A 144,179-nucleotide genomic window follows, 5' to 3' on the forward strand; every position below is an offset into this window, starting at 1 on the left:
AAAATTAAGTTACTTTTCAGAACTTATCAACAATTGGAAATGGCCTAGAAGGATACTTTGTATGATTCATATGATTTTCTTCATGAGTGAGCAACTTAAACTAATTAACCAACTACATTCTAAAAGGAGTTTGTAAAAACTTGCTTTCATAAGATATCTTGCTATTTTTTAACTTGGACAATTTCTTAACTTTTCAAGTTTAACTATCGGAGAGACATCATTCATAAACAGCACAGTCCTTAATAAATTAAATTAAACTGATTGAGGGATCAGGTTGTCAAAATGATTACCCAAACTGAAGCCTACGCAAGCAAATCAATGTCAGTATGTAAAATGTCAACAATTCTGATATATGCTCATCTTAGCCCAAACCAACTCCACCATTCTATGAGGCCACACAGTAATTGTGCTATAGGTAATTTTTTTGTTAAAATATTAAACCGGCCGCTCACGTAGACACTGTTGAATTATACTCTTTTATGCGCACCTTACTATTGTTTATGGGGCGCACATTTGGGTTCCTTTCGTACGTGTTCAAATTTTGACATCGCCAAATGAGCATTGACTAATAGTTTACACGAGTTAGAAAAATACATAGATCCGTTATACATTTAATTGTTTTTTTTATTCAAGGTTACTTTTTTATTAAGACATTTAAGCTCCGCTTGACAGGTATACCAAATTAGACTTAAATTTTTTAAAAATAATAATAATGTATATTGACTATATATTTGTTTTAAAAATAGTACGGCTTTGGCGTTGTTAAAATACCAGTCGAGTATAGTATAGCTCTTACGTGGATGTTATTATTGTTAATGTGATTCAAATGTAGATTTATTTCCTACATGTTCACAACTTAACATCACCAAATTAGAATTTACTAATTAGTTAAAACGCCCTAAAAAGATACAAAGCTCCGTTAGTTATTAATTTTTTTTTAGTATCACTTAAAATTAGTAGCTCGATAATTCGTCTGACCTTTATAGATTGACTAAATTAGACTTAAATTAAATAACTACAATAATGTGCAATAGTTGAATTTTGACACCAACTACAAAAAACTTACTATAAAAAGTCGCTACAACGTAAACAAACATCGGTGTGCGTAACACATTAAATAATGCTATTTTATATTAAATGAAATTATTGTCGACCATATATATCATACACAATTGATACAAACCAACCTCGCTAACTCATTCCAAAAGACAACGAAAATATTGTAGGGGAGAAAAAAAAAATAGAATAAACCAAATTGGTTGGTTGTATAGTGACAGTGGGTTCACTCAACTCTTCCATACATAGTATTAGTACGGATGAGACCTAAATTTACACCAGCCCATATGTAGATGTCGACATCACATGAGAATAAATTTATTATTAAAAAAAATATTATCAGTTGATAGCTAACCACCCCAATCAGCTATGATTAGAGTCATTGACTAAGCGGGATAACAAAAAATTAAAAATAAAAATTAGTTGATTGCATCGTAAGAACAGCAGGCCCAACAGCTCTCGAGCCACATATTCTTTTGACGGGCAGAGTCAATTTTACATACATGAAGTAAATTTCTTACTTTTCCACTTTCGACAACAAAAAATTGTTAATAAGTTGCCACATTGTAAGGCATTATCCCTGTCAATAACACATTACATAATGCTTGCCTGTATCAAACAAAATTAGTGTCAATCAAATCTATCATGCACAAGTTACAAAGAACTCCCCGTCATTCATGGTAACAACCAACAATAATAGTATAGATGAGCAAAAAACACTGAAAAAAAATAAATTGGTTTGTTGCATAGTAATCGTTGGATCGAGCAGCTCGGGACAACACCTTATTAGAACGGCATCGCCTTAAACTTGCATATCTGCCACACTTACTTAAATCTTAACGTAAGTAGCTTGCTGATGGGGCACACATTTGGGTTCCTTTCGTGCATGTTCAACTTTTGTCATCGCCAAATGAGCATTGACTAATAGTTTACACGAGGTAGAAAAATACATAGATCTGTTATACATTTAATTGTTTTCTTTATTTAAGATTATTTTTTTATTAAGACATCTGAGCTCCGCTTGACTGGTATACTAAATTAGACTTAAAGTAAGAAAAAATCAATAATGTATATTGACTATATATTTGTCTTAAAAATAGTACGGCTTTGGTGTAGTTGAAATACCAGTCGAGTCTAATATAGCTCTTACGTGGATGTTATTATTGTCAATGTGATTCAAATGTAGGTTTCTTTCGTACATGTTCACAATTTAACATCACCAAATTAGAATTGACTAATTGTTAAAAGCATACGAAGAGATACAAATATTAGTTAGTTATTAATTTTTTTAGTGTCACTTAAAAATATTAGTTCGATAATTAATTATGACATTTCTGATTGATTAAATTAGACTTAAATTAAATAACAACAGTAATGTACAATAGTTGAATTTTGATGACAACTACAAACAACTTACTATAAAAAATAGCTAGTGTAACACCCGTATTTAAAATACGTATTTTATTTATTAATTTATTAATTAAATTATTTATTTAAAAATCGACTGGATTGGATTTGGGATACGCGGGCCTGATTTTTCTGGGCCCGAGTCTGTGTTGGGCTTGGGTTTCGAACCCAAGTATATATTCATATTGTTCTGGAGAATAGGGTTCTTAGAAAAAAATAAAATATTAAAAATGGAGGAAGAGCTAGAAACTCGTTTGCTGGAAGGTGGAGCGCGACGATTCGGACTAGGAGGAATCGTGGAGATGTTAAGACAGGTGAGTAGCTATTTTTGCTATTTCACTGAATTTATGGTTTTTCGTGTATCGGGTATACCGACTAAGGTTTGTATTGATACTGCTCATTATCCTGTTGTATTGGACTTCGTGCCATTTGTATTATTAAACTTTGTTAAATTTCAGATTGTAATTAAACTATCGAAACTTTGTTAAAATTGGGTAAACTGTCGAAACTCTGGAGGTTGATTTGTGGAAACTGTTCGAACTCTGGAGGTTTTTAATGGCGGCGCTGAGAACTCGCCAGTAAACCTTTATGTGTGGAGTGTTATTGTTGTTTGTTTTATTATTTGAAGATTGGTGTTAGTGGAAGTTTGGTCGGTGCTGTCGGCATTAATGGCGTCGCCTGTCATTTTGGTTTTTAGATTTGTCCGCTTGAATGTGGTGGTGGTGGGTTAGGTTAGGTTTGGTAGCTAGTGAGGGTGCGTGAGGGGGATCGAGTGGTTGGTTTATTGGGCTGTTGGGAGCTTGGGATAACCATTAATGGCGGCCAAAGAATCGCCCAGCCATGAACGAAATCCTATTGAATTGTTTGAACTATTTTGGTTATTGGTTGGTTATTGGTTGTGGAGGGTTGATGGGGGTTGTCAAAGCTCGGAGAGAAGCCATTAATGGCGGCGGGAATGATTTCCAGATCTAGTTTGGTGAAGTTTGGATTTTAGGATTTGAAGTTTTTGCCTTAATTAAAGTGGTAGAGGTTTTCGCAGGGGTTAAAACCGATTGGTTGAATTGGGTGGTCGATTGGAATCTTGTGGTGGTCGATTTTGGTGGTGGTGGAGGAGAAAAATGTTGGAGAAGATGAACAGTAATTCGGTTTGGGCTTGGGCTTAATCGGTTGGGCCAAACACCTTATTTTATGTTGGGCCGGTTCTATTTCTTGCTGGGCCAAATTCTAATTATTTGTCTTGGGCCGAAATCCAATTTTATGTTTTGGGCCGATATTAATCTTTTTGAGTTGGGCCGGTTCTATTTCTTGTTGGGGGCCAGTTTTAATTGCTTTTTTTTGGACCAGTTTCAAGTTAGTTTTGGGGCCGGTCTATATAACTTAAAATAGATCTAATTGGGTCTTTAAATGTTTAGACTTTCGGGTTCTAAGGTTTGGGCTTGGCCAGTTGGGTCCGAACCATTTCCTTAGTTATGAGCCCTTGAGCCATGTACCTTTGCCCTTAGCCATGAACCATAGCTATGACTCTGAACTTGTCGAACATGGAAACGACAGTTTGACTTTGACAATGACAGTTTGACTTTGACCGTTGACCTTTTACCGTTGACCGTTGACTGTGGAATGTTGATTTTTTCCAGTTTTTCTCATATTTAAGAATATGGACAAATATAATAATAAAATATTGTCGAAAATTATATAACGTTGTTTGTCATTATCTAATTAGGATTTGACGTGAGTAGTGTGTAAAGCATATATATATTGGGCTTTGATTGTGAACTGTGGACTGTTTAATTGTGCTGCATTTTATGTTATAAATTGTATGCACAAATCAAATGTTAAAATGCTGTGGAAGCTTGTATATATTTGGTTGTCATTATCTAATTAAGATTTGACGTTGATATTGTGACATTATATAATATGTTGGCATATATATATATATATATATATATATATATATATATATATATATATATATATATATATATATATATATATATATATATTAAATGCAATAGTTGTGGAGAAATAAATGTATAAACACTTCATTATTATATATGTGAGATGCTACTATGAGGTAGTATAGTATTGGTGAATATTTGCCCACGGGATTGTGGCTTAGTGCAATAATACATTGGCACGTGAAAGAATGAAAGTGGTTACGAGATATAATTGAGATATTTCTAAATATTGTGGCTTAGTGCAATAAGGTAATTGACCTGCACGTGATATAGTGGAATGATTATGAGTCATAAATATATGATACCTGAATAAATTACGTAACGAAAATCCTAGAACCTGACTACCACAACTCATGTGATTTGCCCTGTGTGGGCGTATGTGATATGATTGGCCCTTGTGTAGGGTGTATATATGTGAGATGTTGATTGACCCATGTGTTGAGCAATCGTAGCCGAATAGTGGCTTGATTATTCCGTTCGCAAAATAGAACGAGACGCGCGATATTTTATGCCGAATAGTGACAGTACTTACATAATGGCTTCCGTGTGAGGGTTACCTGGTGTGTGGCATCCTGCTCAGGGTAGTTACGCATGGAGTGGTACATTATGTAAGGGGAGGCATGTGGATGTACATGTTCGGCGTTGGGTAGCGATTGTGGTAGCCAGGGAAACTAGGTAAGACATAGATACAACGTGATTTTAGGGACACGCAAAGAAAGCTTTAATTAATATAATTATGGTAATGTATTGGTTAATAATATATCTTGAAATATATGATTTGATAGATTTTTGCAGAAGGGTGGGTCAAACTAATTACTTTGGGCAGAGACGACCCACTCTGTGATTGAGCATGAAATGCGGTACGTATATAATATGTTTGGTTGGTTATTTGTTTAGTTAGAACCTAAGGCGCCTCGACGGAGGAACTACATGTCTTATTTATGATGCGTATAGTTTGTTGTGTGGTTGTGGGAAGTTAAGACGCCTCAGTGGAGGAACTACCTGCCTTAATTATTGTACTTAAGGATGTTGTATTAGTCGTTGAAAGTTAAGGCGCCTCGGTGGAGGAACTAACTGCCGTATGGATTGTGTATATTTTTGTATAAGAATATGTTGTATTTTAGAGCTACTCACACCAGTATTTTTATAATGCTGACCCGATTTGCATGTTTGCTTATCGGGTGTGTTCATTAAATGAACATAGTTGATAAGTCTTGACAGGTTTAGTGTTGAAGAAGATTGGTTGCTGCTTGTGGTTTGCGTTAGCGTCGTATTTCAAGATAGGCCTTGTTTTCCTTTGAGGTGATATAGATTTTCAGTTGAGATAAGGTTATTTGCATTTTCATTTGTTAATTTTTGTAATGAAGAGGACTTTGGTTTAAGTTTAAAATTTTTATTGGTTTTTATTTATCCGCATATTTAAACTGTTTATGGGTTTTGGAAGTTGAGAGTGCGTCACACCTCGGAGATCGAGGAGTCGGAAACAAATAATGTTTTTCCAAATTCTGTCAAAATTCGGGGTGTGACAGCTACAACGTAAACAGACATCAGTGTGCGTAACACATTAAATAATGTTATTTTATATCAAACGCAATTATTGTGGACCATATATATCATCCACAGTTGATACAAACCAACCCCGCTAAATCATGTCAAAAGACAACGAAAAGATTGTATGGGAGAAAAAAATTTTTTGCATAAACCAAATTGGTTGGTTGTATAGTGACAGTGGGATCATTCAACTCTTAACCGCACACTGTTATTACGGACGACACCTAAATTTACATCAGCCCATATGTAGATGTTGACATTACCTGAGAACAAATTTATTATTAAAAAAACATCATCAGTTGATAGCTAACCACCCCTCACGAAGCTATGATTAGAGTCATTGACTAGGAGGATACTCTAAAAATGAAAAAAAAAAAAAAAAAAAAAAAAAACTAGGTTGATTTCATCATAAGCATTGGCCCAAGTAGCTCGAGCCACAGATTCTTATCACGGGCGGGAGTAAATTTTACGTACATGAAGTTAATGTCTTAATTTTCCAATCACCATCAAAAGAATTGTTAAAAAGTTGCCACATTGTGGGACATCATCCCTGTTAATCACACATTACATAATGCTTGCCTGTATCAAACAAAATTAGTGTCAATCAAATCTATCATGCACAAGTTACAAAACAACCCCCCACTCATTCATGGTAACAGCCAACAATAATAGTATAGATGAGGAAAAAAAAACTGGAAAAAACAAGTTGGTTGGTTGCATAGTAATGGTGGGATCAAACATTTATGTACCACACATTCTTATCACCACCAGCCCTTAAATTTGCATATCTACAACACTTATTTAAAGCTTAACGTAAGTAGCCAACATATTCATTATACAAAAAACATGTCCTTTGTCTTTTTAAGAATTAATAATCCTCTAAGTTGTATTACGTTGACATATAAACAATATTAACTTACTTTGTTGCTTCAGCAAACTTATATAATCTGTCAACCCTATCTTTAAAGTTCTTATCAGTTCATTAAAGTTATATCTTCTCTTAGAGGGAAAACCCGTCGAAACCACTTCAGAAAACTTATTCCCCAACCAACCATTATCAAATGGCATCCCAAGCATGTCAATTTCTTGCTAATCTCCGTACAGGTACATACAAGTGGGAAGTTAAAGTTAAGTAACAAGAATGTGGGAGTCAATTCACTGGAATAACAACGACGTTTTAAGCCGAGACTTTTTACTATTAGATGCCCAGGTAATCGATCACATTAGATTTAAGATAATTTTTTAAAGAAATATTTTTTTTTTTTTTATCCATAGGGAACTCACGTAGTCACGTACATGCAAAATTGGCATCGGAAAACTTTAAAGCCTTTGATAAATTTGCAAAAGGAAAAGTGATAGAAGAAGGCAAAATATACGTCATTCAACGCTTTGATGTGATGTTAGCAACAACCTATCGTCCGGTAGTTCATCCATTTGTGATTCATTTTAAACCAGGAACATTAATAGAAGCAGTTGATGAAGAAGTGACTGAAATTGCAAGGCACAAGTTCAATTTCACTGACTTCAAAAACCTTCAAGAAAGGTCTAAACGAAAAACTCTTTTATCAGGTTATAAGCCAATATGGCTCCTTTACTAAGGAAACTACCCCATTCATTATATCAATAACCTCTATATGATGATGTAAAAGCCCCTTGAAAAAGGCATGAACAAGCGTGTCTTTCGCAAGGTTATGATATGGACACTTTATGAGGAGATCCGTGAAACAATTCCAGGCCTCTGAAAAGGATTCATAAGGATTCTGGCGGAAAAAATAAATCTTGTAAAACATTTCATATGTCTTCAGTGGTGGGTAAAATTGTTCTATAAATTGGACAAGTTTGGCCCATGAGTCCACAGAATTTGGCGCTTGGGCAGTTAACCAAGATGCCGCTTTATCGGCTAGGGTGAAAGGAAACACCCTCAGTTTAATTTGTTCCAAACCTACGGTAGGATGATGGAATGTATTGAGAACTTGTTCTATCCTACGCATATGTTGATAAGGCTTCTCATGGTCTAACCCATGAAAAACTGGTAACAAATTAAAAATATTCGGGGGAATTCGAAAATCCCCTACTGGGTCTGCAAGAATGATGCATGACTTAGGGATATCGTTCAGGGCTTTGTAAAAATCAGAGAGAGGAGTCTCTGTTTCTTCAGCCATTGATGCAAGTGTATTGTGTGGTATTCTAGATAGGCGCGTGCGTTGATGTTTACGATAGATTACGTTAGTCGGTTTTTTCTTACCAGACCTTAATCTCATGCAAGGCTAAGTCCAATATTAAAGGATTTCTAACAACAGTCAAACAACAACCTGATATACTAGAATTAAAACTCCTCTGATAAAAGAGGCAAGGAGTGGAAGAAGGAATACCTTAATGCCTTCTTGCTACGCGTATGAATAACGTCTTGTATACGCAATCTCAGTGTATTTAAGAAGTTGGAAACACTGAATATTATATAATTTGAACAAAAGGAAAGTCTACAACAAACCTATGAATCGGGCTTTCTTCAGAATGGGCGCGGGCGCGCTATTATATAAGGCAACCAGGGCACGTGTGCACTTTATAATTTTTCTTAGAAACAAGCTATCGCATTGTTCCTTAATGGGCTGGGCCTTGAACTTTGAAAATAAAATAGGAAATTGACTTACTAGAAGAATAATGCGTACGCGCTTTTAAGTAGTGTAGATAGGACGCGGGCGCGCTCTAACTGAACAAATCCGGAAAAGTCCAGTAGATTTCCAGGAGCAATTTTCTTATTTTCTGAAAGACACAAACACAGTTAGAACCAAACAATGGGTGGGTGGGTGAATTTGGGTAAGGAAAATTTAAAAACAAAGGGAAACTAATCTAAACAATACTAAGATGGCAGCGGCGCCATTTGATAATTGTAAAAATAGAAGTTTACTCCTACTTAACTAATTAAACTTAGGCAGAAGTAAAAACTACTTTTAGATTATATTCTATCAAAGGTCTACTATCGATTATCTTATAATATAGCTTGAATAAATTTTGTTCCACTCCTAGTTGTTTAGATGTAACAGTTTCAATAGTTTTAACAATTCTACGTATCTTAATGAGAGCAATAGATTGTAATTAAGACTAATATGATAAAACTAACTAATTACAAAGATTTTATATGGGAAAAGGGGATTAGGGGGATTTAATATTCACCTAGATAAATTCCTAATATGCTAGTGTAGATTATTGCAACCCTAACCAATAAAGATTAAATATTTGATCCCTAACTATTCATGGCATCTCTAGCCAAATAATAGAAAGCATGAGAGGAAGTTTAACCCATTCTCATGGTGAATAAACTAACCTCTAGATTGATAAACTATGAAGAACAATAATCTAACTAACACATCAAGTCTTCATCAAAGCTTTTATCAAACCCATCTAAAAGAGGTTTAGCTAAGATTCATTAGACTATCATTAATAGAAGAATAAAAACAATAAAGCATAATAAATTAATATAAAGAACTTGGATTTATTAATGGAGGCTAGGTTTAAGAAAACATAATTTAGGTTTTACTAAAGAAAGAGATAGCTAAGTTAAGAGAATGCTAATTAATTAAGGGATTCTAGAGAGCTATCTAACTAATGGAAAAGGAGAGAGTTTAGAGTTTGGCCTTAGTCCTTTTTATATAGGAGAGGGCTAGGTTTACAATTTCGTGCATGGGCTTTGGAGCCATGTTTTGGGCCAATAAATCAAGCCCAAAACCTAATTACTTAAGTCCAAAAAGGGTTTCTCTTTTGGAAATTACTGCAACAGCCTTTTTGTCTACGTTTACTCTTCTGATTTGATCAAGGCCTAGACCATTAGAAAGCTCTTTCCGAGCCGGTCGTTTTGACATATAGTAGGCCCAATTCCGAGGTTTGCGTCCAAAGATACGGCCTGCGGAAGTTATGTTGACTTTTATGCTCTATTTCTGCCCTCGTTGACTTTGATTTTTCAACTTTGACTAGGCTTTAAAAAGGCTTTTCTCCTTGAAACTTGGGCTATAACTGTAGAACTTCTTAGCAACCAACTTTTGCTCCTTTTGCTTACAAAAGTGACATATTTTTTCATATATTTGACTCCAAGACCTTAAATACACAAAAACACGTAAATAATACTATCTCATATTTATTATCAACATAATTGGTCTAAATATAATATTATTAAGGGGTTAAAACTACAGTTTTGGGCTCTTATCAGTGGGTTATCCAGTCAAAACGAACCTAATCAACCCACACCAAAGAAAAGACGAAAGGAAGACTAGTGTCATTTTTGTAAAAAGAATGGACACTTTCAGAAAGACTGCGTGAAACACATAGCTTGGTTCAAAAAGAAGTGTAAGCCATTGGCTTTCGTATGTTTCTAATCAAATTTAATTGAAGTTCCTTCTAACACTTGGTGGCTTTATTCTGGTTCAAACATTCACGTTTCGAACACGATGCAGGGTTTCCTTTCAACCCATACCACAAGTCCAAATGAAGCCTATCTTTTCATGGGAAATAGGGTAAAAGCACCAGTTGAAGCTATCGGGACTTTTCATTTAGTGTTAGATTCTGGCTACCACTTAGATTAAGAACAAACCCTTTATGTTCCTTTTTTTTCCCAAAATTTAATTTCCTTATCCAAACTTGATAGCGATGGTTTTTCATTACAAGTAGGATCTGGTTGCTTCAATTTAATAAAGAATGACAAGTTTATTGGTTCGGGATTTCTTGTTAATGGCTTATACCAACTCAACCTTGAGCACTCCTTTTCTGAATCCCTTCTTACCCTGCATCATAATGTTGGAACTAAGCGTAGCTTAACGAATGAAAGTTCGTCCTTTTTGTGGCATAAAAGACTGGGTCACATATCCAGAAAAAGAGTTAAAAGATTGGTAAAAGAAAAGGTTCTCTTGAATCTTGATTTTACTAATTTTGGTGTGTGTGTGTGGATTGCGTTAAAGGTAAGCAAACCAAACACACAAAGAAAGGAGCCACAAGAAGTACACATCTTCTTGAAATAATTCATACGAGACATATGTGGACCTTTCGATATTCCATCTTTTGGTGGTGAAAAGTATTTTATTACCTTTATAGATGATTTTTCATGATATTGTTATCTTTATCTTTTGCATGATAAATCTCAATCTGTGAATGTTGTTAAAATATTCATAACTGAGGTTGAGAGGCAATTAGATAAAAAGGTGAAAATTATAAGATCTGATAGAGGTGGTGAATTTTGTGGAAGGTATGATAAGACAGGACAACGTCCTGGTCCTTTTGCTAAACTCCTTGAGCGTCTTGGAATATGTGCTTAGTACACAATGCCAGGTTCTCCTTGGCAAAATGGTGTAGCTGAAAGACTCAATAGAACTCTTATGGACATGGTTAGGAGTATGATGAGTAATTCTAACTTACCTATATCATTGTGGATGCATGCTTTTAAAACTGCAGTGTATATCTTGAATAGGGTCCCTAGTAAGGCAATTCCAAAGACTCTTTTTAAATTATGGAAAGGATGGAAACCCAATTTAAGATATTTACACATTTGGGGATGCCCAGCAGAAGCAAGAGTGTATAACCCACAAGAAAGGAAATTGGATCCAAAAACCATTAGTGGTTTCTTCATTGGTTATCCAAAAAAGTCCAAAGGGTATAAGTTTTACTGTCCTAATCATACTATAAGAATAGTTGAAACCGGAAATGCTAAATTTATTGAGAATGGCGAAGTCAGTAGGAGTGACAAAATTAAAGAAGTTGTTATTCAAGAAATTCGGGTACAATTTCCCATACCACAAATTACTAATGATATTGTTGTTCCTCCTCTTGTTGACCCTGTCAATAATGAAGAGCAACATATGAATGGTCAATAACTCCATAATGAAGTTGTCGCCATTGAACAACCATTTAATACACCACAAGAAGTAGCATTAAGAAGATCTCAAAGACCACGAAGATTAGCTATTTCAAATGATTACGTGGTGTATTTACTGCAGGAATCATAATTTAACATCAGGATTACTAAAGATCCGGTCACATATTCATAAGCCATTAAATGCAGTGATTCTACTAAATGGATTGATGCCATGAATGACGAGATGAAATCTATGGAACTTAATGATGTCTGGGAGTTAGTTGATTTACCTAAAGGACAAAAGACAGTCGAAAACAAATAGCTCTTTAAGACCAAATACGACTCTCAAGGTAAAATCGACAAACATAAAGCTAGACTTGTAGCCAAAGGTTTCACTCAACAAGAAGGCATTGATTACAATGAGACCTTCTCTCCAATTTCTAAGAAGGACTCTTTGAGAATCATTATGGCATTAGTAGCTCATTTTGACTTAGAGCTACATCAAATGGATGTGAAAATAGCTTTTTTGAATAGGAGTTTAGACGAGGAAGTCTATATGGTTCAACCAAAGGCTTCATAAAAGAAGGAAAGGAAAATATGGTCTGTAGGTTAAAGAAATCAATATATGGACTTAAACAAGCTTCCCAACAATGGTACAAAAAGTTTCATGGTACCATTAGTTCCTTTGGGTTTACTAAAAACATTGTTGATCAATGTATATACCTGAAGATCGTGGGAGTAAGTTTATCTTTTTAGTACGTTCTGTATGTTGATGACTGTAGATGTTTGGTGTTTACTGGACAATGACCTGATAATTTGTGTGATAGGGAATGGATGCACTCTCCTTGGGATAAGAGTTGCCTACGCATTAAGTTTCTCAGGCTAAACTTGAATCAAGCCTTACGTAGTTCATCTCTCTCTACTTATAGATGCTTGAGCTGACTTTCCTTATTTGCTCTAGGCCGTTATGGAGTGTAGATCCACATTGTGTGCTATCTTGATGATTCGTCATTACTCTGATGTTACAAAGTTAATGTCTCCTTGATTGTTGCATTAACTGAGCTCCATGATTGTGCTAGTTGAGTTGCTTCCATAAATGGTTGTAACTAATGCTGGGGATGACCTGGGTTTAGGTCGTTGGTACGCTATGATAGATGGGTACGAGCTGATGGAGTATGACCTGGTGTGTGGACACGTGTACTGTAGTGCAAAACGAAGGGTACTTACACAGCCCTCTTTATTTTTTCCGTTCTTTGGACAGCTGTGTTGTGACAAAGGAAAGGTTAAAATAAAGCTTTAAAACACATGTTGAACAGCTGGTTGTTTTAATTGGGTTTTAAAAAATGTGCGGGAACCATTGGGTTGGATTCGTGGGCCCAAAATCACGGCGGTTTGTGGGCGAGTTATCATTGCTGTTGTGGAATACGAAAAGGTTTTGTCAGATTTTGAGGTGTGGGTAAGTAAGGGTTTTTGGGTTTATGAAAGGTTTTCATCTCTTCATTCTTCAATCAAAGGAAAAAAATAGAGCAAAAGAAACAAAAAAAAAAAAAAAAAAAAAAAAAAAAAAAAACAAAACAAAACAAAACCAACAAACTTTTTCATCCTTTGTTATCAGGTGCGTGCTTTTGAACTTTTAAAAATTTGATCTTTTTTTTTTTTTATTTTTGCAATGTCTATGACTAGTGATAGTCTAAGTGGTGAAGTTGAGATAGATGAGTGGAGGAGAGAGAAAACAGTAAGTGGTGAAGAAGTTAAGGATAGGGTTTGTAGTGGTGATGAGGCTTCATCGTCTTCATCGTTGGAAACGGTGGCTGAGGATGCGAGGAGGCCTAGGTCGGAGAATTGTTATGCTGCTTTGAGGGAGGAGTTTGGTTGGGTAGAGGCTGACCTGGCCATGTACAACCTGTGTGGGGAAAGGAATTTGTATAGTAATGACTATGCTCCTTGGGGTCGGGGAGTAGTGGTTTATTATGGGCAGTTGAAGGCTAGGATGAGGTTGTCGTTTTCCTGTCTTACTATGGAGGTGTTGAATTTTTTGGGAAAAGCTCCTTCCCAGTTCGTAGGCAATAGTTGGAGGATTTTCCATGTGTTGGATTTGTTGAATGAGAGAGGTTATAACATCTGCTTATTAGATGTGTTGGAGCATTTTGTTGTGAGGAGGTCGGCCGTTCTGAACTTCAATTTTCAGGTCGGTAAGTGGAAATCTCCTGTTATTGTGGAGGTGAGTAAGGAGGAATGGGGGCGTAGGCCGTTGTTGGTTGTGGGTAGATATTGTCCATCTCGTTGGGAATTGAACACTCGTGTTGTACAGTTGGATAGTAGGTCGTTTGTTTTAGGTCATACTATTTGTAAGGCTAATACTTTGGACGTTCTGACTTATTTGTTTTGTTTTTGCAGAGGTTGCTATTTGTGGTCGTATTAAGATCGGAGCTATAGAAAGCTTTGCTTGTTTGAGTTGGGAGTCGCTGTAAGCTTTAAGCTTTGGGACTTATAGTTGTTGTGTCATGCGGAGGCCTGTGATCAATGATTCGTACTCCTCTTCGTTGTTGGACGTTGCGAAATCGATCTTGATTGATTTTTATAGCTGGGTGCCTTCTGGTGAAGTTAACACAGCCCCCAATCGACTGTCGTTGTTGTTGCACGCTCCATCTACGTAGAGGTGCCATGTGTCTGGGGTGGCTGGTTGATGGAGTGAAGTGATGGGCTCAGGTTCCCAATTGATGTCTTCGACGGGGAAGTCCGCAAGGAAATCAACAACGACATGTCCTTTGCGAGACGTTCTGGGAACGAACTCGATGTGGTGCTCTCCGAGCTCTTCAGCCCACTTGGCCATTCGAGCGGTTTTGTTGTTGGAACTCAAAACTTGCTTGATGGGTACATCGGTTATTATCTTGATGCTGTGAGCCTGAAAGTAAGGTCGGAATTTTCGAGCTGAGTATAACAGAGATAACATTGTTCTCTCCATTGCCGAGTAATGCTTCTCTGCATCTGTCAATGTCTTGCTCGTGAAGTAGACTGGCTTTTTGATTCCCTCATTTTCTCAAAAAAGGACCGAGCTGATGGCAAAGTTGGTAGTTGCAAGATAAAGCCCCAGCGTTTCTCCTTCTTCTGGTTTGGATAGGAATGGTGGAGTTGACAAATAAGCTTTCAGGTCGTTGAAAGCTTTTTGGCATTCGTTTGTCCATATAAATGTTGCGCCTTTTTTGAGTATTTGCAGGAATGGTCTGCATTTGTCGAATGCTCATGAGATGAATCTGTTGAGGGCTAAAACCATGCCAGATAATTTGTGGATTTGTTGCTTTGTAGTTGGCTCTGGCATTTCTAGGAGTGCTCGTATCTGCTCTGGGTTTGCTTCGATGCGTCTTTGTGCAATGAGGTAACCTAAGAACTTTCCTGAGGCTACACCGTATACGCATTTGGCTGGGTTGAGCTTCATCTTGTTTTGGAGTAACCTTTCAAAGGCTTCTTGTAGGTGAGAGATGTGATCACCCGTCTTCTCGCTTTTGACTACCATGTCGTCTATGTAGACTTCCATGGTGTCTCCTAGCAAGTCTTTGAACATCTTAGTGACCAGTCTTTCGTAGGTTGCACCTGCGTTCTTCAAGCCAAATGGTAAGACGTTGTAGCAAAACGTTCCTTGCTCGATTATGAAGGACGTCTTTTCCTAGTTGTCTTCTGTCAGTGGTATCTAATTGTACCCACTGTATGCGTCCATAAATGATAGAAGTTCATGTCCGCAAGTTTGATCTACCAGAATATCAATCATTGGTAGGGGGAAGCTGTCCTTTGGGCAGTGCTTGTTGACGTTGGTGAAGTCGATGCATAGTTGTACCTGGCCGTTCTTCTTGGGAACGGCTACAATGTTAGCTAGCCAGGTCGGGTATTCGACTTCTCTGATGAATCCCACATTTATTTTTTAGCTTTCTATCTCCTCATTGATGGCCTTTTGAAACTTGAGTGCTAGCTTCCTAGGTCGTTGTTTGATGGGCTTGACAATTGGATTTACATTCAATTTGTGGCAAGCGACCTAAGGGTCGATTCCTGGCATATCAATATATGACCAAGCAAAAACGTCTTTATTGAGAGATAGAAATTTGACAAGTTGCTCCTTGAGCTTGGGGTCTAAGTCAGCCCCTACATAAACAAACTTTGGGTCATCATTTGTGCCTAAATTGACTTTTTCTCCAGGTTCGCTTTGTGCTTGCTTCCCTTTGAGCTTGTCTGCTACTGGTGTTGGGCTACTGGAAGCTTGAGGATCTTGTTTCTTTGGGATGTCTTTGTCTTCAACGACCTGAGACTTAGGTGAGATCGTTGTCCTGACGTGATTGCATCGGTGAGCTTCTAGTTGGTTGTTCTGAGCTCCATGATGCCTCGGGGTCCGGGAAATCGCAGGACCTAGTGTAGGGTTAATGGAATTGCTTGGATCTTGTGAATCCATTGGCGTCCTAGAATGGCAGTGTAGGACGACTTGACATCGATCACACTGAAATGTGTTGAAGTTTTGACCATGTCTTCCTTTTCTCCAATGGGGACTGGTAGGATGACATCTCCAATAGCATCTGTGCGATCTCCGTTGAACCCATAGAGTGGTGCATTTGATTCTATCATCACCGAGTCTAGAAGGTGCATGTCCTTGTATGTTTGATAGAAAAGTATGTCGTAAGAGCTGCCTGGATCGATGAGGACTCTTTTGACTGTCCACCCATTGATTTTGATATGCACTACCAGGGCATCATTGTGGGGTAGGCACACCTTGTCTAGATCGTTCTCTGTGAATGCTATGGAGGTCGTTGACTTAGAGCTGGTAGGAGTGATGATTTCAGCTTTGTGGGAGAGATGGTAGATCTCTTGAAGTGCTCCTACCCTTCTGTGATTTTCCCGACCTGAGGTTTCATCTTTGGAGGTGTCTGTAATCATGTTGATTACTTTTTCCTCATTGTGATCAGAGGAGTGCTGCCTTCTGTTATGCCTCGACCGACTTGGAGATTTAGAAGGTCGGACCATTCTGCTCCTGCCTCTGTTGTTAGCAGGTCGTTCATGGCTGCGGCTCCTGCTTCTGTGGCGTTTGGCATCCAACTTGTGTTTGAGGTCACTTTCTGGCAGGAACTCTTTTAATTTGCCCTCCTCAACTAAGTCTTGGAGGTAGTGCTTGAGGCTCCAACATTCATTGGTGTTATAGTGGTGGAGCTTGTGAAAATGGCAGTATGGACGTCCTTCGATTGCGATGACTTTGTTAATGTTGGGCTTGAAGTATGGTATTGTATATATCTTCTTCAGGATTTGGCCTGGCGTCCTGGAGAAGTTGGAGAACTCTCTTTTAGTGTAAGAGGGCTTGTGTGAGCTGGAGCTCCTGTTGTTGTTGTTGTTGTTGTTGTTGTGAGTAATGATTGCTTTCTTTGGGTCCTCGCTTCTCGCTTATTGTGAGAACTTCTTTGCCTTTGAGCTTAGCCATCCATTCTTCGTACTTTATATACTTGTCGACTTTGTGATAAAGGTCGTCCAAAGTTTCTGGCTTGTTGCGCATGAGGGAACCTGCTAGGTCGGAGTCGTCTAAGAGGACATTTATGAACGCAGAAGTTGCAAAGCTGTCCTTGAGTCCTACTTCCAGTGATAGGAGTTCCTTCTTGAAACGTCCTAGAAAAATATGTATCGTCTTGCCATATGCCTGCTTCAGCTGGAACAGCGAGTCTAGGTCGGCTTGTTTCTTCCTGTTGTGGACGAATTCTGTCGCGAATGTTTTGACTAGCTTGTCAAAGTTGCTGATTGAATCAGGAGGGAGTGTAGAACTAGTCCATTGCTCCGTCCTTTAAGCAGGCTGGAAAAAGTTTGCACTTCAGGTAGTCATAGTCTGGAGCGCTATAGAGTGCAAGGATCTGGCTGAATCGAGCTACGTGCTAGCCTGGGCATGAGCTTCCGTCGTATAATGGGAACTTTGGCTGGATAAATTCTGAGGGAGGCTGCTTGTCCCTAATTTCTATGGTGAATGGTGATGCCTTGTACGTCAACAGCATCTTTTGAGCGATCTAGATCACGCTGGCTTTGTCGTTTGACTTCTCCAATCGCTGGGCGAAGTCTTCTAGTCGTTGATTGGTGGTGGTGGTGAGGGCTGTGACGGCGTTGTTCTCCACTGCGTCTGGAGTGCCGTTGTTGGTGTTGGAGGTGGTATGCTCGCGCATTGTCTGGTTCTCTTATTGAAGTACTATGAACGATTCCTGTAATGTCTTCATCTGATCTGCTAATGCTTGTAGTTGTGCTTCCATAGTGGCTTGTTTATGACCAACTTTGTGGGCTTGAGAAAATGGTATGTGTATTTTCTCAAGAAAACGAACCAGCAGATGGCGCCAATGTAAATGTTTGGTGTTTACTGGACAACGACCTGATGATTTATGTGATAGGGAATGGCTGCACTCTCCTTGGGATAAGAGTTACCTACTATCAAGTTTCTCAGGATAAACTTGAATCAAGCCTTACGTAATTCATCTCTCTCTACTTATAGATGTTTGAGCTGACTTTCCTTATTTGCTCCAAGCCGTTATGGAGTGTAGATCCACATTGTGTGCTATCTTGATGATTCGTCATTACTCTGATGTTACAAAGTTAATGTCTCTTTGATTGTTGCATTAACTGAGCACCAGGATTGCACTAGTTGATTTGCTTCCATAAATGGTTGTAACTAATGCTGGGGATGACCTGGGTTTGGGTCGTTAGTACGCTATGATGGATGGAGTAAGACCTGGTGTGTGGACACGTGTACTATAGTGCAGAACGGAGGGTACTTACAATGACATTTTACTTGCCAGCAGTGATCTTAGTCTATTACATGACACCAAGGATTTTCTTTCCAAACACTTTGAAATGAAAGATATGGGTGAGGCATCCTACATGATAGGAATAGAAATATTTCGTGATAGATCACGTGGATTGTTAGGATTGTCTCAGAAGGCTTACATTAACAAAGTTTTGGAAAGAATTAACATGTCAATGTGCGATCCAAATGTTGTTCCAATTTAGAAAGGGGATAAGTTCACCTTAAGTCAATGTCCCAAGAATGAATTGGAACGAGAACAAATGAAAGATATCCCTTATGCTTCTCTTGTAGGGAGTTTGATGTATGCACAGGTTTGCACTAGGCCAGACATTAGTTTTGCAGTTGGCATGCTAGGCAGATATCAAAGCAATCCAGGGATTGACCATTGGAAAGTCGCTAAGAAAGTGCTACGGTATTTGCAAGGGACAAAGGGTTGTATGATCACATATAGGAAAATTGACCATCTTGAGGTAGTTGGTTACACAGATTCAGATTTTGGTGGATGTGTATATAGTAGGAAAAGCACTTTTGGTTATGTGTTCCTTTTATCTAGAGGTGCAATTTCATGGAAAAGTGCAAAACAAACTATCATTGCTTCACCTACTATGGAAGCTGAATTTGTAGCATGCTTTGAGGCTACAATTCATGGATTATGGTTGAGGAATTTCATTCAAGACTTAGAGTTATGGACTCTATATGTAAGCCGCTGAGAATTCATTATGATAATGTCACAGCTGTATTCTTTTCGAAAAATGATCGGTATTCTAAAGGTATTAAGCACATGGAAATGAAATACCTTTCAGTAGGGGTGTGCACGGGTCGATTCGGGTCGGGTTTGGGTAAAATCCGACCACCAAGGTTTATGTACAACACTGACCAAACCGAACCAATACCCATGACTTAACTGATCCGAAACCGACCCGACCAATCTCCAACCTAATTGATATCCGATCTAAACCAACAATGAAAAGTTAGAAAACTCCAAAATGACAGTCCATTCTTCTCTTCAGATATTGACTCCATTAAAATCAGTAAAAACCAACTCGCCAAAAACCAATAAATACATCTTCTTTTCTCTGAAGTATAGACCAATTTGTTGCTTTTTAATAGAATTGAAGGAATTGTTTCATTGAAAATTTTGGAGATCAGCTACAATCACTTTGTAATTCAAATCAAATACTGAAAATTATTGGTTTTCTTAGAGAGAAGGTTGATAGGAACTGTAATTTTTTGTTCATGTGATTCATTTTCCTTCGGATAGCTAACCTTGAATTGTTTAGTTGGTATTTGGGTATGGGCATATGGAAGAACTGAAGAATTGAGAATGGAATGGTCAATGGTGTTCATATAGTTTTCTCTCTCAGTACTTTTCTAGTTTTCCCTTTTTTTTTGTCTCTATCTACTTTATTAGTTGGGGCCTGATAAGGATTGTATATATTGTATACCCAGTGAACGTGCTAAGCATAGTTGGGTCTCGTATTAGTTTATTACTTTACTATAAGAGAATATATATTATTCCATGTATCCAACAGAAAGTAGATGGCGAGTCGGTAGGTTACTTTCGGATTTTACAAATAATAATCGACAACTGAACCGACATAGTCGGTTTTCAGATTTTCAAACCGATTCAATCCGATGCTAAATGGATAACCGACCCATTTGACTCGGTTCAGGTCGGGTCGGTCGGTTTTGTCGGTTGTTGCGGATTTATGCACACCCCTACCTTTCAGTCAAGGAAGAAGCTCTACACCATAAGGGCCAATTTGTGACAGACGATATTTTTTATTTTTAATGGATATATCGTAACAAAATAACTAATGGATATAATTGTTACTTATCAAGTTTTCGTTAGTAAAACTGTAATAAAAAATGAACATATTAATAAATAAAAGGCAAAAAAATAAAGGATTAATTGTTCTACACTTCTACCCGACTAGAACTCTCTCCAACCCCGACTCTCTCCATGTTATTCAAACCTAGGGTTCCAAATATATCACCCAGATATGAAGATGAAGATGACGCATCAGGTTCGATCTTCGATTAAAACTGGAGGTACACTGTTATTTCTCTTCCTCACTTGAAATTTTTTCTACTTATTGTATCTGATTTTAAAGTGAAACCTTTATGGCGTTGCTGCTCTAACTTTGAGGTGGACGATGAGAGAAGGGTAAGAGAACTGTCAAGTCGATTTCTTTGCATCGGCCAATCGAACCAAGTTAGTTATTCTAGGGTTTATTTTTCTTTTGCCCTTTTAATTTGCTAGCTTTAATTCAAGTTTTTTTCCCCATTATATTTAGCTTTTGCTTTTGGCCGGATTCCATTTCTAATCCTTCTTTCAATTGCAGTCAACACAAATTTCAACTCTCGCTCTCTCTTCATTTCTTCTTCAAATAGGTAGCTCACATTTAGATTGTCTTGTACCCTTGTTGTAATAGTACCTACTGTTGGTCTGATTTTGAGTACAAAAAATTTTGTGTACTATTTAATATTTATTTCTTGCCTCTTGACAAAGTTTGTTTGCTATTTAGTATTTAGTATTAATTACTTTCAAAGTCTAGCTTTAATTATTTATTAAGTTTCTGGAATTATTTCCTGTATTCATGTTGTTTTATACCATATATTTTCTGTGCTAGCTTTTGTTGTAATGCTTAGCAAAGGTTGCCTATTTGTGGAAATGGCTAGTAATTCGCAGCCGCTTGGAGTATAGGTAGCATTATACCCTCTCTTATGTTTGGATTTCATATTCGTTTAGTTGCTTATGTAATGATTGTGGATGAATTGCATTTCTGTTTCTATGCAAAGCCATTTTGGCCTCCAATTGGTGGATCAGCAGGCCCTCCTCAAAACTTTGCTCCTCCCATGTCTATGCAGGTAAAGATACCTCGAGTTTGACTCTCATGTATATTGTCTCCTAGCATTTTCTGGAAGTGTATAAGTTTTTGATTCTAATGTTTGTCACAGTTTCAAGTTTCTTTTCCACAACAACAAGCAAATCCATTTAATATGGCAGCTTCCCAACATTTTCGGCCTGTTGGACCAGGTATTTCTGCGTCAAATATGGGATTACATGCTGGTCAAAATCAGCAGCAACACTATCCTCAAATGATGCAGCAGTAACACCTATGAGTGGACAAACTTCAGTGTCATCTGGGAGCCAGACTACAGTTGTTGCTCCACAATAATCTAGCCAGCAACCTTCCGTTACATCTTCCACAGTTCTCGTGAGTCTATTTGTATTTACATTTGCATGACCTGGATTCCTATGCTTTTAGTGCTCCTCTAATTGTTTTGGCAATTCCAGGCAACAAATCTGCAACTTCGTCCTACAACACAATCATTAGCAGATTGGATAGAGCATACTTCTGCTGATGGGAAAAGGTAGTGTTGCTTGAACATAGCTATATTCTTTGAGAGTGTTGAAATTTTATTATTTATTCAGTGGGAATTAAAAGTTATTTTAATGGTATTTCGTTAATTTTATTAAATTACTTATGTTTAGTTTCTTTGGACCCACTGAGTTTATTATCTTATTTCATTCACATGTTTTGATATCTATGCTAATTGTCCATTTTATCAAATTTCCAGATATTATTACAACAAAAAAACTAAACTTTCTAGTTGGGAGAAGCCTCTAGAATTAATGTCACCGATTGAGGTGAGTCATAACCAAATAGTGTAGATAAAAGACTTTCTAGTATCGTGGGTAATTGTTTATCAAATGTTTATTGTGGATATAAGATTTTGCTTTAATCTTAGGCCTTGTCGAAAGGATAGTCAAACCTTATAACTATTGTTCTGCAAACCTTTTCTTTTATGAATTACTTTACTTCCTGATTGCTATGTTACTTGTACACAAACATTTCCCTTTGTGGTTGTTGACACTTGCAATTGTGTTTAAATTGAACAAAATTGTTTTATGCAAATTATATCTTTCTTTGCATGTTCTTCCACTGGTTTGTAGATGTCATGGCAAGTTGGGAGAAAATAATCGACTGCTCTATATGCTCACTTTTGAAGGTGAAGTTTCTCTTTCTCAAGGCAGGCAATCATTGCTATTACATTTTAATTTTATGTAGGAGAATAATGTAAATGAGGATTCTAGAATACATTGCTACCTTCTTTTATACTAATTGCTCTTTTCCACTCAAGGCTACAAGACAAGTATGTGGAGTTCCCACTCAACAATATTTTATATCTAATTTCGTACTTGGAACTTAGAACACACAATCTACATTTAGAAATGTGACCTACCTATATGGCTTCATTGCACAATCATGATCTAGTTACTGCGTATGGTCTTATTATGAAATTTGATTTGTTCAGATGTTTGGACGTTAGGACCTAGACCATGAATATTTTTTTTCTTCTCTATGACCATTGTGTCTGGTGTAGAGTAGCATTGTCTTGATTTTGGTATGGTCTGGTCTAGTCTGTGGAGGCATTAGATTCTTGTTTATTTATAGGTTCTCATCTAATTATCATTTTTGTATAGGTTGAGTCAAAGTATGAGTTATATGCATTTGTGGTACACTGGCCTTACATCTTGTTCTGGACATTACTTTTGTTTCATTCGTTCTTCTCCACAAACATGGCACAAGTTGGATGACTCAAAGGTAACGCTCACAAATTTGTTTTTTATCTGCACCAATGTTGTCTTTTGTAAAGAAGTTAATTTATCATTTATTAACATGCGATCCTGCATAAGTATGAAGAATCTATTGTACGAATTGTCAACATTGATTTAATATAATAGGACGATCCAATTGGAATAAAAAACAAATGATCTTTTATTTAATTTTATAGGTGACAAAAGTTGCAGAAGATTTTGTTCTCTCTCAGGATGCCTACATTTTATTCTATGCAAGGCAGGGTACACCATGGTTTTCAACTTTGATGGAAACCCAAGAGCAGCGTGCTATCACTTCACCAAAGTCTATCCTTGATGAGCAGACAGAGTCTTTGATTTTGTCAATTTTGTACACAAAGGTGACGCCGAGAAGGCTATTGCAAAGCTCAATGGTTAAGGTTATGACAACCTCATCCTTAGAGTAGAGTGGGCTACGCCAAGAACAAACTAGATTGTTAGTTGCCCCTTTTCTGAGTCAGTATGAGGTCTACTGGTAACTATGTTTTTTTATATGTATGGCACTATCAAGTTTTTATGTCTTAGATTGATGATTATATTTTTATAATAATGTTTAGTTGATTGGTGGTTTTATTTTTTGTTATTCATTTGTTGATTAAGTTTGTGGAATGTGATCTTTATATCATATTTGCTAGAACTAGATGTGCATGGTGGACATTATTTGACCTAGGATTTTTATTTTTATTTTCTTAGTGGCTACAATTTACTAACGGATATTTCCGTTACAAACAATAGTTAGTAAATAGCACATCCATTACTAACGGATATATCCGTTAGAAATAACAAATTTAATCGGGCCATCAATGGTTAGCTATCTGTTACAATGAATTTTAGTAACGGATATAACCGTTACTAAAATTATTATCAGTAATGATTATATCCGTTACTAATTTTGGCCTAAGTGAGAGTGACGCCCCAGAGCTAACGAATATAACCGTTAGTAAAAATAAAAGTAACGGATATAACCGTTAGTAAACGCCTTTTCTGGTGTAGGAACTATAGAGTGTCAATTGAACACATTAGTATGAGTGTTAATATGGCAAACCCACTTATGAAAGGGCTATCACCCAAGGTATTCAAGCAACATGCTGAAAGTATATGGCAGTAATTGTTATTTTTGTGAATTTTCTTTAGTGTTTATTGCATTGACATAATTTTGAGCTCATTTTAGAATGTTCTGAATTTTCTGTTTTCCATTATTTATGTGCATGTAAGTGAATGGATGAATGATAACATAAACAGTCTTTTGATAAGACATTATTGACACTTCTTACTTAAGACCTAGTTGACAAGATCATTGGTGTTGTGGTACATGGAAGGAACCATGTAGCTTAATTTGCATGGAACCGCTATGACTCACATTAATGATTCTATTAATGATCATTGGTGTTGTGCCCAAAGACTGCTCTTGGGTATGGAGAAATGTTTTGGACCATAGGGAGACAGCAAGCCAGTTTACTCGACACAAGATTGTCAATGGCAGAAACACCTACCTTTGGCATGATCCTTGGTGTTCAAGCAGACTTTTGTGGTTGAATACAGAAGCAAGATTAATTCTAAACTTCCTCGAGGATGCCACTGTTGATTCACTTATTTCTTCCGGTGACTGGTGTGTTGATGTGCACAATCTCCCCCCTTGCCAAGTCAAACTATGGATCTTTCATACGAGCATACACCTAAACTTGGATAAGGACAAGGTGGTGTGGACTGAGACTAGTTCAAGTATGTTCACAACAAAGTCTGCGTATCAATCTTTGAAATCCTTTCGAGCTAAAGTCCCATGGTATAGACTGGTGTGGGGAAAACTGGTTACCCCCAAGCATTCTTTCACAAGTTGGCAATTGTTCTCGGGCTCACTTCTGACCCAAGATATATAGGTTAATAGTCAGAAAAATTCTATCCAACCAATTCTTCATGTTACCTATGTAATGGCTCAAGGGAAAACTCCAAACATTTCTATTTTGATTGCTCTTTCTCAAAAACACTGTGGGCTAGAATTAAGAGAGAATTGGGCTTAAGTGGAACTATTAAGGATTCAAATGCTGAGTGGTTTGACATCCTTCAAACTATTAATCGAAAGTCAATTTAAGCTAATATCTTAAAGGCTTTTGTGTGTGCTACCATCATGCAATGTTATATGGGTGGAACGGAACAGTAGAAGATTTCAAGGTAAGTAGCATTCAATCTCTGAAGTTGGCAATGCTATTTTAAACCAGCATAAAATCTCATTGCAAGGGCAACTGAAGGATATTAAAGATTCACCAGGCGCAAGAGTTCTAATGCAGAGATTAGGTATACAAACTCAGTTTGTGACAAAGGTCCCTGTCACTTGTACATGGGCTTCACCTGAGGCCGATGAAGTCACATTGAATCCTGATGGCTCAATAAGTAATAATGGCTCGAGTTATGGAGGTTTGGTTAGAAACTCAGAAGGAGGAGTGCACTTCATGTACAAGGGATGTAATCCTTCTAGTTCAGTTCTTGTTCAAGAGCTTAGAGCAATACTTCAAGGATTGAAAGGATGCAAGATAATGGATTTTAGGAAGGTAAAGGTTGCATCTGACTCACTCAGAGCAGTACGCATACTTTTAGGTTCAGAGAGTGCTCCTTGGTACTGTCAGAGTTTAGTAGCCACCATCAAACTGCTAAACCCGTGGTTTGATAAGCTTGTATACACCCACACTTTTCGTGAAAGTAATAGGGCAGTAGACTTTATTGCTAAGACTGGTAATTGTAATGTTCCTTTTGATATGATATACATGACACCTCTAGAGGAAAGTCTAGACCAAATTGTAAAAGAGGATGTTGCAGGTCATGTGTACTTGAGAGTTTTTTAATACAGGTTGGGGTATGCCTAACCCCTAAATGCTTCAAAAAAAAACTATGGTACTTACGATAACCATTAAATGTTAACTCGGCATTTACGCGCGCCTAATGTTTTCTAAACTAAACCATAAACAGTATTATCCTCCTATAGACCAAGTGGGAGACTGTTGGAAATATTCTAAACACAAGAATTTCCTATTAACGGAAACCCTAGATATGGTCCATAGAGAATATAGGGTATATTGGTTTACTTAGAAATTGCCGTTATAGTAGTTTACTAAACAAAAGTCTTTCCTTAATTACAATATTCCTACCATGATGGATCATGATGGATAATGGGAATCTTATGAATTAGGAAACTAAAGTCCTCTCTCTACGTATAAATATGTATTGATTTCCATCAATCAATTCAATTCATCAAAAACACAATTATGATTTATAGGTTAAGAGAGAGAAATCTAGTTCTCCCCCATTAAAAATTCTCGCAAGCAAGCATGACTTCAGATAAAGGTATGTTTATTTATGAGTATTGTTATGTGATTAGCATGTGATTGAAAATCCTGGTTTATGATCTTAAGAATCATTTTATATATGGCAGGGATCATGAAGGAAGGATCTTAGGAGCATGCTCAAAGAAAATGAAGGCCACAACCTCGGCAGAAATTGAGCTCCTGGCTACAGAACTTGCAGTGGAATTTGTTCTTTTGCAGCAATTGAGGGATATTATTTTTGAAGGAGATGCAATGGAAGTAGTTGAAGCCTACAAACATGGAGCTGACAGTGCACCTTGAAAATGGAGGACCCTGCTATTAAATATGTTTTATAATCTTAACTCTCTACACTTTTTTTCTTTTAGACATACTCCTAGAGTTTTAGCTCATAATCTTGTGGCATGGGCTACAAAAAGAGGTCCTGTCGAAATCCTCATGTATTGTAATGACTTCTTATATTTTATTATGAATGAATGAATTAGAAGCCTGTGTCTCTGACACAGGTCTTTCCTATAAAAAAAATAAAATAAAATAAAAAGAAAGGGACAAAACAACAAACATAAAACTAAGTGAACACCATCCTTTTATTGAGAACTTATATCAAATTCATTGATACAATTAAGACTTTACATGACAGAAATAAAAAGAATATTGATACAAATAAAATGAAAAAAGATAAAATAGCATGCATAAAACTGTGCGAACACCATCTTTTGGGCGAGTTTTTTTTTTTTGTTTTTTTAGGCAAGTTGACCTTCAGACTAACGAGGCTATTGAAATGAGCAACATGAGTAACTGCCTCCTGGTTATATAGATGTAGTACACTTCGTGCTTGAGACTCTAATTCACTTAAGGTCAATTCTCGACCATCGGGAACCATAATATAATTGGAGTCGGAGCTGCAAGAACAGGTATCATGATTCATCTCATATTTCTTTTGGTGAAGCTTAGTCCATATTTGTTTCTCAATGTCTTCTAAAATCCAGATGATGCAACAATGGTGATCAAGAGAGCCAAATACGAGATACAAAGATCCCCTGACCACCATTAACTTTAAACACAAAATCAAATTCCTATCAAACTTCGAAAGGTTTGGCATTTCAATTACCTCCATCTTCTCACTTGCAATGTCCATTGAAATGATTAAATGCCTTTTGGCACTTTTAAGATAAGAAACCCAATATACTTTTCTATCAAACACCACTGGTTCACATCCAACCCGATAACGCTTTGGCAGTGTCAACTTCCTCCAAGATGCATTTTTTATGCAGGTACCACCTAAAGTCAGCACCAGGAGCTTGTGAAAATGAGGAACTTTATAAAGTGTATTACAAAAAGGAATGGATGAAGGATCTACACCATTAACGTCTTCGTAATCTTCTTCAGCCCTTGCGTACCAAGCTAGAATCTTATATTGCTGTATAGTATCGTCAAAAACTAGTCGAAAATATTCATAATTCTTCTCAGGGGGAGAAGGTATCTTGGTAGAAAATCGAGTGACTGGGTTGACAATGTGGTAAGAATCAGGACTATCATAACCAACAGGGTTAGGGTTAGGGTTAGGGTTAGGGTCAAAAGCTCCCATAAAAAGCAAACCATCACAAGAGTCCTCTATTATCAAGTTATCATCATTGAACATGTCGTGTAATACGTTAAACCTCTCTCCAGTAATGTCATTGCAATAGTAGTATGTGGCAATCCCATCATGCTTGATTAATCCGGGTGGAAGAGATCTCGACCAATCGAGGTGAAGTTTCACAAACCATGGATCAGAAATAGTTTTGTCCCAACGCTTACAGACGCACCTGAGTGTGACAAGAGTCTCTGTGGAGACGCGGATGAGTATCTCTCGGAAGATGTCATGGGGTAAATTACTAATACTATTTTCTTCTTCTGTTTCTTCTGTTACTTGTTCCTTTGTACGACGACAAACTTGATCTGAGAGAAGCATCTCCTGAAAAGCACGCAAAAGGAAGAGTTGAGAGAGAAGTATGAAGTCGGAAAAAAGTAAAAACAAGAATAATAAGAGGTCGACGTTATATTTAAAAGGCTTCTTTTCCGACTTGTTATGGAACTCATAATCTTTGTTGGATTAGTTCGGGTTTCTGTTCTCATTTACAAGTAACGATGTTAAACTCCAATTATGTATAAAATTATAAATCAATCAATTTCTTAATTAAAAACCAACCAAAGATAGATACACAAGAAACATGAAATTCATAACAGATGCAAACATGAAATACCTGGTGACCTTGAACGAATTGATTGAGGCTATCTATATTACGAATATAGATAGTAAGACAAATTGGATTAATATGTGTTACGAAATGTAAATTGGACACAAATTCGAACCGGAATTTGGGAGTGTTTCAAATTCAAATCGAAATTTGGGATGCACCGAGAAGCGGTCTGTCCATAGAAGAGTTCCAAACGAGTCAAAATTGGTAACTTTCTATCTCAAGTCGGGCCCTAGGCCCTGCCAAGAGCCCAAGACGGCATGAGTGCTTTATTGTTTGAACTTCGAAGCGCAGTGGCAGTAAACAGTAAGCTGCCTATTTTGCAATTTGTTTTTAATCTCATGTTTATCGAATTAGTGGAACCTATGACTCTTTTACCAAAGCGGAAATGCAAAATATGGCGAATAGCGATATATGTGGATTTCTTAGGAATCTTTTTTTTTTGTTTACAAATTAGTGGAATCTATGACTTTTTCTTGTTAATCAATTTTTGTATATTAAACTCGTAATATTCTTTGTATTCTTCATCAAGGTAGCCTTTGTATTCTTCTTTGTTCTCTCTCAACTTCTAGTTTCTACAAGGTATATACAACTTACTTGAAACCTAAACATAAAAAAAATCAGTAAAATGGCATAAAACGCCAATACTTCTTCCTAAGCCTATTCATCCCATTCTTAGTAGCTTTACTTTCATTCAGCTTGCACTACTGCAGCAAGGTCGTCACTGGATGGCGATCCCACTTTCTCTGGTGTTGTCTCAGATTCTTATCACATACTCTTTGAAGCTCTTTGAAGTCCAGAACAAGGTTTTATCCATTTAACGACATACCTAAACTTTCTAGTCTGGAAACCACCTGATCTGGCCTGATAGATGCCGAAACACTAAACTCTGTTTCCTGTCTGGGCAAGTTTCAGAATCTGGGCAGCTCGAAAACGATGATTGTGGATTATCAAGATCTCCAACCTCAATGATGTCTTGTTCTGAGAAATTACAGCTTCCACGAAGGTCTTGAATTGGAAAACTGGATGTACATTCCTCTAGGTGTCTCTTGGAGTCTGCCAGAAGCCTACAGTGTTCAGCCCTTTCAACCTACACAGGAGTTTGAACTGATGTAAGACAGGGAAATAGAAAATCGGTAAAAACGTTTTTCGCTTCTAACTATTAAATCATGTCAGAGTATGCACGTGTGAATAAAGATCAAAAGCTACAGTACAAGCATAACATGTGTATGTCTTCTTACATGATTTTCATTAAAACTAGCTTACGGAAATTCCAGCCGTGTGACCAATCCAATCCAAGGCAGGTCCAACTTTCAGATTGTCTTCCGAAAGTGCCATTGCTAAGCAAATCCAAAAGTCCATAACACTAAACTTTCCTAGCACCATCCCTGCCTCTGACCACTACAACGCAACCACTACCATACAGTGATACAGATCTTAAATCTAGAAAGACAATACAAGGACCAGACACTACTTAACAAAGGAGAAAACAGATTATATTCAACTAAACTCTAGAACCATTCTCTGAAAAGGGGCGGCATCAAAGTGAACATGGATACTTGATGGGATCAAAACCCATACCATTTCGGACCAGCGTCTATAACCTTGCTAACATGAAGAGCTAATTCAGAACTAGATTTGATGCGAATAAACTAATACAGATCTCTAAATGTTTCCAAATCCAGACGAGGAGAGTGTGGGACCTCCTTAATATGAAACTTAACTCAAAAGCCACAAGAACTACAAAAAAAGTCGTTAAACATATGGGGTAAAGATTAGAGGTTGATGAGGGTCTGAAAATACCTCAGCATTGTCAATCTCGCAGCGCCTCTAATTTGTCCTGTAATCGTGTATGACCCAATTGGTTTTTATTCCATTAGGTGCTTGGCCCGTGTAGAATTCAAGAGTTAATGCATTTATTAAATGCCTCGTGAATTAAAATACACTTTCAATCGAGGAGCAAGACTCTAAAAGAGTACAATCAATTTCCACATACCGGTTATCACAAATACTTTAAATCACCGAGATATAACAATAAAATCCAATAACTAGCCATAACCAATTTCTATATACATTTGAACATTTACGATAATTAGAAAATAATTATATCCTTTCATTCCACACCAATCTTTCCATAATAATAAGAATATACTAAAATTATAAACACGACATAACATACACCGCCATTTTGCCAATAACTAACTTAAACACCTAACCATTTCCATTCATGACTTAACCAATATTAATAGGTTTGTTTTTCTATGTTGCCTCAACAGATAACCACTGTTGGATTTCTCTGAAATTTTAAAGGGTAAAACTACTGTGTGTTATAAATATACAGATCAAATTTGATATCTATCCAACAAAGGATCAACCTCCATCTAATCAGAAGAAAAAGACTGCGCACTGCAATTTTTCTGGTGTAGAAAAACTACGACCAATCACACTTATGCGTGCCTAAAAAGATATCCAACCGTTGGATTTGTCTATAATTTTAATATGTAATACTACCATGTGTTATACAGCTACAGATTAAATGTAACCTCCATCCAGAATTTTTTCAATCTCCATCTAAGCAAAAGCTTACAACTGCACGCTGCAGTTTTCTACAGAGAGTTAAACTAGAAACCAGTCTTGCTAATAAAGGCCTCGACAGATATCCGGCCATTGGATCTGTCCGAAAATTAAATATGTCATACTTCAATGTGTCAGGACACTATAGTTTAAATTTGACAAAAATTTGTTTTGGAAAAGGTCTCAATCTAGGTAGAAACAAATATTGCATCAGAGACGTTTTGTAGAGTAAAATTCACTGTACTCTATTCATCTTCTTCAAATACCACTCTACAGTTTATTAATGGCTCATGCTACCAATCAAGATTCATATGAACAATATAAATAGTAAGAACATATCATGTTACTACATAAATCATAAAATCTAACTCACAAATTAAATTGACCAAATTCCGACCGCTATAACCTAATAGTAAAAACATGCAAATATGTTACCACATAGATAAAGTATTGTAAACCAAATAAAAGAATGTAAATAAAATGAATTAATACCATTCCATCTTGCAAATATATATTTTATTAACATACAGTCTGTACAAGTCTTTAACATATAGCATGCCCAGGTGAAATGACATGATACCAATATGCTGATAGCAAATTGAAATTGCATCCGGCTTTAAAAAAATAGTGGTGCACCATATACATATACCACACCCATGTCAGTACTTAAGTATACACACACATATACATCATGCTCATGTAGGATCTTTTTACATCAAGAAATTTTAATAGAGAAGCCGGTTCGAAACTAATAGATAGGTTGTATTCATGCATATTAAAGTCTAACTTATAGCATATTGCACAATTATTACATGGCCCCAATTTAATGGTATACCTTCTATGTAATCAAACAGTCCTTGCATGGACATTATGTTGGGTTTTGACCGTGAGAAGTATTCAAGTCCACAAATTATCCCCATTATTATTTTGATGTGAGAAGTAACCAAACCTTAGCCAAAAGAAAATCAAACAGCACGCATAAAGAGATTAATCCAGTTTCTTAATACATATATCATAATAACCAATAGAAATTAATGTGTATCCATGTCACTTGCTAGTGCTACCCATCACACCGTACTATCATATGTTCTTGCCAATACCTTGTCAAACCACAAAGCATTGATAATCACGGTAACAAACTCATAGTGACAATATATAAATTAATAAAAACAGTCCACTCACCAGATATCGCAAAACATTAGTTATAATCTAGTAAAGAAAATCGAAAAATGGCATCGTGCCGAAGCAGCCAATACCCTTTCTTCTTCTTTTTTTCTTTTCTCTTTATTTCTCTTTGGTTTAAACCTAGAACTCTCCCTCGCTTCACTCTTCACTCTTTTCTTTCTCACTTTCTCTCCCATATCTTTTTTCTCTCTTTTATTTTATTTATATTTTTTTAATACCCCAAATACAAGGAAAGAGGTTCGGTGGTTATTTTTATCTTTATCATTTTTTAAGCCCACTTTGTAGATAATAGGCCCATGTCTAAATAATACTAATAAAACAATATAAAATACATGCTATATATATATATATATATATATATATATATATATATATATATATATATATATATATATATATATATATCTGAGCTAAACAGCTTAGGACATCTCATCTATATATATATGTCGGATCAATGCTCAAACTCGCTCCCAGATAACGACAAGTTGGTCATTTGACTTTCTAACATGAAAACTCAAAATTAGACGATTTTTTCTCCTGAAATTGACATCAAAATAGACAAAATCTAAAAGCAGACTTGCACATTGTTCTAAGGGCTGATTTTTGGTAGATATTATCCCCCTACCATGGATAGTATCTCCACAAAAAATCAGTTCAATCGGATGTGTCTAGTCTTATCAAAAGAGTGTTAAAATTCTGGACCGTCAGATAAATTTTTAATTTGAACTCAATTTTTGGTAGGGTTAGACATGTTCAAAGGAGCTGATTTTTTGTGGAGATGATCTCCATGTTGTGGAGATCACATCCCTATAAAATCAGCTTTTAGTTCATTATGTAAGTAGATATGTCAATTCCATATGTTATTTCTGTATGTCGACATAGCAAGCCCGTATGTATATATGTATATATATATATACATGAGCAAGTTACGTTTACTATACTTTTTATACCATAGTTTATACCACACCCCCTTACAAGATGAATTAAGTGGTAATAATTTGTGGATATGATCTACAAACCATAGGTAACATCTCCACAAAAATTCATCTCATTTGGAAATCTCCAACCTAGTTAAAAGTTGTTATAAACTTTGAATTTTTTTTAACAGTTCAAATTTTTTGATTTTGGAATCATCTTTTGACATAGTTAAACATTATCAAATGAGGTGAAATTTTATAGAGGTGGTCTTCTTGGTTAGTTGAACACATCCACAAAAAACTAGGTTATAATTCATGTTGTAGATAAATTAAGTTGTGAGGTATGGTATAAACTATGGTATCCACAAAAAAAGTGGAAATCTCCAACCTAGTGTTATAAACTTTGAATATATATATATATCATATATATATATATATATATATATATATATATATATATATATATATATATATATATATATATATATATGCAAGCACAAGTATCATGATTCATCTCATATTTCTTTTGGTGAAGCTTAGTCCATATTTGCTTCTCAATGTCTTCTAAAATCCAGATGATGAAACAATGGTGATCAAGATCCAAATACAAGATACAAAGATCCCCTAACCACCATTAACTTTAAAATCAAAGCCAAATTCTTGCCAAACTTCGAAAGGTTTGGCATTTCAATTTCCTCCGTCTTCTCACTTGCAATGTCCATTGAAATGATTGTATGTCTTTTGACACTTTCAAGATAAGAAACCCAATACACTTTTCTATTAAACACCACGGGTTCAGATCCAACCGGACAAATGCTTTAATTGTGTCAATTTCATCCAAGATGTTTTTTTAATGCCATGTACCTCCTAAAGTCAACACTAAGAGCTCATGAGAATAAGAAACCCCGTCATGGCAAGTATGACCAAAAGGAACGCCCCTAGTAATCATTAGGGTCTTCGAGACTTGCATACCAGAATCTTATATTGGTGTATAGTATCGTCGAAAACTAGTTGAAGATAATCGCAATTCTTCTATGGGGGAGAAGGTATCTTGGTAGAAAATCGAGTGACGGGGTTGACAATGTCGGGATAAGTACAAACGTCAGGGTCATGTAATATGTTAAAAGTCCCCAGAATGAGCAAACCATCACAAGAGTCTTCTATAACTGAAATCTTGTTATTACACAAGTCATGTACGTAATACGTTAAACCTCTCTCCAGTAATGTCATTGCAAAAGTAGTATGCAAATTGTTTCGACCCCCACCTACGTGGCAAACGTCCATTAGTAGGAGTCTCCACTTTATTCATTTAATCAACAGGGCTAAAGCCTAATTTACAATATCATGAATCAATGTACAAGCCTATTAACTCATGTGTCTAAGGTTGAACCTTAGCCACATGGCTTGCCACTAATGTACATTAATTTATGTCCAGATTCGTTTATTATCAAAGAGATAATTATCAATTAAGAGTTATATTCAATTACAATTACTTAAGCTACAATAATACTTGAGCTACAAGGAATCTTTACTCTACCTATATAAATACCAAACTATTTTTCATACAGAATTACGTTCTTGAGACTTGATCCCATCGATAATTTGGGTACGTAGGTAACCGAAAGGTACAGTCTCATCATTCACTCGAACACCATCGCTTTTTCACTACTTTTCTACATTATTCATCTCTTTCGTCACCACTTAGTATTTTGATCATATTTGGTCAAAACATAATTGGCGCCGTCTGTGGTTCTTATTCAAAATCGACAATCACGTTCTACAAAAGTTATGACGAATACTCGACGAGCCTAAGTTCTCGATGCACTTACTGACAATCATCGCGAATGTGAGGTTCAAGGTCAACCTAGCGGTATCGAACTACTCCCTCCAATTCCTTTTCAACACCCGATTGCATACGATCTGGCTACCATTCCACCAATGCACCAAATTATTCGACACAAAGTTATTGCCTGTAACAATTCTTCGTCATCTGTTGCGGATAATATCCGTCATATGTCTCGAGAACACTTTTTCAAAAGTGCACGAGTGTACGACAAACATAACAACTACTACAAACGTCGTCTGACACAAACCATTCCTCTTGAAGATGATGTTGTATCTGTCACACCACAATGTAACGCACGCCAATGACATCGTAGCATGTGGGATCATTTACGAGGTGAGGATGAGGATGAGATTCCTGTTGTTTGTAATGTACGTCATCCATGAGTTCTCGAAAATGGTGTTGTATCTATCACACCACAACGTAACATAAGCTAACAATATAGTTGCGTGTGGAATCGTTTAAGTGGTGATGATTAGATTCTTGTTGTTCACAATGATTACCCACGACTTCAAGACAATAAATACGGACTTCGCAATGGTTACTTTTCACGAATCTCAGTAAAATGCATCTAATTCATATTTGTCCATTGTCGTTTGATAGTGACGATGGTCGTCTCATTTTATTTGTTAGTACGACTCTTATATCAGTTGAATGGCGGCATTCTTGCTTTGAGAAATTTGCATTGGCATTGTTTCATGCTCTCAGATGTCTTAAGCTTATTTCAAAGAAGGAATAGTCAAAGTTTATACTTATCGAATATCTGCTGTGCAAGTTTTTTGCAATGTCTACGGACTGAGTTACAAAATGGAAAAGTTACCTTAGCGCTTACAACATTGTCTCTGACACTCATATAGTTAAATAGAGACAAACTTTGGTTTTGCTAGTGGCTAATTTCTTATCAATGATATTCCTATATCGAACGCATTACTCGATGAAGAACATGTCGATCCCTAATTGTTATTACCTCCGCAGGGCGATGACTTGAAATATTTATCCGATATATTAGTTGATTGTTAGATTTACACCGATAGTTCGCATAATAAGTCTAGCTCCGGTCTTGGTTTTGTCATCTTGAAGTTGAATGAAGACACAATTGGGAGGTCTCTACGTTTGGGTTTTGACGCTTCACATAATATGGCCAAGTACGAAACTGTCATTTGCGGTATACGCATAACTCTTCAGCTGGGGGCGACTAAGTTAAGATTAATTATTCTAAGTTAGCCGCTAGCCATTTTGAATGATAATATGCGGCTTGCATGATATAACGGTCGGTTTTTTTTAACTTAATTCAACGAATTATACGAAATTTTGTATCTATCAGTATTGTACAGTATCCGCGTTATGATGTAAGGCATCCTGTTTCTATCGCATACTTATCCGTGAAAAATCAAGTCGTCGATGTCACGACAACACTGGATTAACCACTTATGTTGTTAGATGATTCCAACGAGCTTGACACTGATAATGTCTCGGTATCTACCGATGACGATCATGAAGCTGACGATGCTCTGAAATTCCTGATGACCAAAAACTCTATCGCAGCGGCACAAGTCTCAATCTTATCCTTCGTTGTTTGGGCAGAACGAATGATTTACTAGGCCTCGAAGAAATTCATTCAGGACTATGTGAACACCACTCCTGGGGGCAAAGTCTCGCTCACATAGCAATGACCCAATGGTATTGGTGGCTATACATGCCAAAGGATGTTATGCGTTTATCCGAGAAGTGTGTGCCTTGTCAAAAACATGATGTATGATATGGGTCAAACTTTCCGCGATGAAGCGTCATCCAATCCATAAACCTTGGTCATTTACGAAATGGGGCCTTGACATTGTTGGTTTATTTCTGCCAGCCCCTGGCAGTGTTTGTTTCTTGTTTGTCGCAACAGATTATTTTACTAAGTGAGCGGACAAAATAGACAAGTTGAACGAAAAACTGGACAAAAATTTGTTAGTATGTTTCCAGTTCAATAGTTTCTTTTCCATTATTATCTTTACACTTTTCAAGATTTGGTAATCAATAAAGTTTTTCTTTCACATCAGTTCTAATGGTATCATTTTCTTTCCATCGCAATATTATTATCGCTACGAAAAAAATTGATGAAGTTACCACGTTTAGTTTCGTCAGTCTAAGTTTAATCGTTTTTACGCTCGCTTAGTTCGTTATTATCGCTACAACAAAATTTGACGAAGTTACCACGTTTAGCTTCGTCAATCTATACGCTCGCTTAGTTCGTTACTATCGCTACGACAAAATCTGATGAAGTTACTGCGTTTAGCTTCGTCAGTCTAAGTTTGATCGCTTTTAAGCTCGCTTAGTTCGTTACTATCGCTATGACAAAATCTGACGAAGTTACCGCGTTTAGCTTTGTCAGTCTAAGTTTGAATGCTTTTACGCTCGCTTAGTTCGTTACTATCGCTACGACAAAATCTGACGAAGTTACCGTGTTTAACTTCGTCAGTCTAAGTTTGAACGTTTTTACGCTCACTTAGTTCGTTACTATCACTACGACAAAATCTGACGAAGTTACCGCGTTTAGCTTCGTCAGTCTAAGTTTGAATATTTTTACGCTCGTTTAGTTCGTTACTATCGCTACAACAAAATCTGACGAAGTTATAACGTTTAATTTTGTCAGTTTAAGTTTGAACGCTTTTACGCTCCGCTTAGTTCGTTACTATCGCTACTATAAAATCTGACGAAGTTACCATATTTAGCTTCGTCAGTCTAAGTTTGAACGCTTTTATGCTTGCTTAGTTCATTACTATCGCTACAAAAAAATCTGACGAAGTTATAACGTTTAGCTTCGTCAGTCTAAGTTTGAACGCTTTTACGCTCGCTTAGTTCGTTCCTATCGTTACGACAAAATCTAACGAAGTTACTATGTTTAGCTTCGTCAGTTTCAGTTTGAACGTTTTTACGCTCGCTTAGTTCGTTACTATCGCTACGACAAAATCTGACGAAGTTATAACATTTTATTTCGTCAGTCTAAGTTTGAACGCTTTTACGCTTCGCTTAGTTCGTTACTATCGCTATGACAAAATCTGACGAAGTTACCACATTTAGCTTTGCCAGTTTAAGTTTTAACGCTTTTATGCTCGCTTAATTTGTTACTCTCGCTACGACAAAATCTAACGAAGTTACCACGTTTAGCTTCGTCAGTCTAAGTTTGAACGCTTTTACGCTCGCTTAGTATGTTACTATCGCAACGACAAAACCTGACGAAGTTACCACGTTTAGCTTCGTCAATCTAAGTTTGAACGCTTTTACGCTCGTTTAGTACATTACTCTCGCTACGACAAAATCTGACGAAGTTACCACGTTTAGCTTCATCAGTCTATGTTTGAACGCTTTTATGCTCGCTTAGTACATTACTCTCGCTACGATAAAATCTGATGAAGTTACCATGTTTAGCTTCGCTAGTGTAAGTTTGAACGTTTTTACGCTTGCTTATTCTAATTTTGCCAAGTTAAGTTAGTATTGGGGGCATTTTTCTCTACATGGGGGCGTCTCATTCTATTTCATTTCAACTACATAAATCAACACCATTGTCAGTTTTCTACAGGTATGTTATCTAACACAACAACAATATTCAATAGCAAACTCATACTTCATTTTTATTTTTCATCAAAACAAGTTTTAGCTCTATGGTATTACATTCACACAATTACCTAATCAATTGTGTCTATCAATTGTCTTACGGTCGCTTGATTAAATCTTCATTTTCTTCTTCGAAATCTGCATTCGCTTCGCTTAGCACTTTCAGTTAACTATCTTCCGCATTCATTATTTTTTCTAAGGCATTGCGCCGCTCTTTCTCAACGAAACTTCTCTCATCTTCTTTAATTCTTCTACGGAATTAATTGACACCTTTCTATGCGAAACTTTTCTCCGTCGACTCTTTGTGAATATAATTTGCTCGTAATACCGCCATTCCTCCGTGCGGCAAAATTAAATTCACATTACGTCAACCTTCTTAGCGTAAACTTTCTCCAACTTCTTTCTTTTTTCTAAGGCATTATGCCAATCTTTCTAAGAGAAATTTTTCGAGCAAAATTTTCCGTCAACTTCATTATTTTTTAAGGTATTCAGCCTATCTTTCTGAGTGAAACTTTCCGTCAGCTTCATTATTTTTTCTAAGGCTTTAGGCCGATATTTCTGAGAGACACTTTTTAAAATTCGGTTCTTATGAGCTTTTAAAAATTTTCTCCGGCTTTTTTTTATTTCTTTCTTTTGCATTCTTGGTATAATCACCCGAAAGCAAAACCTTTCTTCCGCTTCTTTATTTTTTTTAAGGCATTGCGATCTTTCCGCTCAACATTTTTCGTCAATATCTTTTGCTCGTAATTCCTCCATTTCAACCTGTGACAAAAATACAAATCTTTTTATCAGTCTTCCTGACTTAACCAAAATTTTAAGATAACTGATAACAAATACTAACATACCTGTTTCATGCTGTCGAAAATCATTGACACCGTTTTAAGTATTTTTCGAGCTCATCCATGGTGAACGACATTTTTTTTTTTTAGCCATTGCTTTTCGAATAGTAGCCCCGAACAATCTCTATCATTCTTTCCTTTACAATCCGGTTCTTTTATTTTTCTCGCTCGCGTGCAAGGACCTTTTTTCTACGCTCATTTCTTTTTTCAATTTTTTTCCGTCATCTCGACGATTTATTCTCTAATTAGACACACGTTCGTTTGCAATGTGTTTGACTTTGCCGGTGATCTATAGTTCTCCTCGTCTAGCCCCAGCATTAAATATCTCAACCCCACCTATAAGTTTCATTAGCTCAGTATCGTGTACAAAACAATAAGAGAAGAAACTCTAACATCATGACTTTCAATGTGCGTTACACTTGGACACAGGGACGGAGCCAGGAATCTGACCTAGGGGGGGCAAGTGTATATACACAATCAAAATATAAGACGGCCGGACGGAGCCAGAAATCTGACCTAGGGGGGGAGTGCTTATACTATTTCAGAAAATGAAATAGCATGAAGCGTGTTTACCACTTTGACCATGTAATTAACAAGGGATAACAAAACGTATTAGTAGATGAAGTAAAACATTCAAATTATGAACATACCCCATGGATCTCGAAAAGGAACAATCAAGATAGACTAGGAGAAAGCAAAGGCTTGGCCACTTTAAGCTCCCCACAGTCACTTATATAGACTGTTTTAAGAGGTATATTTCATATATTACGTGCACTCTCAGCTCTTTCGTCTCCAAAAAACTAAGCCAAATCATTGAATTGGCATATCCGACCGGATGGTTTGTAAGTAAGTATAACAACTATGGTCATCACCACATCCCCCCAGATGAGATGAGCCAATTAGGATCCCCACTAGATGGGGAAATTAGGGTCTCCCCCCAGGTACACAAAAAAAAAATCCTAATTGGCTCATCCAGGGGGAGGGGGATATGGTAATACTAGTTAACCCAAATTCACCACTTATATTTTTTCATTCTTCTACTACAAATTCACTCACACTACACTATAGTCCAACATATAAATTATACATTGTAGATATAAATTAACCATAAAATGACTTATACACTGTCTATAGTAATGGACAGTAAGTAAACAACAGCACAATTGGAATGATAGTTTCTGCATACATATATTTGTCATCAAAAAGTATGATTGCAAAATCAAAGAGGATATACAATTAATCATGATCACTTGTATCCACATACCACATTTAAAAACAAAAAGAAGCTATTGGTTTGTTAGCCTATATCCTCCCTATACAAAAAGATCGAACAAGGAGCTCAAGTAGCCAAGTCAGGCATTTGAAGTCGCTCTTGCCGAGTTTTCTTCAAGACATCAAAAGCATCTACGATAGAATCTTTATCAAATTGTCTAGCAATATCTTTCTCAATAAACACAATCAAATAATTTGCTAGATAATCATCTTTCATCCTATTACGTAGCCTGGTCTTTACAATCCTCATCGCTGAAAATGCACGTTCCGATGTAGTAGTTGAAATAGGTAAAGTCAACACAAGACGAATCAGAATCAGTCTATCTATAAGATGATAAATTGTTGACTTTCCTGTTTCTATCAAAACTTAACACAACTTGGAAATGGGTGACAAATTTTGAAACTCAGAGTATATGAAAATGTCATTCTCATAGTTTTGCAACTGGTATCTCAAATGAAAATTTTCTTGCTCGGTGAAATCCATTGGATAATAATTATTTGCAAGCTCGCAAATATCATTAATTTTGAATGATCTATAATTGTTCCTAGGATCTAAAGCCGAGCTAAGAACAAGCAATCTCATTACATCCTCCTTAAACTTGTGATTTAATTCTTGCAGCTGTGAATCAATTGTACCCATGAAAATTTCAACTCAAAAATGATGCCCATTGGTAAGGGAATCTTGAGTAGATTAATGATAAAACACTTGGGTTTGATGTGGCGCTCCTACACCTATTATAAGAAGACTATGTTGTGGCTTCACGTTTAAAAAGCATAGTCAAAAAATTTGAGGGGGCGGTAATAAAATATTTAAACTTATTTTGAGGGGGGCGTACCTCTACGTATTCAAAAAAATTCATACTTATAATACATAGAACATAATGGTTCTTCAAAACCTTTGGAGGGGGGGCGACTGCCCCCCTGTCTCCATCTATGCTTGGACATATATAGCTTTTTCGATACTTACTTTTAGATTGCCTTGAGGATTGGCTTCAATATTAATGTTGCCTCGCTGACTAGCTTTTTCGATATTGTCTTCGTTGTTTTTTGAGACCCGTAGCTGGTCCATTGGTTTTTGAGGCCTAGCTCATCCAGTATATGGCAACACTTGCTTGATCTTCTTCGTTGAATCCTCTTGCCCATATGATGCCATGCAAACATTGGTACAACTTCATTAGACCCAAAGCAGGTTCCTTGAGCTTGAGCTTTTTCGATACTTAAATATAATTGAAAATGTCCAGTTCATATTTGACGTAACAATTCTTATCCAGTTATCCAAAACAATTTAAGGTACGGTGGGAGACTCACTGGTTTATCTGTTATCTAATTCTATTATCCAAAACTCGGTGGTTTATTTGTTATCTAATTCTATTATCCTCATCTTCCAATTTCTCTCTTCAAATCTTAGTACAATCACATGTAAGTCCAATATTCTAGTCATGTGCCTTTCCTATTCAAGTCCAACTTCTTCTGGACAATAGCGTTATCTCTTTTACAATTTGATAGTGAAAGTACAATTTGAGTCGTTTAGCATTTATTTAGTTGTTATTCATTCACGTGTGAATTCCACTTCCATGACTTTGCTGCTTTATACATCACTTTCCTTGAGACTTTGAAAATTCTTATTTCATAAACTGAAATTTGTTCAGAGTTACAGTATATCTCGAATTAATTTGACCATGGTTAGCAAGAAGTAACAAGCTGCACAGAAGCAACTTTTTTTTTTTTTTTTTTTATGCCAATGGGTAGAATCTCGTCAACTTATAAAAAAAAGTGTCAACTACTCAAACTCAACCACCAGAACACGACAAAAAGAAGGTGTTTTAAGATTTGGTTATCAACTTCCAACTTCAGTTTCTAGTTGCACCATATATACTTCATTTTCAGAGTGACCAACTTTATGGTTCTTAATTTTTCATTTCATACTATTGTTCGTCTCCCGCTTTAAAATCATTCTGTTTGTCTACCGCTTTGCAAATCGTTGTGTTCGTTCTTTTTTCTTACGATTTTTCTTTACATTTTTCTTCTCTTCTTTGCCATATGAACTTTGTTTGCATGCCAAAGAGGAGGCGGTGTTTCGACCCCCACCTACGTGGCAAACGTCTATTGGTAGGAGTCTCCACTTTATTCGTTTAATCAACAGGGTTAAAGCCCAATTTGTAATACCATGGATCAATGTACATGCCCATTAACTAATGTGTCTAAGGCTGAATTTTAGCCACATGGCTTGCCACTAACGTATATTAATTTATGTCCAGATTCGTTTCTTATCAAAAAGATAATTATCAATTGAGAGTTATATTCAATTACAATTACTTAAGCTACAAGAATACTTGAGCTACAAGGAGTCTTTACTATACCTATATAAATACCAAACTATTTTTCATACAAAACTACGTTCTTGAGACTTGATCCCATCGATAATTTGGATACGTAGGCAACCGAAAGGTACAGTCTCATCATTCACTTGATCACCATCGCTTTTTCACTATTTTTCTACGTTCTTCATTTTTTTCGTCACCACTTAGTGTTTTAATCATATTTGGTCGAAACACAAACTAACCCATCATACTTTATGCATACAGGTGGAAGAGTTCTCCATCGATCGAGGTGACGTTTCACAAACCATGGATCAGAAATAGTTTTGTTCCAACGCTTAGACACACACTTGAGTTTGAAAAGAGTCTCTGCCAAGACACAGAAGAGTATCTCTCCAAAGATGTCATGGGGTAAATTACTAATACCCTTTTCTTCTTATATAGTTCTATTGCTTCTTCTTTTGTATGACAAATAGCATCGCCTGAAAAGAACAATAAAAAATGTATGCAAAAGGGAAGACTTGAGACAAGAATAAGAGGTCGACATTATATTTAAAGGGTAATCTTAAATACACTCTCCATTTCTAAGAAGGCACTCCCCATAAAAAATAGTGGTAACCTCCTATTGCCCTTAACTAACTAATTTGCACTATGCAACTCTATACACTATCAAAATATACTCTCCTTCTCTAATTATCTACATCCAACTCAATTTCCTTAACTCAACTCAACTCAATTTTTCTCTACTTCCCAACTCTCAATACCTCTTATATTTTAACTCTCAAATAGAGTATGTATCATTACCCAACTCTCAAATGAACGATTTATCGCAATACAACTACCCACATCTCAATGTCGAATAAATTGAAGATTATATGATGTTAAAAGAAAGAATTGAACATGAAAAAGAATAAATTGGAGATTAATGTAATTGAAATTGCCTAATGGAATTGAAACTAAATGGATTACGATAGTTTGAATCTTAGATTTCAAAATAATTTTTGTGTAATCTTGATGTATGTGCTATTTTGAGAAACGGTAATACATTGCCTTAAAATACCATAAACCACGGTAACGGGTTGCTGAAACATAAACATAAATTACAGCGTCGGGTTACCATTTACCAAGTAAAGATACAACAAATAGACACTAAAAATTCTTAAACCATTCGGTATCTTGTTGCTGTGTTGTCAAATTCCAATATTTAAATGTTTCGTCATCTATTTGATAATAATTTGATTAATAATTAGCATATTTTAACTTATTTGTAGTTTTTTTAGGTGATAACTTAGTTCCAATAAGTAGAAAACATTTAGGTTATAATTTTTTTATTTTGAATTGGTAGCAATTGTACATGTCTATAGGGTTTAAGGTTTGAATAAATGCAGTTCTAACTAGACTTTGAATCTAACATCTAAATTTTTACCAACAAATTAAAATTTGATTATATAATATAATTTAAACCTATTTTCCATTCAAAAATAAAACGTTTAAGTTATAATTTTTTATTTCGGAATTGGTAGCAACTATACTTATGTCTAGGGTTTAGGGTTTGAATTAATATAGTTCTAACTACACTTTTAATCTAATATCTAAATTTTTACCAACATATTAAAATTGGTTAAGACGATATAATTATTTAAATTAACCCGTTCTTCAATCTATAATAAAACGTTTGGGTTGTAATTTTTTATTTCAGAATTAGTAGCAACTTTACTTATGTTTAGGATTTAGGGTTTGAAACAGTACAGTTTTAACTAGACTTTATTTGAATTGATTTAACATCTAAATTTGTACCAACAAATTAAAGTTTGATTAAATTATATAATTTAAACCCATTTTTCATTCCATAATAAAACATTTTGGTTATTATTTATGATTTTAGAATTGGTATGTTGCAACTGTACATATGTTTAGGGTTTAGTCAATACAGTTCTAACAATAATAGAACTATATTTAGAAAAAAAAAAACCCCAATACAATTCTAACTATATTTTGAATCTAGTATCTAACATCTAGTATATTTGGAAGTTAATATTCATTATCTAATCTAACACCTATTTTATTATTATTATTTTTTATTATTATTATTTTAATTTGTAATGTTATCAAAATTTGAGATTCCTTGATATTCCCAATTTTGGTTAGACATCTTGATATTTAGACAAATTATTCAATAATTCAATACTATTTCAATATTTTGCCTAATTGTTTTTATGAAATTTCAAAATCAATTTATTCTCTTTTTAGGTTGATTTGAATTTCCCTCTCAAAATCAAACTCAAAACTCATTTTTCAACTTTTTGGCTTCCCCCTTCAATTCAAACCCAAATTTTAGCCATTTTTCTAGGGATGTCCAAACGGGTACCCAGCCCGAACCTGACTTTTCAGGTTTTGAATGGGTATCGGGTTACCAAACCCGACCGGTTTTCAGCGGGTCGGGTTCGAAGTCGGGTATTTTGTTAAGAAGTGTTATCAAACCCTACCCTAACCCTATATTTTGGGTACCCATCGAGCTCGGGTTTGGGTAGGATAAAGCCCGGTAGAAATGAAGAAAGAAAACAATAAGAAACTTTATTTGAAATATATATCTACATTTTATTCTTTCTTCAGCTATCCATCAATCCTTCAAACAAAATAAAACTTCTAATGAACTTGAAAATAATTATCACCTATATTCGGACATAATTATTTGATATGATTTAAAAATAGATGGACTCGGAATGAACTATAGACACATGATCACGTGCAATTACTGAAAAAATTGGAAATCCCGACATAAATATTTTCATAATCCAATATATTAAATAACACATCATTGTAAACATGAATGAGATCATAATCCAAATATTTATCTAACTCATTCTTTTATATGAGATTAGTAGTATGCAATTGAAATCGGATTTGGGGTTCGATTTTGGTCCGGGTTCGGTTTTGGTTTTTTTAACCCTTTTAACTGGTTTAGGGCTAAATTATTGGGTCGGGCTCGGATCGGTCCGAGTTTAGAGAGTGTGACCAAACCCTACCCTATGTATTTCGGTTTGGGTTCAGGTTCGGGTTTTGTCGGGTTCGAGCAGAGTTCGGTGCGGGTATTTTGTTCGGGTTTTGGGCGGGTTTCAGGTTTCGGGCAAGATGGACATCCCTACCTTTTTCTACTCTCTTTCTTTCCCCACCCTCAAATCTACTTCTCTTTAAACACTTCTTCTCCATTCCTAATATATAAACTTACAAAAACTCAAAACTATGGGAGGTGGTGAGCATGAAAACTCACCCAATCCACACACTTGCAAGGTAATTTGTTTGACTTATATTCTCCACTTCAATTGTTTTCTTTAAGTTGGGTATATGTCTAACTATTTTCTTTTTGTTGAATTTAAGTCTAATTTAAGCACATTGAAAGCTTACATTGGAATTGGAAGTAGAAGTTGACAACATATGTCATGGGTTTGGGACAAAAGTTATTGTGAAAGGGAAGGGAAAAAAAGAGGAATCGTAGAATGTTGTAAGCTTCTCAATCTTATGTTAATTTCGGTAACTGGTTACTATTTTACAAATACAATTTTCCGCAATTGAACACCAAAAGTTTGAGCAATTTTCAGCCACTAGATACCATTTATCAAATTAGTAACTGGATACCAAAATTGAGTTATAATTTTGGTAACTTGTTACCGCTTTACAAATATAATTTTCAACAACTGAACACCAACATTTTGAACAATTTTCAGCAACTATATACCATTTATATTGAACTTGTAGAAGCATGTCCGGCTCCTCCACCAATGAAGCAATAGTGGCGACATCATGAACCGTCAGTGACAAGTTGGGCTTTAAGGCTAATGCCAAGGGCAATGCCATTTGGGTCACTAGGCATCCCCCAAGTTGTAATAGAAGATACCGATGATGGGACATCGATAAATATTGATTAATGAAGGGTCTTAATGAATCTGGCTAATGTAATTGTAGTAGTTGACTAACTAACAACTTTCATCAATTGAGCACCAAATGTTTAACCAATTTGTAATATTCTCAATAAAGAAAGTGGGTGCTCTAGTTCAGGCAAAGCGAATTTTCAGTCGTTAATTGGATACCAAAATTGGGTTTTAGTAACTGGTTACCGCTTTATAAATACATTTTTCAGCAACTGAACACCAAAATTTTGAGCAATTTTCAGCAACTAGATACCATTTATCAAATTAACAACTAGATACCGAAATTGAATTTTAATTTCGGTAACTGGTTACCACTTTACTATTACAATTTTCAGCAATTGAACACCAAAATTTTGAGCAATTTTCTCAAATTAGGGATACCGAAATTGAGTTTTAGTAACTAGTTACCGCTTTACAAATACAATTTTCAGCAACTAAACACCAAAAGTTTGAACAATTTTCAGCAACTAGATACCATTTATCAAATTAGCAATTGGATACCGAAATTGAGTTTTAATTTCGGTAACTGGTTACCACTTTACTATTAAAATTTTCAACAACTAGATAACAACATTTTTCAACAACTAAACACCAACATTTTAAGCAATTGTCAGCAACTAGATACCACTTTACTATGTTTTGAACAGTAATTGCAATGTCTTCAATTTAGAATCCCATATGGTGCGGTGGTGCCTTTGCCTATGACAAACAATCCAAGATATGAGCGCACAAAATTTTAATGGGATAGAAGTTCGAACCTTTAGCAAACAAATTACTTGAGATTCATGAAACCGTTTCTTTCACACTTTCATTTCATAACATCTATATATGTAATGAGAAGACGGGTTTGGTGATTGGTGATGTGAAAGAGAAGAAAGTAGCACCCTTTTTTAGAGAGAGAGGTTACCTGATCAAGACAAAAGGAAAGTGTGAAAGGAGAGATACAGATCCAAGTTTGTTTATGAGTTACGACTGTTGGTAACCGAGGAAAGCATTATTAAAAACCACTAGACCAACTCACCCAGTTACAAGGAGCGAGCCCCTCTAATTTTTTAGTGAACCGGATGTATTTTGTCTTAACTAGAACCGGTTCCGAGTTGGAGAGTGCCCTCTTAGGAACTGGGGCGTGTATTTAATAGGAAAGCTTCTTTTCCTACTTGTTATGGAACTCATAATCCTTGTTGGATTAGTTCAGGTTTCTGTTTCCTCATATTGGCGAAGCAACGATGCAAAATTTAATAATTAAGGATTCCACTGTGCAAAATTCAAAGTAATTAAGAAAAAAAGAATAAAGAAGAGTTCACCTTCCTCTTATTGAACTCCAACAAATTGATCGCGTTTTGTAAATTAATTATACTAGCAAAATGCACGTGCTCTACACATGATAACCACTATTGATGTGCATGAACAATATATACTTGTCAAAGCAAGTATATTAGTTCCTTGATGTACATTAGTTCCTTCATCCTTGATGTCTAACAACTTATTGTACGTTAGCATCGGCACATTATACTTAAGCATATAATATTTTACCAACAAAACAAAGTATCCCTCAAACTCACAAGCAAAATCTGATTATTATGGATATAACATATTAGATATGGATAGAGCATACTCTATTTTATATATTGCCAATTATCAATGAAGAAAATTAGGTTACAGAGGACTCAACCCAAAAGTTCACGTACTATTCGATAATTCCCGCTCACTAATGATTAGCAATCTTATCACATTTGATAGCCGGATTAAACAAACCATACATAGTCTAAATAGCCCCTTGTAGGAGTTTCTGCCAAATATATAACTGCATAGTACAAAGGTGTGTAAAGTTCATGAAATAAAATGAAATCTTAACGATAATCTTAATTAACATGATCTAAAACACCTTTGTAATCAATACTTCTGATCCATAAGTGCATACCGACACTCGTGATTAACGTGAACAATTACATATCCTGTCTCTCAAACACATCCTGTAACGAACTCCAATAAAACATGTTGCCACACCCTCATCTAATTAACTTAGAGCATGGCACTCCAAATAGCTCCATCACCTTCATCACATCTTGTATGAACTTCCTTGCCACTGATTTGCAAATGTCACTGCAAGTCCAATCAAATGATGCAACACAAATATTCCCTGCCTATGCTTTCCATTCGCAGTCTACAAAAGGAAACAATAATTTAAAAGTGAAACTTACCCATAATAAATTTACAGCTTGGATAATAGATTTTTTTAAAAATCTTACCTGGTGGAGTTCCACAACACATATTGCGCTCATCGATGTGTTCAACTTCGAGCCCTATAAACCAAGCACCAAGGGAGACATCTTCATTTGCATACTTGTGCAATATGGGCCTACAATCAAAAACAACAACCCCAAAGTCTGACCTCCAAAACTGAAATAAAATGTAGAACTTTGTTTAATTTTGTAAACATCTATCCTTCAGAACGATTGTCCCACCTATTTCTACAACGGGGACCAGTGGACCTTCCATACATAACTGTAATTGTTTGTAAAGCACACGAGAAGTGTGTGATTCATGTGGACACTTTCTTACACTGAACTATAGCAACCACAATGATGGATACTATGACCATTTCAAATGGGCCTATACGCATTTTTGAAACTTAAATTGTAACTATAGTAAACATGGTGAATATGTCTTACTGGTTGATAGAGATGTATGTAGCTAGATCCTTTGAGATAGCATAAATCTGACCAGTTGCACGTCTAAAGTATTTGTTTCCTTCTTCTCCAAATTTCCAGTACTCGGGTTCATAGTATTTAACACTCCTACAGATGAGAGTAGTTAGGACACATCACAACATTATGATGCCAAAAAGATCGGTTAATCTGTTATCATGAAATAAGTGCTCGAGAAGTTACTTCTGAGAAAGAACAAGGCCAGACTTCATACACCCCATGTAAACTCTGGGCTTTGAAGGGTGGCGAGCAAGAGTAATAGCCAACATACCTACATACGAAATTGATTAAAAATTTAAAACCTATACTCAGTAATGACATATGCAGATCTATAGTAGGCTAAAACATACCCAAATTTACGTGAACATCGTCATCTACTTTGACATAGAAATCAGCATCCCATTTCGCAACTGCCGTTGTAAAGAAGATCTTTGTTTTTGTAGATAGTTCATGATACCCTTCAACATGCTCCTGTTAAATAATAGGGACATTATTCAGATCTTGAACCCTATAGTTTGCCACATTTATTTAATCAACACGCATAAGTTACTTCAATACATTACCAGCCTAAGAAAGTCATTATGTTGTGCCTCTTCCATATAAATTTTAATTGAAAAAAAATCCATAAAAAAACATACTAATCAATAAACAAAAATAGATAACCCAAACTACTATTTGTGGGCATTTGCGACGCCCCTTTACTATGCCCTTATTGATGATAAAATTCTTCATGACGACCACCATGGTTACCGAAATGAGAAACCGTACTATTAGCCATCAAAAGGTATGACAAATGAAGGAAGTAAAATTTCAGTCCGTAACGGTCAGGGAACGTAACCCCTTATGTAGCAACCCAACTGTAGATGTTTGGTTTAGCGAAGCCTCTAATACCTATGTTTCCGAAAGAGGATGCTCCATAGGGAACATCATGACCAAACTCAAAGAAAGGTGAAGTTTGTATCCTCTAGGAGTAGGGCCGTAGGGGACTGTTAGTGATGCTCACATAACTCAAAACCACATTTTATAACCCATGACATGGTGATTATCCTCTCAGTAAAACCAGTTCCAGCTATCAGAAGCTGGTCCATCTCTCTCTAACTACTACTCCGAAACAGAGTGCCATTTCTTTCTTTCACTACATGGTTCCTCTCCTTGCCAAACTCCAATCTAGTTTCACGGGAACCAACACTGTTTGTAGGAGACCTGACTTCAATAGGTTTTTTCGACTGTATTCCTGAAAGTTGTCTATGAAGACTTGGTTGTCGACCAGGGCTACCTGGAACTCCAGTGCTCCCTTAAGAAATTTTAATTAGTTGTCCTTGCATAGCTTGAGTATACAAAAAAGCCTGTGATGTTTGAGGTGCATGTGCACAAACGGAAAATATGTTGGCTTCACACACCACTTTTCCAAGGTAGCATAAGAAATGATATCTAGGGAATTATTCAGAAAAATCCAACGATAAAAAAGATATACGAAACCAGCACAAACAACATAAATTTATAAATTTATAAAACAAAAAAAAAAATATATAATAGTCTACACTTGAATAGAAGACGCAAATAAGTTAAACATACCTTCAAGCACCTGAGGCTTATAAGCAAAAAGAATTATATATATATAGCTGCTGCTGCTCCAGACAATTAAAATAACATCATCATATTTGGTCAGGCACTAAAGTAATATTTAAATTAAAAGAACTTGCGGAATGTAGTTATAGTTTATGCTGAAGTGCATGCTGACAAATTTGTTATCCAAATTAATCAAATTTGATGCATTAAAAGTTGGTAAATACGAAAGTGTATTTAATTTGATTGAAGAGAGCAACATAATCAAAAGCAGGTCGAAAATATCCCAATAGACAAATTTTATTCGAATATTACCGGTTTCGAGAAACAAGGAGACGTTCAAGAGTGAAACCATCTCACCTAAATTTCAAATTGGACAAAAATAAACTTATCCTTATAGCGATGCACACAACTTGAAAGATCGACAAAGTGCTTCTAAACCGTTTTGACTGCAAACAGCAAAGGACAACAGGTTGAAAAACTTGTGGAAACGTACAAAATGCTCCATACACCTTTTCTAATGGGAAAAGTTGGTTTTCGATGTTGTAGAAGCATTTGCTATGACGGCTGCTTCACTTATGTAACACTAATTTAGTCATTTCATGTGTTAGATAAAAGTGCTTGTCTGACCAACTTATTATCCAAATATATATATATATATATATATATATAATATATATATATATATATATATATATATATATATATATATATATATATAGCAGACCAACTTCATTTTGGATCAAAGAGCAGAGAAAATGGGGAGACCACAACTTCTGCCATTGCTCCCAATCAGTATACCATTAAGCACATATAGTTATGTTATTTCATCCCTATCTAATGTAGAGTCTCAAAATATAGTGCTAAATTTAAAAACGTGCCTGATTTTGATATAAAATAATCTTCTAGAGATGATCAAACAACCAATTGGGCATTCAGAGTATATGTAGAATCATAAAAAAAATAAACCAAAGTACATATAAACAATAAAACCAAATACCAAGGTGGATTAATGGCCTTTAAAATATGAAGATTATATTCCTTTTACTTACCTATAACACCTTTGGCACCCTTGCAAATAAATCACACCATCGAACCCCTTGATCACTATATACGGAGTAGTATTTATTCTGGAAGACTCATATGCCGTTGAGGAGCTATTGACCCTGTAAATGGAAGGCATTGAGATGCAATGCAATCTCGTGAAACACTTTTATAAAAAAGGCTCACAGTATTGAGAACAGAACATATATGAAAATAAAGATTGATTTAACAAATATATGAATATTCAAAGCTACAATCTAACCTGCCGACATAGAAATCCAACAAATGTAGATTTCAACATATAAAAAGAAAATGACAAAGGATCAATGGTTCCCAAGGTCATAATCACTTGATAAACTGAAATAAAGATAACAGACAACAAAGCTAAGTCTTCATCAATTACCTAAGCTATGGAATCAAAACGGTTCTAAACCAAGTCTGTGCTTAAAACCCCATGAGTAAAACTCATTTGCTCTCCTTCAATCACTGGCTGGAGACGAAAAACTCATGCTAATCCGACCCTTATAGGATTTCAAATAGGAACTATTTCTGAGAAACAATATATGATTGCACATTAATATACACTTGGAGATAGGGTACTGTCAAACACACATATTCATGAATGAAGTGACTAATTGATTTCACATGTGTGGAAGAAGACTTACCAAAAGCGAGAAGAACTCATCGAATTCATGCAACAGTCAATCATCTCTTCCACCTAATAGAGAATCCTTCTAACTTGTAAGCATGAATTCAGTAAATGCTCGCATAGATACCATCAAGAAACTTCCTTATATCCTTGTTCTACATGGCATTTCTGTTTCATCAAAGCAATCCAAACCTCAATTTCAGCGTTTAGAAAAAACACTGCAAAAAAAAAAAACAGCATAATTAAGCAACTGTAACTTAAAATGAGCAAGTAACACACACATAACTTCATCCCAAACAAATATGAGATCTATGAGAACAGATGAAATGGGATAAGACGTGCTTCAACTTAAATAAAGTACAGTAAGACAACAAAGTATATAGTCCTCCAATTCATGCCAATGAAACATTAAAACTTTACCAAGTCCATTGAGAAAAAAGATAAAAATAATCTTAAAGTTAATTAATGGTTTAGTAACTATGCAAGGGTTTATAATGGACCTTTAGAATTTTTTTCTCCTTGATAATGTGACTTTTCAAGCTAACACTATAAACTCATTCCCAATTCATGGGGTCCTAAAGTCACAAATTAGTTGAATGTCACATTGTATATCCTATGTTAGGTAGGTTGTGTTCGACCCGGTAGTATTTTTGTAAGCATTCTAAGTTGTGTGGTTATTGACTGTTGTACTACGTACTATATAACAGAGAGATGCGTCATTCAAATGCAATGAGCACAACTAATCCACTATGCTCAATGATGATACACAAAGCAAATAAGAATATAATACTATCAGGATGCACACTTGATCATGCATTCTCTTCTCTATCATACGTTGTTCAACAACGATTAATGAGCACATTAAGAACGAACCAACCTTTGGATATCAAGAAATTCAGTAAAATCCCATACAACAAATTTGCCAATAAAATCCCGAAGACATGTTTTTCTGTCAAAAATAATTGATTACCAGTAAGAGACCACAAAATAAAACTTTTAAACAAATAAGTGTCATTATCCAACTAAACAGCATATAACAAAATCAAAGTAATTCATCTTGAATGAATCCAAAATATACCGAATCTTAGTCCCAGCTTTCATTGGCTAGTAAATCCACTACATAATGCTTTAAGTGCAAAAGATTGCAGAGCAAACTTTAGATTTTAGTTATTTTAGAAGGAACACCGTAAGAGTTCATGACTTGTGAAAATGATTTTGTTACATTCTTATTGTGAATAAAAATCTCACGATAAATAACCTCGTTAAGAGGAAGAGAATCAATATCAACTTTTGTCCCCTATGTATGTTCGACACAGAGTCAGTGAAAGATCTATTACGTGCAATCTTTTGTATACCACGAAGCAAACACAAAGTCATAGACAACTAATTCATTAATCACTACCCTTTGATGATGCAGCAAAGTAAATCCTTAACTAATTTTAAAGATCTCTCGGATCAAGAATAAAAGTATCCAACCACTCAACAAATTTTAAACAATAAGATCTTAATCATGTATGATGATCAATCTAAAGAATGAAGACACCCACTAACCAAAACATGCAAAAACCAAATTTCACAAAACTCAAAAGTCATTAACACTAACCGGATGAATATGGAATTGGTACAAACAGGACACTCGAGCAATTCATGAATGCCAGTACGTAGCAGGAGGAATAGTTGTTGTTGGCGTTGAAACAGTATTAAGATGTTGTGAAAAAAAAAAAAAAACTGATAATTGCAACGATGAGATAAAGATGGAAAGAAAACTTTGTTGGTTAATTTCGAGACTTTTCAGTTTTCAGCAAAGCAGCACACCTGTTAGCGAGATTTTTTATTCTAATAGTAAAGAAAACCTTGGAGAAGAATGATCTTGACCAAATGAAGAGATGGTTCAATGTTTTCACGGTGTTGCAAACGTTGAGAGTGAATGAGGGGAGATTTGAGAGAGAGAAAGACGTTTGGTTTCCTAGAAATTAAATTCGGTATAAATGGTAATAAATTCGCAATTAAATTAATGTGAAGGCTAAGTCGCGAACAATTGAATAATGGCGTGTAGTTGATTTCCGACTTGAATTCACATATACATCTTTAAGGTACTATGTAATATTAAGGGTATAAATAGTAGTAAATTTTGAAATTATGAAATAGTCCTTTTTAAAGGCATTGAATAAATGAGGTTCTCCAACTGGTGAGTAAGTGACCGATGATTTTCTAGCAAGTGACGGTGACTTAATTAAATCGACATTATCCTTCTATTTCACTATATCCAGCTCAAATAAACTTATGTGTAATATTCAATGCTCTAAATTTATTGTAACTGCCACAAGAACAACTCGTTTCAGTTGTGAGCATACTTCGCATCAGGGTTTACGCCGGACTATATTATATATTGCCCAGAGTGTTGTGGGCCTTTACTATTAGACTCATCCCGCAAAGGTACCATTACTTGGAAGCAGACCTATGCCAAGTTTCAAACCCTTAAGCTGCTACCGCTGCTGCTACTGATATTCTGTAGGATGTATGTTTTCTTCAGTCTTTCTTGTGAACAGTATCTTATACCAAAATGTGCTAATTTCTATTCAAAATTTGTTATTCATTCATTTGTATAGTAATGGTATTGTATGTACAACCTAAATCCTAAACAAAAATACAAAAAACAACTAGAATCACATTAAACATCAATGCTTCTTCCTAAGCTTTTACATCCCACTCTTAGTAGCTCTACTTTCGTCAGTTATACAAGGTCTCAGATTTCCATCAGTTTGCAGACAACGGACATTTTGAAGCCCCACCACTCTGCTTAGTTGCAAGGTTTTCTTCACTAGAGCATTCAGAACTCGTAAAAGATGTCAGTGGACTACCAAGGTCTACTATATATCACAAATTCACAATGAGCTCCTGCTCAGAAAAACCATATAGCTTCCACGAAGGCCTTGAAATGAAACAGTGGACCTTGTATCCTTTCTATATCTCTTGGAGTCAGCCAAAATCCCACAATCATCAGCCCATTTCACCTATACAGAAGTTTGAACTGATGTTAGACAGGGAAATATAACATCAGTAAAACCTTCGCATCGTTTCCATTGAAAACTTTGTAGGAAGCACTGTCTTTTAAAATCAAGTCAGAGTATGTGTCTAATTGAATATTAAAGAATATCTTCAATCAGTTATGGTATGCACGCATCACGGCAAAACATATGCGTGATGTATGTATACACATATACACATGTGACATGTGACATATCAAAATCATCCAATCAAATGTGGCCCCCACCAGTGTGTATAATGAGTTTTTAATCTTATAGTTCTTCAGGCTTTCGAATTAAGCTTCTTATTATTACGGACAAATTACAGAAAATTAGAGAAAGTTGTTGGCTTGGAGGTTGATAAGGGTCTAAAAATACCTTAGCCTTGGCAATCTCAGAGTGCCCCTTCTGATCTGTCCTGCAATATTGCATGATCCAGTAGGTTTCCATCCCATTAGGAGCTTGGCCTGTGTAGAATTCAAGAGTTGATCTGGAGCCAATGATAGAAGAGTTTGTAAAAATTCTACGACATTCCCCTGTGGCCTTCCAGTATCCAGACTCGGCAGCTTTAGGGTCTTCCGAATTGGAATAGTGTGAGATTTTAGCTGCAAAAACGATTGACATTCACAAATAGAGCAATTTCTTAGATAAGAGGTTCCCAGCTCCCATCAAGCAGTAAAAGAATGATATCGAACTAAACAGCTCCAAGGAAACTTTAAGTGGTAGGTGATCAGTACTTTGTAGATAGAGTATACAATTAAAGATAAGAGCTCACCCCAGCAAGCATTAAAAGAAGGGGATACAGAAGAACCAAAGTTGAGACCAGTCACTAAGCCTTCAGTGCTACCACTCTGTGATCAATCAATTTTCCAGTAGCATTTCAGTATTAAAATTAAGAATCTCTAGAAAAATTAGAATATTAATTTAAGAAAAGCTGCTCAAGAACATCAAAATGAAACTAGTCAAAAGTTAGTATACCTTGACCACCCTAGTCATTGGTTTCACCAGAATGTGTGCAAAGCCTGCACTGCGGTACTTGAGCCTCAAGCCACAGATGTCATCTAGGAAGAGCTGATAGTCATATTTACCACATGAAATGCACAAGAGAGATGATTGTGTCAACTCAGAGGCCTTGCTCTGGGATTCAAGATGGTCAAGTGCCTCAAAGCCCAAGTTGCCGCAGTTCATGATGGTTGCCTCAGAAGAACCAAAGTCAAGACCAATCACAAGGCCTTCAATGCTACCATTTATCTGCAAACTCATTTTCTCTGCTGCAACCAAATCTAGATTTCAATTCTACAGGAAACACTTTCTAACTAATAAATCAACTTCAACCATCATAAATCCACAAAAACCAGTACAGAACTGAAACGTCCAATATCTACCCCCAACCCCAGGAAAAAAAAAAAAAAATATATATATAATAAATATATATATATATATATATATATATATATATATATATATATATATATATATATATATAAGAAACGAAATGGCTTGACCAGCTTAATTTCATCTATTTCAAACACTTTTAATCTTACAACAAGGTTCCAACCAACGATACTCAGATAATACATGATCAGCCTCGAAACCAGCAATCACTAATACAAGTAAAATGAAGATAAAATTAATTCAAAAGGAAGAAGTGAAAAAACAAACATACCCCAAGCACATGTGCATTCATCACTCTCGCCACTAACTTGACTGTCTTGGCATTCAATCCCTAATAAAATAACGAAACAAGCTTTTTAATTATGCAAGACACACTTTCTAGCTGATGAATTCACTTGAACCACAAGAAAAATTCAGAAGAACAATTTTTTCACCAAGAAAACAGTCCAAAAACAGTTTTTTCACCAAGAACCATAGTAAGAAGTAGACACTAGTAAAGATCACAACTTTTTCACCAAGAAAACAATATTTATCAATTCTTGGATTTCAAGAAAATAAACAAGAAACAAGTGAAATGACTTACCGCATTCTTGAGCATTCACTTGAATCTGAAGTGTAAATAACCAGTTTAAGAAAATGATGAAGCAAAGAAAACCCACGAACAGCACGAACAGAGTCCAACCAAGCCCTTCATTTTTTCCCTCCGTGTTCTTCTCCTTAAATTTTCTCTTCTCTTTCTTCTTTCCTGCCTTTATATCTCTATTGTAAATATCTTGCCCTTTAAACGTAGTACATTTCCTGCCTCGTGTTTCGTTGTGTGGTCGTTGTCCCATAATGGCCCAAGTGTAAAATATTAAAAAACGAGAAAAGACTTGGTTTTGACTCTTGACCCAGTTATACTAGCTGTATATATAATAAGACTTGTAAGTTGCAACCGATTAACCGCCAAAAACACGGGTGCAACTAAGTCGGGCTGGGCAGGCTAAGCCTAAGCGGTCAACCCAAACCCAATCGAAAATACAATGTAATTGAGTCCTGTTACGGATAGACCCCATATTGTGTTGGGCAGACCCCGAGTTGGGCTGGGGTCTGCCCATTGTGTTGGGCGTAACTTCGAATCATACACCCCCAAAACCAAATACCAAGAAACCGGAAAACCGGCTACCACCCTTCGTCCTTCAAACCCTCGATTTCGCAATTTCTCTCGACCAAAAACCCACAAAATCAAACTCGCAATTTCTGTTTCAATTCTTTGTTTCCATCAAACTCTCGATTCTTTATCTCGATCTCGATCAAACCCAATTACTGCTCAATCTTCGTCGATCAACTAAATAGTGTTTTACTAAAACCACCATTAGTGAGTTCGGTGAGTATCTGAAACCACCTCAAGCTCTTCTATCAACACCAATTTCAAAGTGAGTTATTTGCTTTCAAAGTGAGTTTTTTTATGCATTGTAGTTTGTTCATACATTGTAGTTTGAGTGTTCAAGGTGTTTGTTTATACATTATACATTGTATTTGGTTGGTTCATACAAGTCAAAAAATAATGTCGTAGTTCATACAATGCCATAGTTTTTTATGTCGTAGTTTCAAAGTGAGTTTGTTCATGCATCGACCAACCAAATACACGTAAACACACTTCAACACCAATTTTAAAATGTTAAGTTTGTATGAAGTGTACGTAAATTGTATTAAGTTTGTATGAAGTGTTGTGATCTTTGTGCGACATTGTTGCTTGTAATTTGCTAGACTAATTTGACATTATAGATTGTGTTTCTATTAATATCTTTGTGTGGCATTGTTGAAGTTAATTGAATCGAAGTTAATATTTATATCGGGTTAATCATTAATTGATGATATATTAGGTGGAAGTTTTTCTTGTGGTTTCCCATTGACGTTAATTGAATATGTATTATTAAGTCCTAGATTATGTGTATATACTAATGTAGTTTTTCGTTTTAATTTTGACAGCACTCCATGGTCGATGAAATTTCTTGTTTGCTCAATCAAGGCCTGCAATTGGGTGGGAATGCGATTCCAGACGATGCACGGAACGAGTTCATGGAGGCATACAATTTGACCCGGTGCAAGTTCATTGACGGACGATATCGTGAAGGAGCATAGGTGATGAAGTAGCTTGAGCATTGATCTCAACTCTGGAGTTCTAGTAGTATAGGGTTGTTTAGATTGCTTTTGTTGTAAAGAGTGACGTTGTGATATCTGTACCCAAATACTTGATTTTGTCGTATGTTATTTCAAAATATTATTTGATGTTATGCGATTCCATTTTATGTGTTTGTGATTCCATTTTATTTCAAAATACTTGAATTTGATGTTGCGATTCCATTTTATGTGTTTGGTTTTGAATTTGGAAGTGTTAGAATTGTTGGAATATGAAATTTGGAAGTGTTAGAATTGTTGGAAGTTAAGAAAAAAAGAAATCAAGGTTGGGCAAATTTCAGTCCCAAACGACATGGCCACACCATTTGGGACTTAGTCCAAAGAGTGTGGCCACACCGGTCAAGAGGCAAAAAGACAGAAATTCGAATTTTGCAAAGTTCAAATTCCAAACGACATGGCCACACCATTGGGGACTTAGTCCAAACGGTGTAGCCATGTCGTTTGGGATTTGAACTTTGCAAAAACTTAGTTCTATTTTTTTTGCCTCTTGACCGGTGTGGCCATGTCGTTTGGAACTTAATCCAAACGGTGTGGTCATGTCGTTCGGGATTTGAACTTTGCAAAAACTTAGTTCTGTTTTTTGAACTTTGCAAAACTTGGTTCATTTTTTTGACTTAGTCCTAAAGGGTGTGGCCATGTCATTTGGGACTTGAACTTGGGCAAAACTTGGTTATGTTTTTTTGCCTCTTGACCGGTGTGGCCACACTGTTTGGATTAAGTTCCAAACGACATGGCCACACCGTTTGGCCTAAGTCCCAAACGGTGTGGCCAAGTCGTTTGAGATTTGAACTTGGAAAAACATAGAGTTCTTCAATTTGAACTTGTTCTACATTTTCTTCTTGAATGGGGTCACTTGGAACTTGTTCTACATTTTCTTCTTGAATGGGATCACTTGGAACTTGTTCTACATTTTCTTCTTGAATGGGGTCACTTGGAACTTGTTCTACATTTTCTTCTTGAATGGGGTCATGATGCATTATATTTTCTTCTTCATCTTCATGTTTTAAAATGGGGTTGGGCTATTCCATTAGTGTTTAGTGTTAGTGTTAGTTTTCTTTAGGGTTTTAGGTTTTAAGGGTTTAAGGGTTAAAGATTTTTGATGGTGGAAGAGAAGAGAATAGAAGAGAATAGAAGAGAAAGGTTGAAAAGGTTGCAACAAGTCAAATTCACTTTGGTTTGAGAGGTGCCCAACACAAAACAACTTTTGGGGCCAATGGCACATTTGTAATAATTGTTTTTTTTTGGGTCTGCCCAACACAATATGGGGTCCGGCCAGTAACAAGCACCATTTAATTTAAGGCTCGGGCTTTCCAAATTAGAATCGGGTTGTTTGGATTATACTAAGTTAGACATGTTTCATCCCCGAACCCAGTCGATCAATAGAAATGCTTTATTCAAAAAAACGCAAAATAGAACAAACAAACATAACTATTCAGATTTTGGGTTTAATCTCCCTTGTTCATACATACCTTGCATAAAAACCCCCTCACTACCTCAATATGTACTAACCCATAAAAACCCCTTATTTTTCTAAAATACCCAAACTGACTAAAATACCCCCCACACATAAAACCCTAGATCTCAAATTTTTCTTCTGTCTTTCTTCTCGCCGCACTCTCTTTTTGTAAACCCTAGATATCCTGCAAAACCAAATTAACATAGAAGATAAGATGACAAAACAACCGAAAAATAAGAGAGAAACACCCAACAAAACAAAAAAATCAAAAGTTTTCGTGTCACAAACAAAAAGGAAAGCAACTACCGATAAAAAGACAAAATCGAAGGTAAAAATCATATATATTTTTTTTTGAATTTTGTTTGTAAATAAACGAAATCTAAGGTGAAAATGCTTAATTTATTATATAAATATGCATTTTCATATATAAAAGTACAATTACATATATGTGTGTGTGTGTGTGTGTGTGTGTGTGTGTGTGTGTGAATTAATAAATTACATATATAGCTTCATATGTAAATTCATATTTAAACATATTCTAAACGTGAATTTGTATTTTTACAAGTGAATTTGTATTTACATATTCGAAATTTGTAATTGGTCATCTTTTGAAATTTATATTTACATATTTGAATTTGTATTTACATATTCAAAATTTGTATTGCAACAGGATGTAAAATCTACTGGTTCTACAAAGTTTTCCGTTCTTCTGCATTGCTAATGCTAAAACTTGTACAAGATTTGAAGGGAAGAATTAGAGATATTTATATCACCAAGATGAAAGAAACTCCTTTTGGTCATCTTTTTATGGTTTTTGTCGATGGAAAGGTCGATAATAGAATGTTAGAGAAACCAAGCCACATCATTATAAAGTTGTTAACTAGTTGGTGCAAGGAGAGGCATAAGTTTAAGATAGGAAATAAGTTTGTATCTTTATGTCCATCTGATGTGGCGGTAACCTTTGGGCTTCCCATGATGGGGAAAGTTGTTGTTTTCCAGTCAGGAACGAGAATAGACGAAGCTATTTCTGGATCACCATTCATGTTGAGACGTTTCTCCGGAGTTAACAAGATAACAACAACGGTTGTAAAAGAAATCTTGAACCAGATTGTAGACTCAACAGACCCTACGGATATTGAAGATATGGTGAGACTACTCGTCATTTTTCTGGTGATGACAGTATTTGTAAGTAGTGGTGCGAGTGGAATAGCGTGGTCCTTCCCAAAGCATGTTGAGAATTTGGAAGCTATGTGGAGTGTGTCATGGGCTACCTCAGTTCACTCAGAACTGATTGAAAATTTTTAGAAGTGGGATAGTAGTAGTCCATTCAAAATTTCAGGATGCATTATTCAGCTTTTGGGAAGATACTTACATTGTCTACAAAATTCATATTTTCATATGTAAGTTTAGTTTGTTTTCTGACATATGCGTAGTCATATTTTCATAGCCTATATCACCTCACATGATAAAAGAGAATATACATTTGCATATGCATATGTCATATGTCATATGTTGGTAATATACTAACATTATATTGTCTGCATTTTAGTATTTTCATATGTAATTTTGTTTTCATATATGCATAGTCATATTTTCATAGTCTATATCACTTGTCAGGTGTATGAAAATATATATGAAAATAGAAATTTACATATGAAAATCTATATTTGCATATAAAAAGTGAAATTTACATATCCAATGCAGATGTCATATGTCATATGTTGGGAAAAGAATTCTATGAAAATATTGGTAATACAAATTCACATGTTATGTGCAATACTTTTTGTGTGAGCATGTGAAATTTTGTGAGCCAGTCCGCGAGACTTGCTTCCCATGGATTGCAAAGTGGTCGATGGAACGACTAGCGGATGAAGTACTAAAAACTTTCAAGCTAGAAAATGTTCCCAATTGCCACATCAAAGTAAAATTGGAACTGACCGAGGAAGAGAAAGAGGCATTATACCCTGAACACCACTAAAGTGAAGCTGAAAGCTTGAGGAGGGAAAATGCTGAGTTGAAGAGGGAGAATGTAGAGTTGAGGAAACTTAATAAAGATTTAAGGGGTGAACTTGGTAGACTGACGAGAATAGTTTGTGAAGAGAGTCTAGAAAATATGTTTGAAAATCATGAACATAGCGAATTCTATGGGGAGGAAAACAGGAGAAATGTAGATTCTGTTGAAGGAGGAGAAGATGTCGGTTTGGTTGAAGGGGGAGGAGATGTAGATATGGTTGAAGGAGGAGGAGATATAGATGTAGGAACCGTTATTTCATAACGAATATTTCTACAAACCGCGAGAACCCACGTGCAGCGGAATCAATGGGGTTCTCAAGATTTTGAATAGAAAACATACCTTTTAGATCCAATTTTGATAACTCTGAGAATCCAAGCTTTATAAATCCGAATCAAAAGCAACCCCTTGATCTTCTGTTGTATTCCTTTAGAATAGATTGGACGTTGTGTGGACAACGATCTACCAATCCCCTTCTATTTCTCTCAAGATCATAAACGAATTCGGATCTACTTTTCTTGCCTCTTTTTCAGAACAATGAATAGTCAATTTCGGCCAGAGAGAAAGAGTATTCTATTTATAGGCTACAACAGGGACCATGAGGAGAAATTAGGGTTGGGCCTCCTGACGAGCTTGGGCTTTCCATGTTCGCCCCGAACACACGGCCCAAGTCCGTCAACAAATGGCTTATTCCACTAAAGGCCATTGTTGCACTACCGCCCTAATCCCAAATTACGTGTCAGCGTTTATGGGCTCCATATTATATGGTCGTTGATCTCCCCGTGTTTAAGATATTGAATGTCCGTTGATTAAGTCAAGTTACTGACAACTACATTAATCAACTTCTTATGTCCTTGAGTAGTACCACTCAATCTCATTGTCATGTCGGAATCTTTTGCGGGGTTTACATGACAATCTTTTTGAGCTCCTCAAGGGGACATCATCAACCCAACTTCTTGCGGGACACGGATTCCTTCTATAATCAACATCACACCTTACATACAATATCATTACCCAATCCATCGAGTTTGTTGATTCACAAATGAATCTCACTCATTGATGATTTAAAACAATGTACAATGCATGTAAGTGCCCGTTATTATATCCGGATTAGGAGGACAATCATCCATAATAACATAGATGTTTGTTCTCTTATATAGTTAGTATAAGGAGAAACAACCTCACTTGGTCCTGTTCAATACACACAAAGTGTACTAGTGTAATCCTATAGTCAAGATAGACTAATACCAGATTGTACTACAACCGTACTAATGGTTTGTCCAAATCCATCTAGGTTGTGAACGATTACTTATACTTTATAAGGTAATCGATGATATGATCTTCCTCGCGGTGTTCATACCATATCATCTACAACATAAAGTATTAGACACATGCATATAACTAATAACATATATAATATGCATAACATTTTCCCATATGATTCTCATTCAAAATATAAAGAATTAGAGTTAATACAAAATATATAACCCTATCAGTAGATATGGTTGAAGGGGTAGAGAACAGAAATGTGGATTTGGTTGAAGAGGAGGGCAAAAGAGAGTCTGAGTTGTTCGAGAAAGAGTTGGCTGAAAAGGAAACATTGGAAAGACTGAGTTTTCTGAGAAAGAGTTGGCTGAGAAAGAGACATGTGAAGAGGAAGAGAAAGGTGAGGTAGATGAAGAGGAAGAATCTGAGTTGGATGGAGAAGAGGAAAGCAGAGAGACAAAGTCAGATGAAGAGGAGGAGGAAAAAGGTGAGGGAAAACCTAACTCGATGTTTAAGAAAGTGAAGGAAAAGGAGCGGATGAAGAAAACATCAACAAGAGGCAAACAAAGAATACTAAAGTTGTTGAAATTGAATTGGATGATAAACCGGTGATTGATGCAGATGATTTCGAGACTCCACCACCATGCGTAGGAAAGTCTATGTCAAGACCACATTCAACCAAGATGTGGAGTCTACTTGATAAAGAGAAGTTGCCGTTGGTGGAAAGTTTTTTTCAGAAAAGCAAACCAGAAGTAAAATTTACTTTTCATAAATATTTGTAAGTTTTTCTTATCGTCTATGTAATTGCACAAATTGTTTTGATCGTGTATACATATTGCAATACAATTGCGTGGATGGACATTCAAATGCACTTGAAAATATAGAGGGAACACGTGAACCACCTGATGTTGAACTTCTTCGTTAGTGATAAGGTAAATCTTTTGATTACTCAAATCTTTTGAAATAAAAAAAACTTACAATTTAGTAATTTTTCATATCGTTTATTATGGTCATTGATTGGTACATGCACTTCCAACTCCCAAAGGAAGTGGAAAAGCTAATTAGATCTTCTCCACCAAAGTGTCTTCATTTCTCATCATTTGCATGGGTAAGCATCTTCCATGTAATTTAATTACTGAAGTTGAATATGCATACAAGGCATGAAGATGTTGTTGTTTTTATTTGTTGTAGCTGGCTTTAAGAGATAACCAGAAACAAGACATGAAAGTTTATGTCACAGATGTCCTAAAACAGTTAGACAACAAGGTCACTCATCTATTTTTCATCATAAATAGTCCCAAGTTAAGAAAATACAAAAATAGTTATCACTGGAATTTTCTTCATGTTAATACTTTGAATTGGAAATGAACGCACTATGACTCTTTAAGACCAAGGAACTACAAGAAGAAGAAATACATTTCGTTAAAAGATGCTGAAATGTTGGTAAGTGAAATTTTATTTTAAGTTACTATGTAAATTTAAGTTTACATAGGTCAGTTACTATGTAAATATAGATTTGCATATATATTTACATAGTTTTGGTAATTTTTTGTTCAATTTAATGCAGCAAGAGAGGGTGGTGGAAGCTATTAGATGTAGGCGTCAGGAGCTAAGGTTGCCAGATGTGGATTTGATGAAAGATATCAAAGTTGGAGCATGCCCACAACAAGGAGCATCGTTAGAACTTAACTTCCCAAACTTAAATGTCTTTTTAATCTCTTATCTCTTATCTTTTATCTTAAACTTCTTTTTTTGGCATTTTCAGTTCAGATTGTGGTTTCTTCGTCATTTTGTTTGTGAAGGCTATAATATGTGGAAAAGCTATCCAAGATATAACGCTAGAAGCCACGAAACAATTGAGGGTTAACCTAACATATGAGATTGTATCAAGCCAACAAGAAAAATGGGATCCAAAAGAAGAATGCAAGAAATGAAGAGCTGATTTTCCATATTTCTAGTTGATTACGTCATGTTTATTTGTGTTAAAACATTGGAACCATTCTAACTCGGGAGTGTTCGATTATGATGTACTATTACTGTTAATGTATTGGAGTTGTTTAGTATTGTTCTGCATATTCAGTCTTTGCTGGATTATACTTTTTTGTATGGTTACTTTGCCAAAATATTTTATTATGATGGATGAAATGTTTAAAGCTTTTTCTCGAAATATTATGTGTGTAGAGTCAGAGTCCCTTTCTCTGTCAGGTTAAGCACCAATATAATTATCTATATTTGTGAATCCAAGGTTATTTAAAAATCACTCTTTGTCCTAATAACATACTTCATTATGGTAGTTACTAAGAAGTTATTTATTGTCATCACAAACACATAATCTCCAAACAACCAACTGATCACCATTTCATCCTCTATCCCTAAATTGGATAGCAAAGCTAGTTCAAACATCTACTAAATTGCAAAGCAAAGCTTTAGTGACTATGTAAATATAGATTTACATATATAATGACTATGTAAAAATACATTTACATATATTCTGCCAAGTGTCTAGCCAATTTCATTCCCAAAATGTATTATGTAAATTTAAGTTTTCATAGCTTTACTGACTGTAAATACCCTCCGTTCCACACTACAGTGCACGTGTCCACATACCAGGTCGTCCACCTTCAACTCGTCCCACACCATCGATCGCACCCACGCCCAACACCCGTGTTGTCCAACAAAGATTAGTTGACCATTTATGGGAGAAGACCAACTAGCGCAATCTTGGAGCTGAATCAACGCCACAATCATGGAGACATTAACTTTGTAACAGCCGAGTAATGGCAAATCATCAAGATAGCACACAAGGTGGATTTACACTTCATAACGGTCTAGAACAGATATGGAAGGTCAGCTCAAACATCTATAAATAGAGAGAGGTGAACTAAGTACGAAAGGCTTGATTCAAGTTTACCCCAAGAAACTTGATACGTAGGCAACTCTTATCCTAAGAAGAGTGCAGTCATTCCCTACCACACAAATCATCAGGTTGTTGTCCAATAAATACAACATCTACATTAGCATCGTCTGCCGGTTCGTTCTCTTGAGAAAATATACACACCATTTTCTCAAGCCCACAAAGCTGGTCACAAACAAACCACCATGGAAACACAATTACAAGCATTAGCAGATCAGATGAAGACGCTACAGGAGTCGTTCGTAGCACTTTAACAAGAAAACCAGACGATGCGCGAAAACACCACCTCCAACGCCAACAACGACCCTCCAAACATAGTGGAGAACAACGCCGTTACAGCCCTCACCAACACCACCAATCAAAGGCTGGAAGACTTCGCGCAAAGATTGGAGAAGGCAAACGACAAGGATAACGCACTCCAGATCGCCCAGAAAATACTCCAGACGTACAAGGCGTCACCATTCACAACAGAAATCAGTCACAAGCAGCCGCCTTTAGAGTTCATCTAACCAACGTTCCCTAATGCAGACGACGGTAGCTCGCGGTCCAAGTCAAAGACGTAGCTTGTTTCAGCCAGACTCTCGCACTCTACAGCGTGCCAGAATACGACTACCTTAAGTGCAAACTCTTTCCAGCAAGCCTGAAGGACGGAGCCATAGATCGGTTCTACACACTCCCTCCTGATTCCATCAGCAACTTCGACAAGCTGGCCGAAACATTCGTGGCAAAATTCGTCCACAATAGGAAGAAGCAGGCCGACCTAGACTCACTGTTCCAACTAAGACAAGCGCATGGTGAGACAATCCGTGCGTTCCTAGGACATTTTAAGAAGGACCTCCTCTCGCTAGAAGCAGGACTCAAGGACAGCTTTGCAACTTCTGCGTTCACAAACGCCCTCTTAGACGATTCCGACCTAGCAGGGTCCCTCATACGCAACAAGCTAGAGACCCTAGACGACCTGTATCACAGAGTCGACAAGTACATAAATACGAAGAATGGATGGCCCAGCGCAAAGGGAAAGAAGTCCTCGCAGTAAGCGATAAACAAGGATCCAAAGAAAGCAATCAATATTTAGGCAACAACAACAACAACAACAATAACAACAAAAGATCCAGCTCCAGCAAGCCTTCATACACAAAAAGGGAATTCTCCAACTTCTCCAGGACGCCGAGTCAGATCCTGAAAAAGATATATACAACACCATACTTCAAGCCCAACATCAACAAGGTGATCGCCATACAAGAACGTCCATACTGTCATTTCCACAAACTCCACCACCATGACACCAATGATTGTTGGAGCCTCAAACACTACCTCCAAGACTTAGTGGAGGAAGGAAAATTGAAAGAGTTTCCTGCCAGAAAGCGACCTAAGGCACAAGCTGAATGCCAAACGCCATAGAAGTAGGAGCCGCAGCAACGAACGACCTGCCAAGATTAGAAGCAGGAGCAGAACAGCCCGACGATATAAATCTCCAGGTCGGTCGAGGCACAACAGGAGACAGCACTTCTCCGACCACGATGAGGATAAAGTAATCAACATGATTACAGACACATCAAACGATGAAACCTCAAGTCGGGAGAAGCGCAAAAGAGTAGGAGCACTTCAAGAAATCTACCACCTCTCACACAAAGCCAAGGTGATTAATCTCACCAACCCTCAAACAACAACAACAATTTCATTCACCGAAGAGGATCTAGACAAGTTGTGCCTACCCCACAATGATGCCCTGGTAGTGCACATTTAAATCAACAGGTGGACAGTCAAAAGAGTACTCATCGATCCAGGCAGCTCGTGCGACATACTTTTCTATCAAACTTACAAAGACATGCACCTGCCAGACTCGGTGATGATAAAATCAAATGCACCGCTCTATGGGTTCAACGAAGATTGCACAGAAGCCATTGGAGATGTCATCCTGCCAGTCTCCATTGGAGAAAAGGAAGACATGGTCAAAACCTTAACACGATTTAGTGTGATCGATGTCAAGTTGTCCTACACTGCCATTCTAGGACGCCGATGGATTCATAAGATCCAAGCAATTCCATCAACCCTCCACCAGGTCCTGCAATTTTTCGGTCTTTGAGGCATCATAGAGCTCAGAAGCAACCAACTAGAAGCTCACCGGTGCAATCACGTCAGCACAACGACCTCACCCAAGCCTCAGGTCATCAAAGACAAAGACGTCCCAAGGAAGCAAGATCCTCAAACGTCCAACCCTACAGCAACTACAGCAGACAAGCTCAAAGGGAAACAAGCTCAAATAGAACCAGGAGAAAAAGTCAATCTAGGCTCAGATGATGACCCAAAGTTTGTTTATATAGGGGTTGATTTAGACCCTAGGCTCAAGAAGCAACTTGTCAAATTTCTATCTCTCAATAAAGATGGTTTTGCTTGGTCGTATATCGATATGCCAGGAATCGACCCTCATGTCGCTTGCCACAAGTTAAATGTAGATCCAACTATCAAGCCTGCCAAATAATGACCTAGGAAACTAACACTCAAATTTCAAAAAGCCATCAATGAAGAGATATAAAAGCTCAAAAATGTTGGATTCATCAGAGAAGTCGAGTACCCGACCTGGCTAGCCAACGTTGTGGTCGTTCCAAAGAAGAATGGTCAGGTACGACTTTGCATAGACTTCACCAACGTCTAATGATCTTACAACAATAAGGTCATCCCAAGATCTTTTCAAGCTGGGGACCTAGTCTTCAAAAAGACACTTGCTCCAGCCAAACTCGACCCAACATGGGAAGGTCCCTACATTGTTGACAAAGTCGTTGGAAACGGTGCATACTGGATCAAAACTCAGCTCGATGATATGCTTCCCCGACCTTGGAATACAGCTCTCCTAAAGCGATTTTATCAATAAGTCTTTCTCCAGATACATAATTCGATATGAATAAAATTTCATTAACATTTTGTGTACAAATATCATTTTGTGCATTACATGAGTACCATACATCTTGCACTACGCAACCCGACCTAGGACATCACAATGTCAGGTCGTACATCAAAGGCGGAGTCTATAACGACTCAACTACAACCATGCAGTGGTTAATCATCAATCAATTCAAACAAGGTCCCCCAAAAGGACCCTAAATCAACTTAACACCAACGCCAGGGTTAAGTATGATTCAACTGTAATTGCCACTCAAAGGGCAATTATCAGACAAATACAATCCAGGGGACCCCCAAAAGGACCCCAAGTCAACTTACGACCTCGAAATGGTTTAAGTTAGACCCAACTACAATGGTCATTCAAAGGCTAATTATAAGAGCTTCCCCCAAAAGGAACGACTCGCACACACCTAAACATGGCAAAGCCTAGGTGTCAACTACGCAAATCTACCAGGTCGTACACAAAAGCACTACGACCTGATATAGTTAAACGACCTGATACAATCAGACAACCTACCCAAGTTCAGCAGTTCATCAATGCTTCAGCTATACAACACAGGTCGTCAAACAACAATCAAAAGAACGAAAGCAATCATTGGCAAGCAAACATCAAAACACAATCTCAGCAAATAAGTAATTTAACTATTCCTACTTAAATACAATTTTGGTTAGATACTAGAGGCCCCCAAGTTATGAGAAAACGACTTTAGTACCCCCATCAGAAATCAAAAGTCATCAGTATTAGTATCAGTATCAACTACAACAAGAAAGAGAACATTGTTCAAACATTTCATCTATCATCAAAACAAACTGACAAGCACAAGAGATCAATTAACACAAGAAAGATTCTCCACATTCAAAGGCTCTAATGGTCCACCCTCTTCACCAACTGGGCCACTAACTGGATCACAGCTTGCATTTACAACTTCTGGGGAGACCTCTTCAGTTCGCAGAACGGCTGGAGCAACACCTAGATCGGTTAGCAGGTCAGATCATCTACTAGCATCTGCACCAGTATCTTCAACAGACATTGTTGCAGCCCCACGTTCAACTGACATCTTCAAGAGCTCATACTTACGATCTAGCTCCAAATAATCATCTACTAGAATGTAAGTATCACCACCCTCCACCAAATCAACCAGGTTGTCATACTCAGTCTCAGCTCGTTCAGCAACGGCCCGCGCCTTCTTGCACTCGGTGACCCATTGCTGAACCTCCAGCTTTGCAGAGTCAAGAGATGGTTGCAACAGAGCCACTTTCCCACCCAGATCTTGCACCTGAGTCCTCAGCCCGGCGACCTCAGCCCTCTCCACCTATTGCTCGGCCACCAGCTTGCCATAAGCCTCCTTGATGGCATCCAACTCCTTCTTGTACAGATCGAAGATAGATGCCATCTCTTTCAACTTACTGTACATGGCCAGAACCTGACAAATATCAAATTAAGATTAGATCGGATCAATATTGACAAAGCCCAAAGACAACAAGCTTAGAATGGAAAAACACTCACATGGCACAGCGACCGATCCATCTCCTTTAGGTTCACCTCCAGACTCTTACCATCCAGCTTACGCCTATCTCCATAAAGAATAATGCTCTCCAGCAGCCCTCCAGCAACCAATGTGGACTTGAAACTACAGTCCCCATTCTTCACAAACTTCCTCAGCCCATTACAAGGGTCCTCATACATGACGAGCCTACTCAAAACGTCATCTCCACTCTTGTCGCTTGGGGCCGCACTCCCTAACCCCTTGCATTGCTAAGCAGCAGGCTCACCATCACCGACCTTATTCTTACAATGGGCCTCAGCTACCCCAGCGTCAACAGCCAAATCAATCAGGTTCATCTTCTTCAAAGGTACCCGACTTAAAGAAGTACGACCTTTCACAGAACTAGGTCGTTCCTCAGACTCAGTTCGGGACCTCTTAGCCCTCTCCGACTCAACCACTTCGGAGCGCCTCTTCAGAATAGGCCTCTGAAACGAAGTGGGAGCATCACCCTCTCCACCAGCACTTCCACCAGCAGCAATACCACCAGCACTTCCAGCACCCGCATCTCCAGAGGAGAAGCAGTTGGATGCAGAACGATCTGCATCACCATAGGAGAAGCGGTTGGATACAGAGCGTCCTCCATCCCCCAGCTCAAAACATTGGGATGCTTAACGATTCACATCACCCACCTCAGAGCGTCTAGATGCAAAACGGCTTTCAGTAGCTCCACCAGCCATCCTAGCTGCCCCAGAACGGCTATCACTAGCCCCTTCAGCCCTTTTCCCTCCAGAAACAGGTGCTTTCTTTTGGCTCTCCCTCTCCATGACAGAATCCGAGCTAGAATCAGAAATAGCAACCTCAGCCTTGCGAGCCCTCGCCTTTTGCTCCAGCTTCTTACGGTTGATCTTCTCTCCTCCACGCCTCTTAAAATAATGAGCTACCTCCCCCAACAAAACTCATTTCTCCTCCAAACTCAAACAAGCAAACCTTTCAATAACACCGGCCTTAGTACGAAAATGAATAGAAATCTCTACAAAAATAAAACAAATAAATCAGAACGTCCAAATTATAATATATCATACACACATTACGACCTAAAACCAACGACTTACCAGCCGACTATACAACATGATTTTCAACCTCCAAACGAGGAGGACAATATCTACTTATAATGAACAACGGCCTACGCCCCCAATCCTCCTTACTCACCCCCACGATAACAGGAGATTTCCCCTTACCGACCTGAAAACTGAAATTCAGAGCACCCGATCTCCTCACAACAAAATGCTCTAACACATCTGATAAACAGATGTTATAACCCCTGTCATTCAACAAATCCAACACATGGAAAATCCTCCAACTATTCTCTAAGAACTGACAAGGGGCTTTTCCCAAAAAACTCAACACCTCCACAATAAGACGGGAAAAAGACAACCTTATCCCAGCCTTCAACTGTCCATAACAAACAACTACTCCTCCACCCCAAGGAACGTAGTCATTACCATACAAATTTCTCTCCTCACGCAGGTCGTACATGGCCAGGTCGACCTCCACCCAACCAAACTCCTCCCTCAGAGAAGCATAACAATCTTCCGACCTAGGCCTCCTCGCATCCTCAGCCCTCGTCTCCAATTATGAAGACGACAAAGCCTCAGCACCACTACAAACCCTATCATCAACATCTTCACCACTTACTGTTCTCTCTCTCCATTCATCAATTTCAACTTCACCACTCAAGCTATCACTGGTAGCAGATATTACGAGTTTTAGAATAAACAAAAGATCAAAGTTTGCAAGATCAAAAGACACACCGATACCGAAGATGAGAAAAGTTTTTTTTTTTTTTTTTTTTTTTTCGCTCTATTTGTTTCCTTCTTTTCCTAGATGGAGAAATGAGAAAGAGAAACCCTTAACAAGTCAAAACCCTTCAGCTGCCAAAACCTCAAGAGACTACAAAAACGCGTTTTGTGTTCCCAAATGCCTAAATCATTACTCACCCACAAATCATTGTAATTTTGGGCCCCATTTAATCTAGCTCCAATAGTTTCCAGACATTTTCTCAAACCTAATTTCAAAACAAACAAATTGCCGACCGTGCTTTCAAACTTTACTTTTTAACCGTTTTTTTCCATGCAATACCGGCCCAAAGAACTAATAAAAATAAAGGGGCTATGTAAGTACCTTCCGTTTCCACACTACAATGCACATGTACACATACCCGGGTTGTCCACCTTCAACTCGCCCCACACCATCGATCGCACCCCACAACTCAACACCCTGTGTCGTCCAACATCGCGATTCATGACCATTTATGGAAGCAAACCAACTAGCGCAATTTTGGAGCTCAATCAATGCCACAATCATGGAGACATTAACTTTGTAACAACTGAGTAATGGTGAATCATCAAGATAGCACACAAGGTGGATCTACACTTTATAACGGTCCAGAACATATATGGAAGGTCAACTCAAACATCTATAAATAGAGAGAGATGAACTACGTAAGGCTTGATTCAAGTTTACCCCAAGAAACTTGATACGTAGGCAACTCTTATCCCAAGAAGAATACAGCCATTCCCTACCACACGAACCATCAGGCCGTTGTCCAATAAATACAACATCTACAATAACTATGCAAATATAGTTTTACATATATATGACTATGTAAAAATACATTTACATATATTTGGTCAGGTGTCCAGAACTTTTCAATCCCAAAAGTTATTATGTATATTTAAGTTTGCATAGGTAAAGTTAGTTTGTAAATATATATTTACATATATAATGACTGTGTAAAAATACATTTACATAAATTTTGTCAGGTGTCAGGCTAATTTCATCCCTAAAAGTTACTATGTAAAACTATCTTTTCATTCTCCAACTAAAAAACGTAACATATAAAATCCAACATCAAACTATAAACTCTAGCAAGTTCATCGACATCTTGTTTTTCATATACGAGCAACATCAAAGAATAGATGAAAAAATGCAAATTCATTGAACCGGTGTAAAGCATGTTGTAGGAGTGGAGCCCACTCTTGGGTTGCGGTGGCCATAGCAAGGGCCCTTGTTCTTCTTCCTACCTCTTGTAGCACCCGTGTTGTGCTTCTGTTTCTTGTCTGGTCTCCCCATCTTCTTTTTCAGATCCGGAGGCAGTAAATCAGGCACACTTGGTATCTTAGCGTGCATTTTCATCGTTCTCCATGTGTACTATAGCTCTTGAATAACTATCACGGAATGTCTGAGAATAAAAGAATTTATCATAGTAGGTATACACATTCAATCCATCAGCCAAAATGGAGCGCAGTGAGTGTGCACAAGGGAATCCTTCGATTCTCCACCAATTACAAGAGCAGTGACTTCTATTCAAGTCAACCAAGTGAGTATGAGTAGCACGCACCTCAAAAATACCCTTCCTTGACTTGAGAACCACCCAACTTCTCCCCACCTTGATCCTCTCAACCAATAAAGTTTCCATAGATGGACATAAGATAGTAGTCCAGCTCCTAGCTAACTCCCGCCGATCGAACATCATTTTCATAATTTTCCCACGGATCTTGTCCACTATTGCAATGATAGGCAAGTAGCGTTCTAGTAGGATCCAAGAGTTGAAGCTTTTCGCAATATTGGAACACATAGCGCCATATCTATTTCCTTGAAAATAAGCATTATACCAATGCTCATAACCTATGGTGGACAAAAATGTTTTCACTTGATTGCCACAAACATCTCGAAAATCAACCATCACTTTCTCAAACTCATGGTGCGTCCCAGCATAGGCAAGGTCTGAAAAGAGATCCAAAGCGGAAGCAATGGTTGTTGGGCATAGCTGAATTAAGATTATTTTTAAGGTACCACAAACAATAACCATGATGGGAACCAGGAAAAACGCGAGGGACACCCACGAGTAGACCATGGTTTCTGTTAGATATTAAAAGTTAGCCTACGATCTTTGGAGACCACCAACTTAAGTTGCTCCAAGAACCAATCCCAATTATCATCAGTTTCAAAAAGTACAACCGCCATAGCTACTAGAAAAATACCTGGAACACAAATAAACATCAATTACTGATTTGGTTTTGCATACCATATTCATTATGAAAACTTAACTCTTATATATAAAAATAAATTTTCATAGGCTAAATTATTATGTAAATATTAAAATGCATAGGCTAAACTACTATGTGAACGTAAAATTTTCATAGTTTATGTTTGTTCAGTTTTACAAACTACTATGAACTACTATGTAAAAAGTCACAAACAAAAAAAACATACCCCCATTTGCATTTTTGGCGTGGTGACAAGACACACCCCTTGTATTTTGTTTTCATGAAAGTTCCATCCAAACAAAGCATAGGACGACAGAAGTTAAAGCCATGAATACAATCACCAAATGCAACAAATAATCTCTTGAACTTTTCTGTTGTTGATTCCTTTTCCAAAACAACATGACTCCTAGATTGGTTTCTTTTCAAGCTTTCCAACATACCAATGTAATCGATGATAAGATAAAGCATGGTCCCCATGTATCTCCTTCAATGCAAGATCTATGCTAGTATGCGCAAAGTAATAATTCAAGTTCACACCATATACCCTTAGAAAATGGTTAGTGATTTCACCTAGCTTAATCAAAGGCTTGTCTCTCACTATATCTAAAACAATACTCTTTACAAGTTTACTATTCACTGGGGGATTGTTAACGTCAGTGAATCCAGCTCCACATGTGTATTTTGCTTCCATTGTCTTTATTTCAAAGAACTTCGCATCTTATACTTCTTGGATGTGTGAACTCTCCATAGACACCGGTTTCAGTCTTCAAATAACACTCTACCATGACTCTATCATGATCATTCTTCTTAATAAGAACTCAGAATGATTAACAAGACAATGGCGTAAAAGCTCAACACAAAAATTGGCAACACCACCAGAAAATCTCTGTCCCACACCAGTCAGAATAGGCAAAGAAGCGACATTAACATATTTTTCATCATATGTAGCAGAAGATATAGAAGAACTAGAAGTACAAGAAGTACAAGAAGAAGCCTGAAGAGAGACTTTGGAACTAAAACCAGCGTCATACAAAGCAAAAACTCCTCTTGACGATGCTGTTATAAAAAATGTATCAAAACTTTTAACCAAATTGAAGCAAACAAGGGATTGAAGCTCCGAGTCAGTATCTATCACAATACGCTTTGAATCCTTTACAAAAGATAGTTCTATAGACAATGGAGTAAGGTTTGGCCACTTTTCAGAAATTGTACGCTTCAAATCAACAATCATACCGTTAGTCCCGACACGGACACTCATAATTTGTGTCTCGTACATAATAGCAAAAAGAGCAGTCTCATCCATATCTGCATTTGCAAAAAACAACAAAATCAAATTGATGAACATATGTAAATGTATTTTTACATAGTCAATATCACCAACGAAACAATATTTTGAGCAATTTAACTTTTAAATTTTCATGGTCAAAATAAAAATCGCAAAGAAGATGGAATAGGTGAATCTCTTCAGCGTCTAACCTTCTTTCGTCAATTGAGAAACAAAGGAGGTCAAATCGTGTTATCCAAGCAGATGAATCGGTATTCTTCTTGGTCGAAATTACGATGAATCTGTAAAAAAGGTAAAACGGAAATAAAATAAAATAGGAAATAGAAATCGGACTGGATTTGCCCTGTTATTGGAAAACAGGGAGGTTATGTGGTATGGGCCGATAAATAGGGAGGTTATGTGGTATAGGCCGATAGAAAGGGGTTTATACTCAACCGGATTAAAACCAAGGGTTGAGCCCCATTTCTTGCATAACTATTATGGGTATATGACATTATGACACGAGATGCACAAAACCAAACTTTTTTCATTTTATGTCATCAAATTATTAGATTAATAAGTGAAGAACAATAGCCATGAAAGTAGCTTAAAGTAAGTTTGTAACACTCTGGGTACTGGCAACATTCCTTAGTGGAGCGGGAAAAACACTAGCATACGACTGACAAACTCAAACTCTTCAAGCCATGAGCTATAGTCGCCTTAGCAGGCCAACGTTTGGGCTTTAAGAAGCAACGATGAGTAAAATACGGGAAAGAGGATCCATCTTCTATAGACACGAAGTATATGTCTTCATTCTCTAATTCTTTGGCCCTCTTAATTAGTGTGCATTTCTCATTTAGTTTATCTTGACAATTCACATCTTCACGATGCCAACCAAGTGAATCAACAAATGGTCCCTTTCGACAATTGACATGACGCTGATAATTGACTAAACAATATTGATTAAGGTAAATCATGAGATTGAGAGATTCTACTATTATTGATATTTTCTCCCACCAGTGAAATTGTACTAGAAGTATTTAACCTTCGGTCGCCAACGCTCCAACATTTTTTTTAAGTACCACTTAAAAAAAAAAATCTTTAGTACGATTCTCTCACATTATCATTTTTAAAGAGTTGAGATCTTCTAAGATTTTCAACAAAAGTGACATACTTAAAAGTGATTACTTTATCATAAACAACAAATTTTCATGAAATAGGAGCAAATTTTCATGAAATAGGAAATTTAGTGTTTGAAATGACTTTCTTCTTGAGATTCTGAGACAACATGATCTTCTTGAAAAATTAGTCTATAAGAACTTTCTTGTTGAAATTTAAGAATGTTGCACACTTGCACATGCCTCTTGCCCTCTGCATAATTTGATGTGTATGTATGTATGTATTTCTTTCTACAGGGGTGTTGTGGCTGAAAGCTTTGGCACTTATCTACATGAGCCACTATACATGACTCCGATTAACGCTTTCTGACAAGTAGAGGTTGAAGTTTTGAAACTCACTAAAATCGCCCAGGAGAGTTTAGCTCTCGCCAGCTATGGGCTACGGCTTCATAGTTAGTTGCCCTTTGCCCCTTCGGGGTTGGTGATGACTGATGATAGCCTTCAAGCAGGCCGAATAGAAAGTGACGTGGTAGCTTAGGTAGATCAATGCAATTTTCATATCGTGCGATTTAGAGGCTATCAGGCTATGGGAATGCGTAGGTGGCAAGAACATGTCTCTCATTTCTTTCACACTAGTTGCTTGCGCTGTAAGCAAAAACCACTACTTACAAACAGGGTTTCTTTCTTCTTTTTTCTTTTTCGGTTGAGAAAATTTTGTTTGCACTTGTAACTTTGTAAGCCTTCCACTAATTGGCATTGAAGAATAACCTTTATTTCCACCCAGAAAAATTTTTCTACAGTTTAGAAATATTGAGTGATATTGGAGAAGATACTAATGCTCCCATTATGGGATCCTAATTGATGTTTGTAGGCCTTTACTCTGGCCAGTTTAAAATTGAAACTTCTAAAGTCCACTCCTTTTATTCTAAAGCAATGAACCACTAAATTCTCCAACATTGTGGGCATAATCTGAGTATCTGGCCACAAATTATTCCATAATCTTCATATTAGTAACTATCCACAATTGTGGACATAAATATTCCACAATGTTTTGTTAAATGACTCGATCTCCAAATAATTAAAACATCATGCATTTTCTTCTCACAAGGTCAACAGAGGATATCTTTTATTACTTCGTTCCGATACTCTTAGTGGATGCCTTTGACTTCTAGTTTATTCCCTCCACGCTTGTCAGGCGCCATGAGAGTCTGACACGATTTGTTAGTTTGGAATGACTTATTTCAAAGGAACACTCCAAAATTAGATACAATCATACAAAAGGAAATCAAACACGATTCAATCAAGGAAAAGTGATTCAAAGGGAGCAAAGTAAAGCATCCACAGTCGAAGTCAAAAACTCTGTTTGATCCTTAGGTAAGGTTTATAGACTTTCAAGTTTTACCTGAGCATAGCATGCATCATAAATTTTTCTCTAAAAGATTTTAATTAATAGGAAAATTTTGAAAGTGATTATACACGAATTAAATCCCACATTATTCAAACGAGTGTACTGGAATCCAGCATTTTTGTGCACATTATCATATAGATTTGAAACACATGCTTTTAGGTGGATATATGAGTAGAGCAATGCGTGGAGGCAACTGGTTAGCTTTTTGAAGAGCTGAATGGTATGTGCACAGTGCACACTGTCTTGTGTAATATCACGTGCTATTTATACTCGGTATATTTTCTTCCCTCAGTCGACTGCTTTCCAGCAAAGAAAAGAGAAATGTTTGACCCATTCCTCTAATTGGGGCGGTACCTTGTGCAGTTCTGCAGTTGTGCATTCCACATGCTAAATGTTTGTGATAAGATAATATACTGTATAAGAGCCTAGAAGAACAGTATGTAACTCGAAAATAATTGGAGCAATTTTCATTCCTATTCTCTAGTAGTAAATAATGTAGTATGTAATTTCACGGCTGGTTTTAGGCCCCTTTGTAACATGTATAGTCTTGGAGAATAGCTGACATAGGTGATAAATTTATGTTGCGTTTTTCTATCGTGTGAAATTGGGTTTCCTATGAAGTATTTCCATGCTCAATCAAGAGCCACGCTCAGAACGAAATTGCTCTATTTCTGCTTTTATTACCCGAAGTTGTCTACTCCGAGGATTTTCTCATAGGAATGAAGGCCGCAACAGTTGAATGTGGGATCCAAGTCATCCAACGGTCTAGAAATACAACATCCTTTCATCTTCTCTTTTATCTTTTTCTTATCTTTTTTGTTTTTGATTTTCAGACTATTGGATCACTTATCACTTGGTCTGCGGACCCTCATCCCTATGAAAATATTCTCAAGTAGCTGGAGCCTCCCTATTACCCTTGTGTTACAGTTTAATTATTTACTGCAAAAAGCTACCTAATTACAGTGCGAATTACTTGTCCCAACTCCCAAGTCCAGTGGCAAAATAATGGATCATATGCATGGATTGCTTTTTGTGTAGCGTAGGTGGATCCCAGTATTGGCTGGCGGTCATGGAAACACAGTATGTAAATGAATTTACAGGCAAATAAACACAAAAGATGCTGTTAAGGGCCAAACACCGAAGCTGTAATGGTACAAGACATGTTCTTCTATCTCCTTTTCAAATTGAACCAATAATAAAACTCACAGATGCCATTAATACCCAGTACTTTCATGTGCAATCACTGCATAGGCGCATGTACTTTAAACTATAATGGCAAGTAAGTGAGATAATCAATATGTAAACTATGCAAAAGGAGCACACGAGCATATAACATGCACCCCCACCGCATGCACTCTGTACTTCTGCAAGCTAAAGGGACAAATAGAACGCACGCCCATAAGGTACATGGAAGCATACACGGTAAAGGACTAAATGAAAGATTTATATGCTAATTAAAAGGAATCACATATGAAGGCATAATGTGCCATACTAATTAAAAGTATATTCGTGGTACTTAAAAGCAATTCGTGAACAACAGCCATAAGGTTTGAGACAGGGCAACTCGGGGAAACAAGAACCACTGCCACATTTCCCTTTCTTCTTTTTCTTTTACTGCTATAACTTTTTCTATCTCCTCTTTTCTTCACTTTACCTTTAGTCGAACGTATTCTTGCACCCTTGTAGTACAACTTCTTTGAGGACCTTCATCACCAGGGAATCTGTTTCATTCATCCGTTGCACATTGTGAGTGGCCTAGTGCCAAGGTTCGTGATGAGATGCTTCAAATACGAAAATTAATTTGTATTTTTCCTTTGTCATCGTGTTATTTAAGTTTTGAGAATGTATGTGAGGTACGAATTGTCATTTCTCCAATGCGTTCGGAGTCCAGACGTCCTATTTCAGTGCCACTTAGTGATGTCCTAGCTACCAATTTGATAGAAAATAGACGTTCAATTAAAAAAAAAAAAAATGACATTATTGTTGTCCAAGTAAGACCAAGGATGAGGAAAATGAGTAATTGACAGTTGATTTCCTGGAGATAAGGGGACCAAACATCTAAAATACAAAACTTTGAGAAACTTTTTGTCGATTGATGACTTAATGAACTAAAATGAAATATGATGAATTGATATGGACCAGACTCGCCTAACAATCTTTTTTCTGGCTCATAGTTAGTGGGAAGATATTTGGCACAATTGTCAAATTACTAATATCTTGGAAATTTGTATCTTTAGGCCTATGGGGTAAGACCTGAATTATTATAACAATAACAATAACAATATATAGAGGAACATAGGTTTCAAATTTTGTCTAACATACACTTTGAAGATGACTCATAGTTAGTTGATGGTTGTCCCATCTACCTAACTCATGTGCATCCCCATTTAAATCCCTACTAATTTATCGAAAGCTACTAAACTCAAAAAAGATAAAAGATTATTTACATAAGTTCTCAGACTCTCAATACTCCAAGTACAACTAAGACCAGTTAGATATTTAGTGACTTTCTGCAATCTCCTTCAAAGATGACATCCTTCCACCCTGATGAGATAGCTAAGATTGTTGGGGAAAACAATACCAATCGATCCCCATTAACATAGTTTGCACTTGACACTCTAACTCCAATAAAAGTCTAACATTTCACTACCACCAATCAAACAAACTAACTCAACTTTCTAAGCAATCAACAACTATCACAAAACAAGTAATAATAAAGCAAAGAAAGTAAAGCATACCACAAGATACACAAGTTTATATATCGTGGTTCGCCAATTGTGCCTATATCCACAAAAGCAATGATCTTATGAGAAAAGGGTAGAAAAGGATTACAATGCTCTTTCTTCTCTCTCAAACTCACTAGATCTATCTCTTTACAAGGTAAAGCTGGTTTCTCTCTTGAGTGACTCTCTCTCTCAAGGTTTTCTCTCAAAGAATGAAAAGATTTCCAAGAATTATATATGTTTTTGCCTAACCCTAAGTCCCTTATATATAGTGGGTTACAAACTTACTGGTCGATATGATACTTTAGATGTCGTGATTTATATATATGTATATGCTACTTGATGACATACTTCATCGTGACCTCTTGAAACTCAAAACATCTTCCTCTATTCGCGTTATCGAGTCTAACATAAACATTACCCATCGTGATATGCCACAAACACCGCCATACTTTATATTAGAAGTTATTCTTCACTTCATAATGAGAGAGCGACCGCGCTTCCGCTAACGATAGATAGATTGGATACACGCTACCTAACAGATACAAATGACTCTAACAAAGCTTGACCCGAAAAGTGACCGCTACCGCTGCATTGCTTTAGAAACCCACACCACCGAATCGCTTTTAGTTTAGTCCCTATTATAGATTCTTGTAACTCTATATAAACATCTTGTAATCTTCTTAGAAATTAATCAAGTAAATATTCTTCCAATCAATCTCTCTAATTTATCATGGTATCAACCTAATATTGATCCAAACCCTAATCCTAAACTCTATCGCCTTCCCGCCTCCTCTCAATTTTAATGGTCGACGCTTCCACTCCCAATAATGACTCTACTCCGTGATTCTCGATGATCATTTCTATGTCCACCATTCGATAGTCCCACCGCTATCCCTCGATCTCCTCTCGCTATCGGGACAATTATCCAACTTGGTTACGGCCTATTATTCTAGAGCCCGAAAGCAAAGAATAAGTTTGGTTTTGTCGATGGTTTCAGAATTTCCTCCCAAAGACTCCCAAATTCTTGAGTTTATCATACCGGCCGGAAACTACAAAGGCAAGTCGTAATCGGAGTCACTTAAGAAACAAAGCGACAAAGCTGATGAGATACTCGCCAAACAACTTCGCCATATCCATAATCCCCGGCCGGCGTGTCCATGTCTTTATCTTCGACCTCGGCTCGGTCCCGTCTAACGATCCGCTCCCGCCCGGCATACTAGTCGCTATGGCGTAGAGTGGAAAGCTGTCGATCCAGGCGTTCCGCGGCCAGGCTTCTTCCCGTCTTCCCCGCGTAGTAGAACTTCGCTCCCCGCGTCCGGAGCATGAGAAGCGAACTCTCACTAAAAGCGTGGCGACCTTGCCCGGTCATTCATTAAGCCTCCATCAGCCGGCCGATGGGAGCATTCGGCTCGGCGACGAACTCAATGCGCCGTCGGCGACCCGACCCCTTGGATCGTTTGCTCTTTCTTGCCATCGGACCCAACAGCCTTTCCTCTTGTCGCGGTCCCCATGCGCGCGAGGGCGGAACTCCATCTCCTCCATGAGCAGGGGAACTTCGCTCTTTACACTCCATACTCCTACGGCGTCTGGCCTGCCGAGCCATAATGAAAGTTACACCGAGAAAACAAAAGAAAGGCGGCCGAGTAGCCACCCGGTTTCTCGTCCGAATCTAAGCGAAAGCGGAAAAAAGCGTGCACGGTAAAGGGAAGCCGAGAAAAGCCGAGTGGGTAGGAAGAAGCGACCGATGGGAAGAACAAGGAAAAGCAAATGTCGTTTGCTCTCCACTGGACCGGTCGTATTTAAACTCCGCGCATACTCTTCCCAAGGCACACCATTATGGCATCCCGAGACACCAAACGCCCGACCATCATTTCACACCCCGACCGCCCACATTCCGACCGCGTGCCACGCGCCTGCTTGATCACGGTCGGGCCGCATTGCAGAAGCAACCGTCCGGCGTCCTCGCCGATATGAACGACACGCACCATTTAGTTCATAATAGCGGGCTGCGCTTACAAATATAAATAGTCCTTTCATACACAAGACAAGGCATAAAGCGAAGAGCAACAAGATTCATATTCAAGCGGGGGAGGCGACCCTAACGACAACAAAGGACACCCCAGTTCCACGGATTAACCGTCTTTGAGAATACTCAAAATCCAAAGACAATTAAACATTCGATATCATAGTCAATAACAACGAAAGACAAGCCGAAACGCCGCCGTGTCAACCAGAAACCGGCTCTATTGTTTTACGGCGAGGCCCATTACAACAACATGTAATAAACAAATATCTTAAACATTTTAAGCCTAAACCTTCTCCAGAATAACATTCAAAGCGGACCGGGAGCTTGGACCATCGGAGGGGGCCCACCTGGCGCATCGGCACCAACCACGGGGAGATCATTTGGACCCACGAAGGCGGTCACTCATCAAACCCGGGGAGAGGGTGGCACGACTACGGGAGAGGCGGTGACCTCTTGAGCGAGCCACTTTCGAATTTCGCCCGAAACCGGTGTTCCCCGCTCCTCCTGCAGGTCGTCCATCTTCCTTTCCAGCTCCTCCACCTCGGCCGGGATGGCGAGATAGGCCTCTTTGGCTTGCGAGTGGAAGTCTTACGTTGACATAAAGCGTTACGCTGCGGCTAGTTGGCCCCTCAACGCCTCCACCTCATGCTTCAACTCGATCGACTTCGTTCACGCGATAGGTCCTCTCCAGAGTCGAGCGGTGGTGAGGGCCTCGGCGCATCCAGTTCGGCATTTTCGCCTCTTACCGCGGCTAAGCGGTTCGGCCCGGGGTCCCTTAGCGACTTCAGCGTCCGCGCCTCCAATTCAACTATCTGCTGCGGCCGTCTTGACACCGGTACCCGGTGATCGGTTGTAATGATCACACCATACATCGGATCATTATCAAACAATAGCATTATTATGAATAACACAAGATCAAAAGAAAGATACTTTACCACGGCACATCGCCTTGTCCATCCCCCGGTTGACTCCGGCTCCCCAGCATCCAAGTCTTTCCTATCACCGTCCGGGGTCATCCCCTCTAACGAACCAAAAGCGGCTATAGGGGACTTGTGTAGCTGCGTCGGACCTCCTCACATAACGTTTCTTCCCAAGTTACCTCATCAATGTACATCAGTTAAGCTCCAATTTCGTCCTTCCCAAGATCTTGGATTTGCCCTTACGATCTCTCTCGCCAACCTTTCCGCTTCATCTTGCCGGAGGGATCTCCAACAACCACAGGTCGAAGCGACCTCGGGGCAACCTCCGGGGGCGTCCTCACCTAGGATGCTGAAATCGGGCATCGGCCTTCGCCCTCGGGTTCGCGAGTACCGCTTCCCCGATTCGCACTTCACCACCCAATCGCGGTCTCATACCGACGCAGCGACCTTAGCGGTCGATACTCAGGGATGTCAAAGAGAAGGCGTCATCTAGATCGAAAAGAGTCCTCCTCGCCCGCTTCCCGCTCGGACCGGAAGCCCCAAAGACTTCCGGTAGTCGCTTCACCTCGATCTGGCCCGTTACTGTCTTCCCCGTCACCCGGATCGCTCTTTACACTTCTCCATCACGGCTTTCTTCGGCGTATTCCCACCAGTTACCAGCGCTCGGGCTTACGTTTCTACTCTTTTTCCCGGATGGCGGGTCCTCCGCTCTTCAAAGAAATCGCAAACTTCGGTAGCTTAGCTTTGTTTTTTCTCGCGACAAACAAAGCGAACTTCTCGATCACTTGTCGACTTGACTCCTTTTTCGGCGGATATCCGCATAACCAACAAGACAACAAATTCGATAAAAGTTCTCACGAAATCAAGTTAGCCCTAATCGGACAACTACCCACCCACCCGATAAAGTTGCATACTTTATAGTTCACACCGAACCCGCTAACACGCGATAGCATCCTACAAGGAGCGGCGATCGTTTGTCCCACGACTTCGTTACTCTTTACCATCAGGCGCCGACGGCATAGCTTCGTGTTTTGCGGGCTAAAGTTCAAATGACCTAGATCGCTTTTACGAGGTAGTGCTTTCGATCACATCAGCGACCTCGATCCGGTACTTCACTCATCGGGCGTTCAAGAGATCAAAACCTTAAATAGTCGCCCGCGTGTTCCCCACAAACTGAGCAGGGTGCCTTACCACGCCGCCGGTTCAAGAACTCACAAAACCAAATTGGAGAACGGTATCGTCGTAATGCCCTCGGTATCCCTCACAAATGATCACCCCATTATGTGGTGGGGTATACCTCTCGCTAAAACCGGGCGTTCGATCGGCTCATGGATCTCGGATAAACATGGTTATCCCATATTTCTTTTCTCGGATATGGGGAACGCCTCCCTCCGCGATGTCTATCCACGCGATACAAAAGGACGGACCGCTAGAAGGCGACCCCTCACCGCGACTGAAGTGCTTCCAGCCCGGCCTCTGACGCAGATCGAGCCACATCTTCCTCGGCTTGCCGGCCGCCTTCATCATCATCACTCTCACCCATCCCACACGGACTCATCTTTCTCATCACCTTCGTCATCCCAACCAAGAGACACTTCACGAACCTCATTAGATCGAGTGTCATCGGAGTCAGACATTTTCTCTTCTAAACCTAACAAATCTAGCTACTAGTATCTAACAGCGTATCCTAACAACTCTAACACAGAGGCTTAGCACCAAACAAGAAGAAGAGGTTCAAAAATGGCAGAGAACTAACCTGAAGGATGATGCGGTAATGAAGTTCTGTCTACCAGACGAAGCAGCCAAATGAAGTCTCAACAGAGCAAGTAATATTTTTGAGCAACAACCCCTCCGGTTTCAAGGCATCATGATTACACCCTAGCCCTAGCTGCCCGACTTCCAACCAACATCTGTCTTTTCACATCCCGAAAAACGGGCGCCCGCGTTTTCTTCTCGAATCGGATCGCCACGCGTCTTTGCTTGTGTCAAACGTTCGCACCCACTAGCTCACATGGTTAACACGAGCCGTTCCTCACGGATCGTGGGAGATTTCCACCTCTCACATAGTCCACGCCACTGCTATCTCTCTCGGCGATGTCGTTATCACAACCCTGCGAGGGGGGGGCGTAGGGAGTGATATTCTCTATCCAACACGGCAACATGGTGGAAATAACACATCGACCTATGGACGGTCGCATCCATGAGCGATGAGAACACTATGGGCAGATTGCAATATCGGGCCGAACTTCACGCTAGGAAGTGACCACGGACCCTATCCATAAGCAATCATGACTAAATGTGTACTTGTACATATCTTGACCGTCGACCACGGGTCACGGCCGCCAAAAGCTACTTGTACTGACGCCACTCCACATCATTCTGGCCGGACCTATGAGAACAGTTCTCACGTGTGATCCTAATCTCCACCCCTCGTTTAGGACATCCTTTTACATGTGGAGAGCAAGGATACACTCTCAATCTCTATAAATACCTCTCCTATGAACTACGCCAGACCTGATTCTACTCTCCCCCATAGAACCCAGAGTAAGATACGTAGGCAGTTCGCTTTCAAGTCGAACTCGGTCTCACCCAATAATCTATTCCAGTCCCCTAAAGACTGTTTGTAAGGGAAACCATATCACACCTTTACACTGCCCAAGTTTGCATAGATGACCCAAGTTTGCATAGATGACGTTGAAGACAGGAGTAATGGCTTTGGACAATAAATTAAATATATATAATGCATGTACAGCGTAGATGAATTGCACACTAACTGCGCCCCCGAACACCACCAAGTTTTCTTTATTTTTGTTGTTTAAGGATGCATACATTTTCTTTGGCTTTGCAATCAACGCTGGTTTTCTCAACTCGACTCCTGACTTTCATCACCTTGCTCCAAATTTTGCCAATTGTCTACATATAGGCAGTTTTTCCCTAAAAAAAATGGTAAGGAACAGAGTTGTATGGTGCAACCCTCACACATAGCCTGCCAAGTGCGTACCCATGGATTATCAACAATAAACAGATAAATACGCCAGGTCCATTTGTCCGCCAACAGAGTATTTAGTTAGCCAGTTAGGGGAGGGGTTCTAGGGACGTCTTACAAGTAAAAACTTATAAATGTGGTGCAACCCTCACAGCCTGCCAAGTGCGTATCCATGGATTATCAACGATAAACAGATAAATATGCCAGGTCCATTTATCCGCCAACAGAGTATTTAGTTAGGGGACGGGTTCTAGAAACATTTTATAAGTAAAAATTTATAAATGTCCTACGAATTTGAATTTGTTTACATGTTTTTATAAAATATGTTTCAGAACCTCTCTCTTTAGTTAGATACACAAAATTTAGTGAAAGTAATTGTATTTTGGCGTGCACATATATTATATGACTCAGATACGACTCAGATATCTATACTCAATTTATACTCAATTGTTGAAAACTGGGTGCCACATAGATGATTGAATTGAATGAGGATTCCACATAACACTGGCCCCTATCATTCTTTTAGAGGAAAACTTTGGGTCCTTCACGAATTTAGATCTTGAGATTGTAAAATTGTAATTGATATCTAAAATCTCAAGACAAAAAGTGTCTTTTAGTGAAGTGGCATGTATGCAACTCACAAGTAATTTCCTCTGTTCAAACTCTGTTTGTTTGTCACTTTGCTAGCAAGTTATCTTTGCTGTTTGTTTGTTATCTGCTGGTGGGAGCTGTACAGTATGATTGGTTCAACAAATTGGGCCTGACCAAACCGGCCAATTCACCAGCACAAAATGCCTGGAAGCTTTAACTGTCCACGTCCTTTCTGTTTGCATAGCACAAAATTGGTCTTGTCGTCTAAACTCTTTTTGATACATCTATCATACATGTTTTTTCAGGCAGTCATCTGTTTTCCCTTCCTAAATTTTTTTCTTCCCGTGGAGAAATTTATTGTATTAGGGTCGTAAGGTTTCAGAAATTAGAGTTCTAACTAACTAAAATATCACATATTCATGTTGAACCCCATCACAAGGATGGATTTTCCAAATTTAGGCATTAAGGGCGTAACTGCATAAGGCTAGAGTCAATGATCATGCTAAGTGTTTGTTTGCCTCTTTTTAATGATCTAACTCTTACGAAGGTTTGTAAGTTTGATCAACTTTTAATAAAACAGGTGGGGGTCTGCATTAAGCCCTTAACTCATAACCGTTTCAAAAAAAAAAAAAGTCTTTTTGTACGAAGGAAATGTGGACTTTGAAGAAGTAGGATACAAGTAAAAAAGTTAAGAAAATCAGCTACATAAGGAAAACAAAATGAATAGTTTACAAGAGGCTTCTCTACATAACACGATTTTGTTTTCTTTCATGTTCTACAAGACTACAACAATTTGGTATTTCATCTAACTTAGAAGTGGCTTTTTTTCATCGTGAACTTTTAGTGATTCTTCATCCTCCAAAACAAAATACTCCCTTCTTTTAGCCCATAGCAAACAATAGAGGCCACTGAACATTAGGAACATTCCAAACAAGCTGCAATAAAAATGAAAAATTTTGATTGCTAGAAAGAACCAATGTATTAGAATCTGTCAAAAAAACCTAGTCCCATAAACGCTATATATTTCCACAGACAAAAAAAGACGTACATCGGTTGAGCCTAAATCCTAATTAATCCTTGTGTCAAGGTTAAGTCATATGTGTGTGTTAGATTGTTAGAAAATTTTCAGATTACAGTTTTGCATTGACTACCTTCCCGGGGAGATAGATTCTCCTAATGTGATGGCAGAAAGAATGACAGAGAAAACAGTTACAATTGGGCTGAAGGTTGAGACAAAAACAGGGCCTTTCTTCTTCATTGCCCATGTCTGAAAACTAGTGCATGCTCCACTCACTGCACCTCCCTGCGTATCAAAAACTTCAGTGAATTCTCACTAATGTACTACAATATATAAGGAGAGAATCATGAATAAAAAAGGTTTGTTCTTACCATTAGAGCATAGCCAACGAGATCTTTTCCACTCACAAGTGGTGTACCGATTTCCAAGTTGTGCTTTTGAACCAATTGTACAACTGCAGTTATAATTGCACCTACAAACGCTGTTACTGCACTAAGGGAAATTGGTGCTGGAAAATCGCCCAAAGTTGCAGCCTGTGAATAAAACACATATTCACACATACTGATCAGAATATAATATATTAAATAAACAGTATATTTATGTTAACTTGAAATTAGAAAACCTAATTATGCTAGAGAGGTTAATATTGCGAAAAATCCTCTAGTCACTGTAACAGGGAGCCCCCTAAACTGTTGAGCAATATCTAATAAGTTTGAAAAAATTGCTGTACCTGTAAAACAAACGGTACAAGATAAAACAAAGATGGCGCCCATGAGATATATAGTCCCAATGACTTTGCCATGATCAACAAGATCTGATTAAGCTTTTATTGCTTTAGCAGTAGTAGAGTGCAATAAGCTCATTGAAATGGCTCCAACAGTGCAGATTAGAGTACCCGTAATCTTGACTACACCATACATACACTTCACATTGACCCTTTCAAACCTACAAGAAAAAAATGATAGCACTGAATCATAATTGTATAGTTTGCTTATTAGGCACCAAGGGTACTGCTGACTTAGTTGGTACCCACCATGAGTGTGGAATACATTTTTGTCTAATGTGATACATTCTTATGGGTATCCCATTCTTATATAATCAAACATTTTTGTAGGTTAGATGATATACTTCTTGAGTAATAATGCCAAGGAACATATACATCTTGAAAGAATTGTCTCTAAACACCCAACTGAACTCCTTACCTCTCATACTTATACTGATAAAAGAATGTATATTTTCGTAAGTTTGTCTTTAAACAAATTAAATATTTAACTTGCTATTCAACTTGTACAAAAAAAGAAAGAATTAGGTTGTGTTAGAGCTACTTTGAACTCGAATACACACCAATCGAGGCTGTCTTGTAATTAAATTAACTAATTACCTGAGCACCCAAGCAATGATGAAGATGAAACCTGGAGCAAGGTTGGGCATGGCAGTAGCAAGTGTAGGAGAGGTTTTCTTAACACCATTTAGCAACAGGACTTGAAACAATGTGACCCTAAAAAACAAGGGGCCATAATCCTCCCATTAAATCTGCTCTAAGGAGTGATAAACCATTTCAGTCCATCAAAAAATAAAAATACATTCAACACGATAATTATTTTAAAGGAACGATTTTCATAATTAACATAATTCTGTAAAATTCTTACCCTCCAAACGATAACAAAGTTTAAACTGTGCCATCAACTTTAAACTGAATTCCATAGGCCAAAGTTTCCTGTAACACACAAAATTAAATCATGTCAACATCAATTCTCACAATTTGGTATAAAAGCGTGTCCTGCATTATATTACATCAAATAACATTATGCCTTGGACCCCGTCTAGTATGGGATGCAGGGCACAAAGAAACAGAATCAAAGAAGGGTAGGTGCAAAATGTACATGTTTCTACGATAAACAAATATCAAAACAATGAAATGAATGTAAGGGAAAATGGTGGAGCAAACCTTTCGAAACAAATGGAGAGAGGAAAAAGGAAGAATTGAAGGAGATGGCAAGACTTCCATAGATGGTGAGAAAAAGAGGGGTGAGACCTATAGACATTAAATGACTTGTAAACACAGCATAAACAACATATACAAATTGTGTGCTTACTAGGGCCAACACGATCGCAAGTTCCTCAAGGAACTCCATCGTGAATGACCGGAACATCTCTACAAATGCTTCTTCCACCTCTTCTTCATCTTGATCTTCTTAGTCTTAACCTTGTTCTTAATACTCTTGTTTGTTTGACTTCTTTCGTTCTTTCCTTTAGTTTTTGCCAGAGATATTTTCCTAGTTCTGTTTCTGTAACTCTGACTAACTACCACCTCTCTTGCCCTTGTAATTCGGAAGAAAAGAATTCCGTGTGTGAAATGAGTCTCTTTTGTAAGACAGTTAACGATCTTTGTTATGTCTTCATTTTCATTGGTTTTGTGTTCTGTAAAGGTGTATTTTAGTTATACCTTACATATGAGGTTAGGAGGAGAAAGGATTTGAATGGAGAAAGATCGAGTTCGTTGTTGAGCGAACTGTTTACATATCTATCTCTCGATTCTTGGGGGAGAGAAGAATCAGGTCTGACGTAGTTCATATAGGGGGTATTTATAGTTGAGCATGAAGATTTGCTTAACACGTGTACTGACGAGTACAGATGTGTGGTTGAGATCAGGGATGCGTGTAGGGCTGGTGTTGGTAGGAATTCCGTAATTATGGAGAGTGGTTGTAGTAGTTCATATATTGCGGTAATAGGTTGTCCTAGTAATGATTGCATCTGGACAAAGGATAACGTCATGAGATAAAACGCTCTGCGTGAGGATGTGCGAGTTGATCTGTTCTAGAACGATCTCGTAGCTCGGATGTGTGAGCTAATAAAATAGGTCGCTCTGAAGGCAGTTCGGGGAACGAAGTCAGAGGTCGGTATGGTATTTTCGTAATGCTTATCACGTGTTTGATATTCCTGAATGAGAATATCACTCCCTCACATATGTTCCTTGTTTTAAGGTGGAAATAGAGTTGGTCATCTAGTCGAGCTATTTGTGAGTAACTCGAGCTCAGCTCCTCGAAAACTAGATTCAAACTCATCTGCACAAAAGTATGAGTCGAGTTTGAGCTTAATTTAAAGCTCATTCTAAATAGCGAGTAGTTCGAGTTCGAGTAGCTCGTAGCTCGTGAGCTATTCGAGCCGAGTAGCTCGCGAGCTATTCTTTTTATAATCCCATACGTATTATATAATTTATAATTTATACATCATTTTATACTTTATACCCAACTATAATTTACAATTTATACTAGTTTTAATGTTTTATATACATATTTTTTTGCTCGAGTTCGAGTTCAAACAAGCATAACTGAACCTGAGCTCGAAGTGTAAAACGAGCTCGAGCCGAGTCGAGCTCGAACTATTAGTAAAACTAGACGAGTCGAGCCTGAGCTTCAATATTAAGCTCGAATGCGAGTTCGAGTCAAGTTCGAATTGAACTTCTACATGTGCAAGTCGAGCTCGAGTATAGCAAAACTCGACTTGGGTAGCTCGATGACCAGCCCTAGGTGGAAATGTCTATTTTAAATGCTAATCATTTCAGTTAAGATTCCTTGGTTCCAGTATCAATGCTTAGATCATCTTTGCTTGAACAGCCTTCACCAAATCCAATACAAAATGTTTGCCTCAAATTTAACTCCAACACTTGATGCCTCCACAACCTAGAGATGCTCTTTAACCAAACTTCAAACGTACGGGCAAATTGAAGTACTCAACCAAATGTGGTTGGCGTTTAGCAAAGAGGGAGACGCCATTTCCGGTTTCATGGATTGGCTTAAAACATTTTGTACTATCTACCCTGTATAGACAGAGTAAAGAAAACCAAATCTGTGTGACAGGACTGACAGCATATTTCTAAGGTGAGCTAAGGTGAGTGCCACTTTTCTTATTTAAGAACGAGTTTGCCCAAATGCATATTGTATTATCTATCGAATTTAATATAACTTCTTGATTTTAGTTTGTGTGCATTGGGCAGTCTTTTAATAAGAGAAACCATGAACACGCATATATCAAATGTATAGGCACCTAAGAGGCTAAGAGTCTAAGATTATAAGAGGAAAATGCATATTTCACTTGTTAATATATATATATGGCCTATTAGTTTTGGAATTTTAAATTTTCAATAATAGCTAAATAGGGTTCCTTATTTTCATTTTTTTATTCTTTATGATAATTGAAATTCATTGATGGAGTTAAAAACTTAAAATGCGAGAACGCAAATTGAAAAAGTATTCAAGAGGTAAGGAAGGCCAAGCTGTTAATTGGTACTCCAATTCCAACAACTTTTCGAACCCGTCCTACGAACGGGTGCCGTTATATTAAATTATTTTAAAAAATATTAGCAATTATGCAGAGCTATGAGATATAGATGAAAATTATATTAATCACTCATTCAAATTTCTTGCATCACTCTCAATAAAAAGAAAACACCAAACATTGATAAAACCTATCGACTTCTTTTAGTTGTTAGGTTTAATAATTGAAGTTTGATGAAAATGTTCAATGTGGCGAAGATGATATTGAAACTACTTGAATTAGCAAGACACTCTCAATCATAATAAAAGAATTATGATAAACACAATTTAAAATTCAAAACTATACTTGTCGAGACATTATATTCCCCCTACAAATAATACAACTATGTTTCGAGGATAGTTCAATGTATTTGCATCAAGTTTCCAATTTTCTGTTAATTATTCATTGATGTTAGTTCAATGTAGTTATTGCATCTAGTTTCCGATTTCCCATTAATTATTCTTTGAGATTAGTTCAATGCAGTTGCATCAAGTTTCTGATTTTCCGTTAATTATTCTTTGAGGTTAATTCAGTACAGTTGTATCAAGTTTATGAATTCTCGTTAGTTATTCATTAAGGTTAATTTAGTGCAATTGCATCCCGTTTTCGATATTTCGTTAATTAGTTTTTGAGATTAGTTCATTGCATTTCCATCCAGGTTTCAATTTATCGTTAATTACTCTTTCATATTAGTTCAATACATCTGCATCCAGTTTCTGATTTCCAGTTAATTATTTTTAAAGGTTAGTTCGATGTTCAATGCATTTGCATCTAGTTTCAAATTTATGGTTATTTATGCTTTGAAGTTAGTTCGACCAGTTACATCCGATTTCTGATTTATTGTCAACTATTCTTTGAAGTTATTTCAATGCATTTGTATCAAGTTTATGATTTCCCGTTAAATATTCCTCAAGATATTGCATCCAATTTTTTATTTACCATTAGTTAATCTCTTATTTTAGTTTAATGTAGTTGCATCCAATTTCTGATTTTATGTTAATTATTCTTTGAGGTTAGCTCAATGTAGTTGCATCCAATTTTTTATTTCTAGTTAATTGTTCTTTGAGGTTAGTTCAATCCATTTGCATCAAATTTCCGATTTCTCGTTAATTATTTTTTGAGGTTAGTTCAATGTAGTTGCATCAAATTTATGATTTCTTATTAATTATTCATTGAGATTAGTTCAGTGCAGTTGCATCCATTTTTCGATATTTCGTTAATTAGTCTTTGAGATTAGTTCATTGCATTTGCATACAATTTCTGACTTCCTGTTAATAACTCTTTGAGGTTAGTTCAATATATCTCAGATCTAGTTTTGATTATTTATGCTTTGAGGTTAGTTCGATGCAATTACATCCAGTTTCTGATTTTTCGTTAACTATTCTTTGAGGTTATTTCAATGTATTTGCATCTAATTTCTGATTTCCCGACAATTATTCTATGAGATTAGTTCAACACAGTTGCATTCAGTTTTTTATTTTCTGTTAATTATTTTTTGAGATTAGTTCAATAGATTTGCATCCAGTTTCTGATTTCCCGTTAATTATTATTTGAAGTTTATTTGATGTATTTGCATACCATTCCAATTTCCCGTTAAATATTTTTCAAGGATTTGCATCCAATTTATAATTTATCGTTAGTTATTCTCTGACGTTAGTTTAATGCAGTTACATCCAGTTTCTGATTTTTAGTTAATTACTTTTTTAGTCTGGTTTAATGTATTTGCATAAAATTTCCGATTTCCTGTTAATTACTCTTTTAGCTCAGTTCAATGTATTTGAATCCAGTTTCCGATTTTCTTTTAATTATCCAATGTGGTGTGTAATACCAACTTCAAACAGGACATAAAAATAAATTATATATGTTTCATTTACTATGTGGGATTATAAAAAATTATCAAGTTCGATTTCCGTTAATTATTCTTTTTGAATTATACATGACTCACTATGTGGGATCTTCAAAGATTATCTACTTAACGATGTGATGTTATATTAATTATTCTGAAATATATTTGCAACTATATATGCAAAACTATTATATATGAATATTATATTGATCACTCATCCAAATTTCTTATAACGTGAAAACCCCACTATCCATTTAAAAAAAAAAAAACTTACCCTTGATAAAAGCCATTTAACTTCATTTTCTTGTTTAATAATAGAAGTTTGATTGAAGTTTTGTGAGATTGCCTAATAAGGCGAAGTTCATTGAAGCTACTTAAATAGCAAGGCATTCCCAATCATACAAAAAGAGATAAGATAAACACTATTTTAAATGCAAAACTATATTTATTGAGATATTATTCCCACAACATATAACTCAACTATGTTTTGAGGTTAGTTCAATGCATTTGCATCCAGTTTCTGATCTTCAATTCCGTTATTTATTTTTTGATGTTAGTTCAATGTAGTTGAATTTAGTTTCCGATTTCTCGTTATTTATTTTTTGAGGTTAGTTCAATGCATTTACATCCAATTTCCAATTTCCAATTTCCTATTAATTGTTCTTCTAGGTTAGTTCAATATATTTGCATCCAATTTTCGATTTTATTTAATATTATCAAGGTTTGATGCAAATGCTCAAACCTTGATAAAACATATTGACTTCTTTTAGCTGTTAGGTTTAACAATTGAAGTTTGATTGAAGTTTTATGAGAATGCTCAATGTGGTGAAGATGATATTGAAACTACTTAAATAGTAAGACACTCTCAATCATAATAAAAGAATTATGATAAATACTATTTAAAATGCAAAACTATACTTGTTGAGACATTATATTCCCCCTACAAATAATACAATTATGTTTCGAGGTTAGTTCAATGCATTTGCATCAAGTTTCCGATTTTCTGTTAATTATTCATTGAGGTTAGTTCAATATAATTATTGCATCTAGTTTCCGATTTCCCATTAATTATTTTTTGAGGTTAGTTCAATGCAGTTGCATCAAGTTTTTGATTTCTCATTAATTATTCTTTGAGGTTAATTCAGTACAGTTGCATCAAGTTTATAATTTCTTGTTAGTTATTCATTAAGGTTAATTTAGTGCAGTTGCATCCAGTTTTTTATGTTTATTTAATTAGTTTTTGAGATTAGTTCATTGCATTTCTATCTAGGTTCCAATTTCTCATTAATTACTCTTTCATATTAGTTCAATACATCTGCATCCAGTTTCTGATTTCCAGTTAATTATTTTTAGAGGTTAGTTCGATGTTCAATGCATTTGCATCTAGTTTCAAATTTCTGGTTATTTATGCTTTGAAGTTAGTTCGACCAGTTACATCCGATTTCTAATTTCTAGTTACCTTTCTTTGAGGTTATTTCAATGCATTTGTATCAAGTTTTTGATTTCCTGTTAAATATTCTTCAAGATATTGCATCCGATTTCTGATTTACCATTAGTTAATATCTGATTTTAGTTTTATGCAATTGCATCCAGTTTCTGATTTTCTGTTAATTATTCTTTGAGGTTAGCTCAATGTAGTTGCATCCAATTTCCGATTTATAGTTAATTGTTCTTTGAGGTTAGTTCAATATCAAGTTTTCGATTTCCAGTTAATTATTTTTTGAGGTTAGTTCAATGTAGTTGCATCAAATTTATGTTTTCCTGTTAATTATTTATTGAGATTAGTTTAGTGCAGTTGCATTCATTTTTCAATATTTCGTTAATTAGTCTTTGAGATTAGTTCATTGCATTTGCATACAGTTTCTGACTTTTCGTTAATAACTCTTTGAGGTTAGTTCAATATATATACATCAACCATCAATATATATATATATATATGCATCCAATTTTTTATTATTTATGCTTTGAGGTAATTAGTTCGATGCAATTACATCTGGTTTCTGATTTTTTGTTAACTATTCTTTGAGGTTATTTCAATGCATTTGCATCTAGTTTCTGATTTTTTGTTAACTCTTTTAATTATCCAATGTGGTGTGTAATATCAACTTCAAACAGGATATAAAAATAAATTATGTTTGATTTACTATGTGGGATCATAAAAAATTATCTAGTTCTCGATTTCCAGTTAATTATTCTTTAAATTATACATTACTCACTATGTGGGATCTTCAAAGATTATCTACGAATGTGTGATGTTATATTAATTATTCTGAAAAATATTTGCAACTATATATGCAGAACTATTATATATGAATATTATATTTATCACTCATCCAAATTTCTTATAACGTGAAAACCCCACTATTCATTAAAAAAAAAACTCACCCTTGATAAAACCCTTCAACTTCATTTTGTTGTTTAATAATAGAAGTTTGATTAAAGTTTTGTGAAATTGCCTAATAAGGCGAAATTCATATTGAAGCTACTTGAATAGCAAGGCATTCCCAATCATATGAAAAGAGATAAGATAAACACTATTTTAAATGCAAAAATATACTTATCGAGACATTCCTATAACATATAACACAACTATATTTTGAGGTTAGTTTAATGATTCCTTCAATTGGTGATCAAATTAAGGTCAACATAGATGGGGCGCTTCTAGAGGGAACCCAGGTCTAGCTAGGTTGGGTGGATCCTTTAGAAATGTTCATGGTGATTTTGTCTTACTCTTGAACAAGGGGTATCGGAATTGCAGACAACTATACAGCCGAGTGCATGGTTATATTGGAGAGTGTGGAGCTTGCCCTTTCAAAAGGATGAAGCAATCTCTGGGTGGAATCAGATTTAGCGGCCAATATCCACGCCTTTTTTAACTCATGGGGAATCCCTTGGCAACTCCTATGTAGATGGAAAATTTGTACGACGAAGGTACAAAACTTGAATGTGTAGCACAACTGGAGAGAGGCTAACCTAGTCGCAGACCAGGAGGCAAAATTTGGATCGTTCTTAGTTGAGAATGAGGCTTTTGTATCAAATGGCAGACCCCCATGGCTATATGAATGGGAGGTTCCATATGGTTGCTATTTTAGAATATCTTGAACCTACATCGTATAGCATGTAGGTTCCACCACTCCTGTACAGTTCTTTTATTTCGTTTCTTTCCTTAATTCAATTTACACTTACCGAGCAAAAAAAAATGTTAGTTTAATGCATTTGCATCCAATTTATGATTTTCAATTCCATTATTTATTTTTTTATGTTAGTTCAATGCAGTTGCATTTAGTTTTCGATTTCCCGTTATTTATTTTTTGAGATTAGTTCAATGCATTTGCATCAAATTTCCTATTAATTGTTCTTTGAGGTCAGTTCAATGAATTTGCATCCAATTTTCGATTTCCCGTTAATTATTCTTTGAGATTATTTTAATGCATTTGCATCTAGTTTTTGATTTCTCGCTTATTATTCGATAAGGTTGCATTTGCATTTAGTTTCCGATTTCCCGTTAATTATTGTTTGAGGTTAGTTCAATGAATTTGCATCCAGTTTTCGATTTTCCATTAATAATTTCTTGAGGTTAGTTCAATGCATTTGCATCCAGTTTATTTTTTGAAATTAGTTCAATGCAGTTGCATTCGGTTTCCGATTTCCCATTAATTATTATTTAAAATTAGTTCTACGCATTTGCATCTTGTTCCCAATTTATAGTTAATTTTTCTTTTATATTAGTTCAATGCAGTTGCATCCAGTTTCTGATTTCCCATTAATTTAATCATTGAAGGTTAGTTCAATGCATTTCCAACCAGTTTTCGATTTTCCAACAATTATTTTTTTATGTTAATTCGATGTATTTGCATCAAAGTTTTGATTTACCGTTAATTATTCTTTGAGGTTAGTTTAATGCAGTTGTATCCATAGTTCGATTTCCCATTAATTACTTTTTAAGATTAGTTTAATGTTTTCATTTGTATCAAGTTTCCAATTTTCCGTTAAATATTATTTGAGGTTAGTTCGATGCATTTGCATCCAGTTTTCGGTTTCCCATTAATTGTTTTTTGAGCTTAGTTTCATATAGTATTATATATATTTTAAAATATTTGTCATTATTGGTTTGCCATTATTTTTTTTTTTAATTTTTTTTATACATGTGAACTTGCATTAGAATGAATGCAAAATTTTATATTATATGTTTTGTGATGTTATTTTTTATATAATTTATTAGTCTCTTATTTTTTCGTAATTAGCCAAAGAGTTTTACAAATATTGGAGACTCTGTGAATGCTCAAAAAATAGAGCCAAGAGAGTAGAGCTATAATATATATGTAAGGATACCAGCTAATCCGATACAATACAAACTAAATGGGCTTCATTCGGGCCGTAGATTGGATTATTATAGACTATGCTAGGGGTGTAAATGTGTAATTGGGTGGACTATATATGAAATGCCAATTGCCATAGATTCTTGTCTTCTTGGGCCAAAATGTTCGGCCTATTCATGGGCTGAATGTCTAACACACACGCCTGAGATCTGAGTATCATTATGTTGCGTTCAAATCAGATCTTTTCAATCAGCAATCAAGATATGAATCTTCTGATGCTCAACTAACATTACATTTTATCTACTAAATTAAATTTATAGTAACCCATACAAAGGACTAGGGGGCTCATTAATTAACCTATTAATTATTAAACTGTACGGTATGAAACTATGAATAAAATCGTCCTGGATTTTTCAGTCTAGGAAACTCGGTACCCCTCTTCAAATTTACAAATAGTTGACCATGGAGAAAAATTAAGAAGCAACAGCTATGGAGTAGATGATAATGAGAATGTCTCAGATCATAGGAACATGCTACACAATCCTGTATTCACATGACAAGATTGTGGACTCCAACATATATCTTGTAATTAGTGTTCACAACAAAATGGAAGGCTCAGAGGAAGCTTGCTTGTGCTTTCGGTTCATATTTTTAGCTACACCACGCATACTGTGTATATTCTTAATCCACCACACGATTGGTTGGTCCCTTCCACTTAGGACATGTCATGTCTTATAAAAAAAAAAAAAAAAAATGTCACGTTGTAGACTCGTTTAGGGGGTGTGCACGGGTCGGTTCGGGTTGGGTTTGGGTCTAAACCAACAATCGAACCGACCCTATCAGTTTATACTTTTTTGTAACCGAACCGAACCGAGCCAAACTAATTTCCAGCCGAATTGATACCCGAACCAAATTGACTGGATTACAGTTTAACCGATGTTAACCGACCTGAACCGACCGGTTTTTACATATTTTTAAATTAAATCAATTAAATATATGTATTATAATATATATTATATATATCGGGTCGGTTTGGTTTGGATTGGATTTGAAACTAAATCAATAACCGAACTGACTCTATCGGTTTTCAAATATACTTAACCAAACCAAACCAACTCATAAGCATAACCAATCCGAAACCTACCGATTCGATTCGGTTCGATCGGTTTTGTCGGTTCGGCCAGTTTTATGCACACCCTAGACTTGTTATACCTAAAATAGTAATGATTTTGATCTACAAGGCAAAAAATATCAGTATTCAACCATATATCGTACCTTTAACTTTCTAATCAGCTAGGGGTGATTCCGTGACCTACTAGGGGTGATTTCGGGATTTCAGAAAAATTTCCAAAAAAATTCGGATTTATACTTTTTTTCCGAATTCAAAAATTTTAGAAAATCGAAAAAAAATTAGAAAATTTGGAATCGGCAAAATTCGAAAGGAAATCGGAAATTTAAATCATATAATCGGATGCTCTTTTAGGCAAACCATCTTTATCCAGTTAATACATTAATTTAGCAATCATTTTAAACATATTAATGTAGTAATTTAGTAAACAACTTTGACCTTTCAACATGTTCATTCAACAAGTCTTTTCAATATGTTAATGCATTAATATATATATATATATATATATATATATATATATATATATATCAGCTGGAAAGGTTGACAACCGAAAATCTAACAACAACCTTACAAATAAAACTCATCATTGGATCACCCAATCTAAATTAGAAATCAAAGGCCCAAATATTGCCTTAACTAAATAGAACAGGGGTATTTTGATAAATTACTTTCTTTCTCTCCCAATTTTCATTTCTATTTTGGGATCAAAACCCTTACTTTCTCGCTCTCTCTCTGTCCAAAAATCGAAAATTTCCATTTTAACTATCAAAAATCAAAATCAAACCGAACCCAAAACAAATGCCTCTCCTCCAACAAACTATTCTATTTCACGTACCCAAATTTGAAATCAAGAGATCCCAAAACCCCCTATTTTCAATTTTCAGCACCCAAATTTGAACATTTTCAATTTGTGGACACTGAAGGAGACATTATGGAGGAGGAGGATGAAGATGGTAACAAAGACGAAGATGAGAAGACAATGAAGAGGAAGGTATATATGGACGAAGACTGATGATCATGGTGTGCTTGAATGGTATATCTCAAAGTTTACATTTGTGAGCCCTGGAACTCTACTCTGTAAACCTGACAGTTTCATCAAATTGTGTATTCTAACAATGCAACCGTTCTAGGACATAGCTTAGAAAAGAGAATATTCCCAAGAAGAGGTTCTTCAAACTGTGGTATTCGAGGGTTTGATGATGAAGAAGGTTGTAGGTAATGCGGTAAGATTAGGAGTATGTAATCAAAAGTATCATCATCATGAGATTCTTGAACTGTTGAAGGCGTACCAACAAAAGATGTGTACTCAAGGTTTCAGTATTGGGTCCAAAGATTGATGTAAGATTAAGAAATTGTTGTATGTTTACATTGCAGCTAATGAACATTGAAGCTTCTTAAGTTGTATATTAGTTGTTTGTGTAAACAAATGCATTTAACTTCTCTTAGATTAATGATGTTTCAGTTTTTCTGGATCTCTATTTGGTCTGCACATCCACTAACTTCTCAAAGTTCATAGAATTTGTGTTAGGAGATGATTTGGGGGAGCAGATATGGTCTTTTTGTTTTCATATATTATTAGCCTATTAATCTATTGTTCACAGTATTAACTTCCGTGGTTGGTATATACATTTTTGCAGTTTTAACTTCCGCGGTCAACCCTTACCCAATGCTTGATGAATCTGATCGAGCTCCTAAGCTTCCTAAAGATAGGGACATAGGGCCTGATGTTGATTGTATGATTGAAAAATAAATGATAGTTCACTTTTAAATTGCATTTCCCTGAACGTGTGGTTCCTTCAAAGGTTCACTTTGTTTGTGCCTTGACACTATATAACAAAGAAAGTTTATAAATGACAATGTATAAGTTGTCCAACAAGAGTATGAACATTCATTGTTCATAGTCCAACAAGAGTATGAACATTCAGTGTTCATAGTCCACTAGGAGTATGAACACTAAATGTTTATGGGTCAATTTGAGATACCCCCCCTGTTATCTCTTCCACCTCATTACCTTCACATACTACTTCAAACACTTCACCATCCCCAATTGAAAATCTTTTAGGAGGCACAACAACAAATTCCACAAATAAATTCAAAAACCCAGTATCATGACTATCATCAACATCAGAATCCTTCACAAACATCATACAATCACTGTCATTCTTTATACTTAGTCTATCCCCATTTAAGCAATATATTAGGTCACCACCAATCTCAAGTTCATAATGAAATGGGTTCGGGACAAGCATAAGAATCAATGCATTCAATCGAACCAAGCACAAATTTTTTGCATCAACATTGAAAATGCAATAATCAGACCCATTAATATAATCTTTAGCAGTAGTCACTATAGTCAATGAATTTTCCCCCATGGTGCACCCTCATTTGTATCTTGGGCAATGGAGTTTCAACAATTCAATTCAACTCAAAGATCTAGTTTATCATTTCTCATCTCAATCATAATTAAAACAAACATCTACATCACAAGTTCAAAAGAAAACAAGATATGTATACTATGAACGAAAACTATTTCTATCTACTCTCTTAATAATCATTATTCTTAACTCTGCTTGCATCATTATCCTTAACTCTGACATAACTCAAAACTCTGACACCCTTAACTCTGACATAACTCAAAACTCTGACAAACCTCAACTTGTAGCAGTATCCTTAATAATAGACCACGAAAACGCAATCAATAACCAAAAATACTTACATTTCACAGATTATATATTCTTTTTCTCCGGACAATTTCTCGAGTCATGGTTAGCAATCTTTCCACAATTTCTACACATTCTTCCTGGATTGTTTAGGGCTATCTCCCTAGGGGATTTAAATCTCTCCGCGATCTTCTTTCTCCCTTTTGTTTGAGAAATATTAGGATTCAAAATCAATATCTGAAATAAAGATTTGAAAGTCAGAATGAAATAAATATTAATATCAAATTAAACATTAAACCTATATCAAATTAAACATTAAAATCAATTAACCTGTGAGGTATCAATCGAAGGCTCTTCAACTGGAGGCTCTTCATTATCTGCGACTCCTTCGGAAGTTTCATTCAACTTTGAAACTCCAATAGCCATTTCACCCATCTTTTCTATAAAATATGAATAAGCCTGAACAGTATTCCCTGTATCGTAAGTCACTTGAGAAGCAACATTGATACAATGAGCCACTCTCAAAGGTTCATGGTTTTCATGCCCGACCACTAATCCAGTATCAAACTCCACTCTATACGTGTTTGCCTTTTGCATCCACCGCTTCAAAAGAAAATGCCTTGGAATCTCTTCGATCTCGTAACGCTGAAAAAGCTTTAACATGTGACCACAAAGTAACCCCATAAACTGAAAATGCTTACATTCACAGTCTCCCTCTAAGGTTCTTCTATTGAAACTCACTTTCCAAACGGACTTCTTCTGCGGGTCTCTAAATTTCACCATGTAGCTTCCGGTTCCATTTTTGACAATCTCGTCCCCATCAAATTTGTACTCCATCTTTGCCTTCTCTAATTGCTCCTTAAATTTATTGAATGGATTAATTGTATAGACCTTCCCAAAGATGCATAAGGAAAAAGCATCTTTAGGCACAATTAAGTGAACTATGCTCGGTCGCGTAATCGTAATCTCTTTCATTCCTAGCAATCAAAGCCAAAGACCTCTCATTACCATGTACAAACTCCATCAGCCTAGTTGTCGAATTTACGAATTGGTCATAATGAGAATTCATCGATTCACTTCTCCCAGTCGTATGCATACTAGCAAAAAATGTGTCACTGAGATAACAAGGCACCCATTTCTCTCGTATATTATACATTTCTATCAACCAAGGATTTTCAGACAACTCATTATTCTCTATTATTGTACACCATCTTCTTTCAAAATCACTAATCCTATACGAGAAAGAAATAGTGTTCTTCAAGTCAGTTACCAATGTCTCAATTTTAGTAAATGACAGCTTCTCTTGAAATTTTTGCATAATATGCCAAAGACAGTAACGATGGCAAGTATCAGGGAACACTTTGGCAAAAGCTGTAGTCATCGCTCTATCCTGGTCAGTGATGATTGTCGTTGGCGCACGACCACCCATGGCTACAAGCCAGACCTTAAATAGCCATATGAATGTATCTTCTGTCTCATCAAGTAACAATGCGCAACCAAACTGAATCGACTGCATATGATGGTTGACTCCAGTAAAAGGGGCAAAAGGCATAGAGTATGTATTGGTACGATATGTGGTATCAAAAGAGACAACATCCCCAAAATACTCATACTGCACTCGAGACCTCCCATCCCCAAACAGTCCCATTTTGATCTAGATCAATGGCGTAGTAGAACTGGGGATTCTCGACACTCTTCTGCATAAAATAGTTAAGCACGGCAGTTGCATCACCTTCTTTAGGCATTTTTCTGGTCGAACCGTAATGATGGTTCCAGCAATCCCTCTTTGTAAACCTAAGTTCTTCCCCATTAAAAACAGCTGCAACTTTGCCGACTGGTAAATCATTTTCACCAAAAAATTCAGTCAACCTCTTCGCCGCTTCAGGCATATTTTTGTTTGATCTCATGCAATTTCTCTTTACTGGACTAACCAAACCGTGGCTATGGTCATTTTCAGCGCAACTTACATAGTATATATCTTCGTGTTTTCTTTTCGTAACACGCATTCTAGCGGGGCAACTACACCTGATAGTGCTAGTATTTCTAGAAACACCCACTTCTCCCACTTCTCTCTTGTTATGGAGCCATTCACGAGAGCAAACCATTAAACAGTCCGTAGCCAAATCCACACCGCTTTTTTTCCGATCCGTCGATCGAACATGAGTCTCAAATCCCTCTTGTTGACCATATTGTTTGTAGTAAGTATTTGCGTCGTCAACACTACTAAAAACCATACCTACAAACGGAGCAACTAGTTTATGCATTTCTCTATCCGGGGATTTATTAGAAGAAGACCCAACAACTACGTCTTCTTCTATACCGATAGCTATATTTTCTGCCATTGACTCCAATATTATACACGTATTTCGGTTTGATTAAATTATTTAATCAAAAGATTCAAATGTAAAATCAATTATTCACAAAGCTCTATTAAAGTTGATTTTTAGAATTTCAATTTTGGGTTTGATTTTGGGTTTGATTTTTGGGTTTGATTTTGGGTTTGATTTCAGTAGTGGAGGAGAGAGTTAGAGCGCGCGAGAAGGTAAGAGTTTGTTTTGGGTTCGGTTTGATTTTGATTTTTTATAGTTAAAATGGAAATTTTCGGTTTTTGGAGAGAGAGAGAGAAGGTAAGGGTTTTGATCGCAAAATAGAAATAAAAATTGGAAGAGAAAGAAAGTAATTTACCAAAATACCCCTGCTCTATTTAGTTAAGGCAATATTTGGGCCTTTGATTTCTAATTTAGATTGGGTGATCCAACGGTGAGTTTCGGTTGTAAGGTTGATGTTAGATTTTCGGCTGTCAACCTATCTGGCCCGTATATATATATATATACACACATTCTCTCTCCTCACCATATCACTCCATTTTGCACCTCAAGCAATATGATTGGCTCCTAAAAAATCGGATGGAATAATAATTAGTGACACCTCTCCAGATTTGTTTAAATCTCCCTAATATATTCTTAATTTTCTATGGACTCCTCAAAATTTTTTTTTTTAAATAGCAAATTAAATAAACCTTATACAAATTCTACCGAAAACCTAATTTTTCTCCTGAAGCTACGATTTCTCTTATCTTCTTCCCTACCAAGCAAGAGTTCACAATAGCCCCACTACTTCATCGAGCCAAACTGCTAGCCATGACACAAAAATTGTACACCTCAATTCAACAGCCCCTTTTCTCTCCTCGCCTATGCCCATTTCTCGAATCTCACTCTCACCCTTCCATCATCACAATGACCAGCAAAGACCCGAATCTCGATGCCACCTTTGACAAAAAATGAGACCTTTCATGATCCGCAGGTGATTAAGCTACAAGTAGATTTAAAGAATTGAAGGATCATAAACTCACATAGTTCTATACTCCACAGAGTTCTTCAATGCGCACTAAAGGAACCCATCATCTCTCGCCCACGTCTGTCCTCATGGCTTCCGCTTCAGGTAATGGCATAACACACTCAGATCTATGGCAAGATATACTATTTATGCAAAAATGATAAATAAGACAAGAGTAGCTTGCAAGAAATTCTGTTTAAAAACCTGACAGCAAAAAATAGTAATTGACATACTAGATAAAATAAATTATAGCTTAGACCACAGAAAGTCTGAAACTCTCTTTTCCTTATTTCTTCACCTGACTTATCAGTATGGACTGATTCCATAAATAAAGAAACATACACGAAATTGTTTGTTCAGGTACAGATGTTTATCCCAGTTTAATTGATTTGTAAAAAAAATTTAGCATATTTATTTCACATCTATTCTTGATTTTTTGGGGTTTTGGAAAAACCTAATTGTGTTTTCTTTGTTGAAAGACATTTCCCAACTGCCATAATTAGTGGAAGGTCTAGAGACAAGGTACAATACTTCTAATTTAATTTACAGCAATTTTGGCAATTCGGCAACTTGGCATAATAGCTTCATATTATACTAAATTGTTTTAGTGGATAGGAACACTAGGTTATTGTTGATAACGACTATAGAACATATTGCACAAGGACTCAACATTTTCTCAATAGTAGGTTTGATGTGTTAATGTCAGCCACAAGAGGATGATGAGTTTAAAGGTGGTCTTTTATTCTTTTTTAAAGTTATTTTGTTAAGAAATACATGGGCAGAGTGATACAAACATATATTAAATACAGGGGTATATCCCCTTGAAATATAGGATGGTGTGTGAGTGTACCATTAGAAAGTCTCTGCTGTTATGGAGCTTATTCTGTTCATAGCAATTCTTAGTATATATAAGACTCAGACAAATAAAAGAGGGCAATATCTTTTATTTTCTTTTTTGATTTCCCCCCAATCTAATTCAGTCTAAAGAATAAGTGGCTGAACATTGAATTGAAAGAAAAATGAAAACAGATTCATTGGGCGTTTTCCTTCACTCACCCACCTAACTCTTGGGTTTCGAAAGGGATTTCTCCCATACCCCTCAATCAATGGACACCATATGGATACTAAAATACACTACACTCAGGTTTACATCTCTCTCTATTTCACTCTGTCTTTTGGTTTATTTTGGTTTATTGCATGTAGTTATAATGTGACTTTGTTATGTTTTCTTTTGCTGTCTTAGTTCCTCTCTTTGAGGAACATTCATTCCACACTAATTAGGCCTCATGCAAGTTTCTTTCTTCGGATGTTTTCTTTGTCTATGGCGTTGCTGGAGGTTCATATATCTTAATATCTGTGAAGTTAGCTTTGATTTTTATATGATGGTGTCTTTTACCCTCTAAATGTTTAACCAATGTGATTTTTACAAAATTGCATTAGTGAATGTTAATGAGAGTCTATCTATTGGGTCTGTGATTCCGTTATTCTTATCATCTTATTACTGCCATTTGTTACTTCGACTCAGTAGTATGCATTTTGTTACACTCATATTACTGCACAGTACTACATTACTTCGACTCTTGGTGGTTGTTGCATGCATTATACCTTTGTTGCAGTGGGAATGGATAAGTCTTTGATGTCAAAGGATAAATTATCAAAAGAATTCGTGCATAATCAAGATTTTGAGATGAAAAACCCAAACAATTTTGCGGACACAATAAGAAAGGTTCGGGGATGCACATTCCGAGAATTACGAAAAGCTTTATAAACTACCTAAAGATGCAGAGAAACCTCTTTAAGTGAACTTACAAAGTCAACAAAATTTTGCAGAGTTGCTCAATTTGAAAGACAAACATAAGTGGTTAGATAAGAGTTTGGTCAGCTCCTAGATAACTGAGCAGTCTTTTCGAATAAAAATAAACTAGAAGCTATTGGGAAAGTTGTAAAATGTCAAGTTATAAACATTCCTAGACTATAAAGACCTGGCATTGTCATCCATGAGAATGGCGAGCTGATGATACTAGCCTAACCTCTAACTAATTCTTAAAAAAAGTTTCGGAGGACATGAGAGGTGGCTGGGTGGCACTGGACAGTGGACATGTCTGGATATATAATTTTTAAGCCTATCCTCACAAGTGGTATTCATGTCATTTTACAAAAAGTATTCTCTTGGATATAGGGATATAGAGAGAGAGAGAGAGAGAGAGAGAGAGAGAGAGAGAGAGTTGTTTGAGGTTGGTGTTACAATAAGAAGAAGAAAGCAAAGGCAACAATCAAGTGAGATCGAGCTCTCTTTCTACCTCCTGACTTCTCCTTAATTTTTAGCATTTAACTTAAAAAGGATCTAAAACCAACTAAAAAATTTGAGTACAATTACTTGGATGTAGTGTGTTTTCTTTTTACTTTTTAAGTCAAAACTAGAGTAAAACTTTTCAATTTTTTTTTGTTGTATAATCTGGCATTCTGGGGTTGAAAAACCCGTGGCTAACTAGGACTCAAAACGAAAGTGAGAGGCAAAGTAAATCAACCTGAAATTTTATGTAACCCCCGAGATTAGTTAATTAAACCCCACCTTTGATGGCATGGTTACAAACTCCAACTTGGATTGAAAAATCTATTTACAGATATGTGGTTTACTCTCTGCATGTGGAGGCAAAAACTCCTCCTACCCAAATGCTTAGAGATGATGATCTAGAAGAATAATAAGTGCAAAATACTTCAAAGGTTTTCATTCTTTTCACTTATCCCGCTCAAGAGTCCGAACCCTCATGACTTTTTGTATGCTTGATCCGGGGAGTGGTAATTGTTGAATATTCTTCTTAGTTCAACCTTTCTATTTTGGTCATCCCATTCGTGTAGGTTGTTGCATTGATGTGTAGGGATATCTTTTCTAATAAATCTGAGTTCACGCCCTTTTTCTTTAGACATGTGAGAAATGTTTTTTAGTTGATGTAGGTGGGAATTGGCTTATACATCATGATGTATTGACTTCTGATTATCATCTTGAAAACTTAGTTGAGTTTCTTAAGTACATGCAATTCTATATTATTTTTGATGGACATGTACCCTTACTCACTTAGTTTTGTTTAAATTTTACTTATGCAAAGCATCAAGGATTGATATTCATAAGCCATCTACTTGGGTTGTAAAAAAGTGTTATTAAAATCACTAAGAAAAATACTTGATTCGGACTTGAAACAGGGTTGAGTGCGAAAAAATGCTAATTACAATGTCTTACCTTATCCAATTTAAGTTTCATATGTTTGTGTTTTTCTTGCAAGTTTATTTATCTCAATATAATGATATATCGTAATAATATTGGCATGCATAGTACCCTAAAAAAGTTTTGCCCATTATTTGTTGTACCCTTGCCGATTGGCTTTTGGAACTTTTCAAAGTGTTAGCCTGATAGCTTTGTTGGTGTATTAGATGTCTTGGATATTATTCAAATGCTAACCAGCGGAAGAGCGGAAACTAAAATCATAAAATAAAAATAAATAAACAAACTTCGTTATCAATAAAATTTTCACTTAAAAATAGAAGTAGGAGGTGATTGGTTAGATTTCTGACAAAATCATAATAACCAAGTGAGAAAGTACTTTTAGTTAGCCTCGAAGATCTAAATCTAACAAAATCTTTAGAAAACAGCATGTAGGTTGATATGAGAGGCGTTTTGCTAAAATCCCCATCTTTACTTTTATCTAGTAATTAGAGTGTGTTCATTAAGAACAAAGATAGAAAACCATTTGAATGAACAAGCAGTTTATCTTCTAAGAACTCACAGCTCATTAACAAACCTTGTAAACAATGACATGAAACATCTAGAAGTTAGCATGTTAAAAATATGTTACCTGTGGAAGAAGTGAACCCATTAAGGTTGAGCAAAGTGCAGTGACTGCTCCAGCTGTAATAATGTACCTTCAATGAGAACAGTTACAAAATGAACACACAAAATCAGTATAACAAAATTACCCAAGCTTGAACCTAAGACTGAAATTTGCATAGTTAAGAACTTCGCTGCCCACTGCATCCCATGGCTGGAAAATGCAGAGGAAATGGGGTGTCAGGATCCATTGCATAGTAAGGTACAAGCCCAACAATAACAACAGAAACCAGCATGTACAAAGCAGCATATAAACACAGCAACCCCAATACCAATTGGCAAATCGCGATGAGGATTCTTCACCTTCAATGAATAATAACAGCTTAGAATAAACATAACATAAAATTCCACAATCTCTGAAGAGATATCGGCGTAATGGAGGTGGTAACAAAAGAAACTTACTACCTTCAAACTATATTAAACCACGTAAGGAACTTTACATTGAATTTCCAACAGAAATTTAGCAAGTACAGATCAAAACAAAGAAGAAACATTATATATTTATATGTCTATAAAGCTTTCATGGATACAGTGTCAATAGTTTTTCATGGATAAAGTTTTCACTGGTTGTCAAACTTACCAATATGTGAGAATTATGAGGAAGTCTGTTTCCTATACTAGTATTAAACAAGGAACTCTTAACATAATTGTTATCTCATTTTTTTAATAAGGGGATTTTACAAACAAAGGATGGGGATAACAATGCTGACACTTGCATAAGAGTATTCACGACTGTTACAATTGTTGCATAGAAGCTCAGATTTAATATCTACAATAGATGAATTTACTATTTCAAAAGAAAAAGAGTGGTAGGCATTGCATTATCGAGAGTACAGTGTAGCAAATGGACCTGCATCCAACACTCACTGACTTCACCCATTTAGATGAAAAGCCATGGAACCACATATAAGCATACAATTAGTTTCCACACAGAATGATATTAAAGACCAAAGAGCCACATCTACCTCTGCGGCAGTGCTGGCAAACTACATCGAAACCAATATATGCAAAGAAGACTGTTGCAGACCCAGCAAGCATTCCGTTAAGCCCCAAAGGAAAATACCTATGAAATCAAGAAGAAATGAACTACACTTCAAAGCTTAATATACACACTACTTTTTCCCCGGAAATTGATAATAAAGAACTTCCCCTTACCCACTAGGAAGTTCATATCCAACCCATCCGCCTTAAAACCAAGATATACCAGCTATTATAACAAAAGCCATGACACAGACATTTGCAATCATGACAATGGCTTGTACAAAGGAGCTCTGCAAAAATAGCAGTTGATGGAACTTTTAGAAAAACCAAGAAAACTAGACTGCAATAGAAAGAAAAAAGTGCAGCCAAAATAAAACCTCTTTTGATCCCAACACACAACAGTCCAGTCACTATAAGAACAAGAAGAGCTGCACATGGATCAACCACCACATCAAGCAAGGGTATGTCTACACGGCCTAAGAAAAAGGGAGACCATCCTTGCCTCCAAAAACAATGCCTGTGAAAATTGTGGACATATTCATCACTGTTGAGGAACATAATTTACGATTTTTAAATGTACAGCATTTTTTTAAGGAGCTGCTGAGACAAAAATCGTAACATTCTTTGTACAAAGTTGAACAATATAACCTGTACCTAGCAACTAATTGCAACAACGTAACATTCTTTGGAGATGGACTTGAAATTCAAAATCTTCACATTACAGTTTCTTCTTAGCTAGGAGTCCAAATCTTCTTACCGTTGTTTCTTTTTGTTTGTCCAAATAATTTAGTCACATATTGTGCTATCTCATGAAAAATTGCATCTATTATACATATTTCCAAGTCTTGTAGTAGACTAGTAGCTACAAATAAGCTTGTCTACGCCTGAGAACTTGTCATCCAAAGGTATAGTGTCATATACAGCCACATATAAGTAATATAGAATCCAAATACATTTTCATGCAACAACTTATTATTTTCAATTTTAGTTATAAAGCCACTCATCGTGCTCCACATGGATAGAAGTGGATTTGCATCTAGCAATTCTGAAGTTAAATGTTGTTATCACTCTTAAATAAATGTGAATCAAACATCTGATTATGATATTTCTGGTTTTTACTTTCTTAGTTTCATACAGCCTATTTTATGTTGCAGTAACTTTTTCCACATTTTGTTACTTTTCCCCTCATTCTCTCTGAGTTTTATTCTCCCATTTTGAGATCCGTTACATAAATTTGTTTAACATGCCAAGCTTGGTCAGCACCAGTGGACTATGAAACAATACTGACATACAATTAACAAGAATATCTAAACGACATCAGAAAAAATAGCAGGGGAAATAATAACTTAATCAAATCCTCAAGAACAACACAAGTGGTTAGGAGGGAAACAATTTGAGATGGAGGATACCAGATTTGGTGATATGCCCCGAAAGCAACTGCAGAACCACCTATTGTGTATTCAAGAACAAGAGCCCAACCAATCAGCCATGCAACACTAAAATCAATACCAAAACTAAATTAGTTGCCGTAAGTAATCAGTCTTCTATAATGGCACTAAACTCGCAAATATTTGGTTTCCCAACAATGTGCACTACACTTTTAGAAAAAGAGAGGGGATGTCGCAAAAATCTGAGAAGCATACATACCCTTCTCCAACACAAATGTATGAGTAATGATAGGCACTGCCAGCAGATGGGCATCGACTTGCAAGCTCTGCATAGCAAAATGCTGAAAGAGCAGCGGCAATCCCAGCTATTAGAAAGAAACCGTAAGGGCAGGTCCCGAATGCTCTCTAGCAACCGTTCCAACAAGAACATAAACTCCAGCTCCAACGGTAGATCCAACACCTGATTAGAGGAATCACAAACGTAACTGTAAATGCATTGATAGGATTACCGACTGTCTACTTTTCACTTGGGTCTGTTTGTCTTGCTCATTTGCCTTCATTTTCCTTTCTGCTATTGTTTCCTTAACTCAAATGTGTGCTTAATATTATTCGTATGAGAAAATTTACTACTTCAATTTATGCACCATCCAACGGTATATATTGTAATTCATATTTAATGCAAAAAAAAACTGAAAATCACAGTATCTACTACTGCTACTCTCTATTCACCTTGAAAAGAGGGAAACAAAGCACAAGAACAAAAAGATTAAAAAAATTAAAAAAAAAAGAAAAGCATTATTACCAATAGCAATGAGCTGAAGAACAGAAAGTTCCTTAGCTAATTCTTGATGATTACTTGTCCTTACATTATGAGCTGAATCAACATGTTTTCCCTTAACAAACTTGTGATTCCCCATGAAGAACTGCCAAAAACCTTTTTGCATTAACCTCACAACCCATTAAAACTTCCTTTCTTCTTCCCTTTCACAAAATAATCAAATAAATCATAACCACTTCCTCAATTCCTCAAAAGATTCAATCTTTCTTCTTGGGAGTGAGCAGAGTATTTATTCAGTCTACTTTTCCAGCATTTGTATGTTTATCTTTTTCTTGGCAAGTCTATTTTTGTCCCTTTCAGCTCTCATTTATTATTTTACCAAAAACTGCAAATTTATGATTGCCAATTTATTTACAAAACAGAATCAAATGGTGTAAATGTTTTGCTTAAATAAGACCATCAATGGAAATTAATGTAATCAGAGATTAATATTTCGCGCAAATGTCGGCATTCTGGTATTTGCTGAAGTTTTAGACAATTTTGGTTTTGGCATCACAATCTCTTTGGAGTTACTCGAACAAATGCCAAAAGGTTATCGATAGTGACGTGATGACAGCCGCCTAACTCATTTTTTGTTTTTAGGGAATAGGGAGGGATATATGATGGAGTCCTTCTAACCCCGAGGATATCCTCGTAGTGACCAGATCCGAGATCGTTGGATGTGTGATCTTAACGGTCCTAAAATAAAACAAACTGAAACGAAACGGTTTCAGAACGCTCATTACTATGAAGATATACCAAGTAGCCCAGCCTATAGATTTTATATAAAACAGAGACTAGCGGTGCAACTTGTTGAGCGCTTATGACTAGAAATCTAAAATAGAAAATAATTGTGTAGCACGTCACAGTACCAAAAATACTAGTGCCAAAATTTAAGTCTAGTAGATTTTGTGTTCACATTTGCACTTTTAGTATCAAAAATGCAAATCCTAACGAATTTTTTTCCTGAGTCAAGACTGATCAGTTTTGTGTGAATGTGTCATATATGATTATATCATATGCTTCAGAATTTTCTTGATGCAACAGCAGACACCATGCTGTGAGATTAATTAAAGGTTGTTTTTCTGCGAAGAATCTATTAACTACATAAACCATGCTCCTAGTAAACACTTCATCCTCACATAGTCACATTGTATTGTGTAATAAACAATGTCTTTTTAACACTTTGAGTAGACTCGTGTTCCTGAAAACGTGAAAATTTTGGTATGTGGAGTATATGAGATTGAGAAGATCTGACAAAATCAACACATCTTATCCCATTTGATCTTATGTGTTTGTTGCTGGATGTTAAACGAGGGTATGGTCTGAAAACAGCTTTGTGGAATGCATGCAAAAAGATCCAATCAAAGAGAGCGTGACGATGACAGCCAAGGTGGATGGTTCCACAGCCACAAGCCCACAAACCCTACATGCATCACATTTTCACATCTCCACAGTTGATTTTTAAAATAGTTTTTCCCTTTCAAGATCTCATAAAGTAATTTTAAAATGTGTATCATATCGTACATTCGTATCCATATCGTTGGGGACCCTTTTGTGGGGAACTTTTATATTGTTAGGGATTTGGGATATATCTTGGACCAGTTCACTAAGAAATTAGGACAGCGTAGGTCATACTCATACAATAACCCTAAATATACAGGCATACAGCCAGTCAGCTATATTCTACTGCCCAAGGATTATCTGCATAGAAAAATTATGTTGTTACCTAGGCGTTTTTGCTTGCATTTGCTTTGTCAACCCAATGCGTGAACTCTTAGAGTATCTTTAGGTGAGACTATCCTAACATCAAACACTAAATTTTAAATAATTTGGTGTTTTTTAAATCTTTAAGAGACACATGTTGATGAAAAACACTAAAAAACATTAAAACAAACACGCGTTTGTTTTGGTGCTTGTATCAAATATCTCCTCAAAGGTTTTTGGAACATCGCATGGGCTTGGAAACGCAGAGTGGGGAACCTCACGCGATTTTTACTTAAAACTGCGCGACAGATTTGGAAATAGAAAAGAAAAAGTTGATGTCGCACATCGTGCGCGTTTGAAAAACCACGCGTGGACTTCGGGCTTTAAGATGGACTTCAAGAGTGGCGGTTTAGGTGAAAGCCGTGACATTATATGGCGCAATTTTATCTAAAACCGCGTCATTTGATGGCTAATATTTAATATTTCTCCTGGTTGGTTGGTGTTTTTTAATTTGGTGTTTGGTTTGGTTTAAAATTTTGGTATTTTCTTAGTTTCTCTCCTAAATATGCTCTTAGAGTGGATCTAACTATCTAACTCGAAAGGTAGCCAGGAGTGCTAATTCGACCGGGTCTGGGACCCGAGTTTAGAGACTAGGGTCTTCGTTTAGTATCATCCTGCAGTCATTTGCATTAGCACAGACAGCAGACCCATCCAATCCGAACTTGCCCAACATATTAAGTAATGTAAAAACACGGGTAACCGAGCAAGGGACATGTAAACGCATTAAGGTAGTGGGGATTAGGTGTCATTTACTTTCCACCGATGTAGCGTTATTGTTTTATAATATAAGCATTTACCTTGCTAAGCCTACTTTTAGAGTTCAACACACTGACACAAAGTAGACACTTGGATCAAAGCATATAATAGTGTCGTAAAACTGTAAAATTTGAGATAGCAGTGGCTGGACAAGATATGCCGAGAAATAAAGTGTCAAAAGTATTAAGAAAAATTAAATAAAATGGCACTTCGTAACATGGAGTATGGAGTAGAGCAGAATTGAATCAGCCATATGAACGTTAAGAGTCTTACAGATAACCTCAGCACAGTGTTTCTTTTTTCTTAAATAACCTTTCAGTAGGTCCTGTTTACTCACCTAACACACCCCATATCGATCACCGAAATATTTGGATAATGTTATCAAAAAATAAAGCAGGCAAGAAGGTAGCCCAATGTGCATTACCTAAATGCGACTTGAATGTCCACAATACCTTGTTGCTGATATCGTCTGATTCATACAACTAAGTACACCAAAGACAACATGGCAGACACTGTACAGTAACAGCAGTCTGAACCAGCAGATAGCTAAAGTAGAGTTGAACCTCATCTAAACGGCCACAATTACAACCAGAATGTTCATAAGCTATGAACTACATCATAAAATTCCAAATCGTGAGCAAACTCTTCACTTTTTTAAGAACTAAAAACTCTTAATGTGTTTTTCTTTGAATTGTGGCATCTTACAAAATAAAATAGTTTAAGTACCCAATCAGTAAAATCCATAACTGTTTCTGTTCAAATTTAACTTGCCTGCAAGCACTGTAAATAAAGTGGGAAGGACGCTTGTTCAGTGGAAAGACACACGCCTCTCAGTTAACACAGGAATTGTTAGTTTTCTCTGAAAAGTCAGCCTGCTACTAAGGACCTATAGTAAAAGATCCATTTCATTGCCATCACACCACATCAGCACGAAGCAAAGATTGATGCTACAGTGGCAATGTTTGATTTTCCAATCCCTTGCTTTTTCTCTTATTTTTCCTTTGAACACTCAATCAATGATATTGTACAGATACAAGCACCCAGAACTTTCACTTCTCCCAGTATCAGGTCCGTTGCCTTACCCTCCTGCCATTTGTATCACCATCTGAAAGCTGTGCCCACATCGCTTGGCTCTTTCCACCTCCACTGCTACATTCCTCCTCACATCCTGCCACCGCCTTCCAAGTTCCGACTGCAGTGATGGGCAATTTTTTTTTAAGATACTTTAATCCATTTGATCGCATAACGGCTGCATTAAAACATAACAGGACCATGAAAAAACATATAATTAAGCACAGTAAAACAATAGCCATAGAATAAATAGAAACCTTAGCCTCCACTCGCCCCGAATAATCAATTACTTGGGGTGTTCCTGAAGAATGAAAAACTTCATAAACATAACATGCAGCAGTTGCTAAATCACGATTCTGGAAATCAGTTTCAAACTCAAGCATTAAAACGATTTTCATTAATTAACATGTTAGCAAGATTACAACCTGTCCGCATGTTCAATGAAGTAAAATGTTATAGAAGCATATATTATAGAAGAAGATTGTTGATACACTTAGCTATGATCTAATATACATAAATTATTAGTAAGAAGTCTATAATCCTGTCATGGCGAACCATCAATAACGGATACGCTTGATCTCTTTCAAGCCAACTACATTAAAGATGAACAATCAATCGATCGCTAAAAAGTACCAAGCCGAGGACGATTAATTCACTTAGGCAAACATAAATATGGTATATTTGCACAACCATCAATACGCTTTGGTACAAGGAAAAGCACAAGCAAACAAGGTTTCACTTAAGCAAAAGTTGGCCTGTGATTGGTGTAACGCTAATTTAGTACACGATCTGGTAAAAATAAAACCTCAAAAAAAAGTGTCTAGGATTTGTCTATCAATCATGATAGGCGACTTCCAAGACTAGAAACTTTATCCAATCAATGATTATCTAATGAGAATCACATGTTATACCAGGGGAGGAGAATCATGTGTTATGCCAATGAGATGGCCAATCCTGAACTCATCAAAAGCCCTAACTATCGCCACAATCAGTCATATATGCTTCATAATAATATTTTTCATCAAGTGTAGGATCAGCGATAATATGAAAATCCAAATATTAGTTCTCGAGAAGACTACCTCAAATGTGTTGATTGTTCCTAAACATCCATAATTTCTTGTTGGACAACAGCTATTCAGTTAAATGCGTAGGATAACTAGGTGCTGAGATGCTCTGAGGGTAGGGCAATGGGTTGAGTGGGACTTAGACAATACTAGGCACGCGTATGAGCTAGGCACTTGGGTTGAGCCTAGGCAAGCCTTTGACTGCATAAGTTGACAGACATTGGACTGAAGAAGCTGCCAATACCATATTCTATTCCTTTCTCTTAGTAAATTACTAATATTTACCGTGCCTCCATGACCTCACAATTTTTACCAGGCAAACAAAACTCTAACACAGGCTTCTGCTGCCAAGACTACTCACTTTTCATAACTCCCGGTAACCTCGAAACCAAATTGCTTAAGGATATGAAAGAGACATAACCAATACAGCCTAACTTACGCTTTCACCATGTTAAGGTTCAAGGTCAGTCCACACATTATGGGCTTTATGCTCCTTCAAATCCCTTGAGGAACCAACATCGTCCGCAGTATAGTAGCTAGTAGATTGCTTACTTTTAGACCAACAGAAAAAATATATGTGATTACTAGTTACTATACAACCACATGACGACAGAGTACTTGCATCAATTAGGAATTTAAGACGGTAAATCCTCCCTTGAATAATTTCTGGGACATTAAGAAAACTCCTCAACAGCCAGAACACTTGAAAAAACTGCACCATTACAGTACAGATATGAAGCTCAAGTTGCATAATACGAAACTAATTTTAACATATCAAATAAAATTAGATAATAAAGTTGGCAGATAAACTTTTGTATTGTACCTAAAGCGCATTTATGCAGTGTATACTAGTTACGAACTGATCATGGGGGTGGAACTGTCCACTTCCACAAAGTGAGAACTCATACTCAACGACAACCAAGATTTAGCTGACTAAAACTTTACTTACAAAATTTAGTTACCACCGCACATTCACAAATAATAGCATTGCCAGTGAGTAAAGAATGAGAAGTATACCTCCAAGGTTTTCAGCAGCAAATTTCAGGCAAACAGATTTTAATTCCATGGCATGATGACGGTCGGCCAAGGCAAGCGTTTTTGCCACAGAATTCACTGAGATATCCTTGCAGAGATAAGATTCACACATCAGTCTTAGTCTATCCAAACCATACTTATCAGCTGCGGCTAATAGGCTTTGCAGCTAACGTGTCAGATGTGGAGGATGCAGAGGATGAACTCGAAGCAACCAGCCTCGAATCTTCCATTAAGGAATCTCTGTATATGAAATGCAGCATGGCCTACAAATCACACAAGAAGTTTATATTTAGCAAGTTGAAACAACTAACAACAATGCCTTGGCTCCCCACTAATTTCACACAAATGCTGCACACTGTTGTTCTAACAACGATACTGAGTGAAGAATAATAAAGTTCTACCTTAAAACCTTAGGTTCTAGATCCGTGACAACAACTTCATTCTTATCTTCATCCATCCCATCAAAAAATTCGGATCGAAAAAACAGGAGATCTAGCAGCTAATACCAACTTATGAGCATGAAATTTCTGCCCAGCCACATCAAAGACGACATCTGAACCTTCCTGATTTTCCAATAGCATACCAAAATGGTTTCCAATATCTGAATCAGGAACATGCACTGAGTGTAACCGAGAGCAATCAATTGTAGAAACCACAACTCCAACCAGTGCAATTAATTCTCAAACAATCATCTTTGAGAAAATCCGAAGATTCAAGCATAGCACGTCTGAAAAAGCGCTTGTACCCCCTAAATAATAAGATCATTCAACAAATTACATAAGGTTATTGATACATAAAAACGTAAAAAACACACAAGTTTATACATAAATCATAACAATTAACACATTTGAAATTGTTCCATCAATGGATATACAACTAAGTGCAAAAATCCAAACCATTTACCGCCAATAGTTCACAACATGAATTTTCATAATGAGTGAGCAAAAAATTAACAGAGAGTGAGACAATTTCATGTGTAACACGTCTGAAAAAGTGCTTGTATCCTATAATAAGAAGGCATTTAAACAACTTAATCCCAATTGTACAAATTACGTAAAACATAAATACAAATCAAAATTAAGCATAAATGATATAAATGAACACGTTTCAAATATAGTAAGCATTATTGTACATAACAAGCGGAAATATCCTAATAATACTAATTCCAAAAAATGTAAATACAACACAAATATATTGATAAATCATACAATTAACAAATTTCAAATACTTCCCACGACACTCAAACACCAAAGCAACATAACAAGCATTATTGGACATACAGTTACACAACAACATCCTATTAGTACTAATTACACAAACTTATACATAAATCATAACAATTAACACATCCAAATAATTCCAATGCCAATTAAAACCATACCACATGCTCCCGCGATATTTCAAAGTATAAGGCCCGCTTTCCAACGAGCGATCAAAATGACTATGAACTTTATGTTTCCCTTTCCCACTCTGATCAACAAGTGTTAACTCAAAAAGAGCTCTCACATCTGTTCCTTCACTAGCTAATGCAATAAAACCGATACATATGTCGAATTATCTTCTGGATTTTACCATCTGGGTAGAAATAAATTGCCCATTGATATCCACCCACTGTAAAATTCTCACTTGCTATATGTTTCCCAATTCCCATCCCTTTAGCTAACGAATATCCTTGAATCACAAACTTATGTGATCCATTTACTGTTTCTGTTACTGATCTTGAACTTGTCGGTGAAATTAACCCGTTTTTTCCAAAAATCTGATTTCTGGCATTGTTCAATTGATAAAGTTTGTAACTTTCATGAAATTTGAATGAAATTCCAGCTAATTCGAGTGAATTGGTGAATTGTTGGGAGAATTGAAGAAATTGGGTGTTAATTTGGGGAATTAGGGTTTTGCATTTAATTTGGGGAGAGAGATATGAGGAATGGGCTAAAATGATGAAGCTGCGTAATACACACACTTAATAGATCGAAGAGGATGGTCTGCTTTTTTAATACACTTTTATATATATATAGTAATAACCGTATTATTTGTGAACGAAAATTTATGTCCGTTGATTTAGTGGTTTTTTGTTTGACTGTTTCTTGACCGTTGGATTGATTAAGTTGTGTTTTTATTTTCTGTTTGTTCGAATTTGTGATCCCGCCTAACTGATGTTTTGATTGCGTGATCCCGTATTAGGATTTCTATGGTCCTTCTTTATGGTTGGTAGTTTATAGTTTGGTACAACTACAAAATAGAGCTATATGCCTATATTTCGACGATGAGATATTGATTGGAGCTATATTTCAAGGCATGTATCATTGAATTGGAGTTTTGGTTTTTTCTCAGTGAACGCTGTAATGCAGTATAGACATAAATGTGAACGTGTTGCTATGATTGACACGTAAATGATTAATACTCACCTTGTCTCCTTACCTGATTGACACGTAAATGAATGTGAATGAAGTGTAGTACTGTCCGCAGCATTTTGAAGTACAACTTTGAATTTTACTGAACATTTAATTTTTTGGTGGGGCTATCACTTACACCTTATGAAATACTCTGAGTAATTGCATGTCAAACGACACGATGCTGCTTCAAATTAATCTTTTGTTTTCTTGAACTGCAGCAACTTCCAATCCCTGTCAGGCTGCAGCAGCATTGTTTGTCAGACGAAGCAACACATGCATCGAGACATCGAGTCTAGAAGATTCAGTTTATGGCTGTGTAAAGATTATAGACCAGTTACGACAGCAGATGAGTATACTACAACATAAACTAGCAAAAACACAAGGTGATATTGCATTTTACAGAGCTAAACAAGCTCAACATTCTCAAGAAGTGCAAAATGAGTAAGGATAGTGTAGAGGCCATATTCTTGACATAGAAGGTTATAGGTGGTAAGGTAAGCGTAAGTAAGTTAAGATGGAGGAGACCTCGATGTTGTTGATTAGGTCCGCGGAATGCCAACCGCTGGGAACTGCTAAAAACTACCGCGACAGGTGGGAGGACCGAGGATGCAGGATCAAGGAGGGATCAACGAAGGATAAGAGGCAGTTGAGAAGAGCGGAACTCCAACCGCTTTCAAACCGCCTTGGATGTGGAGAGGGACCGAGGAGGACGGATGGAGGAGAGATGAATGAGCGGACATGAGGCAGTTGAGAGGAGGGGAGAATGATAAAAGGGGAGAAGAGGAGAAAAGAAAAAGATTTTATTGGTGAGAGAACACATTTTATTAGAGAGAACACATTGAATTAGAGACACATTTTATTTGATAACACATTTGGCGCCGTCTGTGGGGACCGAGTGAAAATGGCCACCATAGCGAAAAGAGCGGTAGGGAGACCTAGAAAAGAAGCAGTTCGAGAGGCAGAAGAAGAAGAAGCGAGCGCAGAGATAGAAGGAGTGGGGGAAGAAGAGACATCTGAGGTGGCGGCGGATACCACCAGACTATTGCAAGAGGAGATAGTCAGGTTACGCAATGAGAATGACGGTCTGAGAAAAGAAAAGGAGGCCACCCAGGTGGAAACAGAGCGGAGGGAATCTACAAGATAGTGGAATGGAGGGAGAGAATGAAGAATTTCCATCCATAGGGGAGGAACAAATAAATGGCATCACGATGGAGGTGGTGCAGCGATGATTGAGAAAGATAGGAAGCAAAAACAGAGGGGTGGAGAAAGTGAACCAGAGCGCAAATGCAGAAAAGAGGTGGCGAAGTCTCAATAAGAACCCACCCGCAGATTTGGTATGGAATTCGGCGCCAAAGAGGTTCAAATGCAAACCCATGTTTGAAAGATATGATGGGAAAGGAGACCATGGATCATCTACATCACTTCCGTAACGATGCCGTTATGGCGGGGGAAAGCAACTATGATGGACTCCGATGCATGATGTTCCCGCCAGCCTTTAAGGGGGGAGCATCGACCGTATTACGCGTCGAGGAGCATCAATAGGTTTGAAGAATTAGAGCGGCAGCTTTGTCGATCATTTCATACATCGGCGGGAGAGTGGTAGATATCGCGCCCTATTCAATGTCAAGCAAAGGTCACGAATCGTTAAAGGGAGTTTTGTGTAGGTTCAAGGAAGAGATGCCGAGGGTGGAAAATTTGAAAACATACGCCAGTAATAGCATTCCAAAGATGGTTTGAGACGAGGAACTAGAGTCCACGAGTCGGTGTCCAAGATTGAAATCACCACGTTACACGCTCCAGATCCGGGTGGAGAAGTACATAACGATATGAGGACATAATGCGAGGAACGCAAAGGAAACGAGAGAGGAGATCGGGAAGGCGATACAGCAAAGGGACAAGGATGACCGGAGGGTAAGAGCAAAGAGAGAAGAAAGGGATAAGATATCATACAAAGGGTCGAATCAAGCGGACCGAGAGGACCGGGATCGGGTAGGAGGGACGCTCGAAAGGAAGCCGTGCTCGCTGAATAAAGCAAACTCCCCTAACAGACATCTTTAGAGGAGATCTTACAACCGATTAAGGCTCCAAGTACTATGAAGGTCCGCTAAACACACCAGAGAAATAGAGGAAGCCATTCTCCTACATCATCGGATCTAGAACCACGCAAACCAATGAATGTTATGCCTTGAAGTGGTTGGTGGAGAGGATGATTGAAAAGGGAATGCTTAGAGAATTTATCACTAAGGGGCTTAAGCTGAAAGATTGTCGGCACCGGCTAGAATTTTAGGAACTATCAACATTATTTTTAGCGGGAAACACTTGGGAGAAATGTACACCGCGATAAGATCAAAAGATAGAAAGTTCGCGACGGTCCCAATGAAGTGGTGAGCATGCCGCGGTTGGTTAGTGGAACCGCTGGAAGGGAGAGGAAACCATAACGCTCACTCCAAAGGACACTGAGTCGAAAGAATTTCACCACATGAGGATGCATTGGTAATCACCATTGCAATGGGAAATTATTTGGTAAAGAGGGTTTTGATAGATCGCGGAAGTTCGGGTGGATCTGGCATTTAAAGGAGCCGTGGAAGAAATGAATATTGATAGAGACCAGATGAAAGCGCCCTTGAACCAATTTGTTTGGATTCAACGGTAGTATGACCGAACCGCGGGCTTAACTAGTATTACCAAGAATCGCCGGGTCCGGACGAATCGTATTCACAAGGTTCATGGTGGTGGACACTAACTCCCAAGATAATGCAATCCTAGGGAGACGATTGATTCATGAAATGAGGGCAATTCCATCGACCTATTATCGTAATCCGCTTCCCCAAAATGGAGGTATGCATTATGAAATAAAAGGAGATCAAGTAGCCGCCGAGAATATTCAACAACAGTGACGATAAGAAATATGGTCCGGCATGAAAGGAGATTGCGAGCGAGCCGAGGCGCATAGCAATTACAGGTTGCGACTTTGACGGTAATATAATGAGCCACCACTTGGTCCGAAAACCTTAGATGAGATTGAGATAGTGAACACAGGGGCGGAGACGAGGAGAAATTTACTTGGGTGGGTTCGGAATTGCCAAATGAATGGAAGAGTAAGCTAGTACGCTTTGGCGAGAGAATAAAGATATATTTGCTTTGGCAATAGAAGATATTACGGGGTTAGATCAGGAGTTTGCATGTCATCGCTTGCATATGAATGAAAATGCGAAGCCAGTAAGACAAAAGATGAGAAGCGTGAGGTCGGCGCGGAGGGTATCTGCGAAAAGGTGACCGGTGAAGGGGCGGATAATTAAGGAGATTGAGTTCACGGAATGGTTGTCAAATGTAGTCGCGGTTCCAAAGAAGAATGGCAAGGTTAGGATGTGCGTGGATTTTACAGACGTAAACAAAGAATGTCCTAAAGATTGTTATCCAATGCCACGGGTGGATGAACCGGTGGACCGAACGACGGGGTTCAAATTATTTTCTTTATGGACGCTTCCATGGGATATAATCGTCGCGATGTAACGGACCAGATCGAAAAACAACCTTCGTGGGTGGAAGGTGGGACTTCATGTTATAACGAGAATGCCATTTTGATTAAAGAATGTTGGGGCCACGCTTGAGAGGTTAGGAGAAAAAATGTTTGAGGGCAAGATTCGAAAAGGGATGGAAATATATATTGACGACATGGTGGAAAAAAGAGCATGTCGAGCGAGAACACTTTAGAGGGTCTCCAAGAGACTTTCCTCATAATCGCAAGGAGGTACAAACCGAAGCTCAACCCGAGAAATGCACCTTTAGGGTAACTTCGGCAAATTCTTGGGATACATAGTAACCCATCGCGGAATAGAAGCTAACCCCAACAGATAAGGTCACCGATAGAGATGTCGCCCCTCAAAATGTAAAAAGAAGTAAAAGTTTGGTTGGAAGAGTCGCGGCATTGAACAGATTTATTTCAAAATCTTCGGATAAATGCCGACCGCTATATCGTTTGTTGAGAAAAACGCCGGATTTCCAAATGGACGGAGGAATGTGAAGGGCCTTTCAAGAATTAAAGAGTTATTTGGGAAAACACCTTTGTTATCGCGGCCGGCGGGGAAAAAGCTGTACTTGTATCTTGGAGTGTCAGAATATGCCGTGAGCTCAGTTCTAGTTCGGGTGGTGGAAAGAGTAGAAAAGCCAGTTTACTTCCAAAGTAAAACCATCTTTGACGCGGAAACCCGATCTGGCCAGAATTGAAAAGCACGCTTTGGCATTAATATTTTCAAACACCGGTCGGGCCTTTACTTCGAGTCACATCACATTCAGGTGGTAATAACTAATTTGCCATTAAAGCAAGCATTGAAGGCGGATAAATCGAGCGTAATCTTTGAAGTGGGCGGTGATGCTTGCGGTTGTTATGAGATCCAATATCAAATTGAACCGCTGAAAAGCGCGAAGCCATGGTCGACTTCCGGGCGAATTTCGGTAGAGGACCCAACATGGGGAGAAGAAATGGTCATGGAACCAAAGGGGAATTGAGTCAAGATCCATTGGATCCTTGGGATCCGCGAATGGGTGGAGAGTATTCCGCGGATGGATCCGCCACGGAACCACGGGAATGGAATTGAGTCGTCCGTTACGCTCGGTGAACAATAGGTTTTGAGTTGTCGATGAAATTGGGATTTGCGGCTTCAAACAATGAGTCTGAATATGAGGCGGTAATAGCAGGTTTGGATCTTGCAAAGGATTTGGGGGTGAGAGAATTGTCTATTTTCTCTGATTCAAACTTAGTAATTTGTCAGATGAATGGAGGATTTATGGCCCGTTGCCCAAGGATGGCGAGGTACTTGGAGGTCCTGCAACAGAGAGCAAGCAAGTTCGAGAAAATTAGCTTTGCACATCTAGGCCGTGGTGAAAATAGACACCCGACGCTTTGGCCTGGCGTATGTGGGCAAATCTTTGCGGGAGACGAGGGAGGGCGGACAATTGAGGTGAGAGTCCTAAGACGGACCATCATCGAAGAAAAGCGTTTGGCTTACAACCGAAAGCATGAGCGGGGGTGGATGATGCCCATTAAAACCTTCCGATGGGTGAGGAAATAGAAGACAAACAAGAGAGACGAAAGATGGAACAAACTAGTCGAAGATACACGTTGCTTTCGAAGGGAGTTGTATAAAAATTTCAACGGACCGATCTTTGAAATGCATAGGGCATGGCGGATATAAAAGAAATTATGGCTAAGATACACGAAAGGGATTGCGGCAGATCACTTTCGGCGCCGACAACCCGCGATTGATATCACAAAGGGTATTTTGGCCACATATGAAGAGAGAGACGCCACACAGTATGCCAAGAAATGTGAGAAGTGCCGTAGAGATTTGCGCCACTCATACATGCTCCCAGGGGAGCCGCTACATAACGTGTTCAGCCCGCGTGGCCATTACGCCATGTGGGGGTTGGACATTGTTAAGGCCCGCCCGCGCAAGCGCAAAAGACGATTTATGTTGGCAGCTACGGATTATTTTACCAAATGGGTAGAAGGAGTGGGCGTTGCGACAAGTGAAAGAAGACAATGTGAAGAAGTTTATATGGGAGAACATCATATGCGAGGTTCGGTTTGCCCGCATACGATCATCGCGGATAATGGAACACAGTTCACGGGGAAGAAAGGTCCGAGTTCCTTCCGGCATTTAAAAGGTGAAACAGGGTTCTCCGACCATATAATCCGTAAAGAAATGGGCAAAGCGAGTCTTTTAAACAACCCATAATGGATAATATAAAGAGAAAATTGGAGGCAATGAAAGGGGCATGGGCAGATGAACTGAACCATGTACTCTGGGCGTACCGTACAACACCGCGAACATCGACTATGGAATCACCGTTCGCAATGACTTACGGAGTAGAGGCAGTCATACCAATGGAGATGATAGTCTCCACCACCAGAACCAATGCCGTAGAAACGGGAAGGAATGAAAGAATATTAGCCAGTGATTTGAGTCTGATAGAAGAAAAAAGAGAAATTGCGCGCATACGATTGGAAGAATATCATCGGAGGTTACAGCGGCAATATGCCAAGAAAGTGAGGCCGCGCACATTCGAGGTGGGGATTTAGCTGTGCGGCGTTACACCAGCCACGAGAAAGGAAAATGAAGGAAAACTAGGGCCAACCGGAAGGACCCTATGTTGTGAGGGAAAAGGGTACATTCGGAACTTATCGATTGCAAACTTTAGTAGGGGAAAGGGTTGAGAAGCCGTGGAACATTAGAATGTTAAAGAAATTCCATGTATGAATCGAAGATTGTCAATTTTTTGTTACTTGTCATATATTAAAGTGCGTGCCGTCTATATGTCTTATGAATGAGAATAAAAGAATGAAGCGGCCTCAACAAAGCTTTAAACGCGACAACGATAGCAATGAGGGGATGAGCCCTTCGGGCAATCAGTAATCAAATCAAACCGGGGTTTGAGCCCCCACGGAAGGAAGAGCCCTTCCTGACAAGAGTCCAAATCAAAATGGGGGCAAAATGAGTTGCCCCCACAATCTCCTGGCACAGCCGCAAAGACGGTGAGTCAAATTCAAGATGGTGAGTCCAAATCAAACTGGGGGCCGAAGCTGCCCCCCCCGCAAGGCTTCACCGGCCGCCAAAGGCAGTGAGAAGAGCCCTTCCACGGACAATAGTCCAAATCAAACCGGGGGCAACCGAGTTGCCCCCAGGGCTCTCACAACCCGTTAAAAGTTAGAAGGAAGAGCCCTTCGCGGACAATAGTCCAATCAAATCGGGGCAAACCCGAGTTGCCCCAAAAGGCCTCCCGGCCGCCAAAGACAAAGGGGAAGAGCCCTTGTGATGACGGCAAATCAAAATCAAACCGGGGGCAACCGAGCTGCCCCCATTATCGGCTTCACAAAATACCAAAGAGGCGGCGGGGGATGAACCATCTGTGGATAGTAGTCCATATTATACATGGGGCAAACTGAGTTGCCCCACACGGCTTCACAGCCACACAACGACAAATAAAAGGAAAAGCAAGGAGATTAGACATGTTACATTTTTTAATGGACTTATGCCTTCATATCGAACAATTACGAAGAACAGAGTAACGGTCCAATACAAAAGAGCTTGAAAAAACCTGCTGGGCTCACCCAGAAACCAGGCTACATTCACATACACGACGTCAAAAGAGAAAAGTCCAAATTGTGTCAATGATAAAAAAACAAAATCATATCATGCAGATGATGGTCAAACGATGTTCATGTCTTCAGCGGCATATTCTCCCATTAGCTGGTTTTCACTTCTAGGTTGGCTGTCAACCCCATCCTTCTGGGAGGAAACTTCAGGCGCCTCCCCGACAAGTATAGGATCATCATCCTCGGCCATGGGGACGGACCGCTACTGTGGGTAGAAATGGGTTCTTGCTTGAGCATATCAGCCTCAGAGGGCACCATCGGCGGAAGATCAATGATTGGAGACGAAATAGCCGGAGGAGAGAGAGGCAAAAGGCGGCCAGCAGTAGTGAGCTCATCAAGTTGATGCTTTAGTGCACGATTGATCTTCTTCTCTGCTAGGACTCGAAAGCGGTCAGCGGCTTCCTGCAGCGCTTTGTCCACAGTAGCTTGAGTAGCCAGCTTGTCCGCCTCCCGTTGGCTTTCCAGTTTCGAAGAAACTCCAGCTACGTAGTCTTTATGCTGATCTTCGGCTTGCTGAAGTGCTTTATGCGATTTCACTGCCAAGATGCGCAGATCATCCCGGTCCTTTTCCAGTTGTGCATACTTCACTTTCCAGCCATCCTGACCATTAATCTCCTGCTTCATAATCTCCAAGGAGTCCAAAGTGCTAGTCAAAACGCGGACCACATGTCCAATGTCCAGGCTTAGCTAAAAAAAAAAATCTCTTAGTAAAGAGTGCTCATCCAGGGAATCGCCATGGGAAATACAGGAAGAGAACTTACCCTTTCCAAACCAGTATAGATAGACGTTTTGTGAGACGCCAAAGATCTAGAATCGCCATAGGCTTGATCCTTCGGAATATGGGAACCGAAGAAGAGAGAGGCTGCAACAGCTGGGTTGTCCAGTGCTGAATCTCGGATATTGACATCGCGATCCTTAACCTTGAATCGAGGTCGCCAGACTTCAACAGGTCCAGAGGGCAAGGAACCAGACGCGGTGGTTTCCTTCCCATGCCGACGCCCTGGAGCTATGGGCCGCGGCTTGGTAACATGAGAGACGAAGTTCCGGGATGTCGACTTGGCTTTCTTGGCGGACTTCTAGAAACGACTTCCGCGGAGTCATCACCGTCCGGAGTCGCTATCCCAAAGTTTGAGTTTGTGGCGCCATATCGGCCGCGAAGTAGTGGTCGGAGGGGATTAATATCGTCTTCCCAATCTGCTAACGAGTAGGAAGAGGGGCGTAAGGGAGTAGGGAGTGGGGTTTAGCGGCAGCTCTTTGGGCAACAGCTTGGGAGTGGTAGATCTTGGTAGTGTATTTGAAGGATCGGTGGGGTTTTCTTTTAGGGACAGGAGAGGATTTGGGTTTTCTTTCTTTGGGAGGCGGCAAACGATAGAGGGGACCTTGGTAGTCACCGATGTTCTTCAAGGATGGATCAAGTAAAAGAGGGTTACCTTTTTCGGGGTCAATGCCGAGAAGGGCGCATTGAGCACTGCCCAAATCGCGGAGGTGTTGAAAAATTTCGGAGGAAAGGCCGGTGTAGATGTGAGATCGCGAATCAGGTCTCCAACCTAGATCACAAAATAATGACAAGTTAAAAATATAGTTAGAAAGGAGCACGGCGAAGTAAAAGGTGGTACGTACCACTTGAAAGAAAACTGAGGTGCCTTATAGAAACGTCGGAGGGGAGATCCGCGGAGAGAAAATTCCCAGACACATATAGCGGATAGTAATGCCATACTTTGTCAGAGGTGGTAAGGTGGAGAATAAAGGGCTTCTTCCGTGGGCCAAAGTACGTAAGATCGATACCTACACTACCAAACTTGGTACTCTTCTTGATATAAAAATGAGTAATTATATCGTGGAGTTGGATTTTAGGGGATTGAGTTTCATTATAATGGTTCGCGGCATACATGACACGCCAAAAATTGCCTATGCCTTGGCAGGGCGGAATATTGAAGTGGTTGCACACCTCGACATCTAGAAGGGTTAAAGAAAAGCGCAAGCCTGCCGCTATCTGACCTACAGTAGTGATGAGACAACCAAGCCGAGGTTTTACCAGATGTGGAAAATGGGTGACGCCGGGCACATGCTCTAGGACCAAGTTACCCGGAATGCCATAGGCGGCCTTGATGACATCGAGGTTAGGTCTACAGTGGTATGACGGAGGGGGTGGAAGAGTAGTCTTCCTTCCTGAGGTAAAGGGTTCCGAGGCAGAATTAGAAGAATCAGGGTTCGAGGATTCAGATTGGTTCGCAGTATGTCTGCTAGATCTGAACTCGATCCGTTCGGATCGAGTGGCCGAGGTATCCGGCCGATCTTATACATGTCCGGACTAAAATAAAGAAGGAAGGGGAAGCAACAATGGTGGGAACGAGTGATAAAGGGTAGAGTGAGAACAGTGAGGCAAGTGAATGCAACAAAATAACAAGAGAAAGGAATGGAAGAGGAGACAAACCTGAATTGCAAGGTAGCACAACCAACGGAGCAGCTCTAAAGAAACCCGATCGGAGCTTGAAGATCTCACGAAAGTGAGAAAAACAACGAGAAGAAGTTGGAGAGGCTGGAGAAGAAGATGCAAGGTTGAAGTGATAGATTTGGAGTAGAGAGAGGGGTTTAAGTGGGAGTCTAAGCGGTGGGGGTAAAGAGGTAATATCAGCATAAGGGACCATGGGAAGGAAGACACGTGGGGCCTCGAAATGGTAAAGGTCAGAGCAAATGCGCGTCCACGTGGGACAGCTAGATGCAATGATGGACCTTGGGCCAATGAGGAAGGGGAAGGTAACTGAACCAACACAAGGCAGCATACCGCGAAGTGAAGAGAGGATTGAGGAGAGGTTCTCGGTCCCATTGGTTGTCCGCTGATCACCACAGGGTTCACACGACGGCAAAGGAACCGAGAGGGGCATCTGTAGAGGCCATATTCTTGGCATGGAAGGTTATAGGTAGTAAGTGGGCCATAAGTAAGTTAAGATGGAGGAGACCTGATGCTGTTGATCAGGTCCGCGGAATGCCAACCGCTGGGAACTGCTAGAAACTACCGCGACAGGTGGGAGGACAGAGGACGCAGGATCAAGGAGGGATCAACGAAGGATAAGAGGCAGTTGAGAAGAGCGGAACTCAACCGCCAAACCGCCTTTGACAGTGGAGAGGACCCGAGGACTGGATGGATGGAGGAGAGATGAACGACGGACATGAGGCAGTTGAGAGGAGGGGGAGTGAATGATAAAGAGAGGGGAGAGGAGAGAGAGAAGGGAGAAGGGAGAAAAACACATTTTATTAGAGAGAACACATTTTATTAGAGAGGACAGATTGAATTAGAGACACATTTTATTTGATAACACAGCCGTTTAATACATAATGTTGCATGAAGAAGAATGAACATATTCTAGTTGTCATTGACTACTCCTTTATATGCCCGAAACTGTAGACTCTCTCAGGTCTAACTATTAAGGCAATGCCACAGACTACACTATATAGCCATATCCATGCATCAAACTAACCAACTCTGAATCCCCGAACAATAGGTTGCGGACTACCCTATAAAGCCAAACATAGAACATAGAAACTCTCCCATGCAGCAAACCGCGGACTATCACTGATCCAAACATAGATCCCCAGGAACATTCTTTTCATTTATTTAAAAAATATTAGGTATCTTACAGTTCGTTTATCACATGATTTTATGGGTAGGTCCACGGTGATATGGGGATAGGACTTGGCTTCCCCCACATACATCACAACCACGGATGGAGCAACACGTACTTGCATGCCCACCATACGGTCGCGGACTAGGACTAAGACTAAGACTAAGACAACACTGGCTAGTTTGCCAACTGGCAAGGGAACAAGACTTGTCTGCCCCCAGTGTAACTCTGGCCTATGGTTGAGTCACTACCTGTTTGTCTACTATATATGTACATAACAGGAAAGGATAGAGTTACCTGCCGTGTTTCTCCAAATCTTCTTCAATCACCTTACAATTAGTATTTGAGTGCTACGAGCTGTTGATCCCACTCCCCAAACTTTGTATCTCCTTTTACCTTCGCTGCAAATCTTCGTAGCCAATATTGTTATCGAATATTCTCCGAATGTGCTTATTCTACCGCGTATACACCCTTTTCTCATATTGCTTTCTTCCTTTTTATTCTTGCTCTTCCTTTTCCACCACACTGACTCCCTTTCCACTCTTTTTAGTAGTCCGCGGTATATAATATTCACACTTTATGTATTTCTCCAATCTTGGATACTGTTTCGACCCCCACCTACGTGGCAAACGTCCATTGGTAGGAGTCTCCACTTTATTCATTTAATCGACAGGGCTAAAGCCCAATTCGCAATACCATGGATCAATGTACATGCCCATTAACTCATGTGTCTAAGGCTGAACCTTAGCCACATGGCTTGCCACTTATGTACATTAATTTATGTCTAGATTCGTTTTCTTATCAATGAGATAATTATCAGTTGAGAGTTATATTCTATCACAATGACTCAAGCTACAAGAATACTTGAGCTACAAGGATTCTCTACTCTACCTATATAAATACAAAACTATTTTTCATTCGAACTACGTTCTTGAGACTTGATCCCAATTTGATAATTTGGGTACGTGCAACCGCAAGGTACTGATCTCATCATTCCCCGATCACCATCATTTTTTCTAATTACTTTTCTAATGTTCTTCATCTTTTTTTCATCAACACTTGGTGTTTTGATCATATTTGGTCGAAACATAATTATGCGCCGCCTGCGTTCTTATTCAAAACCGACGATCACGTTCTACAAAAGTTATGACGAATACTAGAAGAGCTTAAGGTCCCGATGCAATTGCTGACGATCATCGCGAACATGATGTTGTTGTCTAATATTATTTGTTAGTAAGACTCTTATATCAGCTGAATGAAGGTATTCTTGCATTGAAAAAATTGCGTTGGCCTTGTTTCATGCTGTTAGACGTCTTCAGCTTCTTTCAAGGAAGGAATAGTCGAAGTTTATACTTGTCGAATATCCGCTGCGCAAGTTTTTTCGCAATATCTACGGATCGAGTCGCAGAATGGAAAAGTTACCGTAGCGCTTACAACATTGTCTCTGACACTCATACAGTTAACAAGAGACAAACTTTGGTTTCGCTAATAGCTGATTTTCTTATCGATGATATTCTTATGTCGAACGCATTACTCGATGAGGAAAACGTCAATCCCTACTTGACATTACCTCTCGGGGGCGATGACTTGAAATATTTATCGGATATATCTGCTGATTGTTAGATTTATACCGATAGTTCGCATAATGAGTCCGCCTCCGGTCTTGTTTGTGTCATCTTGAAGCTGAATGAAGACATAATTGAGAGGTCTCTACATTGGGGATTTGACACGTCAAATAATATGGCCGAGTCCGAAACTGTCATTTGTGGTATACGCACAACTCTTCACCTGGGGGCGACTAAGTTACGATTAATTATTCTAAGTTAGTTGTTAGCCAATTTGAATGATAATATGCGGCTCGCAATGATAGAATGAATGTTTATTTAGACTTCGTTCAACGAATTGCATGAAATTTTATATCTATCATTACTGTACAGCATCCGCGTTATGATGTAAGGCATCCTGATTCTATCGCATACTTATCCATGAACAATCAAATCGTCACTATAACGACAACACTGGATTAACCACTTATGCTGTTAGATAATTCCAACGAGAGTCTCGGTATCTACCGATGACGATCATACAGCTGACGATGCTCAGGAATTCCTGATGACTAAAAACTCTATCACAGCAGCACAAGTCTCAATCCTATCCTTCGTTGTTTGGGCAGAACGAACAATTTACTAGGCCTCAAAGAAATTCATTCAGGACTATATGAACACCACTCCCGGGGGCGAAGTCTCGCTCACATAGCAATGACCCAATGGTATTGGTGGCCATACATGCCAAAGGATGTTAAGCGTTTGTCCGAGAAGTGTGTGCCTTGTCAAACACATGATATATGATATGGGTCAACTTCCCGCGACGAAGCGTCATCCAATCCATAAACCTTGGTCATTTTATGTAAATGGGGCCTTGACATTGTTGGTTTATTTCCGACATCCCCCGACATGTTAAGCTTAAACTCGTCGCAACAAATTATTTTACTAAGTGAGCGGACAAAATTAACAAGTTGAATGAAAAACCGGACAAAAATTTGGTAGTCTGTTTCCAGTTCAATTGTTTCTTTTCTGTTATTATCTTTGCACTTTTCAAGATTTGGTGATCAATACAGTCTTTCTTTCACTTCAGTTATAATGGTATAATTATGTTTCCATCGCAACATTATTATCGCTCCAACAAAATCTGACGATATTACCACGTTTAATTTCGGTAGTCTAAGTTGAACGCTGTTATGCTCGCTTAGTCGTATTATCGCTACGACAAAATCTGACGAAATTACCACGTTTAATTTCGTCAGTCTAAGTTGAACGCTTTTACGCTCGCTTAGTCGTTATTATCGCTACGACAAAATCTGGCGAAATTACCACGTTTAATTTAGTCAGTCTAAGTTGAAGGCTTTTACGCTCGCTTAGTTGTTACTATCACTATAACAAAATCTGACGAAATTACCACGTTTAATTTCGTCAGTCTAAGTTGAACGCTTTTATGCTCACTTAGTTCGTTACTATATCGCTATTTATAAAATCGGACGAAATTACCACGCGTTTAATTTCGATGGGTCCCTAAGTTGAACGCTTTTCACGCCATTAGTCGTTACTATCGCTATTAACAAAAAATCTGGCTAAATTACCACGCTTTAATTTCGTCGATCCTAAGTTGAACGCTTTACGCCTTAGTCGTTACTACTATCACTACAACAAAATCTGACGAAATTACCACATTTAATTTTGTCAGTCTAAGTTGAACGCTTTTACACTCGCTTAGTCGTTACTATCGCTACGACAAAATCTGACGAAGTTACCGCGTTTAGCTTCGTCAGTCTAAGTTCGATCGCTTTTATGCTCACTTAGTCGTTACTATCACTACGACAATATCTGACTAAGTCACCGCGTTTCATTTTGTCAGGCGAAGTTTGAACGTTTTTTACACTCGCTTAGTCTAATTTTGCCGAGTTAAGTTAGCATTGGGGGCGTTTTTCTCTACATGGGGCATCTCGTTCTATTTTATTTCAACTACATAAATCAACAACATTGTCAGTGTTTTGCAGGTATGTTTTCTGTCACAACAACAATATTCAATAGCAAACCCATACTTTATTTTTATTTTCATCACAAGAATTTTTAGTTCTATGATATTACATTCACACAATCACATAATCATTGGTTGGGGAAAAGCCAATGGTTCCTTATCAGTTTTTGCTTATACAACTCGTACAACTCTTTCCGTTTCAAGCGAAACTATATGCCAGCTTAATTATTTTTTCTAAGGCATTGTTCCGATCTTTCTACGAAAAAAATTCCGAGCAAACAATTTCAACAGCTTCATGCCGATTTTTCTGCGCGAATCTTCCGGGCGAATCTTTCTGAGTTAAACTTTCCAACAGCTCCATTATTTTTTCTAAGACATTGAGCCGATCTTTCTCAACGAAATTTTTTTCAGCTTCTTTCATTCTTCTACGACATTAATTGACACCTTGTTACGCAAAACTTTTCTCCGTCGACTCTTTCTGAATATATTTTGCTCGGACTACCGCCGTTTCTCCATGCAGCAAAAAAAAAAAAAAAAAAATCACATTACGTTCTTGAAAATTATCTTCACCTTATTTATTTTTTACAAGGCATTGAGATTATGCGGAGCGAAACTTTTCTTCGCGATATTTTTGTGAATTTCTGTCTCTCGTCGTACCACCGTTTCTACCTGCGACGACAAAAATACAAATCTTTTCGTCAGTTTTTCAGACTTAACCAAAATTTTACGATAACTGATAAAGCAATACTAACATATCTGTTTCCGACACCGCTTTGTCATATTTTCCGCACTTTTCTCCGTTTTCTTCGTCTTCTTCGACAGGCCAAATTTACGTTTTATCGAAACTCAATAATTTAAGCTTAATATCCTAGCCGATCTAATTTGAAGCTGCTCGATCCTGAGCTAGATTATGCCGTGGCCTCGTGTATTCGTTATATCTGTCACCTTCTTTCCATCTCACCAACTCTACGATCGTCAACGCATCTTCTTCTTCTAGATTATATTTCGCCCGTATAGACGGTCGTTTCTACCTGCAAAAAAAAAAAAAAAAAAATCGGGTCAGTTGCTCAAAAACTAGATTTACTAACTCCACAAGGGTGAACCGGGTCAGATCAAGGCAACACAGGTACGGTGTCCTTCCCTCCCTGGCGCTGCACCGTATCGTGTGTGATTGAAACAAGTTTTTGAGTGCTGGCGCCATCAGTATCGCCCTCACCATCTTCTCCAGCAGGTCTATGGGAATCCCATTCACATGGATCACTTGAAGAAGATGGGCTACAGCTCAGATATGAGATTCCACTTTGAAAAGATGATGCAGATGAGTAGATGTTAATAAAGTGCCAAATCTTTTACAAAGGTCTACTTAAGTCGCCATAAATGTAGCGAACTCATGTGAGGTTTCTCCAAAAGAGTAACTTGGAGATAGAAACCATATTTTTCCCTTGTTACATTTAAAATTTAAACGTAAGAAAACTTTTATGGCCAACTGCCCAAGTTTTGCCAAAGGTAACACCATACATATCAAAAGTTCAGAGAGTAAAAGAGAACACTGCTGATGTATCCCATGGTCAGTAACGTATGCTTTGATAAAATACTCCATATTATATGTTATGATTGAAGAATATCGTACTTATCTGATATGATTGTGCTCGTGCTTATACCCCGAGAAGCATGCATGATTGGATTGTATTAAGAGTTATCTGCCTATCTTGTTGATACTTGACAATTGAGATCAATTTCGAGTTCTTGTAGCCCAGTACTATGATGAACATACAAAGGATGGATAGCGACTGGGATATATACCATCGTATTTGATTTGATCCTAAAGGCATTAATGACAATGCTAGTTTTCTTTCTTCGATTTACGGTGGAGAGAACGTCAACGAACAAGGGATTTTTCTTTGAAGCTTTGACTAGATACAGCTGTACGCAAACTCAAACGCATTAAACGTCACTGATGGTCCAAGGAGGGATACAGATTTGTGACTAATCCAAACTTATCCAACCTCTTGTCGACTCCAAATTCTTATCTAATCCAAACTCTTATCTAATCCGAATTCTTATCTCATCCGAATACTTTGAGTCCAATTCGTATTTAACTTCCTTTTATTACTATTATTACAAAACTGCCCCTACGTTTAATTTTCAACGGTATAATCCAAGTATCGCTCTTCCGTTGGCACACAACGTCGAATTCAAATTTCGTATTATTACGTGACATTATTTCTGTGCATATTTTATTTTTTTATGTGCATTTTCGGCCATCTTTTATTTAACTACATTGCGTCCCGTATACGTTAGTTTGACATTATTTCGTTCCCGATAATTCACGAATTTTTTTCGACAGTGAATTTTCCAATTATTTCTTTTCGCACGACACTTCGTTATACATTCCGCTCATTTTTCTTTCTTCTTTGCCATATGAACTTTGTTCGCATGCCAAAGAGGGGCGTTCGACCCCACCTCACCCTACGCGGCTTAACGCCCATTGGTAGGAATCTCCACTTTATTTAATCGTTTTGCTTAATCGGGGGCTAAAGCCTAATTCGATATCATGGATCAATGTATGGGCCGATAACTCATGTGTCTAAGGCTGAACCTTAGCCACATGGCTTGCCACTTATGTACATTAATTTATGTCTAGATTCGTTTTCTTATCAATGAGATAATTATCAGTTGAGAGTTATATTCTATCACAATGACTCAAGCTACAAGAATACTTGAGCTACAAGGATTCTCTACTCTACCTATATAAATACAAAACTATTTTTCATTCAGAACTACGTTCTTGAGACTTGATCCCACTGATAATTTGGATACGTAGGCAACCGCAAGGTACAGTCTCATCATTCCCCCGATCACCATCATTTTTCTAATTACTTTTCTACGTTCTTCGTCTTTTTCATCAACACTTGGTGTTTTGATCATATTTGGTCGAAACATAATTGGCGCCGTCTGTGGGCGTAATAAACATAATTTCGTCAGATTTTGTCGTAGCGATAGTAATGTTGCGATGGAAACAAAATTATAACATTAGAACTCAGGTTTTTTGTTCAACTTGTTAATTTTGTCCGCACATTTAGTAAAATAATTTGTTGCCACGAGCCAGAAACGAACACTGTCAGGGGCTGTCGGAAATAAACCAACAATGTCAAGGCCCCATTTCGCAAATGACCAAGGTTTATGGATTGGATGACGCTTCGTCGCAGGAAGTTGACCCATATCATATATCATGTGTTTGACAAGGCACACACTTCTAGGACAAACACTTAACATCCTTTGGCATGTATGGCCACCAATACCATTGGGTCATTGCTATGTGAGCGAGACTTTGCCCCCGGGAGTGGTGTTCACATAGTCCTGAATGAATTTCTTCGAGGCCTAGTAAATTGTTCGCTTACGCCCAAACAACGGCGGATAGGATTGAGACTTGTCTTTGTTGTGATAAAGTTTTTATTCATCGAGAATTCATGAGCATCGCCGTCGCGCATGATCGATCGTCGGTAGATACCGGTGACATTATCGATGACAAGCTCGTTAGAATCATCTTACAACATAAGTGGTTAATCCAGGTGTTGTCATAATGTTGACGACTTTGATTTTCCACGGATAAGTATCGCGATAGAATCGGGATGCCTTACATCATAACGCGGATACCGTATGTGGAATGATAGATATAAAATTTCATGCAATTCATTTAACGAAGTCTAAATAAACGTTCATTCTATCATTGCGAGCCGCATATTATCATTCAAATTGGCTAACAACTAACTTAGAATAATTAATCGTAACTTAGTCGTCCCTAGGTGAAGAGTTGTGCGTATACCACAAATGAGAGTTTCGGACTCGGCCATATTATTTGACGTGTCAAATCCCCAATGTAGAGACCTCTCAATTATGTCTTCATTCAGCTTCAAGATGACACAAACAAGACCGGAGGCGGACTTATTATGCGGACTATCGGTGTAAATCTAGCAATTAGCTGATATATCCGATATATATTTCAAGTCATCGCCCCCGGGAGGTAATGACAATTAGAGATCGACGTTTTCCTCATCGAGTAATGCTTTCGACATAGGAATATCATCAATAAGAAAATCAGTCATTAGCGAAACCAAAGTTTGTTTCTGTTTAATTGTATGAGTGTCAGAGACATTGTTGTAAACGCTAAGGTAACTTTTCCATTCTGCGACTCTATCCGTAGACGTTGCGAAAAAACTTCGGATATTCGACAAGTATAAACTTCGACTATTCCTTCTTTGAAATAAGCTTAAGACGCCCCGGACAAAGATGAAACAAGGCCGCTAATATTTTTCAATACAAGAATGCCTCGAGACATATGACGGACATTATCCATTAAATAGATGACGAAGAATCGCCGAGGCAATAACCGTCTTTGAATAATTTGGCTTTCGGTGGAACGGTAGCCGGTCGTATGCAATTGGATGTTGAAAAGGAATAGGAGGGAGTAGTTCGATATCGCCAGGTTAACCTTGCACCGCACATTCGCGATGATCGTCAGTAAGTGCATCGAGAACTTAGGCTCGTCGAGTATTCGTCATAACTTTTGTAGAACGTGATCGTCGGTTTTGCATAAGAACCCTTGCGGCCAATTATGTTTCGACCAAATATGATCAAAACACCAAGTGTTGATGAAAAAGATGAAGAACGTAGAAAAGTAATTAGAAAAATAATGGTGATCGGGGGAATGATGAGATTGTACCTTGCGGTTGCCTACGTACCCAAATTATCAATAGGATCAAGTCTCAAGAACGTAGTTCTGAATGAAAAATAGTTTGGTATTTATATAGGTAGAGTAGAGAGTCCTTGTAGCTCAAGTAATCTTGTAGCTTAAGTAATTGTGATAGACTATAACTTTCAACTTATAATTATCTCTTTGATAAGAAATGAATCTGGACATAAATCAATGTACATTAGTGGCAAGCCATGTGGCTAAGGTTCAGCCTTAGACACATGAGTTAATGGGCCTGTACATTGATTCATGGTATTGCCGAATTGGGCTTTAGCCCTGTCGATTAAACGAATAAAGTGGAGACTCCTACCAATGGACGTTTGCCACGTAGGTGGGGGTCGAAACATTAGACCAGCAGAAACAACGACCATAAGAGAAAAGCCATTGGGCGTAATAAACATGATTTACAAGGGGGAGATTCCTTAGAAAAAGATTGTGTGAGATAAGATAAGGAATATCTCGACGGTCAAAGAAGTTCTTGATGTCAATATCGAGCCAGTGCTAGTAAGTCAGCAGCTGATATCGTCTAGCATTCCTGGGGCAATCATGTTCATACCGGAGGACTTGTCTAAGGTAATGTTACCACATGATAATATTTTGTTAATTACGTTGCGTATCTCGGGATATGCTGTGCAGAAAATATTGGTAGATTATGGTAGTTCAGTTAATATCTTATTCTGGAAAGCATTTAAAGGAGTTGGTCTCGATGTGTCACATTTAAAGCCACCAAAGTTCAATTTGTATTGGTTTAATGGAACTTCTACCAAACCTGTGGGAAAAATAAAATTGCCAGTGCGAGCTGGGCCTCAAATGGTGATGACGAAATTCGTGGTCATCAAGCACCAATCTGATCACAATGCCATATTAGGAAGGAAATGGATATTGATAAGCACCCAAAAGTGTATTATGAAACCCCATTGAGACATAAATTTGGTTAATTATGTGTTTAATAATCATGAAATAAATATGTTTTCATACTTTTGCAGGTATTCGCAGTAAACATGGAAATATTGGTTAAACCTGCGATAAAGTACGAGGAACGACATATATATGAATTCTTCCAAATCCACACAGAAGCATCAAACTTCCGAAGCTCCTACCTCTTGAACCCGGGACTCGAATCGACAAGTGAGCTGCTCGCATAATCGGCATGATGAACTCTACACATAGTAGGAAGTTGTAAAATTGCCCAAAGACCGAATCGCCAATGGATCGCATTACCCACCCACTATGCGGGCCTGCAAAGATTGGATGAGTCATCAATCATGGAGCATGTCAAGACAAAAATGACAAATTATTGGTGCAAAGTTGACACCTTGCATGTAATTAATTAGATTAGGTGTTAATAGTGAAAAAAAGGCAAGGTGTCACTTTGTTTTAATGTGATGGATAAAAATGAAGTAAATGTGGTTTGATGTTTCACGTGGGAGGAAATGAGATTTCTCTCAAATGGAGAAGAAAATGGACAAGGGGCACTCCATTTACTCCCTTGACTTCTTTTCCTTACATTGTATTATTTTAGTTCCTTAGTAAAGAAAATTATTGAGTCTTGGGAGTTTGGTAAGAAAAGCTTGTAATAGTTTTAATGGAGGAAACTTTGGTTTTCTTCTAGAAAATAAATAAAAATCAAGTGAGTTTAGATAGTTAGTTCTCTTTTTCCTCTTTCTCTCTCTCTTTTGTACTTCTAATTTGTAATCCTTTATCCCAAGGATCGTGAGCTAACTTTCCTTTTGGGGAGTTAATCCAACTCATGTGAGGGAAAATATTTGTTGTTGACTTGGGTAAGTTGTTTAGGAAGAACAACTAGACCTACATCCTATCCCAAAATGATAGTTGGTGTAGTGTCTAGTTAGGAATCAAAGTGATGAGCTTAGAAATAAGTCATTGCTTGGTTCCACTTGCTAACATGTATGAGCTTAGAGATGAGCCATACATGTTAGGGATCAAGTTTTCTTCCATTAGGGCTTGTCTATGAGTCTAGGAAGAATCAAATGAACCTATTTAAATCAATAACAAAAAGTCATTTTCACATGAGGAGGATTAGCTCTCCACCTTTTCTTTAGTAAATTGTATTTTGTCTTAATTGCATGATTTCAAATCTTAATGTTTTTCTTTAATGTTTGTATAGGAAAGAAACCTAGTATTAGTATTAAACTTACTCACTAGTTCCCTAAGAGTAAAAACCAAGTTGTAGTTGTCCTAGACTTTAGGTTGGTTCGAATCCTTACTTCAACTTTACGAACACGAAGATCGTGAGTAAGGAACTTTGAATTCGCTCTTTCATCAAATTAGAGCGTCAATCTCTAACGTAGTAAAAAGGCTAATATCAGATACACAAGATGCGTG

General features: G+C 37.6%; 5 protein-coding genes, 2 long non-coding RNA genes and 3 pseudogenes across 12 annotated transcripts in view; 1 reads left to right on the forward strand and 9 right to left on the reverse strand.

Annotated features, from left to right (window-relative positions):
• Window positions 1-27,144: 27,144 nt before the first annotated feature.
• LOC147512933 (F-box protein At2g23160-like) lies at window positions 27,145-29,141 on the reverse strand. Of its 2 annotated transcripts, XM_086595932.1 has the most exons (3): window positions 28,822-29,141; window positions 27,938-28,532; window positions 27,145-27,856 (listed from the first exon to the last, which is right to left on the reverse strand). In XM_086595932.1, exons 2-3 carry the CDS (start codon window positions 28,527-28,529, stop codon window positions 27,174-27,176), a joined length of 1,275 nt encoding a protein of 424 aa, XP_086452058.1. In that variant the 5' UTR covers window positions 28,530-28,532; window positions 28,822-29,141; the 3' UTR covers window positions 27,145-27,173. The 2 variants fall into 2 exon arrangements, with proteins under 2 accessions (XP_086452058.1, XP_086452057.1); XM_086595931.1 differs by having other exon boundaries at window positions 27,145-28,532; window positions 28,822-29,139.
• A 172-nt stretch (window positions 29,142-29,313) lies between these two features.
• Window positions 29,314-32,555, reverse strand: LOC147512934 (uncharacterized). Of its 2 annotated transcripts, none has more exons than XR_015215138.1 (2): window positions 30,619-32,555; window positions 29,314-29,905 (listed from the first exon to the last, which is right to left on the reverse strand). It is a non-coding gene; the product is annotated as an uncharacterized LOC147512934 (long non-coding RNA). The 2 variants fall into 2 exon arrangements; XR_015215137.1 differs by lacking the exon at window positions 30,619-32,555 and adding an exon at window positions 30,057-30,612.
• Window positions 32,556-39,593: 7,038 nt separating this feature from the next.
• LOC147512935 (uncharacterized) lies at window positions 39,594-42,362 on the reverse strand. Of its 2 annotated transcripts, XR_015217303.1 has the most exons (3): window positions 42,013-42,353; window positions 39,780-40,109; window positions 39,594-39,696 (listed from the first exon to the last, which is right to left on the reverse strand). It is a non-coding gene; the product is annotated as an uncharacterized LOC147512935 (long non-coding RNA). The 2 variants fall into 2 exon arrangements; XR_015217304.1 differs by lacking the exons at window positions 39,594-39,696; window positions 39,780-40,109 and adding an exon at window positions 40,937-41,297 and having other exon boundaries at window positions 42,013-42,362.
• A 6,952-nt stretch (window positions 42,363-49,314) lies between these two features.
• On the reverse strand, window positions 49,315-50,599 carry LOC147512936 (beta-1,3-galactosyltransferase 7-like; annotated as a pseudogene). Its single transcript, XR_015217305.1, has 6 exons — window positions 50,564-50,599; window positions 50,351-50,471; window positions 50,184-50,271; window positions 49,965-50,087; window positions 49,542-49,651; window positions 49,315-49,456 (listed from the first exon to the last, which is right to left on the reverse strand). The product of XR_015217305.1 is annotated as a beta-1,3-galactosyltransferase 7-like (transcript).
• A 5,232-nt stretch (window positions 50,600-55,831) lies between these two features.
• LOC147512937 (uncharacterized) lies at window positions 55,832-58,505 on the reverse strand. Its single transcript, XM_086595933.1, has 6 exons — window positions 58,264-58,505; window positions 57,952-58,011; window positions 57,264-57,556; window positions 57,061-57,136; window positions 56,664-56,890; window positions 55,832-56,273 (listed from the first exon to the last, which is right to left on the reverse strand). Exons 3-6 carry the CDS (start codon window positions 57,546-57,548, stop codon window positions 56,145-56,147), a joined length of 717 nt encoding a protein of 238 aa, XP_086452059.1. The 5' UTR covers window positions 57,549-57,556; window positions 57,952-58,011; window positions 58,264-58,505; the 3' UTR covers window positions 55,832-56,144.
• A 16,569-nt stretch (window positions 58,506-75,074) lies between these two features.
• On the reverse strand, window positions 75,075-75,812 carry LOC147512938 (uncharacterized). Its single transcript, XM_086598827.1, has one exon. The coding sequence runs from the start codon at window positions 75,810-75,812 to the stop codon at window positions 75,075-75,077; it is 738 nt and encodes a 245-aa protein (XP_086454953.1).
• A 13,970-nt stretch (window positions 75,813-89,782) lies between these two features.
• Window positions 89,783-90,861, reverse strand: LOC147512939 (WAT1-related protein At5g47470-like). The gene is made up of 4 exons (XM_086599505.1): window positions 90,733-90,861; window positions 90,374-90,535; window positions 90,136-90,287; window positions 89,783-89,919 (listed from the first exon to the last, which is right to left on the reverse strand). Exons 1-4 carry the CDS (start codon window positions 90,802-90,804, stop codon window positions 89,790-89,792), a joined length of 516 nt encoding a protein of 171 aa, XP_086455631.1. The 5' UTR covers window positions 90,805-90,861; the 3' UTR covers window positions 89,783-89,789.
• A 20,353-nt stretch (window positions 90,862-111,214) lies between these two features.
• Window positions 111,215-117,945, reverse strand: LOC147512940 (cationic amino acid transporter 3, mitochondrial-like; annotated as a pseudogene).
• On the reverse strand, window positions 117,916-130,830 carry LOC147512941 (BTB/POZ and MATH domain-containing protein 5-like; annotated as a pseudogene). The gene is made up of 7 exons (XR_015216105.1): window positions 130,696-130,830; window positions 130,124-130,610; window positions 122,780-122,792; window positions 121,753-122,137; window positions 120,774-121,119; window positions 120,354-120,636; window positions 117,916-118,450 (listed from the first exon to the last, which is right to left on the reverse strand). The product of XR_015216105.1 is annotated as a BTB/POZ and MATH domain-containing protein 5-like (transcript).
• Window positions 130,831-132,598: 1,768 nt separating this feature from the next.
• The window catches only part of LOC147512942 (uncharacterized), a 15,145-nt gene continuing 3,564 nt past the window's right edge, over window positions 132,599-144,179 (forward strand). Inside the window, exon 1 of the mRNA XM_086598828.1 lies at window positions 132,599-132,680. Coding sequence (XP_086454954.1) covers window positions 132,599-132,680 — 82 coding nt within the window. The remainder of the gene's footprint in view (window positions 132,681-144,179) is intronic.

This window comes from Coptis chinensis, chromosome 3, assembly GCF_015680905.1.
Source record: "Coptis chinensis isolate HL-2020 chromosome 3, ASM1568090v1, whole genome shotgun sequence".
NCBI classification, from domain to species: Eukaryota; Viridiplantae; Streptophyta; class Magnoliopsida; order Ranunculales; family Ranunculaceae; genus Coptis; species Coptis chinensis.

What these genes read in the sequence shown, in the direction of transcription:
- LOC147512933 (XM_086595931.1), bottom strand. Translation starts at nt 28,529, where the DNA reads ATGCTTCTCTCAGATCAAGTTTGTCGTCGTACAAAGGAACAAGTAACA.
- LOC147512937 (XM_086595933.1), bottom strand. Translation starts at nt 57,548, where the DNA reads ATGAGTTTGCAGATAAATGGTAGCATTGAAGGCCTTGTGATTGGTCTT. An exon ending in CAATGACTAGGGTGGTCAAG is followed by an intron (nt 57,137 to 57,263) that starts GTATACTAACTT and finishes GATTGATCACAG; the next exon opens with AGTGGTAGCACTGAAGGCTT. An exon ending in TTCTTTTAATGCTTGCTGGG is followed by an intron (nt 56,891 to 57,060) that starts GTGAGCTCTTAT and finishes TCGTTTTTGCAG; the next exon opens with CTAAAATCTCACACTATTCC.
- LOC147512938 (XM_086598827.1), bottom strand. Translation starts at nt 75,812, where the DNA reads ATGGTCTACTCGTGGGTGTCCCTCGCGTTTTTCCTGGTTCCCATCATG.
- LOC147512939 (XM_086599505.1), bottom strand. Translation starts at nt 90,804, where the DNA reads ATGGCAAAGTCATTGGGACTATATATCTCATGGGCGCCATCTTTGTTT. An exon ending in TTGTACCGTTTGTTTTACAG is followed by an intron (nt 90,536 to 90,732) that starts GTACAGCAATTT and finishes TTTTATTCACAG; the next exon opens with GCTGCAACTTTGGGCGATTT. An exon ending in GAATCTATCTCCCCGGGAAG is followed by an intron (nt 89,920 to 90,135) that starts GTAGTCAATGCA and finishes TTTTTATTGCAG; the next exon opens with CTTGTTTGGAATGTTCCTAA.